The sequence below is a fragment of the Trifolium pratense genome, linkage group LG7 (genome assembly GCF_020283565.1).
Source record: "Trifolium pratense cultivar HEN17-A07 linkage group LG7, ARS_RC_1.1, whole genome shotgun sequence".
Classification (NCBI taxonomy): Eukaryota; Viridiplantae; Streptophyta; class Magnoliopsida; order Fabales; family Fabaceae; genus Trifolium; species Trifolium pratense.
Genome location: NC_060065.1, coordinates 13,882,504 through 14,010,437, shown reverse-complemented (window position 1 = coordinate 14,010,437; position 127,934 = coordinate 13,882,504). Strand labels below are relative to the sequence as shown.

General features: G+C 33.8%; 7 protein-coding genes and 1 long non-coding RNA gene across 22 annotated transcripts; 5 read left to right on the top strand and 3 right to left on the bottom strand.

Annotated features, from left to right (window-relative positions):
• Positions 1–27,080: 27,080 nt before the first annotated feature.
• Positions 27,081–29,805, top strand: LOC123895907 (LRR receptor-like serine/threonine-protein kinase EFR). Its single transcript, XM_045946374.1, has 3 exons — positions 27,081–27,101; positions 27,152–29,153; positions 29,313–29,805. Exons 1-3 carry the CDS (start codon positions 27,081–27,083, stop codon positions 29,663–29,665), a joined length of 2,376 nt encoding a protein of 791 aa, XP_045802330.1. The 3' UTR covers positions 29,666–29,805.
• A 12,219-nt stretch (positions 29,806–42,024) lies between these two features.
• Positions 42,025–53,723, top strand: LOC123895668 (probable ADP-ribosylation factor GTPase-activating protein AGD15). 14 transcript variants are annotated; one of them, XR_006804476.1, is made up of 10 exons: positions 42,025–42,391; positions 43,066–43,156; positions 43,695–43,791; positions 44,013–44,105; positions 45,905–45,994; positions 46,600–46,690; positions 50,803–50,884; positions 51,490–51,707; positions 53,186–53,276; positions 53,349–53,723. XR_006804476.1 is itself a non-coding variant. In XM_045946136.1 (5 exons), the coding sequence occupies exons 1-5, from the start codon at positions 42,366–42,368 to the stop codon at positions 44,035–44,037; spliced, it is 294 nt and encodes a 97-aa protein (XP_045802092.1). In that variant the 5' UTR covers positions 42,025–42,365; the 3' UTR covers positions 44,038–44,912. The 14 variants fall into 14 exon arrangements, 1 of the variants encoding a protein (XP_045802092.1); XR_006804483.1 differs by lacking the exon at positions 51,490–51,707; XR_006804485.1 differs by lacking the exon at positions 53,186–53,276 and having other exon boundaries at positions 50,795–50,884; positions 51,546–51,580.
• A 10,242-nt stretch (positions 53,724–63,965) lies between these two features.
• LOC123895654 (probable LRR receptor-like serine/threonine-protein kinase At3g47570) lies at positions 63,966–107,537 on the top strand. 2 transcript variants are annotated; one of them, XM_045946115.1, is made up of 4 exons: positions 63,966–64,627; positions 69,429–69,572; positions 86,353–88,375; positions 107,397–107,465. In XM_045946115.1, exons 1-3 carry the CDS (start codon positions 63,994–63,996, stop codon positions 88,236–88,238), a joined length of 2,664 nt encoding a protein of 887 aa, XP_045802071.1. In that variant the 5' UTR covers positions 63,966–63,993; the 3' UTR covers positions 88,239–88,375; positions 107,397–107,465. The 2 variants fall into 2 exon arrangements, 1 of the variants encoding a protein (XP_045802071.1); XR_006804463.1 differs by lacking the exons at positions 63,966–64,627; positions 69,429–69,572; positions 86,353–88,375 and adding exons at positions 99,267–99,394; positions 107,030–107,233 and having other exon boundaries at positions 107,397–107,537.
• Positions 88,273–88,878, top strand: LOC123895906 (receptor-like serine/threonine-protein kinase At1g78530). Its single transcript, XM_045946373.1, has 2 exons — positions 88,273–88,375; positions 88,526–88,878. Exons 1-2 carry the CDS (start codon positions 88,273–88,275, stop codon positions 88,876–88,878), a joined length of 456 nt encoding a protein of 151 aa, XP_045802329.1.
• Positions 99,394–101,512, top strand: LOC123895662 (putative leucine-rich repeat receptor-like serine/threonine-protein kinase At2g24130). The gene has a single exon (XM_045946128.1). It carries the CDS (start codon positions 100,385–100,387, stop codon positions 101,510–101,512), a length of 1,128 nt encoding a protein of 375 aa, XP_045802084.1. The 5' UTR covers positions 99,394–100,384.
• A 462-nt stretch (positions 107,538–107,999) lies between the features above and the next one.
• Positions 108,000–111,975, bottom strand: LOC123895663 (disease resistance protein RPV1-like). Its single transcript, XM_045946129.1, has 2 exons — positions 111,201–111,975; positions 108,000–108,465 (listed from the first exon to the last, which is right to left on the bottom strand). The coding sequence occupies exons 1-2, from the start codon at positions 111,698–111,700 to the stop codon at positions 108,180–108,182; spliced, it is 786 nt and encodes a 261-aa protein (XP_045802085.1). The 5' UTR covers positions 111,701–111,975; the 3' UTR covers positions 108,000–108,179.
• On the bottom strand, positions 110,084–111,193 carry LOC123895671. Its single transcript, XR_006804490.1, has 2 exons — positions 110,559–111,193; positions 110,084–110,456 (listed from the first exon to the last, which is right to left on the bottom strand). It is a non-coding gene; the product is annotated as an uncharacterized LOC123895671 (long non-coding RNA).
• Positions 111,976–112,292: 317 nt separating the features above from the next.
• On the bottom strand, positions 112,293–121,099 carry LOC123895655 (probable AMP deaminase). Its single transcript, XM_045946116.1, has 19 exons — positions 120,505–121,099; positions 120,223–120,404; positions 119,221–119,416; positions 118,789–118,949; positions 118,590–118,641; positions 118,349–118,476; positions 118,083–118,262; positions 117,860–117,927; positions 117,607–117,749; positions 117,418–117,479; positions 117,221–117,334; positions 115,533–115,673; positions 114,436–114,588; positions 114,114–114,167; positions 113,924–114,034; positions 113,576–113,749; positions 113,394–113,474; positions 112,984–113,082; positions 112,293–112,869 (listed from the first exon to the last, which is right to left on the bottom strand). The coding sequence occupies exons 1-19, from the start codon at positions 120,962–120,964 to the stop codon at positions 112,801–112,803; spliced, it is 2,628 nt and encodes an 875-aa protein (XP_045802072.1). The 5' UTR covers positions 120,965–121,099; the 3' UTR covers positions 112,293–112,800.
• Between the last annotated feature and the right edge of the window lie 6,835 nt (positions 121,100–127,934).

Sequence of the window (127,934 nt, the reverse complement as noted above, 5' to 3'; positions counted from 1 at the left end):
ATAGTATGTTATGAAAGTGTCATAAGATACTCTCATAGTGATAATAGTGTATATCACTCTTAGACCTGAAACCACTATGATCCCTAGATGTGGACTTAAATGTTTTATTGCCGCTCAAACGTTATCTGTAACAAGATAACTATAACGTCGGTTAATGGGCATTTGACGAACCATGCTGAGGGACATGAGTGTGCTAGATAGGATTTGTCCCTCCTGCATAACAGGAGATATATCTTTAGGCCTCTTGATGAACATGACTGAAAAATTGCATGGTCATGCCGAATTAAGTCAATATAAGATATTGGACTTATTCGTTACTCAGTATGCTTCGGGATCAAGAAATATAAATATTGAACTATACAAGGATGACACTATCTATGTCTTGTGTTCAATAAAGATATGAGGACAAAGGAGTAATTGTACAGATATACATTATCATGGAAAGGTTTCGTAAGATCACCTGACATTCTTGTCACTTGGGTAACAATGATGTATTGCTAGATACCGCTCCCTGTTTATAATATTAAAATAGGATTTAATATTATTGCCAACATGGCAAGATCCTATAGGGTCACACACAAATGAACAGTCATAAGGAGAAACATAAGTAAGACTTATGAATAGGGTGCAATTAGAAAAAATTGCTAATTAGTTGGCAAAAGGTTAATGAGCTTAAGAAAGTCCACTATCACTTGACTTGGAGATCACACAAAGAGGTTCTATAAATAGAACCCTTGTGCCATAGTCAGATACATACTTTGGTTTTTGAGAAAAACAAAAGAGCACTCTCTAACCTCTGATTACTTGGCTAGTATCGGGTACCGGAGGAGAACCGTTCGGTGTGGACGAGTAGAGGCTTTGCTAGGTTGCTCAGCTTGTGATCGAAACTTCTCTTCCACAATTTGTAAGGTAACAACACTATCACTGATTCATTGCTCTTTCGTAATGATCCAAGGAAAGGAAATCATTTTTTTATTTATAAATTTCGCTGCTTCTGATATATCGATTTCCCTTCAGAACATTCGCCCTTAGATTGATCTCTAATAGCATGCACCTTCCCCACTTGATTTTTACTTCCAACTCAATTATCTCTCCTCTACATCAGTCACAGTTAAGACTCTACTTTTTCCTCTTTTGGGATTTTTCTAAACTAAATTTTTTTAATAATTTTATTAAAAAACTGTGATTTCTTTTTTTATAATGAAAAAAAAAACTGTGAAATTGTGTAAAGTGTTTTTTTTTTCTGCTACATGTGTAAATGTGTTTTAGTTTATAATTTTATTTATTCTTTAAAATTATTTTTGGATAAAAAAAGTTTCGGATATACATTCAAAGTCTGAATATCAAAATTCATATTCTCATTTGTTTGTCAGTCCAATTATGTGATATTGAACGGTCAGATTGATAAAATTTGAAATCCCCAGTCAAAATCGGACGATTTAGTCAAACGTAATGACCCTTTCATAAACACCAAGTCTCTGATAAGACCGTAATTACAATATGTCTATACATTCGAAGTCTGATTATCAAAATTTTGATTCTCAATTGTTTGTTAGTCCATTTAGGTGATATTGAACGGTCAGATTGATAAAATTCAAAATCTACAGTTAAAATCAGTAGTTTTAATCTAACTCCATGACCCTTTCGTTAAAATTAGGTCTCCGATAAGAGTATTATTTCAAGATGTCTATACATTCAGAGTACGATTATCAAATTTCGGTTTCTCATTTGTTTGTCAGTTCATTTATGTGATATTGAATGGTCGATTTTGATAAAATTCGAAATCTTCAGTCAAAATTGGTAGTTTTAGTCAAACTCATTTATTTGTGTGTGTACATCTTATATTTTTTTTTCCCTATAAATATCTCAAATTTTGTTTTTAGTCCCTATAAAATTTTTCAGCAACTTTTGGACCATAAAGTATTTCCTATCATGATTTTTTGTCCTTACTTTTCATTCAACTCGTGCATATCATTAATTTTTTTTCGTGGTCATCGTTTAGTATATTATATAAATCTCTCTAACAAATCTTACAAAAATAAGAATCTCTCGTACAAAAGTTTATTTTTGTTTTATAAAGATAAATTAAATATGAATATACAGAATTTTTTGCATATAAAAATTTATAAATAATTCATCTTATGCTAAAAAAATTCTAAATTTTTATGGGAGATCTTCTTGTCTACTACTAATATATTAAAATCGATTACCATCAAAGTTATAAATTTATCCTTATTACTTTTAACCACGTTGCAAGTTTTATATCCTTCATTGTAATTTTACTAAAAAAATATATAAAAAAATGATATGCTTAAAAATAGGAACAAAATATATTATAGATAGGAGGAAAACAGAACAATCAATACATAAAAATAGAAAAAAATAAAAATTATAGAAGGTTTAGTCATTAAAAAAAATTATAGAAAAAATAAGAAGAAACCGCATAAAATAGAAATAATAAAAAAAAACTTTTTAAAAAAACATAAACAATATTTTTGATAAAAAAAAAAAAGAAATATAAACAATTTGTTTTATAAACGTAACATAAACAATATTACTACAAAGTTTATTAATAACCATTAATAATAATATAATAAAATTCATTAGTATCAGACTTACTAACTTACCCTAAATTTTAATTTTTAATATAATTTTTAATTTTTGATTAAAAATATACACGAGACTATTATTTGTCACTAAAGCATAAAAAATTGAATTAATAAATTTACAAGAAATAATTAACACAATAATTCCACTTATATTTTAACAATATTATATAACAAATTTCTAAATATTTAATTTTAAATAAATTTTCTACATTAATATAGTGACAAACTCAAATATCGAATAAAAGTCAATGGACCCGTGCGAATGCACGAGTCTTTAAACTAGTAACATTATAAACATGAAAACAAAAAATTATTCAAAAATGTGAAAGTACACCAAAGTCTACTACTAATATAGTAAAATCGATTACCACAAAAATTACTAATTAATCCTTATTACTTTTAACCACGCTGTAAGTTTTAATATATATATATATATATAGAAGTTTGCTAATTTAGACCCACCTAAAAACATGAAGGTCTAAATTAGCGAGAAGCGCCTTTTCTATTATGACTAAAAATACCCTTCTTCAAATATTTCAAATAAGTTCAAAGTAAAGGGCAATTTTGGAGTTTTATAAAAAAAAACAGCAAAACATGTTTTATCCTTCCTTAAAATTCTCAAACAACATTTTCCTAATAAAAAAACATAAAATTGTTTTATAAAAGTGGGTGTCAATTAGCAAATGGGTGCACAACATTTAATAAAATTTACCTAACTAACCCTCAATTTTCTAGTGTAAAATAACTAAATGTCAAAGGTTTTTTGTCCCAAGTGAAAAGGTGCACCTTGCTAACTTAGACCTTAATGTTTTTAGGTGGGTCTAAGTTAGCAAACCATATATATATATATATATATATATATATATATATATATATATATATAGTGTCAGGATCAAATGACATCAACTAGTTTAACACCAAATGTTACACCTCTCAATAACGTTTTAACCGATATAAATTTTATAAAATTCGCCGTTGGATTGAAAGTTTATATCGTATAGATCATTTGTGTAAAACTTCAGACAAATCTAAAATCATTTGATATGTTATTGAGATACATCAAAATTAACGGTTTGCGTATTTTTTATATGCCGTTAATCATTTATATATATATATATATATACACACTAGACTTTTATTCGATAATTGCCGTTAATCAATTGACTTTTATTCGATATTTGAGTGTGTCACTATATTAATATAGAAAATTTATTTAAAATTAAATATTTAAAAATTTGTTATATAATATTGTTAAAATATAAGTGGAATTATTGTGTTAATTATTTCTTATAAACTTATTTATTAAATTTTTTATGTTCCAGTGACAAATAATGGTTTTGTGTATACTTTTAAGCAAAAATTAGGAATATTTAGTGTAATTTAGTAAGTTTGATACTAATTAACTTTATTATAGAAAATATTTAAAAGTTGGGACTAAATGGTGATATAGAAAATATTTGAGGGACTTAAAAGTTGCTGAAAATTTTATACGGCTAAAAATAAAGATATTTATACAGCTAACTGTATTTTTATTTATACAAATAAAATAAAAATTCACTATATTTTTAAAGACGTTTTTTTTTTTGTGTATAGATGAAATGGCCAAGCTATCATAAATTTTCACACACAAGTGATGGATCCGTGGTTCGAATCCCGACCATGACTTTCCCACCAAAAACTTATTTAACACTTAAACATAAATAAATTACAAAAATACTAGTACTAAATTTATGTTTTATTTTTTATTTTTTACGGTAGTACTAAATTTATGTTAAAAAAATATATAGTGTCCATGAGTTCATCATCTCCACTCAAACCCAAAAATTAATTTTTAATTAATTGTGTAACTGATGACAATTTTAGCAAGTGAACTAAATTCGTCGTTAAGTAATAAAATTTATAAGATTCGTATCCACAGGGATTGTTCTTATTTTCAACTAGACAATTAAATTAAATTAGGATTAATAAATAAATTGCAAAGGGGGGTTTTCAGATTGATTTGTAGTAACAATGACAATAATTAAAATCGCAAGAAAATTGAAACGTGAACTTTTAATAGAGAAAGACGATTAGGAATTAATTTGAATCCTCTCTTCGTCCCTAACTGGTACTCTAGGTTCTAGTCCTCAACAATGAAATTCTTATAATTACGACAATATAACAAAATAGACCGAGTCCAATTCCTTGGCTCATCAATCCCGTTTATCTAATAAAGTACCCTAATTCCTTAGGCGAAACTAATATTATCAAAAGCTTTAACGAACGTTATATTAACAATCATGCCAATTAATTCTATATTCCTATAGCAATTACGATTGACAAACAATTAATCTAGTTCCAGTATAAACCCTAGGGTCAATAGTGATTTATAACTTAAAATCAATTCGAAAGTGATCAATTAACGAAAAGCAATAAACACAAGATTAACTGAATAATTATAAGTTTTCATTGAATAAACTAGAACACGTAGTTACATGGCTCAGATAGTTTCAAAGAGAATCATCTATAATTCCTAATCTGATAAGATTAGTTACTCATAATAATAATTGACATAACAAAAGAGTTAAGAAAATTATACATGAATAACCGATGAATTGCTTCGACGGCGAAACCCTGCGTTTTTCTTCTCTTTGCTGCTCGTCCTTTCTTTTCTCTCAGGAAGTGATCATCCCCTTTTTGATTTTTAGTCATATATATAGGCTTTAGCAATAAAGCAGATCAAGCCTCTCCTTTTGACACATCACGTCCTTATTCATGCATATCAAAACAATTTGTTTTTTAATGACGTGTCAGCACCTTATAGGCAGATTGCATGGCTGGTCATATGCATGTGCAGCAGCAAATCGCGCCCCCCATGTGATCCTTGTAGCAGCGCGAGAAAAACAGGGGGCGATAATCAACTCAAATTCTTGGAATTTTTCTAAGTTATTTTTCTCCTTTGGTGTTTATCTTCAACTCTTTGAGGTGTCAATTTCTTCAAATATTCTTCTTTTTGACCATGTAAAACTCCTTAAAACTAACTAAAAAGCATTAAAATTACAATTAAAAATAACAATTGACCGAATGTCATCACAACCCCAAACTTGAACTGTTACTTGTCCTCAAGTGACATGTCTGTCAAAACAAAACTATTAGTGAATTAACAAATTAATTTGAATGATAAAAATCTCATAAACCTTTTTCTCTTCATCCGGCAATAGAACCACCGGTCCTAACTTCAGTGATCATGCTCAATCAACACTCTAGCTTCTAAGACTTCAATCAGATTCAGTCCAATGATCGTTCCACACAATGTTAAAAGTTCAACCTTATCTCTCACTCACCAATTCACTCAATTTGACAGGGTATTCACTCCATCAACATGCAATTGCTATTTTACCATAAGCTTGAAAAAATTCTAAACGTCAATCAAAGTAAATACATCACACACATTTTTGAGGTCTTGAGGGTTATAACTTGGCTTGGGTAAATGGTGGGATAATTTTGGGAAAAGTAGGTTAAATTGGAGTTAGATATCCACTACTATTCCTTCATTGTTGAAAAATTACCATTATCGGGACTCAATTCATTGTTAATTAGGTACTTAGAGAACTTATCTTTCAATTTTTTTTCTCTTTTTTTTTTGAAGATGCCACTATTTTTCATGATTAATGACTCTTTCTTTTTTGAAGAAAACTCAATTATTTTTGTGAGTCTCTTGTTATTATTATCTTTTTTTTTAAGTTCTCTAGTACCCCTACCCCAAACTTAAGATGTTGCTAATTCCAGAAGCAACTCCAAACTTAAAATGATGCCATGACAAGAAAATTTAAAGCTTCTACCTAACTCCAAGGAGGGCAAACAGATAAAAAAAATTCAGGTCTAAAAGGCTTATAATTTGGTATGTCACCGAAAGAAAAGGGATTTATTTTTTTCAGACTCAAAATGGTTTAGCAACGGATAAATAATAAACAGGGTAGCTTGAAAAGGCTCAGAGTACCAAACAAATGTGCCTCTATGTGTGTAAATGCGAAACCAATCAACAGTAGAGAATAGTCGCAAGTTCTAGAAAATATACAAAGCATGGATACACTCATAAGATGTGAAAGAAAAAGGGTATACCGTGGAATTTATTTGGCTTAATATGCTCACCAGCTGAGGTATCTGAAAGTTGAACTAGTACACCGTGCAAAACTCCATCTTTCCTATTCGTCTATTTGTCTCTTGAACCATCGCGCTTTCATGAGCAGTTACACGTCAGTTATTCTTTTATGTGCAAGTCTAAGAGATTCTCATCATGCAAATTCAGGTGTTAACACACTGACAATTCTGAAACGACATAAAAACATTCAACTCAATAATAAACAAAGTAACATAAGGATGAAACATAGGGGATTGTCAGCAAACAACAACTATGACGACTCTTTTTTTGTTTCTTTTTTGTTTCTTTTTGTTTTTTTTTTTTTAAAAAAAAAATTCAAGACTAGAAAATAAATAAAAACGTTTCTGATGGGTTGCCTCCCATTAAGCGCTTCTTTACAGTCATTAGCTTGACTCATCACCCATCGTTAGGGTGGCATATATGACAAAAAGAACACATCATCCTTCTTCTTTCTCTTGTTTGGTAGGAATTGCATGAACTTGACATAAAGAGTCAAATTCTTCTGTGCTCCAACAACTAAGCTCTTGGAATATGCACTCTCCCACTTTAGAGAAGAATGATGCTCATTTTTCAAGTGACATTTCTTTTTAATCTCCATTGGTTGAGACTCCCATGTTGCATAGAGATCAACATTCTTCACTCTTGAATTCTCTTTCATGCCATTATTTTTGTTTTTCGAATTTTCTTCTTCTACCACAATGGCATGAGGTTTCATCACCATCTCAACCAACTTCTTCTCACACTCATTTGCCTCCTCCATGAGGTTACCACATTGCACTTCAAATCTATCACAGGGAACTTGATTGGACCTCCAGAATTCATCCAAAATACTTTCGAGTTGTGAATTGTAATTAATCATGACCACTTGTGGCTCTTCATCTTTACTACAAGGTTTCTTATTATATTCGCAATCATGATTTTGATCACAATAAACACACCTCTCCTTTAGCTTCTTTATATCTATCTCCCTGTATTTTTCCTCAAGTCTTGATCTCAATAATTGATAACGAAGAATGCCTATTTCTTCACTATCAATCAATACATTCTCATACCATATTCCTGTCATTACTACAAAACTCAAGAAAACTTTTCAGTAGCAAAGCACAATGAAATAAACATGAAGGGTAAAAGTTTTTTTTTTTTTTTATAAACAAAATAAAATAAAACTACATAAAATAATAAATAAAAATCCTATATACAATAAATTGTTTAGTCAAAATTAATCAACAATCCCCGGCAACGGCGCCAAAAACTTGATGACAATTTTAGCAAGTGAACTAAATTCGTCGTTAAGTAATAAAATTTATAAGATTCGTATCCACAGGGATTGTTCTTATTTTCAACTAGACAATTAAATTAAATTAGGATTAATAAATAAATTGCAAAGGGGGGTTTTCAGATTGATTTGTAGTAACAATGACAATAATTAAAATCGCAAGAAAATTGAAACGTGAACTTTTAATAGAGAAAGACGATTAGGAATTAATTTGAATCCTCTCTTCGTCCCTAACTGGTACTCTAGGTTCTAGTCCTCAACAATGAAATTCTTATAATTACGACAATATAACAAAATAGACCGAGTCCAATTCCTTGGCTCATCAATCCCGTTTATCTAATAAAGTACCCTAATTCCTTAGGCGAAACTAATATTATCAAAAGCTTTAACGAACGTTATATTAACAATCATGCCAATTAATTCTATATTCCTATAGCAATTACGATTGACAAACAATTAATCTAGTTCCAGTATAAACCCTAGGGTCAATAGTGATTTATAACTTAAAATCAATTCGAAAGTGATCAATTAACGAAAAGCAATAAACACAAGATTAACTGAATAATTATAAGTTTTCATTGAATAAACTAGAACACGTAGTTACATGGCTCAGATAGTTTCAAAGAGAATCATCTATAATTCCTAATCTGATAAGATTAGTTACTCATAATAATAATTGACATAACAAAAGAGTTAAGAAAATTATACATGAATAACCGATGAATTGCTTCGACGGCGAAACCCTGCGTTTTTCTTCTCTTTGCTGCTCGTCCTTTCTTTTCTCTCAGGAAGTGATCATCCCCTTTTTGATTTTTAGTCATATATATAGGCTTTAGCAATAAAGCAGATCAAGCCTCTCCTTTTGACACATCACGTCCTTATTCATGCATATCAAAACAATTTGTTTTTTAATGACGTGTCAGCACCTTATAGGCAGATTGCATGGCTGGTCATATGCATGTGCAGCAGCAAATCGCGCCCCCCATGTGATCCTTGTAGCAGCGCGAGAAAAACAGGGGGCGATAATCAACTCAAATTCTTGGAATTTTTCTAAGTTATTTTTCTCCTTTGGTGTTTATCTTCAACTCTTTGAGGTGTCAATTTCTTCAAATATTCTTCTTTTTGACCATGTAAAACTCCTTAAAACTAACTAAAAAGCATTAAAATTACAATTAAAAATAACAATTGACCGAATGTCATCACAACCCCAAACTTGAACTGTTACTTGTCCTCAAGTGACATGTCTGTCAAAACAAAACTATTAGTGAATTAACAAATTAATTTGAATGATAAAAATCTCATAAACCTTTTTCTCTTCATCCGGCAATAGAACCACCGGTCCTAACTTCAGTGATCATGCTCAATCAACACTCTAGCTTCTAAGACTTCAATCAGATTCAGTCCAATGATCGTTCCACACAATGTTAAAAGTTCAACCTTATCTCTCACTCACCAATTCACTCAATTTGACAGGGTATTCACTCCATCAACATGCAATTGCTATTTTACCATAAGCTTGAAAAAATTCTAAACGTCAATCAAAGTAAATACATCACACACATTTTTGAGGTCTTGAGGGTTATAACTTGGCTTGGGTAAATGGTGGGATAATTTTGGGAAAAGTAGGTTAAATTGGAGTTAGATATCCACTACTATTCCTTCATTGTTGAAAAATTACCATTATCGGGACTCAATTCATTGTTAATTAGGTACTTAGAGAACTTATCTTTCAATTTTTTTTCTCTTTTTTTTTTGAAGATGCCACTATTTTTCATGATTAATGACTCTTTCTTTTTTGAAGAAAACTCAATTATTTTTGTGAGTCTCTTGTTATTATTATCTTTTTTTTTAAGTTCTCTAGTACCCCTACCCCAAACTTAAGATGTTGCTAATTCCAGAAGCAACTCCAAACTTAAAATGATGCCATGACAAGAAAATTTAAAGCTTCTACCTAACTCCAAGGAGGGCAAACAGATAAAAAAAATTCAGGTCTAAAAGGCTTATAATTTGGTATGTCACCGAAAGAAAAGGGATTTATTTTTTTCAGACTCAAAATGGTTTAGCAACGGATAAATAATAAACAGGGTAGCTTGAAAAGGCTCAGAGAACCAAACAAATGTGCCTCTATGTGTGTAAATGCGAAACCAATCAACAGTAGAGAATAGTCGCAAGTTCTAGAAAATATACAAAGCATGGATACACTCATAAGATGTGAAAGAAAAAGGGTATACCGTGGAATTTATTTGGCTCAATATGCTCACCAGCTGAGGTATCTGAAAGTTGAACTAGTACACCGTGCAAAACTCTGTAACGACCCAATTTTCATATTATTATTTTTATGTGTTAAAATATTTTATTTAACGTGGCATTTTAATTAAGTTAATAACTAGGGTAATTTATCGAGTACTTTAGTTATTAAGCGAGTAGAGTGAGTTAACGCGTTATTGGGCCAAGCCAATTGGGCTTGAGGCCCAATGGGCCTTGAGTGTGTGTGAGGGGGCGCCCATTAAGGGCAAGGAAGAGAAAGAGAAATTCATTTCTCATGTTCTTTGTGTTCTTGAAGAGAGGAGGAGAGAGCTTGAGGAGCTAGGGCGAGAAGAAGAGCTAGGGATTCGAGAGCTTCGTCGTGTTTTCTTCGAATCCAGGTAAGAGAGTAGATTTCATATTCGTGGGTGACTCGAGGAAGGGGAGAATGTCGATTTCTCCTCACCCGAACTTCCTCCACCCCATTTTCGTTTTAGTTTGGATGGATTTTCTTAATGGAAATCGATTCTAAGGTTCATAACATGTTTAACATGCTCTTATCATGATGTATGAACGAATCTAATGGTTAAAAACGAGATTTATAAAGGATTAAACTCAAGAACTTTGTGTTCTTGAGAGTTTTGAGTAAAAGTGTTAAATCTCTACTTTTTCGTAGTAAAAATGGTAGATCGGTGAAATGAACCGTCCTTTTGTGTTTAGATATGTTTGTTTCACTTGAATACAAACTCATTTGGGGTTTATAACATGAAAAATGGGATTTTTGGGTGAATTTGGGTGGAAATCGCATGTTTTGAGCAGTTCTGGTAGGAGCTGTTCGCTACAGCTCGCTGCAGCTCGCTACGAGCAGGTGAGCCACTGGTGTGGTTCGCTGAAGCTCGCTGACCTTCGCTTAGCGAACTGCTCGCTACAGCTCGCTAAGGCTCGCTTAGCCACCGTGTCAGCACAGCACTTTGCTGTTTTGGAATTTGAATGACTTTGAGGGTTCTAACATGTTATATTATGTATTTTACCCAGTTTTTCGAGTAGATTCCGATTCCGGAGTTTGTTTTATGATAAAATGCATGCTTAATACACTTTACTTGTATTATTAGTATTGTGTTAAAAATGTGAGTAAATGCATTGTATGTGTTGATGATTGTTGATGATGTTTGTTTAAATATCAAAGAAGTATATTAAGGTGTTAATCAACTTAATAAAGAAGGATATTAGAGTATGTTATTCTAATAAAGAAGTATATCGAATTATGTTATTCGATAAAGACGGATATTAAGGTATTGATTATCTTAATAAAGACGAACGTTGGATAGTGTTCCACGTTATTGTTGATGGGCTATATGCCATAATTGTTGATGAATATATTCATGAGTTTTGAGTGCATGCATCATGAATATTTAGGGATATTGGCTTGTCCAATAAAGAAGGATATCGAACTATATTTGTTTGATAAAGAAGGATATCGGAGGTGAGATACTCTGATAAAGACGATGGTACCACATGCATTAGAGGTGTCTAGAGGACATAACATGAATGTGAAGCATTAGATTGCATTAGGGATTTTGTGTGCATTTTATGATAAATGATGTTTGACACATACTTGGTAAATGTTGATTGTTAATCCGTATGTGAGGAGCAGAGTCCGTCATGACTATAAAATGAACAACGCAGGGTCCGTCATGACCATAATCTGAACAATGTATTTGTTAATGTTTTGGTATTGTCCGAGATGACGTGAAACTATATGTTTGGTGTATTTTGTGAATGATTGATTAGGTGATAAATGAAGTATATGCATGATATATGAATATGTATGAATGATGGTGAGGTATATGTATAATGTATGATTATGCATGTTTTTATGAAGAAGTGTCTAAGTACCATTTACTTACACTTATATTTTGAGTATGTTGTCTAACTCTCTTTTATGTGTTATGTGCTGGATCGTTGGGGGTCCAGATTTACAGGTTTTGTGGTATTCGATGACGAGTCGTCGGTGAAGCTCTGCTCTGATTGTGACACGGGAAAGGGTTTTATATTGTATATAAAGTCTACTGTCTAGGTTGTTTTGTATAATCAATAAATACATTATTTGATTCAAAGATTTGTATAAACACTATTTTTACTAATTAATTACATTAGTATTATCTTGATAGAGGAGTGTAATACTCGAACCGATATTCAATAAATTAAAAATGTGATTTTCCGTTGCGTATTTTGAAAAAGATTTTACTAAAGGTAGAAATATATAAATAATGGGTTTGGGTGTTACAATTGGTATCAGAGCCCCGTTGTCTTCGGACTGTGTGGGTTATGTGTCGATCAGAGCAGGTCTGTGCAGTCAGACCAAGTGAGTATTGTGAGTCAGTCGTGTTTGTCTAACGATTTTGTGTTGTTTGTTTTGTGAAATCACTTATGTTGTTCATTTAGGAACTATGAGTGGTGTGAATTGGATTAATAGATCCATTGTTTTGTTGAGTAATGGTGTGAGTGCTATACTTCTATGTTTACAATAGTTGAATATGCTTAGAGTTTAACCTTGGTGTAGTTTAAACTTGGTTGATTTATGCTTAATTGCTAATTGTTGATGATCCGGCATGATGTAAAACTGCATGTGACGATCCGGCATGATATAAAACTGCATGTGGTAATGATTTGAAATAATTTTAAAAACTAATATTATTTCTTAAAGATTTTGGTAAAAATATAGAGTTATTTTCTTTTGGGTGAGTGAAAATTAAATTTTCAAAATGGTGAGAAGAGTAGGATATTAATGTGTCCTGGTATGTGTTTGTTATATGTTTGTTTATAACATGTGCTAGATGATTACTAGGCATTTGAATTGCTATGCGTTTATGAGTAAAAACATGAAGATCTCATAATTCTATGTTGTGATTGTTGATGCATGATTCTAATTGTGCTTTCAAGTTTATAATGATGTTATATGCTTGATGTTTTGGATTTTGTGGATTAGTGAGTCGAGAAAACGAGAGTTTAGTGAGCGTAAGTTCAAAACCGTAGCAGAGCACCCAGATTTTTGGATGTGCTCGCTAGGCGAAGAATGAACCTCGCTGAGTCTCGCTAAGTCTCGCTAAGTCCTGTGAATGTTTGTGACTTGTCTCGCCGGGAACTCGCTAGCTTTTGCTAAGCGAGGGAGCCAGACAAGAAATTTTATTTTGTTGATGTCTTGTCCTAAGTTAATTGGATGTGAGATTCTTGCCTTCTTGTGTTTACTAGGGCTAGGATAAATGTGAATATGAATTGTTGCTATGCAATGTTCATTTTTCTTGTGTTGTTTTGATTTCCTAACTTTGAGAAGTGAGGGAAGTATAGGTTACTTGAATGCTTGCATGAATTTGTGTTAGTGTTTAGGTATCGTGGGTTAGGTTTTGTCCCTTGTATGCGACATGCGTGTAAACGATGTCGATACTAGTTTCTTCTTAGGGAGAATATGTTTAGAGACGATAGAACCGTTAGGTGTGAGCACCAGAAGTTCTAGTGGAAGAGTGTAGGTGGGTTTGAGATAAGTGGGGGAGAAGGTTATATCCCTCCGAGATGTTTCGAACGTGAGAAGATTGGATGAGTAGAGATGTTCTTGAAGCGGAATATTCAGGAAGTGGTGACGTTGTTCGAAGTGGAATGGATGGGAACAACAAGTTGTGAGAAACTATTAGAAGAGGAGTTGTCGGACCAAGTGTTTCGCCGTGAGGCGTTAGTGAGATTGGTTAAGTGAGATGAAGAGTATTCAGAACGGTTGGAGATCGTGTGTTGCACTAAAAGTATGGAGGCGTGTTTTGTGGACCAAAGTTGAAGTACCTGTTTGATCGAAAGGAGTCGAATGTGAGGAAGAGGGAGTGATTAAGATTCTTGGGAGGTGATGATTTTGAAGTAAGTTGTCATCCAAGTGGATCGGATGTTGTAGCGGATTCTTGAGTAAGAAGTTTTACGTGAGTCGTGCATATGGTAGTTGGTTGAATTGGTTGAACAATTTGGAGTTCTAAGCCTAGTGTGTGAAGTGATTTTTAGAAGAGATTTGAGGAGCTTAGAGAAAGAGATGTGAAGATTAGTGAACCGTTGGTGTTCATTAATCGATGAAGGGAAGTAGGTTTTAAAGTAGATGAGAATGGAATTGCGAAATATCATAATAGGATTGGTATGCTTGTTGAATCATTGGAAGTAGGATAACGATTCGAAGGATTTTGTGAGAGGCTTGTCGAAGAAAAAGTGATTGGATTTGGATAATGACATGGCAATTTGTGTCGAAGTTGAATGAGATCCTAGAAGTGGAGATGAAGCTAAAAGAGAGGTATCATTTTTGAATGATGAAGAATAAGGAAGTTAGCCGTTGGAGAACGTGTTGAGAATGAGTAGTATGAGGTCATGTTGGAAGTGACTTGTGTTAGGTGAGAATTTGCGAAAAGGATTATCGCACATGTGAGTAGATGTTGTGTTTTATCACATATAGTGAGGAGTTGAAGACGATGCCTAAAGTAAGTGTCGGAGTGCATTTTGTAGTGCCCAAAAGATAAGAGTGAGTAAGTATTTGCTAAGGAATTTGGATTCATGGAATGGAAGAGTCGGTGGAGACTAGTGTTGTTAGATGCATCGTGGATGTTGATGAGGTATGGTCACAATCGGTGACAGTGAAGTAAAGGATTTTAAATTGTTTCATCATGGATGATGGGATGGTAGTGATTTGGCGAATAAGAAACCGATGGGTGAATAAACGGAGAAGATTATGCTTGTTGCAATGCAAGATGATGAGGAACATCGATAGATGGATTATGGGCGAATTGAAGATGTCGTTTGGAATCAACGAGATAGACGTTACGGTTGTTTGGAGAACCAATTTTAGGCGGTAGTCTAATTTTGAAGTAGCGGATTGCTACGGGATTAAGGAGAAGTGGTATTGGAAAGTGTTTGCGTTAAGGAATGCAAATATTGGTTGAGAGATTACTTGGGAACAGAGTAGTCGTATTGGATTCGACTCAATGTGAGAAAGGAATTTGACGGTTAGAGACGGTAATTTTTAGCATGTGTCAATGAAGTTTGAGAATGATGGTCATCAAGTGATTGTTGGAATTGAAATATCGAGTGATAAGTTGGAATAAGATTCGAATATGAATAAGTGATGTAACACGGTTAAGTGATTCATGAGGGAATCAGAGACTTATAGGACTTGTGGAGTTATGGAGTATTCCACGGAAGTATCTTTCGGAGAGTTTGATTGTTTGTACCTGTTTTGGAGTAGAGTTGTGAGTACCGTAGAATGTGAGTCTGTGGATGTTTCGTGCGAAGTTGACGTTTTAGCGGTTTGATAAGAATGGTTTATGCCGATATCATGATTGTTGACTATCTATCGACAAATTGAGGAACTGGCCGTCCTTGATCTCTTGTTGATAAATGGACAAAAATTGTGTTGGATGGGATAAATTAATTTTGTCAAACTTGGTAATGTGCAGTGTTTTGCACGTTTCGTTGGAGGGTCGGATACAGGAGTTATCCGGAGTTGTTTTAGTAGCGTAATTTTCGAGGGCGAAAATCTTTTAAGTGGGGGAGAGTTGTAACGACCCAATTTTCATATTATTATTTTTATGTGTTAAAATATTTTATTTAACGTGGCATTTTAATTAAGTTAATAACTAGGGTAATTTATCGAGTACTTTAGTTATTAAGCGAGTAGAGTGAGTTAACGCGTTATTGGGCCAAGCCAATTGGGCTTGAGGCCCAATGGGCCTTGAGTGTGTGTGAGGGGGCGCCCATTAAGGGCAAGGAAGAGAAAGAGAAATTCATTTCTCATGTTCTTTGTGTTCTTGAAGAGAGGAGGAGAGAGCTTGAGGAGCTAGGGCGAGAAGAAGAGCTAGGGATTCGAGAGCTTCGTCGTGTTTTCTTCGAATCCAGGTAAGAGAGTAGATTTCATATTCGTGGGTGACTCGAGGAAGGGGAGAATGTCGATTTCTCCTCACCCGAACTTCCTCCACCCCATTTTCGTTTTAGTTTGGATGGATTTTCTTAATGGAAATCGATTCTAAGGTTCATAACATGTTTAACATGCTCTTATCATGATGTATGAACGAATCTAATGGTTAAAAACGAGATTTATAAAGGATTAAACTCAAGAACTTTGTGTTCTTGAGAGTTTTGAGTAAAAGTGTTAAATCTCTACTTTTTCGTAGTAAAAATGGTAGATCGGTGAAATGAACCGTCCTGTTGTGTTTAGATATGTTTGTTTCACTTGAATACAAACTCATTTGGGGTTTATAACATGAAAAATGGGATTTTTGGGTGAATTTGGGTGGAAATCGCATGTTTTGAGCAGTTCTGGCAGGAGCTGTTCGCTACAGCTCGCTGCAGCTCGCTACGAGCAGGTGAGCCACTGGTGTGGTTCGCTGAAGCTCGCTGACCTTCGCTTAGCGAACTGCTCGCTACAGCTCGCTAAGGCTCGCTTAGCCACCGTGTCAGCACAGCACTTTGCTGTTTTGGAATTTGAATGACTTTGAGGGTTCTAACATGTTATATTATGTATTTTACCCAGTTTTTCGAGTAGATTCCGATTCCGGAGTTTGTTTTATGATAAAATGCATGCTTAATACACTTTACTTGTATTATTAGTATTGTGTTAAAAATGTGAGTAAATGCATTGTATGTGTTGATGATTGTTGATGATGTTTGTTTAAATATCAAAGAAGTATATTAAGGTGTTAATCAACTTAATAAAGAAGGATATTAGAGTATGTTATTCTAATAAAGAAGTATATCGAATTATGTTATTCGATAAAGACGGATATTAAGGTATTGATTATCTTAATAAAGACGAACGTTGGATAGTGTTCCACGTTATTGTTGATGGGCTATATGCCATAATTGTTGATGAATATATTCATGAGTTTTGAGTGCATGCATCATGAATATTTAGGGATATTGGCTTGTCCAATAAAGAAGGATATCGAACTATATTTGTTTGATAAAGAAGGATATCGGAGGTGAGATACTCTGATAAAGACGATGGTACCACATGCATTAGAGGTGTCTAGAGGACATAACATGAATGTGAAGCATTAGATTGCATTAGGGATTTTGTGTGCATTTTATGATAAATGATGTTTGACACATACTTGGTAAATGTTGATTGTTAATCCGTATGTGAGGAGCAGAGTCCGTCATGACTATAAAATGAACAACGCAGGGTCCGTCATGACCATAATCTGAACAATGTATTTGTTAATGTTTTGGTATTGTCCGAGATGACGTGAAACTATATGTTTGGTGTATTTTGTGAATGATTGATTAGGTGATAAATGAAGTATATGCATGATATATGAATATGTATGAATGATGGTGAGGTATATGTATAATGTATGATTATGCATGTTTTTATGAAGAAGTGTCTAAGTACCATTTACTTACACTTATATTTTGAGTATGTTGTCTAACTCTCTTTTATGTGTTATGTGCTGGATCGTTGGGGGTCCAGATTTACAGGTTTTGTGGTATTCGATGACGAGTCGTCGGTGAAGCTCTGCTCTGATTGTGACACGGGAAAGGGTTTTATATTGTATATAAAGTCTACTGTCTAGGTTGTTTTGTATAATCAATAAATACATTATTTGATTCAAAGATTTGTATAAACACTATTTTTACTAATTAATTACATTAGTATTATCTTGATAGAGGAGTGTAATACTCGAACCGATATTCAATAAATTAAAAATGTGATTTTCCGTTGCGTATTTTGAAAAAGATTTTACTAAAGGTAGAAATATATAAATAATGGGTTTGGGTGTTACAAACTCCATCTTTCCTATTCGTCTATTTGTCTCTTGAACCATCGCGCTTTCATGAGCAGTTACACGTCAGTTATTCTTTTATGTGCAAGTCTAAGAGATTCTCATCATGCAAATTCAGGTGTTAACACACTGACAATTCTGAAACGACATAAAAACATTCAACTCAATAATAAACAAAGTAACATAAGGATGAAACATAGGGGATTGTCAGCAAACAACAACTATGACGACTCTTTTTTTGTTTCTTTTTTGTTTCTTTTTGTTTTTTTTTTTTTAAAAAAAAAATTCAAGACTAGAAAATAAATAAAAACGTTTCTGATGGGTTGCCTCCCATTAAGCGCTTCTTTACAGTCATTAGCTTGACTCATCACCCATCGTTAGGGTGGCATATATGACAAAAAGAACACATCATCCTTCTTCTTTCTCTTGTTTGGTAGGAATTGCATGAACTTGACATAAAGAGTCAAATTCTTCTGTGCTCCAACAACTAAGCTCTTGGAATATGCACTCTCCCACTTTAGAGAAGAATGATGCTCATTTTTCAAGTGACATTTCTTTTTAATCTCCATTGGTTGAGACTCCCATGTTGCATAGAGATCAACATTCTTCACTCTTGAATTCTCTTTCATGCCATTATTTTTGTTTTTCGAATTTTCTTCTTCTACCACAATGGCATGAGGTTTCATCACCATCTCAACCAACTTCTTCTCACACTCATTTGCCTCCTCCATGAGGTTACCACATTGCACTTCAAATCTATCACAGGGAACTTGATTGGACCTCCAGAATTCATCCAAAATACTTTCGAGTTGTGAATTGTAATTAATCATGACCACTTGTGGCTCTTCATCTTTACTACAAGGTTTCTTATTATATTCGCAATCATGATTTTGATCACAATAAACACACCTCTCCTTTAGCTTCTTTATATCTATCTCCCTGTATTTTTCCTCAAGTCTTGATCTCAATAATTGATAACGAAGAATGCCTATTTCTTCACTATCAATCAATACATTCTCATACCATATTCCTGTCATTACTACAAAACTCAAGAAAACTTTTCAGTAGCAAAGCACAATGAAATAAACATGAAGGGTAAAAGTTTTTTTTTTTTTTTTTATAAACAAAATAAAATAAAACTACATAAAATAATAAATAAAAATCCTATATACAATAAATTGTTTAGTCAAAATTAATCAACAATCCCCGGCAACGGCGCCAAAAACTTGATGACAATTTTAGCAAGTGAACTAAATTCGTCGTTAAGTAATAAAATTTATAAGATTCGTATCCACAGGGATTGTTCTTATTTTCAACTAGACAATTAAATTAAATTAGGATTAATAAATAAATTGCAAAGGGGGGTTTTCAGATTGATTTGTAGTAACAATGACAATAATTAAAATCGCAAGAAAATTGAAACGTGAACTTTTAATAGAGAAAGACGATTAGGAATTAATTTGAATCCTCTCTTCGTCCCTAACTGGTACTCTAGGTTCTAGTCCTCAACAATGAAATTCTTATAATTACGACAATATAACAAAATAGACCGAGTCCAATTCCTTGGCTCATCAATCCCGTTTATCTAATAAAGTACCCTAATTCCTTAGGCGAAACTAATATTATCAAAAGCTTTAACGAACGTTATATTAACAATCATGCCAATTAATTCTATATTCCTATAGCAATTACGATTGACAAACAATTAATCTAGTTCCAGTATAAACCCTAGGGTCAATAGTGATTTATAACTTAAAATCAATTCGAAAGTGATCAATTAACGAAAAGCAATAAACACAAGATTAACTGAATAATTATAAGTTTTCATTGAATAAACTAGAACACGTAGTTACATGGCTCAGATAGTTTCAAAGAGAATCATCTATAATTCCTAATCTGATAAGATTAGTTACTCATAATAATAATTGACATAACAAAAGAGTTAAGAAAATTATACATGAATAACCGATGAATTGCTTCGACGGCGAAACCCTGCGTTTTTCTTCTCTTTGCTGCTCGTCCTTTCTTTTCTCTCAGGAAGTGATCATCCCCTTTTTGATTTTTAGTCATATATATAGGCTTTAGCAATAAAGCAGATCAAGCCTCTCCTTTTGACACATCACGTCCTTATTCATGCATATCAAAACAATTTGTTTTTTAATGACGTGTCAGCACCTTATAGGCAGATTGCATGGCTGGTCATATGCATGTGCAGCAGCAAATCGCGCCCCCCATGTGATCCTTGTAGCAGCGCGAGAAAAACAGGGGGCGATAATCAACTCAAATTCTTGGAATTTTTCTAAGTTATTTTTCTCCTTTGGTGTTTATCTTCAACTCTTTGAGGTGTCAATTTCTTCAAATATTCTTCTTTTTGACCATGTAAAACTCCTTAAAACTAACTAAAAAGCATTAAAATTACAATTAAAAATAACAATTGACCGAATGTCATCACAACCCCAAACTTGAACTGTTACTTGTCCTCAAGTGACATGTCTGTCAAAACAAAACTATTAGTGAATTAACAAATTAATTTGAATGATAAAAATCTCATAAACCTTTTTCTCTTCATCCGGCAATAGAACCACCGGTCCTAACTTCAGTGATCATGCTCAATCAACACTCTAGCTTCTAAGACTTCAATCAGATTCAGTCCAATGATCGTTCCACACAATGTTAAAAGTTCAACCTTATCTCTCACTCACCAATTCACTCAATTTGACAGGGTATTCACTCCATCAACATGCAATTGCTATTTTACCATAAGCTTGAAAAAATTCTAAACGTCAATCAAAGTAAATACATCACACACATTTTTGAGGTCTTGAGGGTTATAACTTGGCTTGGGTAAATGGTGGGATAATTTTGGGAAAAGTAGGTTAAATTGGAGTTAGATATCCACTACTATTCCTTCATTGTTGAAAAATTACCATTATCGGGACTCAATTCATTGTTAATTAGGTACTTAGAGAACTTATCTTTCAATTTTTTTTCTCTTTTTTTTTTGAAGATGCCACTATTTTTCATGATTAATGACTCTTTATTTTTTGAAGAAAACTCAATTATTTTTGTGAGTCTCTTGTTATTATTATCTTTTTTTTTTAAGTTCTCTAGTACCCCTACCCCAAACTTAAGATGTTGCTAATTCCAGAAGCAACTCCAAACTTAAAATGATGCCATGACAAGAAAATTTAAAGCTTCTACCTAACTCCAAGGAGGGCAAACAGATAAAAAAAATTCAGGTCTAAAAGGCTTATAATTTGGTATGTCACCGAAAGAAAAGGGATTTATTTTTTTCAGACTCAAAATGGTTTAGCAACGGATAAATAATAAACAGGGTAGCTTGAAAAGGCTCAGAGTACCAAACAAATGTGCCTCTATGTGTGTAAATGCGAAACCAATCAACAGTAGAGAATAGTCGCAAGTTCTAGAAAATATACAAAGCATGGATACACTCATAAGATGTGAAAGAAAAAGGGTATACCGTGGAATTTATTTGGCTCAATATGCTCACCAGCTGAGGTATCTGAAAGTTGAACTAGTACACCGTGCAAAACTCCATCTTTCCTATTCGTCTATTTGTCTCTTGAACCATCGCGCTTTCATGAGCAGTTACACGTCAGTTATTCTTTTATGTGCAAGTCTAAGAGATTCTCATCATGCAAATTCAGGTGTTAACACACTGACAATTCTGAAACGACATAAAAACATTCAACTCAATAATAAACAAAGTAACATAAGGATGAAACATAGGGGATTGTCAGCAAACAACAACTATGACGACTCTTTTTTTGTTTCTTTTTTGTTTCTTTTTGTTTTTTTTTTTTAAAAAAAAAAATTCAAGACTAGAAAATAAATAAAAACGTTTCTGATGGGTTGCCTCCCATTAAGCGCTTCTTTACAGTCATTAGCTTGACTCATCACCCATCGTTAGGGTGGCATATATGACAAAAAGAACACATCATCCTTCTTCTTTCTCTTGTTTGGTAGGAATTGCATGAACTTGACATAAAGAGTCAAATTCTTCTGTGCTCCAACAACTAAGCTCTTGGAATATGCACTCTCCCACTTTAGAGAAGAATGATGCTCATTTTTCAAGTGACATTTCTTTTTAATCTCCATTGGTTGAGACTCCCATGTTGCATAGAGATCAACATTCTTCACTCTTGAATTCTCTTTCATGCCATTATTTTTGTTTTTCGAATTTTCTTCTTCTACCACAATGGCATGAGGTTTCATCACCATCTCAACCAACTTCTTCTCACACTCATTTGCCTCCTCCATGAGGTTACCACATTGCACTTCAAATCTATCACAGGGAACTTGATTGGACCTCCAGAATTCATCCAAAATACTTTCGAGTTGTGAATTGTAATTAATCATGACCACTTGTGGCTCTTCATCTTTACTACAAGGTTTCTTATTATATTCGCAATCATGATTTTGATCACAATAAACACACCTCTCCTTTAGCTTCTTTATATCTATCTCCCTGTATTTTTCCTCAAGTCTTGATCTCAATAATTGATAACGAAGAATGCCTATTTCTTCACTATCAATCAATACATTCTCATACCATATTCCTGTCATTACTACAAAACTCAAGAAAACTTTTCAGTAGCAAAGCACAATGAAATAAACATGAAGGGTAAAAGTTTTTTTTTTTTTTTTTATAAACAAAATAAAATAAAACTACATAAAATAATAAATAAAAATCCTATATACAATAAATTGTTTAGTCAAAATTAATCAACAATCCCCGGCAACGGCGCCAAAAACTTGATGACAATTTTAGCAAGTGAACTAAATTCGTCGTTAAGTAATAAAATTTATAAGATTCGTATCCACAGGGATTGTTCTTATTTTCAACTAGACAATTAAATTAAATTAGGATTAATAAATAAATTGCAAAGGGGGGTTTTCAGATTGATTTGTAGTAACAATGACAATAATTAAAATCGCAAGAAAATTGAAACGTGAACTTTTAATAGAGAAAGACGATTAGGAATTAATTTGAATCCTCTCTTCGTCCCTAACTGGTACTCTAGGTTCTAGTCCTCAACAATGAAATTCTTATAATTACGACAATATAACAAAATAGACCGAGTCCAATTCCTTGGCTCATCAATCCCGTTTATCTAATAAAGTACCCTAATTCCTTAGGCGAAACTAATATTATCAAAAGCTTTAACGAACGTTATATTAACAATCATGCCAATTAATTCTATATTCCTATAGCAATTACGATTGACAAACAATTAATCTAGTTCCAGTATAAACCCTAGGGTCAATAGTGATTTATAACTTAAAATCAATTCGAAAGTGATCAATTAACGAAAAGCAATAAACACAAGATTAACTGAATAATTATAAGTTTTCATTGAATAAACTAGAACACGTAGTTACATGGCTCAGATAGTTTCAAAGAGAATCATCTATAATTCCTAATCTGATAAGATTAGTTACTCATAATAATAATTGACATAACAAAAGAGTTAAGAAAATTATACATGAATAACCGATGAATTGCTTCGACGGAGAAACCCTGCGTTTTTCTTCTCTTTGCTGCTCGTCCTTTCTTTTCTCTCAGGAAGTGATCATCCCCTTTTTGATTTTTAGTCATATATATAGGCTTTAGCAATAAAGCAGATCAAGCCTCTCCTTTTGACACATCACGTCCTTATTCATGCATATCAAAACAATTTGTTTTTTAATGACGTGTCAGCACCTTATAGGCAGATTGCATGGCTGGTCATATGCATGTGCAGCAGCAAATCGCGCCCCCCATGTGATCCTTGTAGCAGCGCGAGAAAAACAGGGGGCGATAATCAACTCAAATTCTTGGAATTTTTCTAAGTTATTTTTCTCCTTTGGTGTTTATCTTCAACTCTTTGAGGTGTCAATTTCTTCAAATATTCTTCTTTTTGACCATGTAAAACTCCTTAAAACTAACTAAAAAGCATTAAAATTACAATTAAAAATAACAATTGACCGAATGTCATCAGTAACCAAAAAGAAAAAACCAAAATTAATTTCATATTTAGTTGAAATCCATAAATTAAAAAAAAAACAAAAAACAAAAGAATACATTAGCATCAGCCTTTTATTTGACAAAGTTTTTCCCCAGTTGGAAAGTTTATCTTCCTCGGTTACGGCTTCATAGCCGTTGGTTTCAGTCTCGGCAGCGACTATAGATGCAATGGAGTTTGTTGCGTCTTTTGAGAGGGATTATGGAATAACGACAGAAGCCGATTTTTGTGAGTAGGGGTTTCACGACTCGAAATCTATTTTACTCTCTTTTGTCTTTAATCTTTTATTTTATTAGTTTTCTTTCATCTACATGTTTGCCTCACCTGAACAATTCCTGTTGTAAGAAATGTGGTGAAAACTCACGACCACAACCTTTTTTATGCGAGAAGGTGAATTTTAACTCCATTTATTGGTTTGATTTGATTATGCTAGGCATGACAATAAAACTCATACCTACGGGTATCCGCCCAAACCCTATTCAATTTGACGGAAAAAACTCGAGTTGACTGCACAAAGTTTTTGCACGTGTCTCATTAGTAATATGATTTATAAACATTATCTTCTACATATTGCTTAATAAAACTACATACATGTAGGTGTTCACACTCAAATTCTTCATGAGACACGAAGTCTTACTTTGTGGAACTAAATACCGGTGAATGTAATTTTTTTACAAATAATAAGTCTTTCATCTTGTCCTTTCATAAATGGTAATTAGAACCATTCAACAATATCATCCTTATATTTGTATTTGACTTCATCATTCAAGCAAGTAAAATAACCCTTAATCAAGAGCTCTGATGCCACTTTGACGGGGAATTAACACATAATAATAATAGCGTAATATGCAGCGGAAATAAAATTTCTCAAACTTCTAAGAACTTATGAGGATCAACAACAAATAAAAGCAACCAATAATAGAGCAAAATAAAAACACCGAAATTTTAATGTCAATACCAAAGAAATAGCTCAACTATAATTAAAGGAGAATGTTAACTTGTGCCCTTAAGACACATGTTAAGGAAGCAAAAATAGAAATTATTAAATGCTAATTTGTGCATTTTGACTTTTGAAGCATTAAATTTCTTGTATCATTAAATATTGAATTTTTATTTTGGTATATCTTAACATGTGCCCTAAGGGCACATGTTAACAAGACCCATAATTAAATAAGGGTATAAAAGAGTCTCTAAGCGAGACACATACTAGTGCTAACAACCAATAAAACAACAAAACACTAAAGCTTACAAAACAAGAACAAGAAGATGAAAATACCCAAACATAATAGGTTCAGTGCAAACCAAATATCTCACAAAAAAGACATTGTTTCGACGATCCGAACGATCAAAAGATAGAGCTGCGAACCTGCCCTCCAAATTTGAGCAAAATCTAACAGTTAACGAATCAGGAATCATGTTTTTCTGGAACTGGTTTGAGAAAAACGAGAATTGATTTTTGTCTTCTTATCTCTCTTTTAAAGTTGTTCTTTCTCGCAAAATTCACACTCATAATAATCTTAGTATGATCACTCTCTACTTATATTAGAGCATCCACAATGGAGCACTCCAACTTTGAGTACTTAAATGAGTCCCACATGAACACATTACTAATTTATTATTTTTTAATGATAGTAATAGGTACTCAACCCCTCTAATAGAGCACTTCTTAAAAAGTTCTAAAATGAGTCCCATCAATAACTCCACATCATTACCATAACTTATTATTTAATTATCTATTTTATAATATAAATTGATTGAATGATAAAAATTACAAAATTAGTATGTACTATTTCTTTTTATAATTAAAAAAAATATTAAAATTTGAAATTTAATTTAAAATAATATTATCAAATTTTAAGAATTACATATTTAAAAAATAATTACATATTTTTTCTAATGGTAAAAGAAAAACAAACAGAGCACCAACGTCTATATAGTTGATATTAAATTTTTTTATAAGTATGTCAATTCAAAAATTGTGCTTTTGTGATGTACAAAAAAAAAATTGTGTTTTTGTATAAATATCCATTAATTCAAATTGAATATATAAAATAAAGTGAGTCCCATAAAAAGAACATTTTAATGAAAAATAAGATTGAACACAATTTACGAGATAAAATTTTCATATTTATATCCTTAACGGTGCTCCAGGAGCACCGTTTAGCATTTTCCATAAAATAATAGGGAATAATAGTTTATCCTAAAATAATATTCCCTCCGATCTTATATATAAGACAAAATTTATTTTTTAGATTCATGGTAAAGTTGATACGATATATCTAAATTATGTTGTCCACATACAACAACTTTACAATAAATAAAAAAAGCATTTTATTTTTTTTTATATATATTGGATCGGAGTGATTACTTACTAATTAATTTGTGGCTATACGAACAGCAACATGAATGGTCAGTGTTTAAAAGTTATCCATTCGTCACATTGTATGGAATTATTATTGTTGGACTTGGACACATTAGCAATTATGTATGTATATGTATGCTATACTCTAATCCTATTTCATTGACTGACTTTTAAATTTGTTTTGCAGTTTAAACTTTAAGAGGATTCTTATGCTTCAACACACACAAAAAAATTCCATTCCAGATTTCTAAACCAGTACTCTATTTATATATCTTCAGTCTCTCATCAACAAAACAATTTTAAACATGTCTTCAATAGCATCTATTTATTTGATAACTATTTCTTAGGTACTTCTAGCAAGCATCATATGTGATATGAGATTGTGTAACATGTGCATCGTACATGTTAAAACAACTAAAAGTAGTAATTTTTTATTGAAAAACAACAATTATTCATTAAACAGTTATACATTTAATATAAAATACACAATTTTCAATAAAAACTAACTATTTTAACTTGTTAACATGTGCAAATTTGCAAATGATAGAAAAACCCTTGTTGTTTTTGTTTTCACCGCTGGGACCGTCTAATTTGGTTTGAAGGTCAGTTACAGTGTCACAATGTCAAAGAGACAATCTATAGTATGCACTTTCCATTTATGAAACTCAATATGATGAATAATGACAACTAGGAATATCATCATAATATATCACATTGCTTCTTATCTTATCCATTTTCAGGTCTGATACCGGCAGAGATTGGCTATCTTAATCAACTTGAGATTCTAATATTGTCATTTAATAGATTTAGTGGATCTATTCCTTCCAAACTCCTCAACATGTCATCATTGATAAGCTTGTATCTTGAAAACAATAATTTGTCAGGCATAATTCCAACAAATATGGGATATAGCCTTCCTAACTTGCAAGTGCTACACTTGAATGACAACAGTTTTGTTGGAAATATTCCAAATACAATATTCAATTCTTCTAAGCTCATTCAATTTCAATTAAATAACAATGCATTCAATGGAACGCTGCCAAATAATGCTTTTGGAAATTTAAGGTTCCTCGAAAGAATTCTCATAGTTAACAACAATTTGACAATAGATGATTCTCTTCAATTTTTTACTTCCTTGTCAAATTGTAGATATTTAAATTATCTAGAACTATCAAGGAATCCTATACTTTCCAGTCTTCCTAAGTCTATTGGAAACTTAACTTGCAACAAATTTGTGGCAGATTCATGTGGAATCGTTGGTAATATTCCTTTAGAAGTTGGAAACATGAGTGAATTGATACGCTTTTCTCTATATGTTAATAATATAAATGGACCAATACCTGCTACATTCAAAGGGTTACAAAAACTTCAGGTATTGGATCTTGGATACAATAATGGACTACAAGGATCATTTATTGAGGAGCTTTGTCAAATTGAGAGGTTGAGTGAGTTGTATCTAGACTATAACAAGCTCTCTGGTGTTTTACCGACGTGTTTGGGAAATATGACTTCTCTTCAAAAGTTATACATAGGATCTAATAGTTTGAACTCTAGCAGCATACCTTCCTCTCTTTGGAGTCTTAAAGATATATTAGAAGTAAATTTGTCCTCTAATGCTTTCATTGGTAATCTTCCACTTGAGATTGGAAACTTGAAAGCAATTGTAATATTAGATCTATCAAGAAATCATATTTCAGGCAACATTCCTGCAACCATCGGTTCTGTAATAACTTTGCAGAATCTCTCCTTAGCACATAACAAACTGATATCCTTGGACTTGTCCCAAAATATGCTAACAGGTGTTATTCCAAAATCCTTACAATCACTTTTGTATCTTCAAAACATTAACTTCTCATATAATAGATTACAAGGAGAGATTCCTGATGGTGGAATTTTCAAAAATTTCACGGCTCAGTCATTTATGCATAATGAAGCACTTTGTGGTAATCCTCGCCTCCAAGTACCTCAGTGTGCTAAACCAGTGAAGAAAAGGACGATTTCAAAGAAGTTATTACTCAAATGCCTAATTCCCATAGTTGTGTCAATCTTTTTGCTTGTTGTATGCGTAATACTTGTAAAACATAATAAAAAGAAAAAGGTTGAAAATACTCCTGAAAGGGGTTTATCAACTTTGGGAGCTCCAAGAAGAATATCCTATTATGAACTTGTACATGCTACTGATGGATTCAATGAGAGTAATTTACTTGGAAAAGGGGGATTTGGCTCTGTGTATCAGGGGAAGCTTCCTGATGGTGAGATGATTGCAGTTAAGGTGATTGATTTGCAATCAGATGTAAAATCAAAAAGCTTTGATACAGAATGCAATGCAATGAAAAATCTTCGACATCGGAATTTGGTTAAGATTATCAGTGGTTGTTCGAATCTTGATTTCAAAGCATTGGTGATGGAGTTCATGACAAATGGAAGTGTGGACAAATGGTTATATTCAAATAACCACTGTTTAAATTTCTTACAAAGGTTAAATATAATGATAGATGTTGCATCTGCATTGGAATATCTCCATCACGGTTCTTCATTTTCAGTGGTTCATTGTGATCTAAAGCCTACCAATGTGTTGTTGGATGAAAACATGGTTGCACGTGTTAGCGATTTTGGTATTGCCAAGCTGATGGATGAAGGACAATCTAAAACACATACTCAGACTTTGGCTACTATTGGATACCTTGCACCAGGTAACTCCTTGACATTTTCATCTCTATGTTTTGAGTCATAAACAATCTAATTTCTATCTAGTAACAAGTTGACAATTACTAAATTGGTTCTTTAAATTTAGTCATTTTTATTATATTTAAGAATATTTGATAACTAGTATTGTATATATTAAAATGCAGAGTATGGATCTAGAGGAATTGTTTCTGTCAAAGGAGATGTATACAGCTATGGAATTATGCTAATGGAAATCTTCACAGGAAAAAAACCAACAGATGATATGTTTGTTGCAGAGCTAAGTTTGAAAACATGGATCAGTGAATCATTGCCTAATTCAATTATGGAGGTCTTGGATTCTAATTTAGTCCAACAGAATGGGGAACAAATTGATGACATACTAACTTACATGTCATCTATTTTTAGTTTAGCCATGAATTGTTGCGAGGATTCACCTGAAGCAAGAATGAATATGGCAGATGTTACTTCGTCGCTAATCAAAATCAAGACTTCGGTTCTTGGTGCAAATAGGTTGTAGTTATTTTCTTTCCTACAAGTGGAGTTTATTTACTTTTGTAATGTTTGTGTAGGATATTTTTAGCATTGTTTTTGGATTGATGTCTTGTTGCTTCAATTTTCTTCGTTGTTGTATGAGATTGAAGTACATTATTTTCTTAATCTATTTCCTTTGGTTTTAAAAGAATCGACTTGTGAGTGGTGAAACCGGATCATCATACAAGTATATAAATCAGGTTTGTTTGAGGGTCAGGTCTGAAACCCATGTATGCGTATCCCATGAGATGTTGCAGTTAGGTTCCTATTGTCTTCTGCACCGGTTCATGATTCAATTGCCCAAGAAAGAAAAGAAAGGGCTATGCGAAAGGTTGCTTCAATATTCCCGTAGTTTTCGTTGAGAGCAATGACCGAACAGATGGAAGAGGCACGTGGCTGGCTGCTTGGACGCTGGGCAATAGAGGAGGTTTTATAATCATACGACCGGCCGAGGCCCGAGGGTGCCTTGCATGAGACAAAAAATATTGGTAATGTGATGTTGTCTTTGCAAAACTTGTTTTTAGAAAATAACCACTTAAATGGTACAATACTCTTTGTGCCAATGTCAACTGAACAACCTTGACCTTTCAAACAAGCATTTGTCCGGTGAAATTCCAAATTGTTGGAAGGATAATCAAGAATTGTTTGAGATAAAATTATCATCCAACAAACTAACTGGAGCATTTCCAAGCTCATTAGGGAATCTTTCATCATTGGTTTGGTTGCATTTGAACAATTATAAGCAAACACTTTCCCTTTCCTGCAAGTTCTTAGACTGCGAAAAAACATGTTGAATGGTAGTATTCCTTCACAACTATGCCAACAAAAATCACTAAAAATTTTGGACCTTTCCATAAACAAATTACAGAGGGTTCAATTATAGTCACATAATTCGTGGAACAAACAGTGAACCGCGAATTTGTTCACGTGAACCGGTTCGCGGTTCTTTTTCGAATTTGGTTCATGCAAATTCTTTGAGAATTAGCTAAAACCCGGGAACCGAGCGAACCATGACCAATACCCAAGAAATTAAATAAATATTTGAACTAATTTGAAAAATATACACTTGTTTTGGAAGTTGGAACGTGATTATTACATTAGTAAGTAACCATCACTGGACCCCTCAATACACTATGTTTTGTATGTGTTTGGAGACTCTTTTCTTCTCTTTTAATCAGGTTTTAGGTTGTCAAAATTTATAATTTTTCATTTGTGTTCTTATTGTTGTTTCAGTTGAAGCTTCCATGGGTGTTCACCATTCTTCCTCCCCTAGTTTCTTTGTCACCAAATTTGCAAATCTAAGAAGAAAGTGTTCCAGAGAAAATTGAATCTTGCATAAAAAAAAATACCGACTATGTATACCCCCAACGTTACCGAATTCTTTGAGAGTTGCGAACCGCGTACCTGAACTCGTACCACGTACCAAAGCGAATTGCGAACCGTGTGACTTTCAATACCTCAATTAATGCATAGGAAAGGAAACCTTGAAGGAATGAAATTGGAAAAATCAATATCATCTTCAATTCGCATGCAATCGTACAGTTTAATATATAGCAGATGCTCCTCAAATATGGTCAAATGAGTTTCTTACGAAGTTGATGCACCATCTCCTAGTTTTACTATTGATGATAGTGCTTCTGCTGCTCCAAGTCCTAGTGGTACATCATGGTCCGATCAAGTTGTCACATAAGTAGTGAAAGAAGTGGAACTTGAGTATACAAAAATATTGAATCTTGTAGTCAATATGGACTTGTCACAAAACAATTTGATTGGATTTATTCCTAATAAAATCACTTGGCTCACAAGACTGCACGGCTTGAATTCATCAAAAAATCGATTGAAATGAGAGATTCCTTAACTGATAGGAGACATGAAATCACTAGAATCCTTGGACATGTTTCAAAACCAACTTTCAGGCACAATTCCAAAAACCATGTCTGCTTTAACTTCATCGAGTCATTTAAACTTGTCTCACAAGTCACAACAACCTTTCAGGATCAATTACCAAACCATCAAGGAGAGCAGAACTAAATCAAATCAATCCCATGTACCAATCCAAAGCATCTGAAACTGAATCAATCGAACAACTCCAAGCTAAAGTTAAAGCAGTGAGGATCTTAACTCTTTGGAGTTAAATTTCACAAGTCCTTTTTTTGTTTGGTTACAATTTACTTGGTTGCTATACTTATATAATCATGCAGAAAAATCATAGTCAAAAATTTGATCTGTACTTTTAAGCTCAATAAGTTTGTTAAAGAATATTAGGAAGCCTAAGTGAATGACTACAACAAAACCTAGCTAGGAAAATATTTCCTTTTGTTGTGCACAACTAGTAACAAAAGATAATAATAACGAAAAGCAAAACGATGATGAACACAAAGAAGTTTGATAACGGAGTTCCCCGTAGGTACGTCTCTGACCGTAGAATTCGCTACGGCACGTTTCTATTAGATGAATGAATGAATTAGGGTTTCAATGTTACAAGCAGTATTTATAATAATAATAATATTACGGTCATAAATACCCCTGAACCATACCGCGGGGGCTATCGCCCCCACACCCCCTAACGCCCCCAATTCCTGATACAAATATACGCCACACTCAATAATCTCCACCTTGGCGAATATCAAACCCTTTTGAAGAACCACTGTATGACATCTGTATCCTTAGCGCTAGGGGGTCGTTTCCTTCTTAACACTGAGAAACATTTAACAAGTCCAAGCAATGCTTGAACTTGTCACTGGTGACTGGCTTGGTCAACATGTCAGCTGCATTCTCTGAAGTGTGAACCTTCTCAAGTAATATCTGTCCAGTTGTAAGTAGCTCTCTGATCTTGTGAAACCTCACATCAATATGCTTAGTTCTGGCATGATACACTTGATTCTTGGCCAAGTAAATGGCACTTTGACTATCACAATGCAGTTGAACTCCACCTTGCTCAACACCCAATTCCTTCACTAATCCTGTAAGCCATAAGGCCTCTTTGGCAGCTTCAGCTACTGCCATGTACTCTGCTTCAGTTGTTGACATAGCCACTATAGATTGAACTGACGATTTCCAACAAATAGGTCCTGCTGCAAGAGTAAACACATAGCCTGTAGTAGACCTCCTGTCATCCATATCACCGGCATAGTCTGAATCAACATATCCTACAACTGAAGGATCACCCTTTTCACTGCTAAACATGATACCATGACCCGTTGTACCTTTCAAGTACCTGAAAATCCATTTGACTGCTTCCCAATGATGTTTTCCTGGCTTGGACATAAACTTGCAAACCTGACTTACAGCTTGCGCCAAATCTGGCCTAGTACAGACCATAGCATACATTAAACAACCAACAACACTGGCATAAGGAACCTTTGACATATACTCAATTTCTGAATCTGACTTCGGACACTGATCCAATGTGAGTTTAAAGTGATTCGCCAATGGAGTGCTCACAGCCTTCGAATTACTCATGTCAAACCTGTTTAATACCTTTTCAACATAGCTTTTCTGAGAGAGCCACAATTTTCTAGCTCCCCTGTCTCTGTAAATTTCCATCCCAAGAATCCTCTTAGCAGCACCTAAGTCTTTCATGTCAAATTCTTTACCCAACAAAATTTTCAGTTCATTTACATCATGTAAATGGTTAGCAGCAATTAACATATCATCAACATAAAGTAACAGGAAAATAAAAGAACCATCATCAAGGCTCCTGACATAAACACAACAGTCATACTCACACCACTTGTAGCCAATTTGAAGCATGTAAGAATCAAACCGCTTGTACCACTGTCTGGGAGATTGCTTTAGACCATATAGAGACCTCTTCAATTTACAAACTAGGCGGCCTTTTCCAGTGTCACTAAAACCCTCTGGCTGCTCCATGTAAATTTGTTCATCTAGATTACCGTGAAGAAATGCTGTCTTCACATCCATCTGTTCTAGATGCATGTCTCGGCTGGCTACCAAGGCTAACACTGCCCTGATAGAAGTATGTCTAACGACCGGAGAGAAAATCTCATCATAATCAATCCCTTTCTGTTGTGAGTACCCCTTTGCTACAAGACGAGCCTTGATCTTTTCCCCTTCTTTTTCTGTTACTGCTGATTTTCTCTTATACACCCACTTGCAACCGATAGTCCTCTTGCCCAAAGGAAGCTGAACAAGCTCCCATGTCTGATTTTTCTGCAAGGACTCCATTTCTTCCATCATAGCACCCATCCACTTATCTTTCTCCTGGCTGACTATAGCCTCTCGAAATGTGGAAGGGTCTCCAGAACTAGTAAGAAGTGCATATGCTGCCAAGTCTTCAAACCCATATCTCTGTGGTGGCTTAATGGAGCGACGCTCTCTATCACTTGCAAGTTGATAATCATCTTCTCCAACCGAGTCTTCAGATGCTCCACCTGAATCTGCAGTGTCATGATTAATTGGTGTAGGTTCAGGTGGTTGTTGATGTACCGCTGATGTGTTCTTGTTCGGTGTCGGCTCAAGTTCTACTTGAATTACTTCTTTACCAGAACTTCCTCTTGTTGATTCTGTCACTTCTGTTTCGCGAGACTGCTTCAACATAAACTGCTCATCAAAAACAACATCTCTGCTGAGAACCATCTTCTTTGAAACCGGATCCCATAACTTAAACCCCTTCACACCTTTAGAGTAACCGACGAAGATACACTTCTTCGACTTTGGATCAAGTTTGGATCGATCTTCACCGGATATATGTACAAAAGCTGGACACCCAAAAATCCTTAAATTGTCAAGATCAATGGGTTTACCTGTCCATACCTCTTCTGCAACTTTCCCCTCCAAAGAAGCTCGTGGTGACCTATTAATAAGATAGCACGCCATGTTAATTGTCTCTGCCCAGAAACCCTTTGACAGACCTGCATTCAACCGGAGAAATCTTGCCCTTTCAGTTAGAGACCTGTTCATTCTTTCAGCAACACCATTTTGTTGCGGTGTCTTGCGAACTGAAAAATGCCTCTGAATACCATGTTGTTCACAAAATTTCTCGAACTGTGAATTAGTTTACTCTGTCCCATTGTCTGACCGCAAATACTTGATTTTTCTGCCTGTCTGATTCTCTACCTCAGCCTTCCATAGTTTGAACTTTGAAAAGACTTCAGATTTTTGTTTCGTGAAATAAACCCAAAGCTTGCGAGAAAAATCATCAGTAAAGGTCACAAAGTACCATGACCCACCCATGGATGCCTCTCTAGTTGGCCCCCACACATCAGAATGGACATAGTCAAGAATCCCCTCTGTTTTGTGCTTCCCGGGTTTGAACCGAACACGACACTGTTTTCCAAGAACACAATATTTGCATAAATCCATTTTGCAGCTGCGGACACCCTTCAACAGACTCCTCTTTGTGTTCATCATCGTTTTGCTTTTCGTCATTATTACCTTTTGTTACTAGTTGTGCACAACAATTGGTATCAGATGACGATTAACCCGGCGAAATTCGAAGTGGCAAGGTTCGACGGAACGGGCAATTTCGGATTATGGCAGAGACGGGTTAAGGATCTGTTGGCTCAACAGAGTTTACAGAAGGCGTTGCGCGAGACGAAACCGGCAGACATGGATGATACGGATTGGGTAGAGATGAAGGAGAAGGCTGTCGGTTTGATACGCTTGTACGTTTCAGACGAGGTGATGCATCTTATTCTTGATCTAACAACCCCGAAGGAAGTTTGGGATAAATTGGAGAGTCAGTACATGGAGAAGTCGCTCATGAACAAGTTGTATGCGAAACACAATTGTTGTGCACAACTAGTAACAAAAGGTAATAATAACGAAAAGCAAAACGATGATGAACACAAAGAAGTTTGATAACGGAGTTCCCCGTAGGTACGTCTCCGACCGTAGAATTCGCTACGACACGTTTCTATTAGATGAATGAATGAATTAGGGTTTCAATGTTACAAACAGTATTTATAATCTATAACAATATATAAAGGGGATAAGGGAGTTTGGGCTGGATTTTTTTTGGTCCATTTTGCCCTTAACTTCCTTTATGGTTTTTTAATTATTCCATAATTGCCCTTAACTTCCTCTCTTTTTTTTTTTATGGTTTTTTCATCTATATCTATTCTATATAATATATAAAAAGAATACATGAGTTTTGGGGTAGAATTTTCATAATACCAACATTACCCTTGCTTTTTTTAGTAGCAACAAAAATCTTTTATTAACAAACTCACCATAACATAAGGCGTATCTTTTTTTTTTGGGTACATAAGTTAGACACAGGCAGACGCGGAACGCGCCTGCCTGGCCCGCTAGTAATAATAATAATATTACGGTCATAAATACCCCTAAACCATGCCGCGGGGGCTATCGCCCCCACACCCCCTAACGCAATTCCTGATACAAATATACGCCACACTCAACACCTTTTTTACCAAGTTTCTCAAGCATTAAGTCTCTAATACAGTTTAGAGAAGGATGAAAGCTTCTTCTGTTAGTATGAAATCTTCATTACATATTGTTGGTAAGTATAAGTACTCACTCATGTGAATATGTAAAAAGATAGAAGAATTATATATGGAAATCTTCATTACATATATTGTAAGAGTTTTTCAGAACTTAGCTAAGAATATAATCTTCTATGGAAATGTATTCATTAATTATTCACATTGCTACCAATCCCGCGTTCCATCAATGTATAAAACACCTAGATATTCATTGCCAACATATGGAAACGTGAAAATTTTACCAACGACTTATCTCAAGGAAGCGTGTTGATTCTGCGATCATGAAAATTAAGAGGGTTCCTTGGAGTCGAAAGCATGAAAATATATATTAGCCAACAAACCCTTATCTTCAAATCCTTAATATTCCCTCAATACGAACGATCATGAATCAGTGATGGTGAAGTTATACATCTTGTAGCGCAGAACCTTTGCAGTCGAAAAGCCTTATTTATAGATTCATCGGCGCGCACCATATCTTATGGCGCTGTGTTTAATTTAAACGCACCATACCTCATGTATCGTGTATTTCTAATTTTGTAGATTAAATAATTAATAAGTCTCTACTTATTTATATAATTACAAATAAGTCTCTCTAATTAATTATTATCTCGATTCAAATTAAAGTTTGACTGTGGATATTTTAAAAATGGCGTCCTATATGCTAATGTAGTCTCACAATTAAGTCATACTTAATATTCCATTTAGCAGTGATTACTATTTGTGGAGAACCAAGAAACAAGCACCGTCTCTAGATCATCATCTGAAGCTGAGTATAAAGCACTAGCAGCTGCAACATGCGAGCTCGAATGGATCTTATACATGTTGCGTGATTTGCAAGTCACATGTTCCAGACCGCCAGTTTTATGTTGTGCCGATCACAGTACCCTCCACATATTTTTTAACCTCGTCTTTCATGAAAGGGCCAAGCATCTTAAGATAGATTGCCACTTGGTTCGAGAAAAACTTCAAGTTGGAGTCATGAAATTGTTACAAGTCTCATCATAAAACTGAATAGCTGAATTTTTCAATATGTCCAGGTTGCCGAAGCCATTCACGTACATTTCTCATGTCCAAGTTGAACTTGATAACAATTCAAGTTAATTAAAGTTAGTTAGAGGTGGTTATAGTTTGTTACATGTTAGTTTATGGTGCATCATCACCTCTTGTATATAAATAAAACATTGCTTTGTTCATTAAATAATCAAGTATATAAATTGGTAATCTTTCAAACATCACACACCACAAGAATATTATTTATAGCTAAGGGTCCCTAAAATTGAATGCCAAAGGTGAGACTACCTCTCAAAATTGTGTGGAAGAAGTCATCATGAGTGATCAACGGCCAACCTCTTCAACCAATTAAACTTGCAACTATATTATTTATTGCAAAGAATATTCAATGGAAGAAGAATGTCCCTATTTCCCGCTTGAATTTAGGCAGAGTGTGTTAATTTGCAACTTTTTTTTTGTTCTGACTTTTGCAACTATATATATAAAATTGTGTCTGAGAGTAACTAGAAACAGCAATGACAATTGCATTAGCTTTATTCCTTATATGCTACTACAGTATATATATCACTCATGCCTCTCCCAATGAGAATTACAGTATATATATTACTCATAATAATACCTAGTATTATTATGATACATCTTATCTTATCATAATATATAACTAGGGGTAAACCCATCGATTAAAATACATAATTAAAATATTTTTATAAATTAAAAATAATAATTGTGATAAGTATAATCACACATTCGATTAAAAAACATTGTTAAATACTTTTTACGATACGGTTATATTTAATATTATATATGTGTAAAAACAAAAAAAGTTGTTCAGAATTAAAATAATTTTTATTGAAATGATGTATCATATTTTATTTTAATTGTGTCATCGTATAAAATCTTAGTTTTCATTATATGAGTTGCAATTTTAGTCACAAATTACTTTGCTTTTTTATTTTTAATGTATCCCTTATTTATTTATTTTCAATAAGAGTTGGAGGTCATACATAATTATACTTTGTGAAAATATTGCTCATGAGTAATGTTGAACTAATAAGTATGGTGGTTTTGACATTTTTTATCACGTGATCTCGTGTTCTGAAAATTACCTATCAAATAACAACGTTACTGCTTACTCCCTTCTATACAATTTAAGATGCCAAATAACTTATCAACTTACCTCCCTCCCGTTCTCTTGAAGTTTCTTATCAATTATTCACTTGGTGAAATTTTATCCCGATTTTATTAGTCTCGATTTTTTTTTGTCTATTGTTTGGTTTTTTTTTTTCGATGAGGTTTTTCTCCGCTCATTTTGCTTTGAATTTTTTTATTTAATAATTTTTATTCGGATTTTCAATTTAATTTAGTAGTGCTTATTAGAATGCAGTACTCTTTTTTATAGATAATTTATTTTTTTCTTTCATTTCATGGGTTTGATTAAAACACACATTTAAAATATTTTTTATCAATAAAAATAATAATTATGATAAGTATAATCATATATAATTAAATGATTGTTAATATTTTAAATATAGTAACATGGTTATATTTAATATAAATCTATATTAAAAATAAGAAGGTTATTTAAAAAAAAAAAATTGTTTAATATTAACCTACATAGTATATTTGTGTATATTAAGGACAATTAATATAATTTTTAGTGAATATCTGTTAATATTCATAAGTTTGAAGAGGTGCATTATATTTTATTCTAATAGTGTAATAGTATGAGAACTTAATTTTCTTTTTATGCATCGTGGTATATAGTCGCAACTTGCTTTGCTTTTTTACTTTTTTTTTCTTACCTTTGCTTTTTTACTTTTGTATGTTAGAGGTAGTCATGTTTGCCTTGTGCTGATATATTGACTTTGTTGAGCTGAGTTTTATTTATTATTCAAATTAATTCAATTTTTTTTTTGATCATTTTTTTTTCATTTGTGCAATTTTTCAACTACTTTTTTCCTATACTATTAATAAAAAATATAAATAATTGATATTTTAATAAAATAACAATAGTTTGTAACTTACGACTTTTCATTGACCTTTCATCAATTTGAACTTTTTATTATTTTTATAAATAAATAAATAAATAAAAATATTTCATATAAAACTAAATTAAAAATTATACTTGTGTTCATAAGTAGCAAATATAACTTATAGGTTCACTCTCATAATTGTATAAGTAACCAAAAAAATCATCATAATAATTGTATGCATCCTTTTACATTCCTCCAAATATAACTTATAAATGAGAAAGTTTAGTGACTACTAGGTTCACTCTCACTCTTCATAACCACCACCCCGCATTTTTTTTCTACTCATTTCTAAATCTTAATATTTGACATTTTCACTCAATGTTTATTTGTACTAATCTTAATATTTCTACTATGGTGCTATGTATTGATATCCAACAATATTCATTTGTACTAATGTTTAGTTTTTGTTCTTCATTTGTAGGTTGAAAATATTGATATCCAACAATATATGTAGTGGAGGGAGTAGAGTAGCTAGTAGGAGCGTGAAAAAAGGTGAGATATGGGAACAAGATTTTCTGCTATGCTGTTATGGCTTTGAGCCGTCTAATTAAAATAAACGGTTGAGATTGTTTTATTGCGTGAAAGTGAAAATGAAAATGAAATTGAAATTAAAATAGGTCAATTTAAAATTAATTAATGGTTGAGGATTACTAAACTAATTATTATATGAATTATATAGAGTCAAACTTTGTGAAAATATTACGGAAGGAAATTTTCAAATTTGAGAATTATTGGAAATTTAGAAATATAAATATGGATAAAGGTTAAAATTGTTAAGATTTTTTTTGGTAAAGATTGTTAAGATATTTTTACTCTTGAGTAAACTAATTAACTCATTTGTAATGACTAATGAGTAGCTATCTCATTCGATGGATGTAAGATTTTTGGGATAATAAAATAAGATGACTATATTGTCAATAAAAATAAAAATAAGATGACTATAAAAAGATTATTGCTAAAAAAATCTTATATATATATATATATATATATATATATATATATATATATATATATATATATATATATATATATATATATATATATATATATATATATATATATATATATATATATATATATATATATATATATATATATATTATACTGAATTTTATATTTATTTTGTCAAATAACTCTATTTCACATTTTCCATAAAATTTTAATGGAAAGTTGAAAAGTGTACGTGCTAAATGAGGTTGGAATTTAAAAAAGAATAATACAATTCACTACATCGATGAAAGAACTTTATGCTAAAATAACACTTAAAAAGGAATAAAACAATCTACTACACGTCCCCGTGAGCTTAGCTCAATTGGTAGGAAAATCGCACTACATGTGCAGGAGTCCGGCTTCGAACCCGGGACACTTCACTTATTCACATTTAAGGTAGATTTTCTAGCCACTAGGCTACTTTACAAAAAAAAATCTACTACCTTGGTGGAGAGCATTTTCCACACCAACCTTCTCATTACTTTTTTTCTTGCTCCATAAAGGTACCGCTTTTACCCTCTCCTTTCCACTCATTTCCACAGTTACAGGGTTTTGTTTTTGTTCATTGAATTATCATTACTTCTCGTTTTACTCTTAAACAAACCACCCTCCTTAATTTTGAGTCGTGTTTCTTTTTTTTGTGCTAAAACCTTTTAGTGTTTGTTATGTGTACATGTCATTTTCAATGTGCTAGTAGTTTCCTTATGATTATGTTATCTTTATGAACTCATTCTTGTTGCTAGAGCGTGCCATTTTTTGTCTAAAGATTTGGCTTTTCTTTGATTAGTAAAGTGATATGGTGGTTATGTAAGTTTTAAATAGCGGTTGCGATTATAATTGCAATTAAGTATGTTTTAAATAGGGTTTTAAGAGACGAGGGTGCATAGCGGTCTTTGATATTGTAGAAAATTGTGGCTGAATGCAATATATGATATTACAAAGAATTGCATAGATTTGCGATCAAATGCAACCGATGTAGCCTAATCGCAGTTACATTGTGGTTTCATCTACCCAAAAAACCGATATGTCGCTGGCAAGATCGCAATTTAGGGTTTTAAATAAGATTTAAGTGATGATGATGTTTCGGCTCCAAAAAGTCCCTCATAATCAAAACTAAGATTTTTTCAAGTTATCCAAAATCTAAATTATTGAATTCTTTTGGAATTCATAATGAAAAATATAATTGAGTTTTCTAAGTTCTTCGGGTATTAAGGGCCCGTTTGGCCTGACTTTTTTTCCACTTCTTTTTTACTTAAAAGTAAGAAGCTAGGCCAAACAACAATTTCTAAAAGTTATAGTAAAAAAAAAAAAACAGTTTCTATATTTTAGAAAAAATAATAATATATTATCAAATATATATTTTAACCCTATTATAATAAAAAACAACAACTTTTAACTTTTTTTTATAAAAAAATTTAAGATTTACCAAACAATTTTAACTTTAGTTAAAAAAACTATTATTTCTAGCTTTATGATTAAAAGAACTTCTGCACCTAAAAAAAGCTAGGCCAAACGGACCCTAAGTTTATTGAATTAAGTTTTTGGTTTTTTTTGGTCCTTTCTTTTTTTTTTATTTTGTTTTTTTAATTAAAAAAAATGTTAATATTTACACAAATAACACATGTTAAGAAAGTAAAAATAGAAATAATATACTGAAATGTGTGCATTTAACTTTTTAAATATTAATTTTTTTTAACACAATTTTCCATATTTAGAAAAATAAATCAAAATTCTATAACTCACAATGCAGAAAAAGAAAAAAAAAACGAAAGTTTTGATTTTTTTTTTTGACAAAACGGTAGTTTTGATTTGAAATCTTAATTATTCAATGTTCAAATCACAAACTCATAATTCATAAATCATTCTCCACACTCAAAATCTCTTAATCCCCAAATTCTCTCTTTCTATCTCTCTCACACTCCTTTGAAACACAACATTCCTTTTTAACTCTAAATTCAGAGATAGTTTCTTGATTAGGGTTCTTTGTTGTCACTATCGCTACTTTAATCTTTCATTATCACTAACTCTTGAATTCAATTTCATCCTAATTCATAATCGATTCATTCTACCCAATTTGTTTTCTCTTTGCAACACTCTTTCCTTCTCCGTCATTCATCATAACGCAACACGTTCGTGTAACTCGCTCACTCCACTCGCTCCGTAACTTGTTCTCGATTTTTTCATCATGCCGAAGGCTAAACTTGATAACAGGTAAATCTTTTCTATCCATTCTTTTTTATTTTTCTTGCGATTTTCTGATTTTGATTTTTAGGGTTTAGATGAACAATTTTCATCTCCAATTTGTAATGAATCGTTCCATCTGGTTTTTATTTCGATTTGAATCTTGAATTAATTTGATATATGATTTCTTTTTTTACTTTTTGTCGTATGGTATATGATTTGAATCTTGAATTAATTTGATGTCCATATATGATATATCTGCTTATCATTGTGTTGTCTCACTTGTTTTTTTTTTTTTTTACTTAAAAATCACATTTTTATTGCCATATTTTCTTACTATTGATGATAAGATTCGATTCACGTTTCTGAAAAAAAAGTCTTCTGATTCACAATTTGAATCTTGATCTGATTGATAACCATTGCGCTGAGCACTTAAATCCAGCTATTTAAAAGTGTTTCACTCAATTCTAAGTTTTTTCTTTTCATTCAATTTGCTTATGTTCCTATCATATGATTTTGGGGATGCTTTAACATTGAATTTACTTAGGATTATGAGATATAATTATAGTTGAAAGTTTTTGTCGTGTGAAAGAAAGCAAAACAGCCACATTCATTGTTCATTGTAGCAGTGTAAAGTTTAGCATCTGATCTTGCAAATTCTATTGTTGAAATTAATGAGTTTTTTTGGAATTTTATTATTTCAGTGCACCACAATGGGCTAGTGTGAACTTAGGAATTTTCATTTGCATGCAATATTCAGGGATTCAACGGAGTCTTGGAGTGCATATATCAAAGGTAAATACATTTTTGTTCCTTCTCAGTTTAGAAATTTTATAATGGCCGAACCTTCTGATTTTGTTACAAGGTGAGGTCCACAACTTTGGATACATGGTTGCCAGAACAAGTTTCTTTCATGCAATGTAAGAAACTATATATGGAATCTATTTCTTAATTACTTTCTTTGTGAAATGTACTATTGAGCAAATTATGAGATACAATGAGCAACTCTTGCTTTCTCTCTTATAGGACATTAAGTAATATTGATTTGATTAGCTCTTTCTTTACTCATGGAAGATATCCCTGTTGCCAAATAGCGGCTATATCACTACAGTGTAGCAGAATGTTAACAAACTACTATTGCTCCATGATACATGATTCAGCACAAAGTGTTTTCAAGTAATGGCTATAGCTGCATTATAAGCCTATAACACTAGCATAGCGAAATTTTAACAAACCGCTATTTTTTGCAATTAACTGTGCTAGAAGATATGATAATTGTTACAAATGTTGTTTGGCTCTTGCAAGTGCAACTTATATGGTGTGGTTTATGCAGATACGGATAATGTGAAGACAAATAAGCCCTGGGAAGCTAAACTGCCACCAAATTTTGACAGAAATGGATGTGGAATCGAGAAGTTTATCTGTGCCGAGTAAACTGTCAATATATTCTTATACATCACTATATGGTTCTAAATTGTAGTCGCGGTTGTGACTTGTGGATTATGAGATATAGTATACTTGAAAGTTTTTGTCGTGTAAAAGAGCAAAACAGCCACCTTCATTGTTCATTGTAGCAGTGTAAAGTTTAGCATTTGATCTTGCAAATTCTATTGTTGAAATTAATGAGTTTTTTGGAATTATATTATTTCAGGCCACCACGAGGGGCTAGTGTGTGAACATAGGAATTTTCATTTGCATGCAATGTTCAGGGATTCACCGGAGTCTAGGAGTGCATATATCAAAGGTTTATATACATTTTTGTTCCTTCTCAGTTTAGAAATTTTATAATGGCTGAACCTTCTGATTTTGTTAGAAGGTGAGGTCCACAACTTTGGATACATGGTTGCCAGAACAAGTTTCTTTCATGCAATATAAGAAAATATGGAATCTATTTCTTAATTACTTTCTTTGTGAAATGTACAATTGAGCAAATTATTAGATACATGAGCAACTCTTGCTTTCTCTCTTATAGGACATTACGTAACATCTATTTGATTAGCTCTTTCTTTACTCATGGAAGATATCGGTGTTGCCAAATAACTGCTATAGCTGCACTATAAGCCTATAACACTAGCATAGCGAAATTTTAATGAACCGCTATTTTTTGCAATTGATAGAGCTAGAAGATATGATAATTGTTACAAATGTTGTTGGGCTAAATTGCAGTTCCGGTTGTGACTTGTGGTTACACCGTGACCTTTAATACTATGGAATAATATAGTCGCAATTGAAATACTGATGCGAAGACTTTATATTGTGTCTACAGACTACAATTTAGAACTATGCTAGTAACATCGATGTTCTTATATTGAGGTAATGTGCTGGATGTGTCCCTCGGTGTCCCTAAATTGAACTTATGTCCCTCGGTGTCCCTAAATTGATCTTATGTCCCTCGGTGTCCCTAAATTGAGCTTAAGTCCCTCGGGGTCCATAAATTGAGCTTACGTCCCTCGGTGTCCCTAAATTGAGCTTACGTCCCTCGGTGTCCCTAAATTGAGCTTACGTCCCTCGGTGTCCCTAAATTGAGCTTACGTCCCTCGGTGTCCCTAAATTGAGCTTATGTCCCTCGATGTCCCTAAATTGAGCTTATGTCCCTCGATGTCCCTAAATTGAACTTATGTCCCTCAGTGTCCCTAAATTGAGCTTATGTCCCTCGATGTCCAAATTGAGCATATGACCCTCGATGTTCCTAAATAGATCTTATGTCCCTCGATGTCCCTAAATTGAGCTTATGACCCTCAATGTTCGTAAAATGAACTTATGTCCCTCGATGTCCCAAAATTGAACTTTTGTCCCTCGATGTCCCTAAATTGAGCATATACGGTGTCCCTAAATTGAGCATATACGGTGTCCCTAAATTGAGCATATGCCCCTCGGTGTCCCAAAATTGAGCTTATGTCCCTCGGTGTCCCTAAATTGAGCTTATGTCCCTCGATGTCCCTAAATTGAGCTTATGTCCCTCGATGTCCCTAAATTGAACTTATCTCCCTCGGTGTCCCTAAATTTAGCAAATGTCCCTCGGTGTCCCTAAATTGAGCTTATGTCTCTCGGTGTCCCTAAATTGAACTTATGTCCCTCGGTGTCCCTAAATTGAGCATATGACCCTCGATGTCCCTAAATTGAGTTTATGTCCCTAGATTTCCCTAAATTGAGCTTATGACCCTCAATGTCCGTAAAATGAGCTTATGTCCCTCGGTGTCCCTAAATGGAGCTTATGTCCCTCGATGTCCCTAAATGGAGCTTATGCCCCCCCGATGTCCCTAAATTTATCTTATATCCCTCGGTGTCCCTAAATAGAGCTTATGTCCCTCGATGTCCCTAAATTGAGCTTATGTCCTTCGATGTCCCTAAATTGAGCCGTTGTCCCTCAATGTCCCTAAATTGATTCCAAACCCGCTGATAACAGGTAAATCGCTTCTATCCATTCTTTATTCTTTTTTTGCGTTTTTTTATTTTGATTTTTAGGTTTTAGATGAACAATTTTTATCAACAATTTGTAATGAATCGTTCGATCTGGTTTTTAATTCAATTTTTTTGTTGAAGTGTAACAGGAAGGAAACAGATGAACCTTGCCGCTACGGATCCTAACAAGCCGAAGAAGCTACCAAGGACATAATCCCATGTTAAATTCTGGTGCGTTATAATAAATCACTGCTTAAACTTAGTGTAGACAATTACTTTTTTTTTTTCTGTCAACTTTGTATAATCAAACTGTTATTTTCTTTTTTTCCTTTGTGTCGTATGATATATGATTTGAATCTTGAAATAATTTGATGTTCATATATGATATATCTGCTTATCATTTTGTTGTTTCACTTGGTTTTTTTACTTAAAAATGACATTTTTATTGCCAATATAACTTACTATTAATGATAAGATTCAATTCACGTTTCTGAAAAAAAAAAAAAAAGTCTTCTGATTCACAATTTGAATCTTGATCTGATTGATAACCATTGCGCTGAGCACTTAAATCCAGCTATTTAAAAGTGTTTCACTCAATTCTAAGTTTTTTCTTTTCATTCACTTTGCTTATATTTCTATCATCTGATTTTGGGGATGCTTTAACATTGAATTTACTTAGGATTATCAGATATAATTATATTTGAAAGTTTTTGTCGTGTGAAAGAAAGCAAAACAGCCACATTCATTGTTCATTGTAGCAGTGTAAAGTTTAGCAACTAATCTGGCAAATTCTATTGTTGAAATTAATGAGTTTTTTTGGAATTTTATTATTTCAGGGCATCACGATGGGCTAGTGTGAACTTAAGAATTTTTATTTGCATGCAATTTTCAGGGATTCACCGGAGTCTAGGAGTGCATATATCAAAGGTTTATATACATTTTTGTTCCTTCTCAGTTTAGAAATTTTATAATGGCTGAACCTTCTGATTTTGTTACAAGGTGAGGTCCACAACTTTGGATACATGGTTGCCAGAACAAGTTTCTTTCATGCAATGTAAGAAACTATGGAATCTATTTCTTAATTACTTTCTTTGTGAAATTTACTATTGAGCAAATTATGAGATACAATGAGCAACTCTTGCTTTCTCTCTTATATGACATTACGTAATATCAATTTGATTTGCTCTTTCTTTACTCATGGATGATATCCGTGTTGCCAAATAACTGCTATAGCTGCATTATAAGCCTATAACACTAGCAGAGCGAAATTTTAAATGAACCACTATTTTTTGCAATTGACAGTGCTAGAAGATATGATAATTGTTACAAATGTTGTTGGGCTAAATTGCAGTTCCGGTTGTGACTTGTGGTTACACTGTGACCCTTAATACTATGGCATAATATAGTTGCAATTGAAATGCTGTTGCGAAAACTTTATATTGTGTCTACAGACTACAATTTAGAGCTAGCCTAGCAACATCGATGTTCTTATATTGAGGTAATGTGCTGGATGTGTCCCTCTGTCTCCCAAAATTGAGCTTATGTCCCTCGGTGTCCCTAAATTGAGTTTATGTCCCTCGGTGTCCCTAAAATGAGCTTATTTATGTCCCTCGATGTCCTTAAATTGAACTTATGTCCCTCGGTGTCCCTAAATTGAGCATATGTCCCTCGGTGTCCCAAAATTAAGCTTATGCCCCTCGGTGTCCCTAAATTGAACTTATGTCCCTCGATGTCCCTAATTGAGCATATGACCCACGATGTCCCTAAATTGAGCATATGACCCACGGTGTCCCTAAATTGAGCTTATGTCCCTCGGTGTCCCTAAATTGAGCTTATGTCCCTCGGTGTCCCTAAATTGAGCTTATGTCCCTCGGTGTCCCTAAATTGAGCTTATGTCCCTCGGTGTCCCTAAATTGAGCTTGTGTCCCTCGATGTCTCTAAATTGAAGTTATGTCCCTCGATGTCCCTAGATTGAGCTAACGTCACTCGGTGTCCCTAAATTGAGCTTGTGTCCCTCGATGTCCCTAAATTGAGCTTATGTCCCTCGGTGTCCCTAAATTGAGCTTATGTCCCTCGGTGTCCCTAAATTGAGCTTTTGTCCCTCGATGTCCCTAAATTGAGCTTATGTCCCTCGTTGTCCCTAAATTGAGCTTATGTCCCTCGATGTCCCTAAATTGAGCTTATGTCCCTCGGTGTCCCTAAATTGAACTTATGTCCCTCGATGTCCCTAAATTGAGCTTTTGTCCCTCGTTGTCCCTAAATTGAGCTTATGTCCCTCGTTGTCCCTAAATTGAGCTTATGTCCCTCGGTGTCCCTAAATTGAGCTTATGTCCCTCGGTGTCCCTAAATTGAGCTTTTGTCCCTCGATGTCCCTAAATTGAGCTTATGTCCCTCGTTGTCCCTAAATTGAGCTTATGTCCCTCGATGTCCCTAAATTGAGCTTATGTCCCTCGGTGTCCCTAAATTGAACTTATGTCCCTCGATGTCCCTAAATTGAGCTTTTGTCCCTCGTTGTCCCTAAATTGAGCTTATGTCCCTCGTTGTCCCTAAATTGAGCTTATGTCCTTCGATGTCCCTAAATTGAGCTCATGTCCCTCGGTGTCCCTAAATTGATTCCAAACCCGCTGATAACAGGTAAATCGCTTCTATCAGTTCTTTCTTCATGTGAAAGAAAGCAAGACAGCCACATTCATTGTTCATTTTAGCAGTGTAAAGTTTAGTATCTGATCTTGCAAATTCTATTCTTGAAATTAATGAGTTTTTTTGGAATTATATTATTTCAGGGCACCACAATGGGCTAGTGTGAACCTAGGAATTTTCATTTGCATGCAATTTTCAGGGATTCACCGGAGTCTAGGTGTGCATATCTCAAAGGTTTATATACATTTTTGTTCATTCTCAATTTAGAAATTTTATAATGGCTGAACCTTTTGATTTTGTTACAAGGTGAGGTCCACAACTTTGGATACATGGTTGCCAGAACAAGTTTCTTTCATGCAATGGAAGAAACTATGGAATCTATTTTTTAATTACTTTCTTTGTGAAATGTACTATTGAGCAAATTATTAGATACACTGAGCAACTCTTTCTTTTTCTCCTAAAGGACATTACGTAATTTCGATTTGATCGATTAGGTCTTTCTTTACTCATGGAAGATATCGGTGTTGCCAAATAGCGGCTATAGCACTATAGCGTAGCAGAATGTTAACAACTATTGCTCCATGATAAGCGATTCAGTACAAACTGTTTTCAAGTAACTGCTATAGCTGCACTTAAAGCCTATAACACTAGCATAGTGAAATTTTAACGATCCGCTATTTTTTGAAATTGACAGTGCTAGAAGATATTATAATTGTTGCAAATGTTGTTTGGCTAAATTGTTACAAATGTTGTTTGGCTAAATATACAGACAACAATTTAGAACTATGCTAGCAACATCGATGTTCTTATATTGAGGTAATGTGCTGGATGTGTCCCTAGGTGTCCCTAAATTGAGCTTATGTCCCTCGGTGTCCCTAAATTGAACATATGTCCCTCTGTGTCCCTAAATTGAGCCTAGGTCCTTCGGTGTGCCTAAATTGAGCTTATGTCCCTCGGTGTGTCTAACTTGAGCTTATGTCCCTTGGTGTGCCTAACTTGAGCTTATGTCCCTCGGTGTCCCTAAATTGAGCTTATGTCCCTCGATTTCCAAATTGAGCATATGACCCTTGATGTCCCTAAATTGAGCTTATGTCCCTCGATGTCCCTAAATTGAGCTTATGACCCTCAATGTCCCTAAAATGAGCCTATGTCCCTCGATGTCCCAAAATAGAGCTTATGTCCCTCGATGTCCCAAAATAGAGTTTATGTCCCTCGATGTCCAAATTAAGCATATGACCCTCGATGTCCCTAAATTGAGCTTATGTTCCTCGGTGTCCCTAAATTTAGCTTATGTTCCTCGGTGTCCCTAAATTTAGCTTATGTTCCTCGGTGTCCCTAAATTGAGCTTATGTCCCTCGATGTCCCTAAATTGAGCTTATGTCCCTCGGTGTCCCTAAATTGAGCTTATGACCCTCGCTGTCCCAAAATTGAGCTTATGTCCCTCGATGTCCCAAAATTGAGCTTATGTCCCAAGGTTTCCAAATTCAGCATATGACCCTCGATGTCCCTGAATTGAGCTTATCTCTTTCGGTGTCCAAATTCAGCATATGACCCTCGATGTCCCTAAATTGAGCTTATGTCCCTCAATGTCCCTAAATTGAGCTTATGTCCCTCGGTGTCCCTAAATTGACCTTATGTCCCTCGGTGTCCCTAAATGTAGCTTATGTCCGTCGGTGTCCCTAAATTGAGCGTATGTCCCTCGGTGTCTCAAAATTGAGCTTATGTCCCTTGGTGTCCCTAAATTGAGCTTACGATGTCCCTAAATTGAGCTTATGTCCCTCGGTGTCCCTAAATTGAGCTTATGTCCCTCGGTGTCCCTAAATTGAGCTTATGTCCCTCGGTGTCCCTAAATTGAACTTTTGTCCCTCGGTGTCCCTAAATTGAACTTTTGTCCCTCGGTGTCCCTAAATTGAGCTTATGTCCCTCGATGTTCCTAAATTGAGCTTATGTCCCTCGGTGTCCCTAAATTGAGCTTATGTCCCTCGATATCCCTAAATTGAGCTTATGTCCCTCGATGTCCCTAAATTGAGCTTATGTCCCTCGGTGTCCCTAAATGGAGCTTATGTCCCTCGATGTCCCTAAATGGAGCTTATGCCCCCCCGATGTCCCTAAATTTATCTTATATCCCTCGGTGTCCCTAAATAGAGCTTATGTCCCTCGATGTCCCTAAATTGAGCTTATGTCCTTCGATGTCCCTAAATTGAGCCGTTGTCCCTCAATGTCCCTAAATTGATTCCAAACCCGCTGATAATAGGTAAATCGCTTCTATCCATTCTTTATTCTTTTTTTGCGTTTTTTTATTTTGATTTTTAGGTTTTAGATGAACAATTTTTATCAACAATTTGTAATGAATCGTTCGATCTGGTTTTTAAGTCAATTTTTTTGTTGAAGTGTAACAGGAAGGAAACAGATGAACCTTGCCGCTACGGATCCTAACAAGCCGAAGAAGCTACCAAGGACATAATCCCATGTTGAATTCTGGTGCGTTATAATAAATCACTGCTTAAACTTAGTGTAGACAATTACTTTTTTTTTTTCTGTCAACTTTGTATAATCAAACTGTTATTTTCTTTTTTTCCTTTGTGTCGTATGATATATGATTTGAATCTTGAAATAATTTGATGTTCATATATGATATATCTGCTTATCATTTTGTTGTTTCACTTGGTTTTTTTACTTAAAAATGACATTTTTATTGCCAATATAACTTACTATTAATGATAAGATTCAATTCACGTTTCTGAAAAAAAAAAAAAAAGTCTTCTGATTCACAATTTGAATCTTGATCTGATTGATAACCATTGCGCTGAGCACTTAAATCCAGCTATTTAAAAGTGTTTCACTCAATTCTAAGTTTTTTCTTTTCATTCACTTTGCTTATATTTCTATCATCTGATTTTGGGGATGCTTTAACATTGAATTTACTTAGGATTATCAGATATAATTATATTTGAAAGTTTTTGTCGTGTGAAAGAAAGCAAAACAGCCACATTCATTGTTCATTGTAGCAGTGTAAAGTTTAGCAACTAATCTGGCAAATTCTATTGTTGAAATTAATGAGTTTTTTTGGAATTTTATTATTTCAGGGCATCACGATGGGCTAGTGTGAACTTAAGAATTTTTATTTGCATGCAATTTTCAGGGATTCACCGGAGTCTAGGAGTGCATATATCAAAGGTTTATATACATTTTTGTTCCTTCTCAGTTTAGAAATTTTATAATGGCTGAACCTTCTGATTTTGTTACAAGGTGAGGTCCACAACTTTGGATACATGGTTGCCAGAACAAGTTTCTTTCATGCAATGTAAGAAACTATGGAATCTATTTCTTAATTACTTTCTTTGTGAAATTTACTATTGAGCAAATTATGAGATACAATGAGCAACTCTTGCTTTCTCTCTTATATGACATTACGTAATATCAATTTGATTTGCTCTTTCTTTACTCATGGATGATATCCGTGTTGCCAAATAACTGCTATAGCTGCATTATAAGCCTATAACACTAGCAGAGCGAAATTTTAAATGAACCACTATTTTTTGCAATTGACAGTGCTAGAAGATATGATAATTGTTACAAATGTTGTTGGGCTAAATTGCAGTTCCGGTTGTGACTTGTGGTTACACTGTGACCCTTAATACTATGGCATAATATAGTTGCAATTGAAATGCTGTTGCGAAAACTTTATATTGTGTCTACAGACTACAATTTAGAGCTAGCCTAGCAACATCGATGTTCTTATATTGAGGTAATGTGCTGGATGTGTCCCTCTGTCTCCCAAAATTGAGCTTATGTCCCTCGGTGTCCCTAAATTGAGTTTATGTCCCTCGGTGTCCCTAAAATGAGCTTATTTATGTCCCTCGATGTCCTTAAATTGAACTTATGTCCCTCGGTGTCCCTAAATTGAGCATATGTCCCTCGGTGTCCCAAAATTAAGCTTATGCCCCTCGGTGTCCCTAAATTGAACTTATGTCCCTCGATGTCCCTAATTGAGCATATGACCCACGATGTCCCTAAATTGAGCATATGACCCACGATGTCCCTAAATTGACTTTATGTCCCTCGGTGTCCCTAAATTGAGCTTATGTCCCTCGGTGTCCCTAAATTGAGCTTATGTCCCTCGGTGTCCCTAAATTGAGCTTATGTCCCTCGGTGTCCCTAAATTGAGCTTGTGTCCCTCGATGTCTCTAAATTGAAGTTATGTCCCTCGATGTCCCTAGATTGAGCTAACGTCACTCGGTGTCCCTAAATTGAGCTTGTGTCCCTCGATGTCCCTAAATTGAGCTTATGTCCCTCGGTGTCCCTAAATTGAGCTTATGTCCCTCGGTGTTCCTAAATTGAACTTTTGTCCCTCGATGTCCCTAAATTGAGCTTATGTCCCTCGTTGTCCCTAAATTGAGCTTATGTCCCTCGATGTCCCTCGATGTCCCTCAATTGAGCTTATGTCCCTCGGTGTCCCTAAATTGAACTTATGTCCCTCGATGTCCCTAAATTGAGCTTATGTCCCTCGTTGTCCCTAAATTGAGCTTATGTCCCTCGTTGTCCCTAAATTGAGCTTATGTCCTTCGATGTCCCTAAATTGAGCTCATGTCCCTCGGTGTCCCTAAATTGATTCCAAACCCGCTGATAACAGGTAAATCGCTTCTATCAGTTCTTTCTTCATGTGAAAGAAAGCAAGACAGCCACATTCATTGTTCACTTTAGCAGTGTAAAGTTTAGTATCTGATCTTGCAAATTCTATTCTTGAAATTAATGAGTTTTTTTGGAATTATATTATTTCAGGGCACCACAATGGGCTAGTGTGAACCTAGGAATTTTCATTTGCATGCAATTTTCAGGGATTCACCGGAGTCTTGGTGTGCATATCTCAAAGGTTTATATACATTTTTGTTCATTCTCAATTTAGAAATTTTATAATGGCTGAACCTTTTGATTTTGTTACAAGGTGAGGTCCACAACTTTGGATACATGGTTGCCAGAACAAGTTTCTTTCATGCAATGGAAGAAACTATGGAATCTATTTTTTAATTACTTTCTTTGTGAAATGTACTATTGAGCAAATTATTAGATACACTGAGCAACTCTTTCTTTTTCTCCTAAAGGACATTACGTAATTTCGATTTGATCGATTAGGTCTTTCTTTACTCATGGAAGATATCGGTGTTGCCAAATAGCGGCTATAGCACTATAGCGTAGCAGAATGTTAACAACTATTGCTCCATGATAAGCGATTCAGTACAAACTGTTTTCAAGTAACTGCTATAGCTGCACTTAAAGCCTATAACACTAGCATAGTGAAATTTTAACGATCCGCTATTTTTTGAAATTGACAGTGCTAGAAGATATTATAATTGTTGCAAATGTTGTTTGGCTAAATTGTTACAAATGTTGTTTGGCTAAATATACAGACAACAATTTAGAACTATGCTAGCAACATCGATGTTCTTATATTGAGGTAATGTGCTGGATGTGTCCCTAGGTGTCCCTAAATTGAGCTTATGTCCCTCGGTGTCCCTAAATTGAACATATGTCCCTCTGTGTCCCTAAATTGAGCCTAGGTCCTTCGGTGTGCCTAAATTGAGCTTATGTCCCTCGGTGTGTCTAACTTGAGCTTATGTCCCTTGGTGTGCCTAACTTGAGCTTATGTCCCTCGGTGTCCCTAAATTGAGCTTATGTCCCTCGATTTCCAAATTGAGCATATGACCCTTGATGTCCCTAAATTGAGCTTATGTCCCTCGATGTCCCTAAATTGAGCTTATGACCCTCAATGTCCCTAAAATGAGCCTATGTCCCTCGATGTCCCAAAATAGAGCTTATGTCCCTCGATGTCCCAAAATAGAGTTTATGTCCCTCGATGTCCAAATTAAGCATATGACCCTCGTTGTCCCTAAATTGAGCTTATGTTCCTCGGTGTCCCTAAATTTAGCTTATGTTCCTCGGTGTCCCTAAATTGAGCTTATGTCCCTCGATGTCCCTAAATTGAGCTTATGTCCCTCGGTGTCCCTAAATTGAGCTTATGACCCTCGCTGTCCCTAAATTGAGCTTATGTCCCTCGATGTCCCAAAATTGAGCTTATGTCCCAAGGTTTCCAAATTCAGCATATGACCCTCGATGTCCCTAAATTGAGCTTATCTCTTTCGGTGTCCAAATTCAGCATATGACCCTCGATGTCCCTAAATTGAGCTTATGTCCCTCAATGTCCCTAAATTGAGCTTATGTCCCTCGGTGTCCCTAAATTGACCTTATGTCCCTCGGTGTCCCTAAATGTAGCTTATGTCCGTCGGTGTCCCTAAATTGAGCGTATGTCCCTCGGTGTCTCAAAATTGAGCTTATGTCCCTTGGTGTCCTTAAATAGAGCTTACGATGTCCCTAAATTGAGCTTATGTCCCTCGGTGTCCCTAAATTGAGCTTATGTCCCTCGGTGTCCCTAAATTGAGCTTATGTCCCTCGGTGTCCCTAAATTGAACTTTTGTCCCTCGGTGTCCCTCAATTGAACTTTTGTCCCTCGGTGTCCCTAAATTGAGCTTATGTCCCTCGATGTTCCTAAATTGAGCTTATGTCCCTCGGTGTCCCTAAATTGAGATTATGTCCCTCGATGTCCCTAAATTAAGCTTATGTCCCTTGGTGTCCCTAAATTGAGGTTATGTCCTTCGATGTCTCTAAATTGAGCTTATGACCCTCGCTGTCCCTAAATTGAGCTTATGTCCCTCGATGTCCCAAAATTGAGCTTATGTCCCTCGGTTTCCAAATTCAGCATATGACCCTCGATGTCCCTAAATTGAGCTTATCTCTCTCGGTGTCCAAATTCAGCATATGACCCTTGATGTCCCTAAATTGAGCTTATGTCCCTCGATGTCCCTAAATTGAGCTTATGTCTCTCGGTGTCCCTAAATTGACCTTATGTCCCTCGGTGTCCCTAAATTGACCTTATGTCCCTCGGTGTCCCTAAATGTAGCTTATGTCCCTCGGTGTCCCTAAATTGAGCGTATGTCCCTCGGTGTCCCTAAATTGAGCGTATGTCCCTCGGTGTCCCAAAATTGAGCTTATGTCCCTCGGTGTCCCTATATTGAGCTTACGATGTCCCTAAATTGAGCTTATGTCCCTCGGTGTCTCTAAATTGAGCTTATGTCCCTCGGTGTCCCTAAATTGAGCTTTTGTCCCTCGGTGTCCCTAAATTGAGCTAATGTCCCTCGATGTTCCTAAATTGAGCATATGACTCTCGCTGTCCCGAAATTGAGCTTATGTCCCTCGGTGTCCCTAAATTGAGCTTATGTCCCTCGGTGTCCCTAAATGTAGCTTATGTCCCTCGGTGTCCCTAAATTGAGCGTATGTCCCTCGGTGTCCGTAAATTGAGCTTACGATGTCCCTAAATTGAGCTTACGATGTCCCTAAATTGAGCTTATGTCCCTCGGTGTCCCTAAATTGAGCTTATGTCTCTCGGTGTCCCTAATTTGAACTTATGTCCCTCGATGTCCAAATTCAACATATGACCCTCGATGTCCCTAAATTGAGCTTATGTCCCTCGGAGTCGTTAAATTGAGCTTATGTCCCTCAGTTTTCCTAAATTGAGCTTATGTCCCTCGGTGTCCCTAAATTGAGCTTATGTCCCTCGACTTCCCTAAATTGAGCTTATGTCCCTCGATGTCCCTAAATTGATTCTAAACCCGCTGATAACAGGTAAATCATCATTTTTATAACTGGAAATTGGGAAAATGGTTGATTATATATAACGGGAAATTGGGAAAATGGTTGAGTATATATCCCTTGATTTTTTCATACTTGAAACACAAGTTGAGGTGACCCTTGATAATGATTTTTTCATAACGGTAAATTGGGAAGATGGTTGTGTGCCATGGTGCCTTTGATGCAAAATTGACGTCCCTAAATTGAGTTTATGTCCGTCGATGTCCCTAAAACTGATGGTCTGAATGCAATTTCAATGTAAATGCTTCATAACTTCAAATGTAACTGGAGAAGACACTTGGCGCCTTAGATGGAAAATTAAATATATGTCCATCAATGGCCATAAACTGAATATATGTCGCTCGATGTTCCTAAATTGAATATATGCACCTCAATGTCCCTAAATTAATTTTTCATAATTCTGCTTTGTATTGTTGTCTATTATTAAGTTTATGGGAACAATATATGAGAACAAGTGCTAGACTCAAGCTTTACAGTTGAAAATTGTGTTCATTAGTTACTTTAATGTTGGAATTTAGCGCAGAGCTTGTGTTCTCTTTCATTCCGATGCAGGCAGAACCTGAACTGCTTCAGGTCTGATGCGGGCTGGTGATTTGCAGAATGCTACAATGGCTGAGCATGGTGCTGCACAGTCATATTTAGCTTCTGTTAATTTTAAAATTCGACTCTTGGGTGATTCAAATGTAATATTGATGCATTGTTTGTGTCACATTTAAATAAAGTTGGGTTTTGAATATGTATCCGTGACAAACGTGGTCAATTTGTGATTTCAAAGAGAGAATGGATTGCCCTTCTTTGTGGAGTGGATGTGGGCGTACCTCTTGGTGAGTATATGTTCCCTAATTAATGGTTTGTCCCTCGATGTCCCTAAATTGGGTTTATACCCTCGATGTTCCTATATTGAATTAATGTACTGGATGTCCCTAAATTGAACTTATGTCCCTCGATGTCCCTAAATTGAACTTATGTCCCTTGATGTCCCTAAATTGAGCTTATGTCCCTCGGTGTCCTTATAATTGATTGTCTAAATGCAATTTCAATGTGAATGCTTCATTACTTTACATGTAAGTTGAGAAGACCCTTGGAGCCTTAGATGCAAAATTGAATATATGTCCCTGATGTCTCTAAATTGAATAATGTACCTCAATGTCCCCAAATTAGATGTTCATAATTCTGCAAAGTTTTGTTGTTTATTATGAAGTTTATGGGAACAAGTGCTGACCTGAGCTTTATAGTTGAAAATTGTGTCCATTAGTTACTTTAATTTTGGAATATAGCACAGGGATTGTGTTCTGTTTCAAATCTGATGCAGGCAGAACCTGTGATTGCTTCAGGTCTGATATGATCTGAATGAAACACAAGTTGAGATGACCCTTGATAATGATTTTTTCATAACGGTTAATCGGGAAGATGGTTGTGTGCCTTGGTGCCTTCGATGCAAAATTGAGTACATGTCACTTGATGTCCCTAAATTGGGTTTGTCCCTCGATGTTCTTAAATGGAGTTTATGTCCCTCGATGTCCCTAAATTGAGTTTATGTCCCTCGATGTCCCTAAATTGATTTTATGTCCATTGATGTCCCGAAAACTGATGGTCTGAATGCAATTTCAATGTGAATGCTTCATAACTTAAAATGTAAGTGGAGAATTCTTAAGACAAGCATTGCGACGCTGTATTTGGATGACTCTAACGAGATGAATTTTTTATGAAAAATGTGGTTTACAATATGAATTCATTTTATGGTCTAAATGCAATTTGAATATGAACGTTGTATTCATAACTTGAAATGCAAGTCGAGATAACCCTTGATAATGATTTTTTCATAACGGTAAATTAGGAAGATGGTTGAGTATATGTCCCTCGATGTCCCTAAATTGAGTTTATGTCCCTCGATGTCCCTCAATTGAGTTTATATCCCTTGACGGCCTGAATGCAATTGCAGTGTAAATGCATCATAGCTTTAAATGTAACTGGAGAAGATCCTTGGTGCCTTAGATGCAAAGTTGAATATAGGTGCCTCGATGTCCCTATATTTAATATATGTTATTCGATGTCCCTAAATTAGGTGTTCATAATTCTACTCTGTTTTGTTGTCTATCATGAAGTTTATTAACAAGTGCTAGACTCAAGCTTTATATAGAGATGCATGTGTCCTTGAAATCAACCTTGTTGATGACAAGGATGTTGTTCCGAATTCTTGATGTAATGCTAAAGGTTTGACTGTGGATTCTTCTCGAGTAGAGGTTTCAGTAGAAAAGGCTGAAACACAGCTTCATCCTTTAGAAAAAAAATGCCATTAATGTGAGTTCGTTTCAACTTGAGCGTTCTATAGATAAAACTGAAACTAGACCACAGATATCACAAGACGATATTGAAACAAAGTTGGGTGATACGTTCTGTTCTGTTATTACAGGAATGAAACTAAGTTCTCTGGACGATAAATTTTTTTTATCCACTGAGTCTAGGAATCTTTTAGCTGGAAGTGATCTGGTAAATTTTGATACAACAGATTTGATAGCTTTTGTATCAGGAATTAGTAATGGTGTAACAGAGAAACTTTTGGCTACTCCGGAAAGTGATCTGAGACAGCGGTTTAAGGGAAACTTTGACTTTGTGATTGGTCAAGTGAGTTATTGATATTTTTTGCCTCCTGCTTTCTGTTTTTGACCTTCAGCATGTTTCTATTTGATGATGAAACATTCCAATTAACAGTCGATAGCTTAAACATCAAAACTTTCAAAATATGAAGACCCGATGATCCAGTTTTGACTTTTGAAATGATTCTTAGTTTAGCATTTTGACTTTAGTGAAATGGTCATTGTCTTTGTCAATTCCAATTTTTTATTTATCAAACTCCTCACCCCTTCATTCATATTTTGTTACCCAAGTTTATTAAATTGGCGATGATCATGAATTTACTCACATCTTAGTCACATCTTCATTCATAGTGATTACTTGTCCTTCGTATTACTAACCTAAAGTTATGTGGTGTTTTAGTTAACTATGCGAATTAAATATTTGCACTGTATGTAGTTTTTATAAACTTTTCTGGTTTTCATTGGTGTCAATTGAATAATTCAATATTTGTGCAATATTTGAATTGACAAAAGCTTTCTCCAATATTTGTGCTAGATAATGTCTGAACTTCAAAATCCAATCCATGTGGAATTTGGTAAAGTCTTGTGTGGAAAGCATGGCATATTTTGTGAGAGTGTTCTTTCAGAATTTAAGGAGTTGGTACTAATGTGTGGAGGGCCCAATGAGAAACTTAGAGCTAACAAGTTAATAGATTGTTTCAGGTGAGTTTAATGAGTTATTTTTTCTCTATTAACCACCTGGATTTATTCTGCAAATGAAAAATCAATTTTTTTTTTACAGTGTTAGTATGTTAAACTTAGCACAAAATGATATTTCCTCAAAGATTGTAACTTCCGTAAACATATAAAAACAATGTATAATAGGAGAAAATAACATCCAATATGTACACATTTTACAGTCCAAGTAGGAAATTTATCATGATCAGGAGAGCAGTGCTGTCAAATAGCGGCTATAGCGTGCGTAGTGGAATTTGAACAAATCACTATTATTATGAGATATGCTATTTAGTACACAGTAAAAGTATTGTTAAATAGCGGCTATACTATTGTAGCATAGTGGAATTTGAGCAAACCATTATTTTCCGTGATCCACCACCTTTGACATCATTGTAGAAGAGAGGTCATCATTCATGAATAAACACTACTTACATTTTCAATGAACAGATGTTTTCTAAACTCTATAGTACAATAGCATTTAGGGATTTTCTTAATTTAATCATGTCAAGGACAGAGACACCGGACATGACATGGACACCGACATGTTGACACCGATAATAATTTGAGAAAATGACATAATTCAATGTAATTAAAAGTGTCGGTGTCATGCCGGTGCCGGACACCGACACATGTCCGACACCGGGACACGCCTAATCCAAGGAGTGTCTGTGCTTCATAGGTCTTGTGTGTTCACACATGACAACAAGTTCCGTAATTATATTTTTTTCAAAGTTGTCAACATTTTGAACTGACAATCTGGAGGATCACCACAGGGTTGTTCCTGATACTCCTTCAGAACGCATGATGGGCCTCCCAACAACTAGGAAGCTGGCATTAAAAAACAAGATTGTCTTTGGCACTGGTGACCATTATCATGCCCCAACTTTGGCAGCAAATATGGCATTCGTCAGAGCAGTTTCACAGACGGGGATGTCCCTCTCCAGAATTGAACATAGACCAAGGGCATTAACGGGTGATTAGTTACACGCATTCATGACAACAGATGTTAAAGCATTCACTCACAACAAATGTTAACACTATTTTAATTTATTTTATCAAATAAGTGAAGTTTTCTTAGAGGTGCTACATCATCATAATGCTTGCTTATAAGCAACTCAACCTTTCTTTTTTTTTTTAATCTTTTTTTTTTATCTTTTTTTTTTCATTTGTGCAATTTTTCAACTACTTTTTTCCTATACTATTAATAAAAAAATATAAATAATTGATATTTTAATAAAATAAAAATAGTTTGTAACTTAAGAATTTTCATTGACATTTCATCAATTTGAACCTTTTATTATTTTAATAAATAAATAAATAAATAAATAAAAATATTTCATATAAAACTAAATTAAAAATTATGCTTGACTTTTGCACCAATACATACACCATTTTCCAATCAGCAACATATCATTCTTCATAACACTGGTAACGATTGAAAAACATGAAATTGCAATGAATATTAGTGTTAATGGTGAGGTTGTCCATAAAACTATATGTCTTCATTATGTGTTCATATATAAAAACAACAAATATGTAAATTTAAAAACACAATAGATAAAAAGTTGGTAAAAGGTGATCTACTTATTTGTTGACATTGTTTTGAGTGTAGCTGATAAGTTAGGAAATTATTCAAGGGATTGACAAAACTCACCTAAGTTCTCCTTCAAATCTTCCTCGCATTCCGAACATGAGCAATCAATCATGTTTTTCCTTCATGACATTAAAGAATAAATGAATATAAAAGTAACAAAAGAACAAAAGAATGTACAATAATTAAGTTTACTATAAAAGACAAATGAACACAGGTATATTGAAAAAATGTCTACATATCTTGCTGAGATTGCTATCAATAGTAGACATAGTGTACAACTTGAAGATGTATATGATCGCATGAGTACCATTGCAAGTGTCAAATGTATAGAACAAATATGACAAAAAATGTGATAAGTGGTGGTTATAAAGGTTAGAGTGAAAGTGAAAATTAAGCAATATTTCTTTTATTACTCTATGTTGGTTACATTTGCAAGAAGCTCTAAGGTTAAGGAAGCGTAATAGTGGAAAATACTTAATGGTATAGTTATGATAGTGGAAAGTTATAAATAATATAAAAACATGTTTTGTGCAATTCATTCTTATGAAAAATTTAATTAAATTAAATATTTATAAGTGGAGTTTTTTTTTTATCAAATAAGTGGAGTTTTCTTAAAGATGTCACATCGTCACAATGCTTGCTTATAAGCAACTCAACCTTCCTTTTACTAGTAAAAGATAGTAAGAAATACTCAAAGAAGCGTGTCTAAATTTATATATTTTACCCACTTAGATATCTCAAGGAAGCGTGTTGATTCTGAGATCATGAAAATTTTACCTATTGCTTCTTGTGATCAGCTGGCTCACCTATCCAATAAAGGAATTAGTTAACATTTTCCAACCCTCACAGCTTACAGGTAATACAGGGGTATCAACCATAACAGGGAAAAATGGTCATTTTTGCCTATGTATAAATACTTCCCGCATATGTTTCAAAATTACACCGCAGGTCTTTTATCTTATTTTTTTGTAATACTTTGGTCCTTTATCATTTCTTTGTAACATTTTGGTATTTATCTTTTTTTTTTAACACTTTGGTCCTTTTTTTTTTAACACTTTGATCTTTTATCTTATTTATTTGTAACATTTTAGTTTTTTTTTAACACTTTAATAACAATAATAAGATAAAGAACCAAAGTGTTACAAATTAAAAAGATAAAAGACTAAAGTGTTAAAAAATTCAACTTTACCACAACTCATCCCAACATTTTAGTCTAACTCCACCACTAATAAAATGTATTAGAGTCAATAGTAATAATACACATCACACTACTTTATCGTACTTTGTTGAATTAGGCCCCGGTAAAAAAAATTGTAAATTTTCTTAACTACTATGTAATTTTTACTACTTCCTAGCAGGAATTTTTTTTTCTACCCCTATATTTATCACTTTACTCCTACAAACAAACCAATGTTCCCATTTAACCCCTTCAAGAAATCTTAAAAAATGAGTTTTGAATATTTGCCACGGTTTGACCGTGGCTAAATGAACATTTTCCGGCAAATTTAACCAAATGTAAACCGAAACAGTTAAAAAAGTGTTCCGAAAAGAATTAGCCATGGTATAACCGTGGCAAATATTAGAATCTGGCCGATGCAAAAAATAGCTCATATATATCTTTTCAAGAATTGAGTTATGACAACATTTGAGAGCGAGTTGAATTGGAACCACTTGTACTTGGTATGAAACAAAGTGAATTGTTATTATTTTTGTTGGAATTTGGAGATAGAGCAATGTTATTGATTCCATAGTTATGTTATTTTTTTTTTTTGACAAAGATTCCATAGTTAAGTTAAGTTGAGTTGTTGAAAAGGGACATATGAACCTATAGTCCAACCATATCAGAAGAAGGTATGAGGCAATTGTTGATTTTTTAAGTGGATGATAATTGCAGTTATCTATAGGAATAGAATTTGGATTTTGTGTGTCATCAAAAATTTCATGTTCTGGTTTTATATGTCATGAATGAAAGACGGGATAAGAAGGACAAATTTTCTAGATTTTAATATTTGTCACGATTTAATCGTGGCTAACTCTTTTCGAAATACTTTTTCCAATTGTTCCGGTTTATACTTGTTACCAGAAAACTTAGGAAAAAGTGTTCCGAAAATTTTCAATTTAGCCACGGTTAAACAACCGTGGCAAATGTTCAAAACTCATTTTTTAAGTTTTTTAACAGGGGTAAAATGAGAATATTGGTTTGTTTGTAGGGGTAAAGGGATAATTGTAGGGATAGAAAAAAAAAAATTTCTAGCTAGCAAGATAAAGGAAATTGCATCGAAATTCTCTTAGTATTATTAGAGACTTAAAAATACTCCAAAGTACCTAGTGGAAAACTAACTAACCCGATGAGAATGGAAAAACAGAATATATTGGTACCGTTTCGCCTAATTTTTTTTTTCAAAAATAAGAAGTTAAGGCAAACAACAATTTTTAAAAACTATATTTAAAAAAAAAATAACTTCTATATTTTAGGAAAAATTAAAATATATTATCAAACATATCATTTAACACTATTATTTAAAAAGAAAGATATACCAACCATTTTTTATTTTAGTTACAAGGGTATTATTTTTAGCTTTATGATTAAAAGAACTTATACACCTAAAAAAAGCCGGGTCAAACTGTACCATACTAGTCTCCGTCCCAAAATATAAGAAAAAATTGATAAAAATTTAGACTAAATACATCAACTTTGGTGGATTAGTTTTCATTTATATTTTGGGACGGATGTACCATTTTTCTCAATGGGTTGCTACGCACTTATGTTCATAATTAATGGAAGACTTGAACTTTGGAAGTTATGAGTTATATTTAATATCGCTAATGGAAGACTTTCAGACTTTCAGTAATCCCAATATCACGCTTAAAAAAAATAGTAAAGAAATTAATAAAAGCATTTTTATACCACTATATATATATAACCTCTTCTCATTAGTCCCTTGCTTGCCTCTTCTCTCATCCACTTACTACCAAAAATGGTGAATCTATTATTATCTTGTTGTATCTTTCTTTTTTGGCTCTCACTGCATTGTATCGTGCCTTGCTTAGCTGCTGCAAATAAAAAAAACATTACCACAGATGAATCTTCTCTTCTAGCATTCAAATCCCTCATTACCTCCTCAGACCCCAATAATTATGTATTGGCTAATTGGTCAACCTCATCTTCTGTATGCAATTGGGTTGGTGTCACTTGTGATGAGAGACACAATAGAGTCAACACCTTGAATCTTACAAACATGGGTCTTAGAGGTACTGTATCTCCAAACTTGGGAAATTTATCCTTCCTTGTCAAACTTGACCTCTCCCATAATAGTTTTGGTGGTCAGTTACCTAAAGAGATATGTTCGTTGCACCGATTGAAGATTCTTCATATAAGCTATAACCAGTTTGTTGGAGAAATTCCGACAGCGTTAGGTAACTTATCAAAACTTGAAATTTTGTATATTGGCGCTAACAATCTAAGAGGTTTTATTCCCCAATCGATCGCCAACCTTCGTCAGTTGAAAATTTTGGATGCTATGGCCAACCGGCTGTCTGGACCCATTCCTCAATCAATTTTTAATCTCTCTTCACTTGAAGAAATGGGTCTATCTTCCAACAACTTATCAGGTACTACTCCTACTCCTAACTCTATACTTTATGTGCCATAAGATGACTTATCAATCTGAAATTAAACGAACACCGCACCAAAGTGAGAAAGCTATAAGCTACTTAAAAAAATATCTGAAATAAAAAAAACTATAAACTAGTGAAAGCTTGTTACCAAACACCTTTAATTTTATGAAACAAGCTTATAAACTAATATAATAAGCTATATGCTAATTTATTTGACAGACACATATTTGTTATATTTCTTTGTTTTCCACTATCTGTTATTTTAGAATTTCAATATACTATTTTTTTAGAATTAATAGGTAAAAAATAATGCTTAATAGACATTTGTGTTACTCCATCCGTCCCAAATCTTTAGTCTTTTTAGTTTTTTAATTTTGTCCCAAAACTTTAGTCCTTTTAATAAATCAATGCACATTTAGTGATACTTTACCATTTGTACCTTTACAAAAGTTAAAGCATTGATTAAATATATTTTCTCTTTATTAATAAAGTAAGGGTAAAAATAACTTTACTTTTCATTTCTTAATCTCCGTACAAAACTCCAAAAAGACTAAAGTTTTAGGACAGAGGGATGGGAGTAATGTTGAGGATCCATAGAAAGAGAAAACATAAAATGACTAGGTTTTCATTAGGAACGTTCAAAGAGTCTTAGAATACAAAACAATAGAAAGGTATAAATATTAAAGTATAAAAGACTAAACTACCTTTAATATAATATATTATTTATATATTATCTAACAATTTGATTATAAAAAAAAATGCTTAATAAACATTCTCGTCACAATGCATCACTACAAGAAAATACGGGATTAGCTACGACGGCGTTTGTTGCTAATTCGTAGCTAATCTCTAGTAAAACAGAGTTAGCTACAGATTTGTTGTGAATTAGCTGTCATATAGGGCGTAGCATGGATTGGGCGGCAAATCATCTATCAAAAAATTTCCTAGCTAATTTGCATCTAATGTAATGAATATCCTAGCTAGTTCCCAATTAATACCTAGTTAAATAATGTTCAAAAGTTTGTGTTTCCTAACTAAATCGCTAGATATTGTCACAACAATTTCACACTAGATCTCTAGCTAAATTTCCTAGCGATTTCGCAGCCATTTCCAAGCTTTTTGGAATTTTTACAATTATAAAAAGCTTTTGTAATAAGAAAGTATTAGGCTAGCAAATAAAAGTAAAAAAAGCCTTTCAAATAAAAAATTATTAGGCTACCTAATTATAGATTTTGCTATAATAATGATAATTGACCCGATAATAATAATAACAACAATATATAAATGCTAGACTATACTCAAACTTGATTTTTGATAACAATACAATATAACAAACTACGTGGAAGTGTAAGCTTTAAATCACTTCTCCGGAAAATCAACTTTGTTTATAACACATGACAGCATAATCAAAACTACTAGAAATGAAAGTTCTGTTTTTGTTACACATTAACTAAAGAAACGCAAGATATTTTAATTGAATGAAAAAGTCTTTCCACAAACAAAACAGGGTGAAATTGCTATCTACAGATCAGTTAAACATTTGGTCGTATAACATATGCTACAAGTTCCAACATCTAGAGGCCATATGCTACAATTCTATTTACTGTAAGAAACAAAGAACTGATTTCAATGAATTGAATCAATCCACTGATTGACCTATACATATAGTTTCTTTCATTTTTGTTGAAACTCAAATAGTATATTAATTCATAACACTAACTTGATGAGTGTGCCCGAGCCCGACCACCATTTCTTTAGCACCAATTGCTTGCAGTGTTTCCTCAATAATGAATGGGACACACCTGAATATTGTGTTATTGAGTTATAATATAATTTAATAAATATCTCACAAATAAGTTAAATAATGTTGTAATTAAGACAAAAACACATGTAAACTAATATATTTTGGGAACATTAATAAAAAGTAAATGGAGTCACAAAGCTAGTCTTCAGGGAACTAACCATATCTCTATCACGTTTCTATATTAACTCCACATCATACTAATTACAGAATATACTAATTTATTGCTATTCCACTCTCTTGACTCCTTTGACCCCCCAATATATTTTAGATTACAATTCTAGCTTACATTGCAGCATGTAATAATTTATTTGCTAAGGTTGTTTTCCATTCCCCTGGCAACTAGAGACCAAAAATCCAAACTGAGCCTGATCTAACAATGATGTGCCAAACTTTCAACTTTCACGTGAACTCAATTTAAAAGCAGGGTATATAATGAAACTACATGGTATTCAAATTACTTAAACTTTTTAGAAAATTTTATTTTTTTCAAATTACTTGATAATTTATGTTATATTTTGTTTATTATGCCCTTCTTATTTTAAATTTTTTTTTACTAAACTTTTTTGTATCTACAATATATAAAAAGAAGATATGTATGAAATTCCCAATTTGCCTCCTTTTCATTTTTTGACACATAATCAATTCAGGGTTATTTTGTGTCTTTATAAAAAAAGGTTAGTAGAAAAATGTTAAAAGATTTCTCAGTCAACATGATTTGAACCCTTACATTTACCACTAAGCCATGTAAATTAATTTGTTATATTTTTGGAATCAACATATAATCAATATGAGTTAAATGCTCAATTGTAACCACAAAACTCTACTTTATTTGTTACTTCTCCCACGCTTTTTTTCTTTTTTATTTGAAAATCCAATTTTTTTGTATGTAACCCAAATTGAAATTACCTCACTTTATAAAAAATCAATTTTTTTATTAAATAAAAATCAATTATTAACTGGGCAACGATATATCCTATACACCATCATTTTCAAGGGTATTTTGTATCATATTTGAAAGTTAATAACTAATTTCAATATTTTAATATTTTTCTTTAGGTGGTTACTTCCATTTTAATATTTTAATATTTTTTGTCATATATTTATACTCATATATTACGATAGCCTAATTTTTGTATGATTTATGCATACCTATGTGTTTTACTCAAATTAATAAGTTTGTCTGTTCTTTTTATAATAACATCTATGGGACCTATATTTATACTCATATATTAAGAATCTACAATATATAAAAAGAAGATACGTATGAAATTCCCAATTTGCCTCCTTTTCATTTTTTGACACATAATCAATTCAGAGTTATTTTGTGTCTTTATCAAAAAAAGTTAGTAGAAAAATGTTAAAAGATTTCTCAGTCAGCATGATTTGAACCCTTACATTTACCACTAAGCCATGTAAATTAATTTGTTATATTTTTGGAATCAACATATAATCAATATGAGTTAAATGTTCAATTGTAACCACAAAACTCTACTTTATTTGTTACTTCTCCCACGCTTTTTTTCTTTTTATTTGAAAATCCAATTTTTTTGTATGTAACCCAAATTGAAATTATCTCACTTTATGAAAAATCAATTTTTTTATTAAATAAAAATCAATTATTAACTGGCAACGATATATCCTATATACACCATCATTTTCAAGGGTATTTTGTATCATATTTGAAAGTTAATAACTAATTTCAATATTTTAATATTTTTCTTTAGGTGGTTACTTTCAATTTAATATTTTAATATTTTTTGTCATATATTTATACTCATATATTACGATAGCCTAATTTTTGTATGATTTATGCATGACCTATGTGTTTGTCTGTTCTTTTATAATAACATTTGTGGGACCTATATTTATACTCATATATTAAGAATTTTGAATGAAACAAAACAATGAAAACCTGAATTTGGACTTCAATTCATGAAGAGTTTCTTCGCGATGAAGTCGGAGGTTAACCTACGAGTGTTGAAATATAATAAGCACATATACTCAAATATTCAAACACTAACTAACACGAAATCCATCCAAAATCCAATAAAATCACAACCCCAACCAATTCAGGTCCAATTAACATCACAATACAATTCAATTGAAAACATAATCAATCAACCGACGACAAATCAAAATCAATTGCCATAACAAATCGGAATAATGGAAACAAATCGGATCGGATCTAAAACAAAAGAGGTAACAAAATTGATACGAGAGAGACCTGAAGAACAAGCAGCATAACTGGCCTCGAAGAGGTGGAATCCAGAGCTTCTTCTTCCAATACGAAAACCTAATTCTCTCTCGAGTCAGCGATGAAGAAATGATTCAGATGCGAGAGGAAGCTATTCTGAGATATGTGAGGAAGCGATTGTCACGACCCAAACTTCTATCGTGACCGGCGCACGAACTAAGACTAGTCCGGCAAGCCTAATGACAAATTTATCAAATAAGAATCAAGAAAGTTCCAAAGTGACATTTTTCTTCAAAGTAATATTGACTAAAATTTCGATAGGCTGTAATTGCAACGTTTCCAAAAAAAATCAAAATAAAACCTGATTTATAGCATACATCATCGGCCAGAGTTTCAAGAAACACATGTTTTTAAATTCATACATCCCAACTGAAATTTAAAACCTTGGCTGGAACCCATATATACTTCAAATAATTAAGTCACTAGGTTTGGTCTAGTGATGAGGGGTCTGAGTAATACGCTATAGGTACTGGATTCGATCCATAGCTCAATGTAAAACAAAAAAAAAACTTCCAATAAACTATCGGTGACTTTCATCGGTTGAAATTTTTGACTCTGCAATTTAACATGCTTTTGGGACGCATACCTCAAATAATTCCAAACATGTCTTCACTTTAAATAATAGCTTTATTTCGTAACAACTTTGCAGGTTCATCTAGTTCTAGATTTGAATAATATGTATCATATCAGTTATATTTATTTTCTACTGATTGGGATTTTAAAATTTCAATATACAGGATTTATCCCTCAATCCATCGGTATTTTTCCTCGGTTGAAACTTTTGTATCTGCATGCTAACCGGTTGTCTGGACTTATTCCTCAAACAATTTCAAACTTGTCTTCACTTGAAGAGATATACTTAAAGAATAATTACTTTTCAGGTATTTTAACTCTATTATGCTTCATTTTTGTGATATTTCTTTGTTTACTGTATTACTAATTGTGATTCTTGAATTTCAAGAATATAATTCTTTTCGTCCCACAATAAGTGTAGCCTATTTGATGGTTTTATATAGATTTAAAAAATATAAATAAAAGATAGAGAACTATGATTTTATAAATTATTTTAGAGTATCCTTAATATATTAAAACAAAAAACATGTTTACCACCTAAAGTAATACATGTGCCGCCCAACTCAACCAACTCTTCAGCTCCCCTACAATTTCACCTTCTATCTTTTTCTTTTTCTTTTTTATTTTATTTTCTTTTCCAATCTTTAAGTGATTAATGATTTAACTTAAAGTAAAATAAGTTTGGGTTAAATGTATTTTTATTCTCTATAAAATTACAAAATTTTAAGTTTAGTCCTAAAAAAAAAATTATTAACTCTTAGTCCCTATTTTTATTTTAGTCTTAATTGCATATTTAGTCCCTTATGTTTATTTTATGTTTCAATTTGGTTCCTTATGTTTACAAATTTTCAAGTTAGTTCCTTATGCTATTGATGTCAACATAAGTTCTTCCTTTTCATTAAATTTTGAGATAATTTTTTCTAACTTTTCGCTAAATTTTGAGTTAATTTTTTTTAAAACTTCCAAATAGTACCCTTCTAAGTTGTCTGCGTACGCAAATCTATTAGGAATGTAAACGATTTAAACAAAAATTTGACTAAAAGGACCAACTTGAAACTTTTTAAATATAAGAGACCAAATTGAAACATAAAATAAACACAAGCGACCAAATATGCATTTAAACCTTTATTTTATTTTGATTAATTTTTGGGACTAAAAGTATAATTTTTTGTAAAAAATTTTCAAAATTTGTATTGTTCTTATAAACTATAATACTATGAAGGATTAGAATTACTATTAAAATTTAATATGGACTAAATTACGTAATTTTGTATAGGGATTGAAAACATATTTAACCCAATAAATTTTTTGTCTTAAATATCTCAAAATTTGTTTTCAGTATCTATAAATTTTTTTAACAAGTTTAATTTGGTGTTTCAAATATTTTTCGTCAAGACTTTTGGTCTTAAAATATTTTTCGTCACGACTTTTGGTCCTTACTTTTTAGTCAACTTATGCATGACATTCGAAATTTAGAATTTTTTGCGGTCATATTTAGTACATTATAAAAATATAAAACTTAATTTTTTTTAACAAGTGATGAATTAAATATGAATTTTAAAATTTTTGTCACTTAACAAATCATATTTAATTCTTCTTTTTAACAAATAATCTAAATTTTTAAGGGAGAAAGTTTTACAATATCAAAGAAATTATATCAAAATAGCAAAGGAGTTTGTAGAAAAAGATAACATATGACGATCAAAAGAAAATTATACAGGAGAGAATGTTTCTTTTCAAGGGTCATACCACACATTGTTGATCTCCATAATTGCTTCTAATTTAATAATTTGATAGTTTGCTTGAAATAATGTTGATCTCCATTATTTTACAACTTAGTTAGATTTGTTATTAGGTTTTATACTTCCCTTCTCTATATGTATCTCTTTTGCAAAATTTTAAATTTTTTTAACAAGAGATAAATTAAATATGAAGTTTTTTTAATCTTTTTCCACATATAAATTCATAAATAATTCATTTAATGTTAAAAAAAATTAAATTTTTTTCAGAGATGTTCTTATAATAATATTATAAACATGGATACAAAAAATCATTCAAAAATATGAAAGTATACAAGAGTTTGATTAAAAGTAAGGACCAAAACGAATCATTGAATTAGGAGAACATGAATTTCGATTTCTGAGAGTAACATTTTTTAATAAAATGTTATTTATATTACGGTCGAACTCTAAATTACCAAATTTCTTCTCCTAAAAAACGGAGATTAAGAACAAAAAAATTGCCACCAATCTATTAACTTATTGAACATTATTTTTTTAATCCATAAACCATATGATTAGGATCTTCATAACTAGACTATTTTGAAATAAAAATATTATTTACAAATTCATAAATTTATAATTTCTATAAAAATAATAAACATATATTTGTAAAAAAAAATTTATAATATCTATGCATCGCACGGGTAGAAGTACTAGTATATTATAATTGTGTAAACTAAAATTACCGCGCTTCCTGTTAAAAGAAATGAAGTTATGGTTCGTAGTATATAGCATAAGCGTTTATGATGATAAGTGTTTATAAAAAATGTTTATTCCATTTGTATATTCTATATTTTCAAAATATAAAAAATGTTTTTTAATAAAGATTTACAATCTCTGGTGCTAGAAAGTCAAAAGTGTCGAATATAAACGGCATAAATGAAGGTGTGAAAACACAAGAAGGGGGGGTTGAATTGTGTTTTAGTCAAGTTTAAAACTTTTTAAAGTTCTTAACTTAACTACAACAGCAGCGGATAAATAACACAATAAAACAAGTTAAGAGAGAGAGAGAGATCACACAAGCAATTTATACTGGTTCCTCTCACAAAACGAGAGTAGTCCAGTCCCCTTGCACTTCCAAGGGATTTCACTATAATCACACAAGATTACAACTGCTCAAGCACACAAGCAAGAGACTTCTCAACAATGCTCAAGCACACAAGCTTAAGACTTCACACTTAAGCACACAAGCTTAAGTTACCTCAAGTACTAGATATAATAAAGTAATGGAAAGTATACAACAGCTCTTAGTCAGAACCTAGAAGAACAAATACTAAATATTTGAACTAAAAGTGCAACAACACAGTTCAGAGGTTCAGAGCTTTGTATGAGGAATTCAGAGTTTGTTTGTACGTGATAATAATCCTTGATCAATAATTGTGTATACAACTGATTCCTTTAGTATATATACGACTAGAAAAAAGTCGTTGCAAAGAAGACCGTTGAAGTAGATAATCTTTTGTCTTCAAGCAGCCTGTCTTGATGCAGTTTGGTTGTATCCAAAACTAAGTAAGAGTTTCAGGTACTTTGACTACTGCAGAGAAGACTTTCCTTATTCAGCTAACACAACTGATGACCCACGTTCTCAAAAGAGGACAGACAGAAGGAGATTAGCTGTTCTGATCAGGCTTGAAAGGTCCTTTTCTTCATTGGTAGAAGAGTTGACTTGCAAAAGAGAATCTTTACAAACTTCAAGAAGATCATCAGAGTTTGATGAAGCTAAGACCTTAAGAAGTTCTGAAGACTTTATCGTCTGAAGTCTACAACTTCTGAGCGCTTACAAACTTCTGAAATCCTTATCTTCTGATCATTAATCAGAGCTTAATTGAATCTAAGTCCTGCACACTTAAATTAAATTTTTAGTCCTTCCAATTGTTTATTAATACTTTGTTATCATCAAAACCTTAATAGATTTAGGGGCAAACATTTTTAAATCAATTTTGTTCCAACAATCTCCCCCTTTTTGATGATGACAAACATAAGTATTAATTGACAATTGTTGTTAAATCAACTTATCATGTTTCTCTTAGGTTTGTGAGGTTTGCAAGCTCCCCCTAAGATTGATACTCCTTAAAGCCAAAGCTTTAAGTTTTATCCATGATATTTTAATTTAGTATAAGATTAAGATAATTTGGAATGAAATAAATTTTCATATCTTTCTTCAGAGTGAGAGGTTTGCAAGCTCTCCCCCTAAGTCTCATAAGGCTAAGTTAAAATTGCACTCTTAACTTATCCTTACTTATAAAATTTATTTCAGTTTCAACTAACTTAGTCTCCACATTGAAATACGTAAAACAACTTAAAAGTAACAACTTTTAACTTAACGGATAAAAGCGAGAGCGTGGTTTCAGCTTTGAAACTTATCACTTATCAATTAATGCGTAACTACTCCCCCTTTTGTCATTATCAAAAAGTAAAAAAAAATTATATAACCAAGACCGTGAAAGAAGAAGAGTGGTTGTTACAAAGGTGAATTTATTTCAAAAACAAAAAACAACGCGCTCAAAGGTTTATAAAAGGTGAACGAGTTAACATGCATTCTTCACATAAAAACAAGAATAAACGAGTATATCAAGAAGGATCAAGAAGAATGAGAAGGTTTAGTTCACGTATCGCAGAGTTTCGGAGAAAGAAAGAAGAAGAGAAACGCGAAAAAGATGAGAAAAATAAAGAAGACGACAAGAAACCACAAGATGCTGAGATTATAATCATCTCATCAGATTCTGAAGCTGAAGAGAATGAAGATGATGCTGACTATGTTGAGTTCTTGGCTGGCTATGTTCCAGAAGAAGAACAAGAAGAAGAAGAAGAGCAAAACCCAGATCCCATAGAAATTTCATCAGAGGATGCTGAGGAGAAATCTGAGATTTCTTCTGAGTATTATCCATCTGACTAGGATTAGGTTGTCTTTTTCTTTTTACCAATGTACTCAACATTGTTAGATCATTAATAAAAATTTTCTTTTAAATTCATCTTGTGTTCTTATGTTCTTGTTTATCAAAGAAAAGATTAGCACACAAAAAAATATAACAAACCACATAACTAAGTTAAAAACCAAAATAAAAATTGTTCAGAAGATAAATATCATGAAAGACATAAAGTGCAAAGAATCCTAAGGTTTCTTGAGAAAGGCTAAGAACTGGTCAAATTTGTCATTCAGAGACCCCACGTTGGAAACTAGACCATCCACTTTAGATTCCAAATTGAGGTGAGCTGTCCTTTGCCTTTCCAAACTTTCTTGTTGTTCCCTCAGAGCTTCTTGAAAAATCTGCAGGTGATCTACAACCACAGGTGCTTGATCTTCAACCAAAGGTGTCTTGCCTTTATCAGAGGAGGGTTCACCTTCCTCTGGATAATCAATCATCAGGATATCAGCATCTGGAGCATCCTCTTGGTTCAGCTCAGGGATTTCTTCAGCAAGTCTTGCAGCAGCTTCAGCTAGACGTTCATTCTCAAACCGTTGATCCTCAAGACTCTTGAAAAGCTTAGAATCCACCCAGCATTCCTTAAAAACGGACATGTGCCTCGTAGTAGCAGCAATAGCAGCAAGCTTAGCACGCTCATGCTCTTCATGGTTAAACCCAGTCAGTCGTTTCACACTAGCTCTTGCTAAGCTGTCCTTCAGCAATTGTACCAAATCCAAATCCCGTTGCCCAATCGCAGTCTTGATCTCATCACCCATTGCATCCAGAGCTTTGCAGATTTTAGCCTTAATAAGTGACACCTCCAAATCCACATCAGAGGGACACACGAAAAACCTGTCCTGAATATGGGATAACCTAAGTAAATCATCATACAGCTGATTGGAGAGGTTACCAAAAGGGTCAGAGGATGAGGGTGAGATATTGGGAATGGTAGAGAGTTTTGATGGTTCATTAGCAGGGTTGTTAATGATAACAACTTCTGCTTCTGAAGGGTTAGGGGCACAAGTATGAATGCTTGGTTTAGGATTGGGTTCAGGAGTTGATTCAGAGGAAGAGATGTCAGATGTTGATTCAGGATAAATGTGTTCAGGTGATGGTTCAGGAGATTTGTGTTCAGTGGTTGGTTCAGGAGATTTGTGTGGAGAGGGTTGTTTGGTGGGAGAGGTTTGTTCAGCAGTTGGAACATCTGGTTGAGGTTCAGATGGTGGAATGTCAGGTGATTGCTTTTGTGGTTGAGGTTGAGGTAGATGTGATTTTGGTTTAGGAGGTGAGGAAGATTTGTGGGTTTCATGAGTAAGAGGTTGATTATTGAGAGGGTCAGGGTTGAGGTGTTTTTCGAGTTCAGAAAGTGGGTTATCAGAAGGTGAAATATTGGGAAGAATAGTTCTAAGTGGTTTAGTAAACCCTAATCCAATTTCAGCTTCGTTAAAGATGTACTTAGGAGACTTACCTTTGGGATCAGGAACTTGTTTCTGATGCATCCTAGTACTCAGAGTTTCTTCATCAGACTCAGTTTCTGAATCAGATTGAGATTCAGAAGAGTCACTATCTTCACTTTCTTCTTCATCATCAACAATAATAGGCTTCTTTGATGAAGTTGCAGCAGCTTTTCCAGACACGTCTTCATGTTTCCTTTTTGTTCTTTGCTCAGCAATAGCTTCTTCTACCTTAACCTTCTTCTGAGCCAGAAGATCTGGTTTTTCTTGTTCAGCTTTCCTCTTAGGTTTCCTCTTAGGATTATACATGTTTACAGGAGCTGGATGGACCATACTCCTATCAACAGTATACCCTTCTTTCCTAAGAACTTCCAGATAATCTTGGATGATGTGCTCAGCATCCATTTCAGAGATTACTGGGTAACCATCCACATACAAGCGATCTTCAAGACTGGCTGTAAATTCTTGTGTAGGTTGAACCAACTTTGATGAGATGATACGCATCTTGGTTAGAAAACTTGCATTCAGAATCTCAGGAGTGAACTTCTTTTCCACAAGTTCTGGATGGAATTTCTTCAGATTCTGAACAACATGACCTTGATAAAGAAGGTCTGAGAGTAATCTTGGATAAACTATGGCTGTTTCCTCTGAGATTTGCTTGAAAAGATTGCTTCACAGATCCTCTCAAAGAAATATTCTCCTAGATTCACTTTCATTCCTTTCAGAAGGAAGAAGATCAAGTGACGATGAGTCCAGGAGATTGTATCAGTACCACCAACTCTTGGACTGATAGCAGCTAGTATGATCTTGAACAGCACTCTGCAGACATCAGTCAAACCCTTGACTTTACCCTTCAGTTTCAGATCTGTACATATCAGAGCCAGAAGATCATCTCTGTACCTTGTGTCCTTCTCAAAAATATCTAACTCTATCCCAGAGTTATCCAAGGCAAGCAAAGCGTTGAAATGAATAGGAGAGAAAGCCAGATTCATACCACAGATATTTGACCTAATCTGTTTTCCAGTGAACTCCAGTAAACCCATTTCTTTCCTAGATTTACCTTTTAAACTAGGATTTCTTTCAATAGCAGCAAGTTCTTCCTGCTTAGCTTCAACCTTATCAAAAACCTTAGCTTTCATCCAGAATTTCTTCAAGAGATCTAGGTAAATAGGACCATTAAGCATGTTGAAGTACTTATCCCAACCTTGAGTGGAGAAGTATCGTTTCACATCGAACCCATTTGCCTTCAAACTATCAAAGTCTATCATCTTCTCAGAGAGAAAGATGAGCTCAGATTCTGGAAACTCCATTTCGTTCCCAACGATTTGAAGATTTCTAAACATGAACGGAGGAATTTTTGTTGTTGAAGAAGATGAAGAACCGGCCATGATGGAGTTTAGGTAAGGGTAGGAACTAATGAGAGAGAAAGAAAATTTTGTTGAAGGTTTAGAGAGAAAAGAAAGTGTAGGTTGTGAAAGTGAGAAGTGTGCAAGTGTATTGTGTAAGTTTTATTTAAATGCACACAGTTAACACGAAAATAGCAAATTTGGGAAGTTACGCTAATTGACAGAAAGTTGAATACCAAAAATCATCATTAACCACCCACTACCTGACACACGTAGACCACGTGCAGAAATTTACTCGGTAACTGTTATTTTAATGGACAACTGTTCAGTAGCGAATACTAAACGTTTCCCACTTAAATAGTTCAGAGCCTCTGAGATATTTAAAATTCTCTATCAGAGTTAAGTACTTCAGAGCTTGTGTTTCAGATGTTCTGAATCATAAGTTCTGATATACATAACCTCTTACACTTTAATTGCCAAAAAAAATTTTCATTCAGAGATTGAAAACATGTTCAGATGTTTCTTTATAAAATCAAATCTTTCAACAGGTAAGGCTTTAGTAAATATGTCAGCCCATTGATTTTCAGTATCAACAAACTTAATATCTATAATGCCTCTCTGAACATAATCTCTGATAAAATGGTGTTTGATTTCAATATGTTTGGCTCTAGAGTGTAAAATAGGATTTTTAGATAAATGAATGGCTGCAGTATTATCACAATATAAAGGAATATTGTGACTCCTTACCTGATAATCTTCTAACTGATATTTTAGCCAGAGTAGTTGTGTGCAACACTTAGCTGCTGAAATGTATTCTGCTTCTGCTGTAGACAAAGCTATAGTAGTTTGTCTCTTACTAGCCCAGGAGATAAGGTTTTCACCAACAAATTGACAATTGCCACTTGTGGATTTTCTTTCAATTTTATCTCCAGCATAGTCAGCATCACAGAATCCATTTAGCACATAATCATTGGATTTCTTATAGAGAAGTCCAAGATTAGTTGTTCCTTTCAGATACCTAAAGATTCTCTTTACAGCAGTAAGATGAGACTCTCTAGGATCTGACTGGAATCTTGCACATAAGCAGACACTGAATAAAATATCTGGTCTAGAGGCTGTCAGATAGAGTAAGGAACCAATCATACCTCTGTAGACCTTTTGATCTACTTTTCCTTCATCTTCTGACTTGCTCATGTTGGTAGTTGAATGCATAGGAGTGTTCATTATCTTGCAGTCATCTAGGTTGAATTTCTTCAGAAGTTCCTTGGTATATTTTGATTGATGAACATAAGTTCCTTCCTTCTTCTGATTGATTTGAATTCCCAGAAAGAATTTCAATTCTCCCATCATGCTCATTTCAAATTCATCCTGCATTATCTTAGAAAAATTCTTGCACAAGGAAGCATTAGTTGAACCAAAGATAATATCATCAACATAAATTTGAATGATTAAAATGTCTTCTTTGGTTGTTTTTCTAAAGAGTGTGCAGTCAACCTTCCCTTTCTCAAAACCCTTTTCAAGAAGGAAATTACTGAGTCTATCATACCAAGCTCTTGGAGCTTGTTTCAGACCATACAGTGATTTTTTCAATTTGAAAACATGTTCTGGGTTTGAGATATCTTCAAAACCAGGAGGTTGCTTAACATACACTTCTTCAGAAATAAAACCATTTAAGAAGGCACTCTTAACATCCATCTGATACAGAGTTATTCCATGATTAACAGCATAAGATAGAAGTAACCTGATTGCTTCAAGTCTAGCAACTGGTGCAAAGGTTTCAGTATAGTCAATCCCCTCTTGCTGACTATAACCTTGCGCAACCAATCTAGCCTTGTTTCTTACCACTTCACCTTGTTCATTCAGCTTGTTTCTGAATACCCATTTTGTTCCAATAATGTTCTTGTGTGAAGGTTTGGGCACTAAAGTCCATACATCATTCCTTTGAAATTGATTCAGCTCTTCTTGCATGGCTACAATCCAAGCATCATCTTTCAGAGCTTCATCAATCTTTGAAGGTTCCATCATTGAGATAAGACCAACTAGAGATTCCTCATTTCTCAGTTGAGATCTTGTCTTCCTTGGACTATCCTTGTTGCCTAAGATCAGTTCCTCTGGATGTGATGATTTGTATTTGAAGGTATTTCTTGGGGGCTCATCATCTTCAGACTCATCAACAGCAAGTTCAGGAGTTGCTTCAGTTCTTTGTTGTTCAGAGTCTGTGGGAACTGTTATGTTCAGAGGTTCTTCAGAGAATGGATGTTCTGAGTAGTTTGGAATATCTGAATACTGATCCTCTGATACCTGAAATCTAGACAAACCTTCCACAAGCTCTGACACTTGGTCAGGCTCTTTGTCATCAAATTTGACATGCATAGTTTCTTCCACAGTATGTGTTTCAGAAATATACAGTCTGTATGCTTTTGAGCGTTCAGAATATCCTATAAAGATACCCTTATAACCTCTAGCATCAAATTTCTTTAGATGGACTTTGTTGTTTAAGATGTAACAAGTACATCCAAACTGATGAAAATAAGAAATGTCAGGCTTTCTTCCTTTGAACAGTTCATAAGCAGTTTTGTTCAATTTAGATCTGATATAGATTCTATTTTGAACATAACATGCTGTGTTTACAGCTTCTGCCCATAAAAATTTTGCTACATTAGTTTCATGCATCATGGTTCTGGCCATTTCTTGTAGAGTTCTATTCTTCCTTTCTACAACCCCATTTTGTTGAGGAGTTCTAGGAGAAGAGAATTCATGCAAGATGCCATATTTTTCACAAAAGTTTTCAAAAGGTTCATTTTCAAATTCTCCACCATGATCACTTCTAACTTTTAAAATAGTGTAGCCTTTTTTATTTTGAATTTGTTTGCAGAAGATGCTAAACTCATCATAAGCTTCATCTTTTGTTCTTAGGAATTTTACCCAAGTCCATCTACTGTAATCATCAACAATTACTAATCCATACTTCTTTCCATTGATAGAGGCAGTGTGAACTAGCCCAAAAAGATCAATGTGAAGAAGTTCCAATGGTCTTGAGGTAGAAACAATGTTCTTAGGTTTAAAAGATGATTTTGTAATTTTTCCTTTTTGACAAGAACCACAAAGTGTGTTTGAGTGATATTTGATTTTTGGTAAACCTCTGACAAGGTCAAGCTTGCTAAGCTTAGAGATTAAGCTCCAGTTAGCATGGCCTAACCTCTTATGCCAGATCCATTTTTCTTCACTCAAGGTCAAAAGACACATCACTTTTTGTTCATTCAAGTCAGAAAGATTAATTTTATAAACATTGTTCTTTCTCAGACCTTTGAATATAATGGAGTTATCAGATTGTTTAGACACAGTACATGATTCCTTATTAAAGACAACTACATAACCATTGTCGCAAAATTGACTTATGCTCAATAAGTTATGTTTGAGTCCATCTACTAACCAAACATCATTAATAGATAGAGAAGAATTACCTACTGTACCTGTACCTATTATCTTTCCTTTTTGATTACCTCCAAAGCCAACAGATCCTCCTTCTTTCATAGTCAGCTTAGAAAATAGTTGTTTGTCACCAGTCATATGCCTTGAACATCCACTATCCAGATACCATGAGTGATTCATGATACTTCTTTGAGTGGCAGGCTGTATGAGAAACAACTTTAATCATTGCGGTAGAACTCTTCATCACAGTTAATGATAAAGTCATCCCAGTATTCTTCCTCTTCATTTTTCAAGTTCTGATTTTTAACTTGAGAACTTGTCAGCCATTTGTCTAGGACATAAGCCCTTCTTCCTTTGCATAGGACTTGTTTCCATACTCTAGGTAGGACATATCCTTTCCTAGTTGGTAAATCTGAATGATACATTATTTCAGCTTTTGGTACCCATCTTCTGGGTCCACGCTTGTTAGTCCACAAATGCTTACTATGTTGTCTAGTGTTAGAGAAAGATATTGGTTTGGAATAATAACCTTTTTGAAACCTTTTCTTTGTTTGAAATCTGTTATTATTCCAGGATTTGAATTGTTTATGATTCCAGGGTTTGTATTTATCACCAATCCCATGTTCTGATTGATTATATCTACTAACTCTAGAATCATAAATAATCTGAGTCCTGTACTTCATCTGAGATTTGGAGTTTGAATTTTTTCTTTTAAAAACTTCTGATTTTTTAGATTGACTAGCTTCAGGTACTGAAGTTCCTTTGGATCCAGAATTTGAAGTCTCAGATGTTGAAGCTTTCAGAACATCTGAACTAATGTTCTCAGGTTCTGAACAACTTCTATCTTCTGAACTTTTCTTTCCAGATCCTGAGGCACTTGGTTCCTCTGAGCTGTCAGCTTCTAAATCGCTCAGATCATCATTGTCATTTTGACCAATACCAGGATTCTTTCCCTCTTCACTTGATGGAACAACATAATAAACCCAAGATTTTCCAACCTTTTTGGCAAAGGTCTTTAGCTTTGAATATGTTCTACCATATTCATAGCCAAGTCTTTCTCCTCTATGTCTCAAAACATTATAAATTCTATTAGCAGCTTTGCTCTTCCCAAGGTTGAGATGCACAAACTGTTGAAGAGCTATTTCCTGCTCATCAATAGGTTTGTGACAAACAGCACAACCCTTTTCAAAGTCATTTACTCTATTCAGAGTTTCTTGATACAGACCTTGAAAATGTTCTGCTTGTTCAGTCAGAGTGTTAAGCTTTTCTTGTAAAACTTTTTGTTTACTTAACACTCTGAGATGTTTCTCAATGACCTTGTTAAGTGCAGTTATAAGTTGAGATTTAGAACAGTTAGAAAATACCTCATCTGTTACTTCTGAATCTGATTCTGATTCATCCTCTGAGTCTGCATCTGAGTCAGTTGAAGCCATCAGGGCTAGATTTGCCTCTTCTTCTTCCTCAACTTCTTCCTCAGTTGATAGCTCTTCAAAAGTAGCCATCAGACTCTTTTTCAATTTGCTCTTGAATTGTTGCTTCTTTGAGCTGTATCTTTTGCTTTTGTCTTTAGCAGACATTTCTGGACAGTCAGCAATAAAGTGTCCTGGCTTCTTACAGTTGAAGCAGTTCTTCTGATCATCCTTTTTGCTGACAAAATTTCTGGAGCTGTTACCTCTGAAATTTCTTTTGTTAAATAAAGCAAACTCATCTTCACCCATTTCCTCCTCTTGACCATCTGCAGAAGATTCCTCTTCAATGTCAAGAAGCTGAGTCTTAAGAGCTTTAGAAGGAGTCCTAGTTGACTGTAAAGCCACAGACTTGGACTTCTTCTTAGCTTCTGAATCAGCATTCAGAACCATCTCATGGCTTCTGAGATTGCTTATCAGAGCCTCAAGACTCAGAGTCTTGAGATTTTGAGCTTCCTCTATTGTAGTGACCTTAGGTCTCCAAGCAATAGGAAGACTTCTCAGAATCTTCTGAACATGGTCATAGGTGGAATAACTTCTCTTAAGAGCTTTAAGACCAGATACAAGGATTTGAAACCTTGTAAACATAGTCTCAATGTTTTCATCTTGTTGCATCGTGAATAGTTCATATTGCCTTATCAAGAGACTAGCCTTAGCCTCTTGAACCTTTTCATTACCATCATAGGTAGCACACATAGAATCAAAGATAGATTTAGCAGTAGACTTGTTCTCTATTTTGACATAATCTTCATGTCTAATAGCACCAACAACAATGTCCTTTACTCTATGATGCTTAGTGTAGGTTTTTAAGTTAGCTGGTGTGAGTAACTTTCTATGCTCAATGGACAATCTTCCATGTTCATTTAAGTTTTCAAAAGTTACTCCCAGCTCAACCAAATCCCACAACTCATGATCAATAGCAGTAATATTGCTATACAGTCTTTCCTTCCACCACTCAAATAATGATGCATCACCATTGAATATAGGGGCTTTCCTATTGCCACTGTGTTCATGTGATTCATTACTTAAGTAGTCAAAACCAAAAGCATTTCTAGGACCACCACCAGCACCACTGGCATCACTGGCTTCACCAGTTGTTCTAGTGCTACTATCGTCTCCTCCAGACATAGTGTTCTCACAAGATCTTTACTGTCTCACTGTTAAGTGAAAGTAACAGACCAGAGCTCTGATACCAATTGAAGGTGTGAAAACACAAGAAGGGGGGGTTGAATTGTGTTTTAGTCAAGTTTAAAACTTTTTAAAGTTCTTAACTTAACTACAACAGCAGCGGATAAATAACACAATAAAACAAGTTAAGAGAGAGAGAGAGAGAGAGATCACACAAGCAATTTATACTGGTTCCTCTCACAAAACGAGAGTAGTCCAGTCCCCTTGCACTTCCAAGGGATTTCACTATAATCACACAAGATTACAACTGCTCAAGCACACAAGCAAGAGACTTCTCAACAATGCTCAAGCACACAAGCTTAAGACTTCACACTTAAGCACACAAGCTTAAGTTACCTCAAGTACTAGATATAATAAAGTAATGGAAAGTATACAACAGCTCTTAGTCAGAACCTAGAAGAACAAATACTAAATATTTGAACTAAAAGTGCAACAACACAGTTCAGAGGTTCAGAGCTTTGTATGAGGAATTCAGAGTTTGTTTGTACGTGATAATAATCCTTGATCAATAATTGTGTATACAACTGATTCCTTTAGTATATATACGACTAGAAAAGAGTCGTTGCAAAGAAGACCGTTGAAGTAGATAATCTTTTATCTTCAAGCAGCCTGTCTTGATGCAGTTTGGTTGTATCCAAAACTAAGTAAGAGTTTCAGGTACTTTGACTACTGCAGAGAAGACTTTCCTTATTCAGCTAACACAACTGATGACCCACGTTCTCAAAAGAGGACAGACAGAAGGAGATTAGCTGTTCTGATCAGGCTTGAAAGGTCCTTTTCTTCATTGGTAGAAGAGTTGACTTGCAAAAGAGAATCTTTACAAACTTCAAGAAGATCATCAGAGTTTGATGAAGCTAAGACCTTAAGAAGTTCTGAAGACTTCATCGTCTGAAGTCTACAACTTCTGAGTCTCACGATCTTCTGAGCGCTTACAAACTTCTGAAATCCTTATCTTCTGATCATTAATCAGAGCTTAATTGAATCTAAGTCCTGCACACTTAAATTAAATTTTTAGTCCTTCCAATTGTTTATTAATACTTTGTTATCATCAAAACCTTAATAGATTTAGGGGCAAACATTTTTAAATCAATTTTGTTCCAACAATAAAAAGTGTTATTTGTCGGAGCATGCTTTTTCATGTTAGGCCATTGATGACGGATCGTCACAATCTCTAATCCATGCCTATTTTAGCAACATTAAATGCATTTTAGTAGGTTTTAAGCAATAAATGTAAGAGAAATCTATTCATAAGCATGATTACTTGTTTTGCAAGAAAACAGGAAAAATTGCAGGAAATTGCTGATTTTCACTACGCTGGGGGCGTAACCCATCACGCGCCGCGTGATGGAGATCACAGGGAGCCAAGTTTTCACCATGATCACGCGCGGCGTGATGCCTGACCACGCGCGGCGTGAAGCTTTGATCAGAATTGGATTGCTCTCTGACTTGATCACGCGCGGCGTAGCACTGACCACGCGCGGTGTGAAGAAAGGAAAGACAACTGCGCCGGGGGCGTGGAGCTATCACGCGCGGCGTGAAGATTGCAGAGTTGAAGATCAGAGACCTCAGATTTGATCACGCGCCGCGTGATACCGTTACACGCGCGGCGTAGTTGAAGGATTTGCAACCACGCGTGGCGTGATAGATCTGGCGCGCGGCGTGGTTGCGATCATTATATAAGGATTCTGCATTTTCTGTTAAAGGGGTTGGAAAATTCTGCAACATTCATCTATTTTCTGATTTTGGAAGCATCAAGATCCAGATCAAGGACTCCACAGGATAGCTCCGAGCACCTCAATAGCATGGATTCTCAAGCCATGAAGTTGAAGCTAGGACGCGAACGAAGCAACATGAGGAGCTAAGCTTCTTTTGGAGGTAGGATCTAGGATAGTCTAGGATGTAGATGAATCATTTGTAATCTGCTATACTGTAAGAATTTACTCTGTTCATGGTGTTGACTTAATGCAAATCGATTCTTAATGCTTTGTAATCCTTCATTAGTGTTATAATGATTTCGAGTTAAGTCACGTGCGAGAGTATTGATTTAATGTCTGAACTGAATTGCATTGAGCACTCGAGTGTTTCCGGTCGAGAGATTGAGACATAGAATGTAGCGAACGATCGACGCGCTTTCTTATCATTCGTTGTAGGTAGCTTACACCCGAGAGATCGGGGGAGTATCGACAACGAATAGAGTGGATTTTGACAAGAGATTGCGATTCACTAATTTGTTGATCTAGTTGTGAACACCTGAGTAGATTCCTATGATATGGTAGATTGCATGTGATTTAGCTATAGACTAGGTGATTCCGATGATTCTACCTCGCTTTTCCACTTATCACAAAGCACATTTTCTAACAATTCATCACTCAACGTACCCCCAATTTATGTGTATTTCTTGCATAATGTTTATGAACACTATTAGACTAGTTTGATCACACAATCCCTGTGGATCGATATTTTATTACTACGTGGCAATTCGTACACTTGCGAAAATTATCCATCAGCCATTTAGATTAAAATTATTGAATAGTACTTCCTCCGTCCCAAAATATAAGAGTCAGTTTGACTAATTCACGTATGTCAACTCACAATTTTGATCACTAATATCTTTAATTCTCTATTAGTAAAAATTATAAAAACTTGATATTTTAAAAATACTCATCAAAACAAATCAAACAAGATCTTATATGATAATATTTATATCTATATATTATTGAAAAAATATGATCAAAGCAAAATAAATGAATAGTATCATTTAGTCAAATGAGCTCTTATATTTTGGGATGGAGGAAGTATATATTTACTCGCCGGCATAAAACACAATTACCACTCTCTTTTTTTTTTGGTACATAAAACACAATTACCACTTTATTAATGACAAATGTGGCTCATAATACTAATGTGTCTCATAATATTAGGTAGTAGAGTTTAATTGATATGCACCAACGGTGTAAAATAGTTTTGCACAATCGTCCAATAAATAAACATTATTTTGTCATGTCATATCAAAAAAGTGGGGTGATGTGACGGAAAACATAGTTGATATTGATTGACAGTGTAAAATTATGTATGTTTAAATTAATATTTTAAAATTTGATTCAGCCATTCAAATTGGAATTTTTTCACCTAACACACAAAAAACAAAAAAAAAAGGGATTTTCTCGAGGTTGATTAGAATTGAATCCTCTCCTTCACCAAAGTCTCCTTCTCTCTCCTTCTCCAAATTTTCATCCTTGGAAAAAATCACTAATATTTTAAAAAAATCACTGATATTAAAGCAATTGCTAGTTTCTGCCATTCTTCCTCCAATCCATTGCATCTTCCTTCTTTGAACATGGTTATTTTTTCTAAGACTCAAAATTGATGTCGCTTTTCTTATACGAGTAATGTCTCTTTGCTTATTACCAACAAGATAATATTTTTTTATTTTTTTTGAAAACTTGGTATCCGACTCTAAGACACACTAAACCAAGAAGATAATTATAATCATACTGCATTTTATTCATTTTCAGGTCCAATACCCGAGGACATTCACTATCTTGATCAACTTGAGATTCTCAATTTGAAAAAAAACGACCTTAGTGGATCTATTCCATCCAAACTCCTCAACATGTCATCACTGACATTCTTGCAGCTTGAAGAAAATCACCTCTCAGGCATAATTCCATCAAATATGGGATATAGCCTTCCTAACTTGCAAGTGCTACACTTGAATGACAACAGTTTTGTTGGAAATATTCCAAAAACAATATTCAATTCTTCTAAGCTCATTGAATTTCAATTAAATAACAATGCATTCAATGGAACTCTGCCCAATAATGCTTTTGGAAATTTAAGGTTCCTCGAAGCAATTCTCATACTTAACAACAATTTGACAATAGATGATTCTCTTCAATTTTTTACTTCCTTGTCAAATTGTAGATATTTAAAATATCTAGAACTATCATTGAATCCTATACTTTCCAGTCTTCCTAAATCTATTGGAAACTTAACTTGCAACCAATTTGGGGCAGATTCATGTGGAATTGTTGGTAATATTCCCTTAGAAGTTGGTAACATGAGCAACTTGCTATATTTATCACTAAACGGGAATAATAATATAAATGGACCAATACCTGCTACATTCAAAGGGTTACAAAAACTTCAGGTATTAAATCTTGCAAACAATGGACTAGAAGGATCATTTATTGAGGAGATTTGTAAAATTGAAAGTTTGGGTGAGTTGTATCTACAAAATAATAAGCTTTCTGGAATTTTACCAATGTGTTTGGGGAATATGACCTCTCTTATAAAGATACACATAGGGTCTAACAGTTTGAACTCTCGATTACCTTCCTCTCTTTGGAGTCTTAAAGATATATTAGAAGTAAATTTGTCATCTAATGCATTCATTGGTAATCTTCCACCTGAGATTGGGAATTTGAGAGCAATTATACTATTAGATCTATCCAGAAATCATATTTCAGGCAACATTCCTGCAACCATCGGTTCTGTAATAACTTTGCAGAATCTCTCCTTAGCGCATAACAAACTGATGGGATCAATTGCCACATCATTTGGTGAAATGGTAAGCTTGATATCCTTGGACTTGTCCCAAAATATGCTAACAGGTGTTATTCCAAAATCCTTACAATCACTTTTGTATCTTCAAAACATCAACTTGTCATATAATAGATTACAAGGAGAGATTCCTGATGGTGGACCATTCAAAAAGTTCACAGCTCAGTCATTTAAGCATAATGAAGCACTGTGTGGAAATCCTCGCCTCCAAGTACCTCGGTGTGGTAAACAAGTTAAGAAAAGGTCAATTTCAAAGAAGTTATTACTCAAATTCCTAATTCCTATACTTGTGTCGACCTTTTTGCTTGTTGCATGCATTATACTTGTAAAACATAATAAAAGGAAAAAAGTTGAAAATACTCCTGAAAGGGGTTTATCAACTTTAGGAGCTCCAAGAAGAATATCCTATTATGAACTTGTGCAAGCAACTAATGGATTCAATGAGAGTAACTTACTTGGAAATGGGGGATTTGGCTCTGTGTATCAGGGAAAGCTTCCTGATGGTGAGATGATCGCAGTTAAAGTAATTGATTTGCAGTCAGAGGCAAAATCAAGGAGCTTTGATGCAGAATGCAATGCAATGAAAGAACTACGACATCGAAATCTGGTTAAGATTATCAGTAGTTGTTCAAATCTTGATTTCAAAGCACTGGTGATGGAGTTCATGTTGAATGGAAGTGTGGACAAATGGTTATATTCATATAACTATTGTTTAAATTTCTTACAAAGGTTAAACATAATGATAGATGTTGCATCTGCATTAGAATATCTCCATCATGTTTGTCAAAAAAAAAAAATATCTCCATCATGGTTCTTCAGTTCCAGTGGTTCATTGTGATCTAAAGCCCTCTAATGTGTTGCTGGATGAAAATATGGTTGCACATGTTAGTGATTTTGGTATTGCAAAACTCATGGATGAAGGACAATCTAAAACACATACTCAGACTTTGGCTACTATTGGATACCTTGCACCAGGTTATTTCTTCTCTATGTTTTGAGTCATAAACAATCTATTTTCTATCTAGTAACAAGTTGACAATTATTAAATTGGTTGTTTAAATTTAGACATTTTTATTATATTTAAGAATATTTGATAACTAGTAGTGTATATATATTAAAATGCAGAGTATGGATCTAGAGGAATTGTTTCTGTCAAAGGAGATGTATACAGCTATGGAATTATGCTAATGGAAATCTTCACAGGAAAAAAACCAACAGATGATATGTTTGTTGCAGAGCTAAGTTTGAAAACATGGATCTGTGAATCATTGCCTAATTCAATTATGGATGTCTTGGATTCTAATTTAGTCCAACAAAATGGGGAACAAATCATTGACATATTGACTTACATGTCATCTATTTTTGGTTTAGCCCTGAACTGCTGTGAAGATTCACCCGAAGCAAGAATTATTATGGCAGATGTTACTGCGTTGCTAATCAAAATCAAGACTTCGGTTCTTGGTGCAAATAGGGCCTAGCTATTTTCATCTGTTCAAGTCGGGTTTTAACTCGTTGGAATGTTTTTAATATTGCTTTTGGATTGATGTCTTGCTAGTTTTTCCTTTCAATTTTCTTAATTGTTGTATGAAATTGAAGTACATTATTTTTTCTCAATAAATTTCCTTTTGCTTTTAGAAGAATCAACTAGTGAATGAGGTTCACCATTTATGCAGTATCCCATGTCAATATATTTCCTAAAAACATTGAAGTTTGGATTTTGAAATTTTATGGTAAATTTGTGCTTCTTCTTTTGACTCTTTTTTAGTGAATTGTGTTGAAGAAACACAATCATTGTTTCTTCTGAATTTTATACTCCCTCTGAAGGTAGAGGACAAGGCTAACGTAATGGCAGTAAAGTTTGTATGTATTGCGGGAAATTTGTTCACACTGTTGAAACTTGTTACAAGAAGCATTGAAGATTGTAAAAGTGATTGGTTCTCTATGTTTTGCCTCTAGAAATCATGGTCTTACTTCAGCTTAACGTGACTTTCTTTCACACATATGACTTGAATAATTGTTGAAGTTTGAATGGTTTTTCCGCAGAGGCAAATAATGTCTTTTATCTCAGTTTCTATTAATGTTAGCTTAGCTAGACTTGTATGTTGAGTGTTAGTGAACATGATGATTTGGCTAATTCCATGGTACATTATGTCAAAGATAGTTAGAGTTTGTTGGTGTTAGTTAATTAGTTAGAAATTAGTTATAGTTGGTTACTCAATTAGTTAGTTAATTGAGTCCTATAAATAGAACACTAATGTACATATTTTTACTATCATTTTTAATCAATCAAATATGATCTATGAACTTTTACCTCATGAGCATGACTATGCTCTCTTCCTATCTATGGCACCATGATCCTATGATTCTTGACACGTTACATAAGCTTTGATTGTAAACTTGATCTAGTGAGAGAAATACTGAAGGAATGCAATACTGCAATAATGTAATAACCAAGTAGAAAAAACTTTACCTAGCAATAAAAAAAGATTATTACAGTTTTGCTAGAATAATGCATATATTATTTAATTAAGTAGATTTGCCTAGTAAGAAGGAATTTGGTCTAGTTAAACTCCTTATGACTATGAGGATCAAATAAATCATCATACTTAATTTAAAGCGTGAGAGAATAAATAGATCACCAGAACATTAATTAGGAACTCCTTATGACTATGCATCAACCATGGTCGACGTTTTATTATTTTAATATCAAATCCATTAGTTACTTGAAAAAACTACAACATCGACCCGTGCGGTGCACGGGTCTGATTAGCTATATAAGATATATAATGATTAAATAAGATATGATAATTCCAATAATATAAGGTACATGAAAAAAGTTGAGTAACATTAAACGATAGTTCAACAATAATTTTGGATAAATATTCATACAAAGAAAATTATGTTATATTACGGAAGACTTTCTTATAGACCACATTCGAAGTCTTAGTCGTATCTTCACCATCTTCATCGATGATCAATATTTTTAATCCTTTTCTAGAAGTAACTCTTGAAATTGCAACATACAACTGACCATGTGAAAACACTGGCGACGGAAGATATATCCCAACATGCTTTAAAGATTGTCTTTGACTCTTGTTAATAGTCATCGCAAAAGAAATCATTATAGGAAATTGTCTCCGTTGAAATTTAAAAGGAATTCTCACGTGAGATGGTGTAAGAGAAAATCCAGGTATGAAAACCTGATCACCAATATTACTTCCTGAAATTATTTTTCCTTCAAGAGCACGTTTTCCCAATCTCGTAATAATAAGTCTTGTTCCGTTGCATAATCCTAATTTTTTATTCAAATTCCTCAATAGCATAACTGGAACTCCAACTTTAAGTCTCAACTTGTGATTTGGAAGTTCCGACGTAGAAATCGTGTTCAAAAATTCGGGAGTATGAACATCATTCACTGTTTGACCGTCTACATTTTGTGTGAGTGGGGTATCATAACTCAAATATGTTTTTTCTTCACCAGGAATTAAATCCAACATATAATCATTTATTGTGTCGACTATTGAATTTTTAGGAGCTAGTATAGCTCTATTTTGGAAATACGTTATATCGTTCATGTTTTGTAAAAGTTGGGCATAGGTGCTTTCAACGATAGAAGCAAGAGGATCACCTGAATTTGGAATCAATAAATCTGATGGAATGTCAAGTTCTAAATCATCGTCGTTGTCATCTCCAATTTCTCCATTGCCAACACTCAAAACCCATTCAGAAAACAATATTCTTTGTTCAACGTCTGCACTCGAAGCACCACCGAGAAGCCTCATGTTTTTACTCAATGTTAAAACTTCACAAAAAATCCAAAGAACCGAAGAATTAATAGTAGCATGAACAACTTCTGGCCTTGTACCTTTGGATATTACTGGTAGAATTTGTCTAAAATCTCCGCCAAAAACAACAACTTTTCCACCGAAGGGAATGTGTTTATTTTTTCATCAACAGACTTGAGAATATCTTCTAAAGTTCGATCAACAGCTTCGAAACAATGTTTGTGCATCATTGGTGCTTCATCCCATATAATGAGCTTTGCTTTTTGTATTAGTAGCACCAAAGGGCTTTTAGGAACTATGGTACATGTTGAAAACTCCTCTACATTTAGAGGAATACAAAACCTTGAATGTGTTGTTCTACCGCCAGGTATAAGCAATGCAGCGATCCCACTTGAGGCAACTGTTAAAACTATCTCACCTTTTTGAGTGTAATGCGGCTGACATGACCCTCCAGATAAATGTCTTCCCTGTACTGCCATAACCATAAAGAAAAAACACTTCAGGTTTGTTTTCGTTAACTCTTGTCATGATTGTGTCATATACTTTATGTTGCTCTGAAGTCATAGTTGACATCAATCTAACATGTTCCTCAGCTAATGATTGTCTATTATAATTCAATTCGTTGTGTATTAAACTATTTTGTATATCAGGAACTAATGATGTGTCTGCTCTAGACATTGAAGGATAATCTTTTAAACTCTTCCAACAACTACGTAACATAATCTTAATATCTGCTAGTGCATATTGTATCAATTGATCATCCGTTAATAATAAATCTGCAATGTTAAAATCAAAATAATGAATGTGATTAGTGACATGACTATGGTTGTGTTTGGTTGTATTGCAAAAAAAATTGATTTAGTAGAATTAGGTTTGATAAATTTGATTTTGGTTAAAAGTGAGTTAAACAGAATTGATTTATGTTTGGATACATTAACGTAAAAATAAAGGGTATTTATAAAAAAATATCAATTCTTTTTCTTTTTTTTTTTTTGACAAAATTCTTTCTCCAATTTTAAAAAACTACAATTTAATAAACTGCATAATAAATAATTTAAAAAGTGATATAAGCAAGGTTACATGAGACATTGAAATGTGAAAGATGCTTTTTTTTTAATAGATTTCAATATTGTTGAAGGTGTTATAGTATGAGAATATATATATAACTTTCCAAATCACACGTGATAATAACTTTCCAAATCTCACATGATAATTATTCTCTAAATTTATGATCCGGTAGAAAAAAAAAATCATTGATCAGGAAAGACATAAAAATATTTCGTGATGAATAATATAGTCAACAATAATTTTGATATGATATACTTTTAAAATTGATGGTGTTTATCAATTATTGCACATAATTTTAATCACAATTGGTATACTTTCCATAATTTTGATATGATATACTTTTAAAATTGATGGTGATTAAAATTATGTGCAATAATTGATAAGCACCATCAATTTTAAAAGTATATCATATCAAAATTATTGTTGACTATATTATTTATCACGAAATATTTTTATGTCTTTCCTGATCAATGATTTTTTTTTCTACCGGATCATAAATTTAGAGAATAATTATCATGTGAGATTTGGAAAGTTATTATCACGTGTAATTTGGAAAGTTATTATCAAACTCAATTCTGTTAAATCAATTTTTTTTGCAATACAACCAAACACAACCATAGTCATGTCACTAATCACATTCATTATTTTGATTTTAACATTGCAAACTTAATATTAACCGATGATCAATTGATACAATATGCACTAGCAGACCAATTGTGATTTAAATTATGTCCACAAAGTGTTAAGCTCCATCAACTTTCATATGAAAGATTTCATACGACAATTAAGCAACATCAATTTTCGTTGCACAATTTAAACAATTAAAAACTGATAATCTCTTATCTCTTATATTATAAGCTTGCTAACATAAGCTAACCCTAAACCAAAAATTTTCCCCTCTCATTTTCTATTTCTTTTTATTGCAACTTTATATTCAAAAAATACAGATTTGTCTATGATGGGAATCGAACCTGCATCCCTTACTTACAATAAAATCTTTCAACCGCTAAAACATGTGATTCAATTATGAAAGAATTTAGGAATCCTAATATGTTAACCCTGTTTTCAATAAATTTGAATGGCGGAATTAATCACAATTTTTATTTATTTATGGATGTCTACTTAAGTTTATGTTCTTGATTGTGTCTTTAATTTTTTTTAACCTTTAATTATCATCAATATTTTAACCTTTAGTTATCAGCAATTTTTTTTTAATAAGTAATCAAAACGATGTGGTTCCAAAATTATTTAAAAAATATATAAAATATAAAATAAGCACATAAACAAATATAAAATAATTAGTCCATGAAATTCCCTATACTACTCTTATTGAAAATGTTCTTAGAATTTTTGTATTTTATTTTTTATTGTTACATATTACAGCTAATTAGACCCATGCACCGCATGGGTCAAAGTTCTAGTTATTTTTTAATAAAAATTGCAAGATAAAATGGAGGGAAATTAAATTAGGGTTTAGAATTTGCTTGTATATACAAGCTTATAATATAAAAGATTGTGTCTCCGTCATGCCCAGTTTTTGCTGCACTCAGATTTCTTGATGGGTGAATGAGTATAGTTAAAACATATCTTTTGGAGATAATTAAAACATGACTTTGAATCAATGTCTGACTATATATAAAGCTCAACCCATGGTTCAGGTTTATCCCTCAAAATCTCATTTGCCATGAAACTTCCAGTTAGAAAGGTATACGGGACGGACTCTTTGGATCTGTCCTTTTTCTTTGACTGACTTCTAAATTTGTTTTGTTCAGTTTGACCGATCGACTTCATTAACAATGACGGTCTAGCATTTTTTAACACAAAAAAAAATCATTCAAGATTTTTAAACCACTTTATAAAGAAGGGATTTAATATAATATTGAGTAATCATGTATTTGTGTGTAGAACAATACAAAGGCTTATGCTAATATACTTACAAGCAAATATGAAACGTAACTATACAAATGAAAAATAGTTAAAGACAATTAATTACAATGATTTTTATTGAATGAAAATATATCCTATTAATAACAAATTATTACATCTTTATTTGCTTGTTGACTCATGTACAGCTGTTTGTGATAACACTCCCCCTCAAGATGGGAGGTGTAAGTTGGATAAACTCATCTTGCTCTTTAAATGAATGAATTGATCTTTGCCTAATGACTTGGTAAGTAAATCAACAATTTGGTTTGCAGAACGAACTTTCACGGTAGTAATGAGACCCGAAGAAATTTTTTCACGAACAACATGGCAATCGATTTCTATGTGTTTTGTTCGTTCATGATATACCGGATTTGAGGCAATATGAGAGCAGACTGGTTGTCACAAAACAACGGTATTGATGTAGAAGGGGATATACCAATATCTTTCAAAAGATAGGAGAGCCAAGTAATTTCACAAGTTGCATTGGTCATTGCTCTATATTCTGCTTCAGCAGAGGAACGAGAAACCACGCTTTGTTTCTTTGTCTTCCAAGATATAATGCTAGAACCCAAAAAAAATGCAATATCCGGTAGTAGAGCGAGTGGTAGGGCAACTAGCCGAATCAGAATCACAATAAGCTTGAAGAGAGAGGTTTGATTCAGAAGAAAAGAATAGACCTTGCCCAGGAGTGGACTTGAGATAGCGAATAAGGCGAGTAGCAGCATTCATGTGTGGTTGACGAGGAGCATGCGTGAATTGACTCAAAACATTGACGGGGTAGGTGATATCAGGTCGCGTTACTGTGAGATAAATAAGACGACCCACAAGGCGACGATAAGGTGCAGGATCATTTAAAATTGTACCTTCAGATGGAGATAATTTTAGATTTTGTTCCATGGGAAAGTCTGCAGGTTTGGTAGCGGTAAGACCACAATCAGATATGATATCAAGAGCATATTGTCGTTGTGATAAAAAAAGGCCCTTTTTTGATCTGGCAACTTCAATACCCAAAAAATATTTCAAACGACCCAAGTCTTTAATTTTGAAGTGGCTGTGTAAAAGATTCTTTACCGAGCTCATAAGATGGAGGTCTGAACCTGTTAGAACAATATCATCGACATAAAGGAGCAAAAATGCAGAACCAGAATCGTGATGTAGACAAAAAAGTGAGGGGTCAGCTGTACTATGTGTGAAACCAAATTCAATAAGAACTTCGGAAAATTTGGAATACCAGTTTCGTGATGCCTGCTTAAGACCATATAAAGACTTATGCAACTTACATACGAGAGGCTCCCCCTGACGTCTAAAACCTGGTGGTAGTTGCATGTACACATCTTCATGTAAATCACCATGCAAGAATGCATTGTTAACATCAAGTTGATGAAGAGGCCAATTTTTTCCAGCAGCAACAGAGAGAAGAACTCGAACTGTTACAAGTTTGGCAACAGGAGCAAAAGTATCAAAATAGTCAATCCCTTCAACTTGAGTATATCCTTTAGCAACTAATCGTGCTTTATATCGTTCAATGCTTCCATCGGATTTGCGTTTAATTTTGAAAACCCAACGACAACCAATCGGTTTCTTCCCAGGTGGTGGAGAAAATAAAGACCATGTTCTGTTTTCACACAAGGCATCAATCTCAGATTGCATTGCGTTGCGCCACTCCGGAAAATTCTTAGCCTCAGTGTATGATTTAGGTTCAGACTCATTAGTAATTGAAGAAAGAAAAGAACGATAAGAAGGAGAAAAGTTATGAGAAGATAAAAAATTACAAAGAGGATAAGGATTACCAGAATTCGAATTTGAAGAAGATGCCTGTGATGAGGGGAGGGAGCAAACATAGTCATTGAGATAGCTGGCTGGTCTCCATGGTCGGGTGGAGCGGTTGGTAGTAGTTGAGGGAGGTTCATTTAGAGTAAGTGGATTAGTTTGTGGTACGATTTGTGTAGTGGGAGCGGGGGGCTCATCATTTGGTGAGGGGGACTGTGGCGGTTCATCCGGGGGAAAAGGATATAAAAAGGAAGATGATTGTTCAGTGGGTGGCAGTGGCAAGACTAAGGCAGGTTGTTTAGCATTAAGCATCTTATAAGGGAAAATATGTTCATGGAAAATAACATCTCTCGTTACATATGTTTTTTTTGAAACTAAATCAAGTATTTTGTAACCTTTTTGACCATGGGGATAACCTAAGAAAATTCCTGGAGAAGCACGATTATCAAATTTGTTGGAGATTTGTGTGTTGCGACCATATACTAAACAACCAAAAATCCGAATATGAGAAAAATTCGGTTTTTTTTTTTAAATAATATTTCATGAGGTGTTTGACCTTTGAAAACTTTTGTAGGTAAACGATTAATTAAGTAAGTAGCCGTTAATACAAAATCACCCCAAAAGTTTAAAGGTAAATTGGATTGAAAATGCAAGGCACGTGCAACATTTAGTAAATGCCTATGTTTACGCTCGACAACACCATTTTGTTGTGGAGTATAAGCACAACTTGATTGTTGTAATACTCCCAAATCTTTGAAAAAATTATTAGTGTGAGAGTTGAAAAATTCACGCGCATTGTCAGATTGAACTTTTTGAATATGTGTTTGAAATTGTTTCTCAACCATTTTGAAAAAACGAGGAATAAGTGTGTTGACTTCACTTTTGTGATTCATGAGAAAAACCTAAGTGCTTCTAGAAAAATCATCAACAACCGTGAGAAAAAATTTTGCGCCAGAAGAATGAGCATTATTATAGGGTCCCCAAACATCAAAATGTACTAATTCAAAACATTTAACCGTAGTAATACTACTTTTTGAAAATTGTAAACGAGTCTGTTTTGCTAAAGGACAAACAGTACATGAACATTTATTTGAAAACTTAATGCTAGAATTAATATTACTTAAATGGGAGGATAGGGTGGGGGATGGATGTCCTAAGCGCCAATGCCACAAATCAAAATGAGAGCCAAATGAAACAGCGGATGAAAATGTTGTAGGAGAATGATCCATGAGATAAAGGCCTCCATGTTGCTCACCCATCACAGAAATCTTCTTCGTCATCTGGTCTTGTAATAAACATGAAGTGGGAGTAAAAATGACACGAGAGTTAGTATCACGAGACAATTTACTAATGGATAAAAGATTAAATTTAAATGATGGAACATGGAGAACATGGGGAATTAAAAGGCCAGATTTCAAATAAATAGAACCAATATGATGTACGGGAACAAGCTTGTCATCAGGTAATTTAACAAAGGACGAGACTTTGATATATGAATGGAAAAAAAAAATATCAGATACCATATGATGAGTTGTGCCAGAATCTAAAATCCAAAGAGAATAAGATGGTTTAAAAGACGCAAAACAATGAAAAGAGGTACCTGCAAAATTTGCTAGAGGCTGATCATTACCAGTGATCTTAAGAAGAGAAAGTAATTGGTTGATCTGAGTCTGAGATAAATGAACCGGAGGCTGAGATTCCGAAGGTGAAGCAACAGCAGCAACTGTGGGATGATTGCGTGAAACAGCAGATCTTGAGCCTCGACCACCACGGGAGGAAGTCCCACGACGATTTTTGTTTGGTCCAAGATTATGTTTCCACCAAGATGGGTACCCAATTTTTTCATAGCAGCGACTGTCGGAATGTCCTTCTATATCACAATGGGAACAATAATAAATGGGTTTGTTGTTTCCATCACGAGAAGTGGTGCTATGTTGGGCAGCCATATCAGATTGTTCCAATGTAATGGAACGAGAATCAGACAATGAACGTTGACGCTCTTCTTGTAAAAAAAGGGAGTGCGCTTTGGTCACGGAAGGAAGAGGGTCCATTAGGAGAATTTGACTCCTAACAGATGCAAATGAATCATTCAAGCCCTGTAAAAAATCCATAAGATGTTCAGTAGCATAAATATCATTAAAATTGGGAATGACACCACAAACACAAGTAGGAATTGTGCGATGTGAATCAAGTTCATCGCGGTAGGCCTTGAGTTGTGTGTAATAAGCAGCAATTGAACTGGTTCCTTGCGAGAGATTTGAAATGGCACGTCGTATTTCAAATATACGAGGGGCGTTTTTTTGATTAAAACGAGTAAGGAGATCAAGCCATATATCACGTGCACTTTTGATCCAAAGAATAGAGTTTGCAATGGTTGGAATGGTAGAATGAACAAGCCAAGATTGAACCATACTATTGCAACGAACCCAATTAGAAAAATTGGGATTGGTAGGTTCTGGTTTGAGTATGGTGCCATCAATAAATCCAAGTTTATTTTTTGCTTCTAGGGCCATAGTGATTGCACGGCTCCAAGTGGGGTAATTATCACCATCAAGAAGTTGTGTAACTAGTAATTGTCCTGGTTGATCAGATGAGTGAAGAAAATATGGGGAGGCTTGATTTGGAACGTTGTTGGCAGCCATGTGTGATTAAACAATGGAGGATCGGTGGTAGGCTCTGATACCATATAAAGAAGGGATTTAATATAATATTGAGTAATCATATATTTGTGTGTAGAACAATACAAAGGCTTATGCTAATATACTTACAAGCAAATATGAAACGTAACTATACAAATGAAAAATAGTTAAAGACAATTAATTACAATGATTTCTATTGAATGAAAATATATCCTATTAATAACAAATTATTCCATCTTTATTTGCTTGTTGACTCATGTACAGCTGTTTGTGATAACACACTTTATATATATCTTCATTCTTCAGTCCCTTTGCCTCTCATCTCTCATCCACACACATTACAACAAAATGGTTAGTTTAATTTATTATCTGCTCTCTTTCTTTTTTTCCTTTCAATGCATTGTTTCGTGCCTTGCTTAGCTAAAAATAAACAAAACATTACCACAGATGAATTTGCTCTTCTGGCATTCAAATCTCTCATTACTTCAGACAGACCCCTAGCTATCATATGTTGGCTAATAATTGGTCAACTTCATCTTCAGTATGCACTTGTGATGACAGACACAATAGAGTCCACAGTCTGAATCTGCTAAACATGAATCTTGTTATTCTTGAACTCCGCAACAATAGCTTCGGTGGTGAGTCACCTAAAGAGATATGTCGGTTGCACAGATTAAAGTTTCTTGACACAGCTTATAACAAGTTTGTTGAAGAAATTCCTGCAATTTTGGGCAACTTATCACAACTACAATATTTGGAGCTTGGATATAACAATTTCAACGTAGGATTTATCCCTCAATCTATCGGTAAGCTTCGCCGGTTTAAAACTTTACTCGCAAAAAACCTAGCGTCGGATAAGCCGACTCTACGAATTTCAGAAAATACCTGGCTGACTCTTTTACTACTTAGAGTCGGATTGGCCGGCGCTAGAGTTTTTTAAAATAAATGTGAAATCAAGACTGTCTAGCGTGCGACAGACCGACTCTACTACGACGTTAATAGCGTCGGTGTCGGTGACCGACGCTAATTTTGGAGGCTAAATCTGTATTTTCTAGTAGTGACTGACTCTATTCCTTTTTCTTTGACCGACTTGTAATTTTTTTTTTTTTTGTTCAGTTTAAACTTTAAAAGGATTCTTAATTTCTTATCCTTCTTCCAGATAACAATGACGGACGGTTTAGCATAGTTGAACCACTAGTACTTCCTCAAACATAGTTATTATATTTGTTGGAACAAATACTGGAGCACTAGGCATAAGCCAGTGGTTTGTGCTAGCAGACACACACTTTGTGAAAGAAAGTGATTTGAGAGAGATAAAAGAGAAGAGAGAAAGAGTAAATCTTTATTGATTTAGAAGAATGTTATACAAGAGGTAGTTTATAAGCAATGTCTAACACTACTTATAGGAAACTGAAAAACAAGGAAGTTAACTTGTTAGGTAACCAACTAACTACTAACTAACACAAGTTAAAATTGGAAATCCACTAGGCTATTTTGACACAAAAAAAATTTTGGAAATTACGATTAAGGATAAAAAGTGTAATTTTAACTATTTTGTTTCCATTCATGAAATTGGAAACATTAGCAACTTGCTATACTTTTCTGTATATGGGAATAATATAAATGGACCAATACCTGCTACATTCAAAGGGTTGAAAAATCTTCAGGGATTGGACCTTAGCAACAATGGACTACAAGGATCATTTATTGAGGAGCTTTGTAAAGTTGAGAGGTTGAGTGAGTTGTATCTAGACAATAATAAGCTCTCTGGTGTTTTACCGACGTGTTTGGGAAATATGACTTCTCTTCAAAAGTTATACATAGGATCTAATAGTTTGAACTCTAGCAGCATACCTTCCTCTCTTTGGAGTCTTAAAGATATATTAGAAGTAAATTTGTCCTCTAATGCTTTCATTGGTAATCTTCCACTTGAGATTGGAAACTTGAAAGCAATTGTAATATTAGATCTATCAAGAAATCATATTTCAGGCAACATTCCTGCAACCATCGGTTCTGTAATAACTTTGCAGAATCTCTCCTTAGCACATAACAAACTGATGGGATCAATTCCCGCATCATTGGATCAAATGGTAAGCTTGATATCCTTGGACTTGTCCCAAAATATGCTAACAGGTGTTATTCCAAAATCCTTAGAATCACTTTTGTATCTTCAAAACATCAACTTGTCATATAATAGATTACAAGGAGAGATTCCTGATGGTGGACCATTCAAAAAGTTCACAGCTCAGTCATTTAAGCATAATGAAGCACTGTGTGGAAATCCTCGCCTCCAAGTACCTCGGTGTGGTAAACAAGTTAAGAAAAGGTCAATTTCAAAGAAGTTATTACTCAAATGCCTAATTCCTATACTTGTGTCGACCTTTTTGCTTGTTGCATGCATTATACTTGTAAAACATAATAAAAGGAAAAAGGTTGAAAATACTCCTGAAAGGGGTTTATCAACTTTAGGAGCTCCAAGAAGAATATCCTATTATGAACTTGTGCAAGCAACTAATGGATTCAATGAGAGTAACTTACTTGGAAATGGGGGATTTGGCTCTGTGTATCAGGGGAAGCTTCCTGATGGTGAGATGATCGCAGTTAAAGTAATTGATTTGCAGTCAGAGGCAAAATCAAGGAGCTTTGATGCAGAATGCAATGCAATGAAAGAACTACGACATCGAAATCTGGTTAAGATTATCAGTAGTTGTTCAAATCTTGATTTCAAATCATTGGTGATGGAGTTCATGTCGAATGGAAGTGTGGACAAATGGTTATATTTGTTAGAAATACGGTATGATAATCCTGGATATCTTCGAAGAATCGTGTTCGTTCACTTTCTGAACAAAGTATTTCGACCCTATTCTTGTCTGGGTTCACGAAATCTTTGCGGGGATAATTCTCGAAGAGCAATCTGTTTCTGACAATAGAGAACAGATCAGAATGTAGAGAGGAAGTCTTTTTCGTTCTTTAAAACCGAGGCCAAATGACTCCTTATATAGGAGACCAATAACAGAAAACGAACAGGCACACCTTTTCCAAAAAAAAACGGTCATGTCTGTTGGGAAAGGGTACGACTATTCAAACGGTCATGTCTGTTGGGAAAGGGTACGACTAGTCAAACGAACAGGCACACCTTTTCGAAAACCCCGTTTCAATTATTCGTATTCAATTACACGTTTGGCTTGACGAGCGTGCACTCCGCACTACCCTGACTCGTTTCAAACTTAACGCATAATTGCATTGGCCTATAGTAAATCACATTACTACCAAAATACATTGTTGATACTAAAATCACCAACAAACTCCCCCCATTTTAGTATAATCCTTGATTTACTTGCAGATATAACGATCAAACAGATGCATAAACGAAAATGTCTTGCGATTGAATTTTCATCTTAGTACAAATACACATTCCAAATACTCGAAAATCGGGGTGTCACAATGATTGAACCCGTCAACCCATTTGAATATCTGAAGATATAGTACACATATGTTTCTTACAATACTCTACTATTCATACTTGACACTTTACAAGCCATGTGTCCTTATCCATTAATAAGCATATAGGAAGCCAAGTCCAAGCTTCTTGAAGCGGCAAAACTTCATGCTCACATAGGTGATCCTTTTTAATCTTGCACCTGCATTTGCAATTTTTCAAAAGAACCATTAAGAAGATATACTTTAACCTAACCATCACTTGCAGGTCTGAGCACATACCTTGGGAAGATAAACACAATTGCTCCAATCTTTAATTATGATCTTTCCACATTGAATTCTGCTTCTAACGTTGTATTAGAAGGGAATTGGGTATACCATAGCTAATAGATTTAAATAGACTTTAATCCCATCCCAATTACCGACTTCTTCACTAAGTCTCTAGCTAACCCCTTCGTCAAGTGGTCAGCTAAGTTTTGTTGCGACCGAACAAACTCAATAGATATCACCTCATTCATGATTAATTCCCTAATCATACTATGTCTAATACCCAAATGTCTAGACTTTCCATTGTATTTTTGACTATATGCTTTAGCCAGTGTGGCACTACTATCACAACGGATAGAAATTGGTGATATCGGTTTAGGCCATATTGGAATCTCATATACCAAGTTCCTTAGCCATTCTGCCTCTTTACCAGCAGCAGCTAATGCTACAAACTCATATTCCATTGTGGAACTAGTTATACATGTTTGCTTCTTGGAAGCCCATGAGATGGCACCTCCCCCAAGCAAGAACACCCATCCACTTGTAGAGGATGAATCTTCAACATTATTTATCCAACTAGCATCCGAATAACCCTCTAATACCGAAGGAAATCCCATATATGACAATCCATAATTCATAGTACCCTTCAAGTACTTAAATACCTTAGTTATCGCATGCCAATGATGTCTACTAGGATTACTTGTAAATCTGCTCAACTTTCCAACCGCATAAGCAATATCTGGTCTAGTGCTAATCATAGCATACATCAAGGAGCCTATAGCTCTTGAGTATTCGAGTTGATCCACAGGTTTACCTGTATTTGGCATAAGCTTTTCTCCCGGATCCATGGGAGTACTTACTGGAGAACAATTTTCATAATTGAACTTCTTGAGTATTTTCTCAATGTAATGAGATTGTGTAATTACAATCCCCTTATTCTCCCGTTTAATCTTAATACCAAGAATAACGTCCGCTTCTCCCATATCTTTCATGGAGAACTTTGATGACAAGAAATTCTTTGTTTTATCAACTTGATTTTGGTCGGTGCCAAAAATCAACATGTCATCAACATATAGACAAATGAAAACTCCTTTACCGGATGTATCAAATTTGCTATATACACATTTGTCAGCTTGGTTTAGAATGAAACCATTAGACAAAACAACCTCATCAAACTTTTGATGCCACTTCTTCGGAGCTTGTTTCAGCCCATACAACGACTTAACTAGCTTACACACTTTATGCTCATTACCAGGCATTACAAATCCTTCAGGTTGCTTCATATACACTTCTTCTTCCAAATCACCATTCAGAAATGCTGTTTTGACATCCATTTGATGAATTACTAGATTATGAATAGCCGCCAAGGCAATCAACAATCTAATAGTAGTGATACGAGCAACTGGAGCATAGGTATCGAAGTAATCAATCCCTTCTTTTTGTCTAAAGCCTTGGATAACCAATCTAGCCTTAAACTTGTCAATTGTACCATCGACTTTCATCTTCCTTTTGAAGATCCATTTGCAACCCAATGGTTTGCAACCAGGTGGTAAATCAGATAATACCCAAGTATTATTTTCCATGATAGAACCAATCTCTTCATCAATTGCTTCTTTCCAAAACACAGAATCTCGAGATTTCACAGCTTCATCATACGTTCTTGGATCCTCTTCTATACTATAACAATAATAGTATTGTGTATCAATCTGGTCCTTTGATCCCTCAACTAAATATAGTTGAATAGTTGAAAATCAGAACCATAAGATTTAACTTTTCTAGCTCTTTTGCTTTTACGAGGTTCGAATGTCTCACTTGCTACTTCATTTGAATGATCATCCTTTAGAGATTCATCCAACTTTGGTATAAGGTCCTTTGGTCTAGGTGTAGAAGAGAAACAATTCTCATCAAATATCGCATCTCTCGATTCTATAATTGTGTTAATAGAGATCGAGTCATTAGGTTCTATAACATAAAACCTATAAGCCTTGGAATGCTCAGCATATCCAACAAAGATGCAAGCTACACCCTTTTCACCCAAAGTTTTCCTTTTAGGATCCGGGAGTCTAACCACGGCCCTGCAACCCCAAACACGTAGAAAGTTTAAGTTGGGTCGTTTCTTATACCAAAGTTCATATGGGGTAGTCTTATTTCTTTTATTATGAACCCTATTTAACAAATAGCAAGCCGTTAACATGGCTTCTCCCCAAAACCCTTCACTTAAACCAGAGTAAGATAACATGGCATTCACCATTTCTTTAAGAGCTCTATTTTTCCTTTCAGCCACACCATTTTGTTGAGGTGTATAAGGTGTCGTAGTCTCATGAATGATTCCGACGGATTGGAAAAATACAGGATCATAATATTCACCACCTCTATCCGTACGTAATGTTTTAATCATCACATTCTGTTGCAGTTCAACTTCAGTTTTATAAATTCTGAATTTATCTAAAGCTTCGTCCTTAGCATGCAATAAATAAACATAGCAGAATCTAGATGCATCATCTATGAAAGTGATAAGATACTTTTTATGCCCTAGTGATGGAGTAGCATGCAAATCACATAAATCACTATGTATCAATTCAAGTATAACAGATTTTCTTGTTATATTTTTAAAAGGTTGCCTAGTGATCTTTGTTAACATGCAAGTTTTACACTTTTCATTATTTTCATTAAAAACAGGAATTAAATCGTCTTTAGACATTTCATGCATTCTTTTATAATTTACATGTCCTAAACGAGCATGCCATAACGAAAAATTAATAACATTCGAAGAAGACATAAATATCGAACCAGAATCTTTAGGAACTCCATTCAAATTCATCATAAACATTCCATTATTATAATATCCAAATCCTACAAACACACCAGACTTCGATAAAATATATTTATCGGATTCACACACTTGCTTGTATCCAAGCTTATTCAATACAGGACCAGAAATTAAATTCTTACGTAACTTAGGAACATACAATACATTAAACAAAGTAATAGTCTTTCCAGAACTGAATTCTAGCACCACGTTTCCTTTGCCTTCAACGGGAGCGAAGTGATCATCTCCCATGTATAGAACAGAACCATCTTCCACTGGAATAAAAGTCTTGAACCAGAAACGATCCTTGCAAACATGTGTTGTGGCGCCAGAATCAATCCACCACGCGATAGCATCATCCTGCACATAAAATGCCTCAGAAGTTAGTGAAACCGAATGTTTAATCAAACTATTCAAATCACAAATTGATTTCTGACCTTGGTTTTCGGATTTGTCCTTAGACCCCTTTCCTGAACCACTTGCGTTCGCGTTGTCGTGCTTTTTGCCGAAGCGGCAATCCTTCTTGAAGTGACCTGTTTTGCCGCACTTCCAGCATTCTAGTTTCGGTTTCTTGTTAACACCGAAATTGTCCTTTTTGTTATTGAATGCACGCTTCTTTCCTTTGTTTTTGTTGTTATCGTTCTTACCACCCTCTTCGATCATATTAACCGAGGGTCCAGCAATTTCTTTGCCTTTTCCTTTGTTATCCTCATGCGCTCGTAGAGATTCCTCTATGCGCAAATGACTTCCAAGTTGGATTAAAGACAGTTCGTCTTTTCCATGTTTCAGATTGTGTTTGAAATCCTTCCATGAAGGAGGCAACTTATCTATGATGCTTGAGACAAATATTGTTTCATCCATCTTCAATCCATGTTGTGTGAACTGTCCAAGGATTCGGAGGAGTTCATTGAATTGTTCCATGACAGACCTCGATTCAACCATTTTGTAATTGTTGAAATCGGTCACCAGGAACTTTTTACTGGATGAGTCCTCTGCCATGTACTTGGCTTCGAGACAATCCCACAATTCCTTTGCAGATTCCACGTTTTGGTAAATATCAAATAAGGGATCAGACATACCGTTAAGAATGTGCCCTCTGCATATGTAATCGTCGTTCTCCCACTTTGATCGGCGTCTCAGATTTTCAACCGTGTCATCCTCCCCAATTTCAGGAATCGGTGTAGACAGGACGTGCACCACCTTCAACGTTGTCAACATGAAATGCATCTTCTTCTGCCAACGCCTGAAGTCTTGTCCTTGAAACTTGTCCAATTTTCCGAAACTTTTAGTCATCTCCTTGACGGTGTTTCCTCCTCCAGCCATGATTATCAGAAAAAAATACTTTGTTCGTTTGTTAGAAATGTGGTATGATAATCCTGGATATCTTCGAAGAATCATGTTCGTTCACTTTCCGAACAAAGTATTTTGACCCTATTCTTGTCTGGGTTCACGAAATCTTTGCGGGGATAATTCTCGAAGAGCAATCTGTTTCTGACAATAGAGAACAAATCAGAATGTAGAGAGGAAGTCTTTTTCGTTCTTTAAAACCGAGGCCAAATGACTCCTTATATAGGAGACCAATAACAGAAAACGAACAGGCACACCTTTTCAAAAAAAAAACGGTCATGTCTGTTGGGAAAGGGTACGACTATTCAAACGGTCATGTCTGTTAGGAAAGGGTACGACTATTCAAACGAACAGGCACACCTTTTCGAAAACCCCGTTTCAATTATTCGTATTCAATTACACGTTTGGCTTGACGAGCGTGCACTCCGCACTACCCTGACTCGTTTCAAACTTAACGCATAATTGCATTGGCCTATAGTAAATCACATTACTACCAAAATACATTGTTGATACTAAAATCACCAACAATATTCACATAGCTATTGTTTAAATTTCTTACAAAGATTAAATATAATGATAGATGTTGCATCTGCATTGGAATATCTCCATCATGGTTCTGCATTGGAATATCTCCAGTGGTTCATTGTGATCTAAAGCCTACCAATGTGTTGTTGGATGAAAACATGGTTGCACATGTTAGTGATTTTGGTATTTCCAAGCTGATGGATGAAGGACAATCTAAAACACATAGAGACATTGGCTACTATCGGTTACCTTGCACCAGGTTATTTCTTCTCTTTAAATTCTTAACATTTTCTTCTCTATGTTTTGAGTCATAAACAATCTATTTTCTATCTAGTAACAAGTTAACAATTATTAAATTGGTTCTATAAATTTAGTCATTTTTATTATATTTAATAACTAGTAGTGCATATACTAAAATGCAGAGTATGGATCTAGTGGAATTGTTTCTGTCAAAGGAGATGTGTACAGCTATGGCATTATGCTAATGGAAATATTCACAAGAAGAAAGCCAACAGATGATATGTTTGTTGAAGAACTAAGTTGGAAAACATGGATCAGTCAATCATTTCCTAATTCAATTATGGAGGTCCTGGATTCTCAATAAATTTCCTTTTGCTTTTAAAAGAATCAATTAGTGAATGAGGATCACCATTATGCACTATCCCATCTCAATTTATTTCGTCTCAAATTTTCATTTAATTTTGGGTTCTCTGTTTTCCATTTGTTTTGGAGGTAATGGTGGATTCTTTGGAGTAGAATAGTGAGGGTGTTGACCCCGTGAGCTTAGCTCAGTTGGTAGGAACATCGCATATATTATGCAGTCGGGGTTCGAACTCCAGACACTACATTATTTACTTTTAAGGTGGAATTTCTTGTCACCAGGATACTAGACAAAAAAACAATATATATCTCTTTTCTTGAAACATGGACAGGAGCATTGGAAGTAAATATGAATTTCTTTAGGACTACTAATATAATTAATATCAGCTCATGTAATTATTAAATAGAATTTCAATGCACCACTATTTCATTCAATATTCTATCTTCTTATTCAGAAACCAAAAATATTTCAATTTTTATTCTTGTTGCAGCCAATATAGTTGGTTAACAATGCATAAATAATCTGATTACTGCGAACTTGTTTCGATATTTTCACCCCAATTAGTCATAACATGATTAACATCTCCATTTGAGCCAATATGCAACTAAAATAATTTTTCATAAGCTTCTGAATCTTCCATGTAGGAAAGCATCTCAGGTGTTAAACGAAGCATACGGACGCTTCTCTTCATTTTAAGCTCTGTTACGCGTTCAATTGTTGCTTCATGACTTAGTTTATTAGCATAAGTATCTATGCTTTTATAATATTGTAGTTGAAGTTGTGCAAGTTGCTCTAATTTATTAATTTGATCATCTAAGTCACCAACATAAACACGATTCAGCTTTTGCAGCACATCCATCGCGATTTCCTCCACAAGTTCAGATTCTGTTCTGTTTATACAAACATCGAAAAGAGGTCATACTAAAAAAAAAAAAGACAAGACTAAAAGAGGAAGCATTATATCAAAACTCAGATATTTTAAACTTTCGAATTATTTGTAAAATATACAAAATCCACAAAATTTTGGGAGCTAGCATACAGTACTTATATGCAATTGTCAAAGTTTACATAAATTCATAACAATGTCATTTTCACAAGAGGTCATATAAAAAAAGTACATACGATAATAAATTTAAGATTTAAGTATGTTTTACCCCTCCAAATATAAGAATGTTAATGTTAATTGAATGACCGGTATATCTGGATGGAGGAGTGCTAGGGACACACTTTCTAAAAGCACCATTATCGGTGCTTTTTACATGAAAAGCAACGGTCTTTGTTAGGAGCACATGGATAATTCAAAGAAATTCATCGTTGCTACAGTGCAATGCATTGTTTTGTTTGCCAACGGTTGTAATCTGACACATGGTATAAATGAGTATGCAACGGCTATATTCCATATATTTTAAAAAATTTGAATCATTTTTGATATAAATAGATATCTCACTTCATTATTTTTTTCATTCACATCTAGTCTTAACTATTTATTCTATCTCTTTTAAATTATTTTTTTCACATTTAATTTGACAAAATAGTGTCAATTCTTCTCATATTCCAAATCTACAAAATAGTGTCAATTCTTCTCATATTCCAAATAGTGGTCAAATTATATACAAAATAGTGTCAATTCTTCTCATATTCCAAATCTACAAAATAGTGGCAATTCTTCTCATATCTCAAATCAACAAAACTCATACTTTGGAAATGCACCTTTTAACCCAAATCCAACTTTTAACCCGAATTTTCAAAATTCTCCTTTTATTCCAAATCTACAAATTAACCGACACTTTGGAAATTATCCATATCAATTAACTAACCCCACTATGCTTCATGGGATTCAAATGAGTAGTAGTGGCATGCAATCAAATGATCAAGTGCCTGAAACACCACAATTTTGCACTCAAGGTGGGTTGGAAACTATTAACCTTGGTGAAAAAGTTGGATCAACGGTTGTTAAGACGCCAAAAACAAGATTCCAACCAAAGGAAGATGAAGTTCTCATTCAATCATGACTCAACAGTTCAAAGAATGCAATTATTGGGATTGATCAAAAAGGAGAAAGTTTTTGGAAGAGGATTGGTGAAGCAAATTCATCGACAACTTCAACAAGACTTGATAGAACATATATGAGAACGTTTTGGGCACGACAACAACAATTGAAAAACATTTTAAATCTATCTTTTTTCATGTATTTTATTTTTATGTTTATGAATTTCTTTTAATGTATTTTTTTATAATTAAGTTATTTGTATCATGTATTGTGTTATTTAATATATTTTTATATGTTTTTAATTTTACTTTGTTTCAAATTCATTCTTTTAATTCAAATACATTTTTATATATTATTGTAAAATATAAATGAGTAAAACATGTGGGACCCAATGTGACCCATTTAAAAGTTTTTGATGAGTTGTATGGATATTTGAGAAATGTGGTTGAATTGCTTAAATAATTGAAAAATGTAAAATAATATAAAGAATGAAATATGACCCACTTAAAGAACTCATATTGAGTTTTGGGATAATGGTGCTCTAAGACACTCTATTAGACACACTCGAATCGATTAATGCCACTTCACCTATTCTTTTAATTTTTACCTTCTAACTGGTTCTCCAAGTTGGAGAGAGATTTTTGTTTCTTTTTTATTATTATTTGAGTTCAACTTTTCATCTTCGACATACGGTCTCTCCGTTCCAAAAGACCAAATCCTGCATCAAGTCATCATCTTCCACATACAGTCTCTCCGTTTGTGAATCGATTAATCACTGCAAGGCTACAATTGGAGCTTATTATTTTCTCACCAAGGAATTTCAATTTGAGGACAGGTTGTTCACGTTGCAGATTTGGGGTTGTTCAGATTGAAAACTTCTCCTTTGTTGTACTAAGAAACAAACAAAATAAATTCGTTGATTGCTGGAATAGCAAAGTTATTTTTGAGAAGAAAATAAAGGTATGGTGCGCTTCAAAAAGGAAACATACATACCTCTACAAAAGAAGGATTTAATGTTAAAATTATTTTCCAATATTGTATTATTAACGATGGAATTGAGCAACAAAGGGACAAGCTTATACAATTTTATGTCGAAAACAAAAGATGATGATGACCTGATACAATTTTGGAGCAGTGGATGAACGTGGAAGATGAGAAATTCAACCCAAATAATAATATAAAATAAATAAAAATTAAAAAATCTCTCTCCAACTTGAAGAACCAGTTAAAAGGTAAACATTTAAAAAAGAAGTCATGTGGCATTGATTAATTGGAGTGTGTCCAATAGAGTGTGTTAGAAGGTGTGTCCTTAGCATTCCTCATCTGGATGAAGTAATTTACTCTTTGATTTTTTTTCTTATAATAGGGAGCGCAGATGGAGTAATTAAAAACGAAAAAAATATTGATTTCATGATTTTAGTAGAACAAAATTAAGGATTTTGCTTGAGTGGATTGAGTTTCTTCTAATATTTTGTTTTAAATTTATATTTTATTTTTCCAAAAAAACTGTATCTAAGAAATTCTTCTCTAATTATGCTACCAAACATAATATTAAAATATATTAGAAACAAACATATAATACATAAATTTCTAAAAGCTAATGAATTAACATGCATATATATAATAAATAATTACCTGTTGATGGTGCAATCCCACCCAGAATGGTTGGCTGCTTCTCCTAAAGCATCCCTCCATTTTTGCACAATATTCATTGTACTTGCAAAACGCTGCTCATGCTTAACAAATGCATCAGCATAACTTCCTAATTGATGTCGAACATGGAAAGGATCAATTTCATAGAAAACTGGCAATATTATTTGCCCTCTGTTTTTTCTACACTCGAGTATCTTCACAACTTCCTCTAAACACCATTTTGAAGTTGCATAGTTTTTCGAAAAAACAATCACTGATAGTTTCGCTTCCTCGATTGCCTTCAAAAGCGCTTGCGATATTTCATCTCCCCTTTCAAGATTATCGTCGATATAGGTCTTGATATCTAACCTTTTTAATGCACTATTAAGATGGCTTGTGAAAGTCTTGCGAGTATCCTCGCCTCTGAAGCTAAGGAATACCTCATGTGTTTGTTTAGGTTTGGTAGAGGAGGAGGAGGAGGAGGATGATGATGATTTTGCCATATGGTATTGCTACAGGCAATAGATTATGAGACTTGTTTATGGAAATTCCACCTCCCTTCTTATTATATATACTCGCGAACAGATGCAGCTTCCTCGAGTCTCAACCATTAAAGTAAAGAAAAGATAGGATTGAGAAAGATATTAATTTCAACTAGAAGTTAGAAAAAGGAGGATCTAAAAATATTCAACTGAAAGATATTAACATCAACTTGTAAAAAAATAATATTTGAAAGGTATATTATTATTGCAAAGTGACACTTATTTCAACGAAATTCTCCTTGAAGAACTGAATTAAGTGTATGCAGCTTTTATTGAAGAGTGATTACAGCTAGATCATACGAATATGATATAAATTAAGATTAAAAAGTCTAATCTGCATAGTTGACTTTGATTTTGCATAAGCGCATATGTGTTCTTGCAAATTGGCAATATAAAAATTTATTCTAGTAATTTCAATGTTACTTCCTTCTAACCTTCCAAGAACTGAATTGAGAGTAATTCCAGCTTAGTTCATACTTATAATATGACAAAATGTCTACTCCGCATTGAACGTAGGAACTAGTTGACTTAGATTTTCAATTACACATTCAAGTTGCTGTTAAAATACTCGTGTATATGTGCTCTCGATCTGGCAAGCTGACAATGTGAATGAAAGTCAATAGTAGTTCTATAATTGATATAATAATCTCTCATGTCACAATTATCAGAGGCTTAGAAGCTAAGTCACACTTATGTTTTTGTTACAAAGGATTAGAAACCCTGACTCTGCCTATTCATACTGATGAAGAACAAAATTGTAACATTATTATTAATTACTAACTACCTGATGACTTCTAATAAATAACTTACAAAAGTGTTCCTGACGCCAATGCTTACCAAACTATTCCTTTAAGCTACTGATGCGGCCCAATATGAAACAAAACTTGCAAGAGGGCATGTCATTGGCTTGTTAATTATGTTAAAAACATAAGTGTGACTTAGCTTAAAGTAATAATAGCTTGTCCCTGCCATAACTGTTGCTCATCAAAAGAAAGTTGACCAAAGCACTGACGCAAAGCATCTAATATCACAGTGTGACCGTGAGTTTCATTTGGCTAGCTTCATGGATCTACATCTTCAGGAAAGGTAGCTTGACCAGCGTAAATATATTGCATTTCATCCTTCCATGTCTGCATAAGCACCAAGAATCTTGATCACGAAAGAATACTAGAATGGCAATCATAAAAGAATAACTAAATAAAAAAAGCACGGATAAAACAAAATGTTTGTTTCAAACTTTCAACCTCATATCGGAAAGAGATCCTCAAACTGGGAACATTTGTCTTGTGAATGTCATTTCCTTCAGAACCTCTCAAGAAATATTTATCCCCTAGCCAGTGTAACTGTGAAAAGATAAAATTATGATATGATAACGTAAACAGAAAATGAAGACACTCATGAATATGGAAGGAATTAAGTAAACAAGAGTTTGGAGTAGTCGGTAAAAATACGAGAATGATCCTGATATACAATGAGAAGACCTAAAATCCTGGTGTGCATACCTTTCTATATAGCCCGAGTATATGGATCAGATATTTTGTTGTTAAAAATGTAACATAAATAAAAGATAGAACCCTCAAATCAAATATCAAATTATTTAACCCCATAAAATAATAATCTTAAAGGATGAAATTCCAACAATCTTCTCAATTACCTTGGCTTGATGTGAAAATCCAGATTGGTAAACAGAATTCCTAGCTATCTCACACAGGTCACAAGCGGAGAGTTTCCATACCTGCAATGTACGTTTTAGTATGATGTATAATCTGTAGGAAAGGCAACATAATATTTGACCACCCTTTAAACAAACAGGCTAAGAATTTGGCAGAAAACAACCTTTGCTGCAACACTATATTCTTCTAACAATGGCTCTTTAGTCAAATGAATTTGCAAAGGATCATCTGTAGAGAGAGAGACATTCAGCCCTCGCTGGAAAAACATGGGCAAGGGATTGCGGTGATAGTCCAAGAAAAGGGAATTATTGCTAAGTGGCGACATAGCTAATCCAACCTAAAGAGAAGATAATGGTATTAATATATTATCATGAATAAAAAAAAAAAGGATTAACCCAATCTAAAGTAATGGGAAATAAAATGATTTATACATTAATTTCCGACTACAAAGATTTAAAGTTTTAAATAACAGCTATGTTGTCCAAATGAATATTTCTGCCTGAGGGCTAACCTGTGCAAGGTAATATAAGTATTGCAAAACAGGAGTCTTCCGTAGATTAATGCCATGAGAAATGTTATGGCATAGGAGGAAGGCAGCGGCCAAATGATCACTATCGCCTGCCTGCATGAGTAAATCAATATTATACCGTCTTAATAAACATAGATAAATTAAGCCATACAGTTAGGATGCAGAAAATTACCTCTCCACAATGAGGTCGCAACTTAATTGTTGTCATTCCTTTAGACTCACGCAGCTGAAACCAACCGACAGTAAGATATTAATTTTGTGAGATGGTAACCAAAAATTCCTTTCTAGAATCTAGTTGACCCCTATGTTCCATTTTACTTATTTTCACTACTATGCTTGAGGAACTCAACGCCCCCAACACACACACAAATGGACAAAAGCGAGGAATAATTGCGCTTGAAATTGAAAGAGAAAAAAGGGAAGCGAAGGCAAGGGTCAATTGTTAAAGGCCTAGCTAGAATTCTATATAGAGACGAATGGTGAATAACATAAACCTTGTTGAGTGTGTATAAGTTTGCATAGCAGTAATAGAGATAATAAGAATATGCTGGATTGAATTCATTTGTCCACTCAGCTGGAGTAGGCATGTGCTTAGTTGGACGCCTTTCTGGTTTGCTTTCATCATCTACTAGATCAAATCCAACCACCTGTATAGAAGAACCTTAAATATATTACACCTAGTACATCAAGAAATGAAATAAACTCCATGCCAGATAACGTAATTGCTAACTTTTGTTCATGATTTGATATCCCATAAAAAAAACATGGAGAAATAGTTATTGACCATTCATCCATCAGTCATGATGTTTAATAACCAAGTAACAATGAAGTTCACATATTCATAGCTAAGTTTTCTATCCCGGACAGTCGCGCATAGTAGCTGATCTAAAAAATCCTATAGTGGGATAGAGCATAGCAAGATGACCACTATTCCAAAATTTAATGTATGCAGAAAAATTAAGTCATAGGTCCTAAGGAAAACATTGAAATACCAAAAAAAAAGTCAAGAACATAAACAAGTTTAACAAATATAAAGCTTGGAGTAAAACATTGAAATTAAAAAAAAAAAATGCTAATAAAACAAGTATATTTTTTCTAAAGCATTTAGTATAGGCCACGGACAGCTGCAGTTTTGGCCAATATTGCCAGTACTACAACCACTACACCAAATCGCTTTGCTGCATAAGTTGAATGTCATAGGAATTTTAAGTGTGAATGTCATAGGAACGAAGAAGGATTGGGTCGCATAAAGTCCAAATGACATTATTGGGCCTAAGGTGTGTGGAGAGTCTACTATAAGAATAATTTGTTCCTAAAAATCATCTTATAAAAGAATAGTTGGATAGATATTTGATATATTTCAGAGCAAAATTGGATGTTTATTTTTCAGTCACCACATAGGCGTCCATATTTTCTTAGATTAATATTTTTTTCTTAAAAATTCTTGTATCAATTTCTAGCTCCCCACTAAACAATATTTTGGATCAGCCACTTAGTGTTAACATGCTAGATATGGAAAGTTATGTAACCAAACATACAAGCATACAAAGTAGAGGTACACGCAAGAACATAAAAATACAGATTGACGAACCTGCATCAAAAACAAATGTAATTGAGGATGAGAATTTGGATCTACTGTGGCTTCAAAAAGAGGGATAAACACATTATCCAGAATATTCTGAAAGGAGGTAACAATTCCCATGCTCCTGTAGATATTATATAGCCGTGGTAACTGTGCCAAGAATTTTAAAAAAATAAAAATATCAGAGTCGATGAACAAAATGATAATTCTAAAAGACTCGAAAGAAGGCAGCACAACAAAAAATTCTCAGCATTATATCAAAACCATGGAGCATTATTAAAATTTCTATTAATGATTATTCTCATATACTATCTTAAAATCATGACTTCATTTTCATGTAGAATAAGTTGTTGTATTTTATGTCCCATTATCTATCTAAGAATCTGTGTCATTCATTGTAAGGATAGAAGATAAAGGAAAATTAGTTGGGGTCTATGAAGACGGACACTCCTCGGTTTAGGCGTGTCCTAAGATAAATAAAAGAAAATAGGGGATGTAAGGTTAGGAGGGTCACTCTATACATTTGATAAGTGTGTGTATGTTAGAGGAGTAACTCTTAATAAAGGGTAAACCCTTGAAGGAGAGACCTCTTCTATTCTCACACATTCATTCAATCATATTGTTCTACCTTTTCATTTGTCTCTATCAACTTTTTTCTTTAGATCCATAATCCACCGTCCACATCCCAATTTCCATTCATGTGGTTTCAAAGTCAAATATTTTTAAGTGACTACCTCTTGTTATTAGCATTTTTCTTTTGGGATCTACTTTTTCTGGGAACAGGGATACTGTGTTAGTGTTTACGAAAAACCAGCATCTAATACCACACAGTTAGTCAGTAACCTAAATGATTATTCTACTCAGCATCTAATACCACTGCTCACTGCTCAAGCTATGAAGCAAGAGATGTGGACAATCAGGTTTTTTTTTCGAAAACGACAATCAGGTAATGATGCTGCTGACAGGAAGTCACATTTTTCTAGTGCCAACAATCACTGTACTTAAAAAATAATAGTAACATAAAAAGCACTTTAGGTTGAATACACATCTGAAAAGGATAGGAAACTTTATATGTAAAAAAATAATAGATATAAGGCAAACGGTGGACAACAAAGATAGCATTATTTACAATAATTGTATGGTGAGGCCAATGCAATTAAAAAACATTTATTCTGGTAATTGTAATAGCACTCATGAGTTAATCCTATAATTTGGAGGAAAAGAATAATAGGAAAGGATTCACTTTTCATAAGATGGACTCTACAGTGCACGTTCGAGACCTTATATTAAATTAGAAGTTTTATTGATCAATTTTCTGAGGGCATTTATGTGACGACTTTGTCCTGTAGCATTATCCATTACAATTTCAGGCTGAAAACTAAGCTGGTCCTAAAGCTAAAAAAAACTACAGAAGCCAGTGTAATCCTTTGAAACTTCAATAGGAAAATGATGGTTAGTGTCATTACTGAGACAGTGTTTACAATCAACTCATGTAGCCAGTGTAAACAAATCTCAGTGAAAATAGCAAACAACTTAAGAGAGTCGGAATCGGATCAAACATAAATAAGACAAAGTGGACAGACTTTATTATTGAGGCCACAATGGGATTACTACCGAGCCCCACAATGTCTGATCATCAAAACAACCATGAGAGAGAGAGAAATGCTGCCTGAATAGCAACATGAACAACACAATACCTGGATTAGCCATACAGCATTCTTACTATAAAGAGCATTGTTAACAAACCAACTTGCCAGCTGATCCCATTCGCTCTGTTTTCTTCCATAAACAGAGATCCTGTACTCGGCCATCTGAAAATTTTATATTTTAACAGAAATACAGTGAGATACAAATATCACGGGGAAAAAGTAACTTAGATCACTGTAAACTTTACCTGATATTTACTTGCTTCAAGATCTAACAAAACTTGCTTTGTTACTTCAGCCAGAAACCTTCCTGAAATATGGGTAGTTTTAAGCTATTATGAATTCAAGAAACATCAACAAACCCATTTAATAATCATTTGGAGTTGCTAAACTTTATACAATTAAATAATAGGTATCATTCTCATTGCTAAACTAACCCTGGATAAGATTATCCTGCTTTAAAAATATCTCTCTGAGTCTACTCTGTCCACAAGGATTATACTTTAGGTTGAATTTGTCAAATCTATGAAATGTGCTCTTATCTGCATGGACGTCCAACAAATCCACATTCAGATCATATCTGCGTCATAATTTTCACTAATTAGAAATAAGCAGAAATGCAAGCCCGTAAGCATAAGATGATCTCATTCTTGAAGAAGCTAAATGAAAACATCAGAGGACAATGCATACCCAGTCAAATCCAAACTCTCAAACACCTCCTTAAGCGTCATATACTTTCCATCTCTAAATATAACAACCTGAACAACATAACAACCTGAACACATAAGTTAATACAAATAGAAAAACATACAAAAGCTACTAATCTAAAACTACAAGAGGAAAAATGAAAAGAGGGGAGGTAAGCCAGCATTATATTTCAAAATATAGTTATAATCTGAGAGCAGATTTTTACCTCATCAGGTTCTTTTCTTAACTTTGACTTGATGAAGCGGAGGAGATGCTTCTGATTCATGCATGCAGAATGATGAATGTGAGTATCAACTTTTCGGATATTGTAGAAGTCTCGGTGTGGTGCACTTTTCTGGGCAACAAACTCCCGATCTGCATTCAGTAACAGATGAAGGCGGAATTTCTGTATAATGATCAGATGGATGTTACAAACAAACACCACAGTAATGCATAAAGAAAGAATCTACAAAGAAACTTGTGAAAACATACTTCCTCAAGAAAACGCAGTCTGTGGTAGCATGCAGAACGAACATTCCCAATGGACATAACTTTGAGAATGTAATCCATATGAGTAAAAAAACTTGTTGCGCTTGCAACAGGGAATAGCTCTTCAGTATCTGCGCACAGATTCATATAAAGCTCAGTTCTTTGATCCTCGACAAACAAATATTGAAAATTAGATAGCAGAGAAATAATCATCAAAATGCCCTATTGTTAACACTCTGCATACCAGTTTTATTTGCAAAAACACGTACGACTCCATCTTCCATTCGAAAGTGGTGCTGTTTGCAATTTCAAAAAGCCAGTAAGTCGTAACATTATCAGACAAACACTTCAAAACATAAATGTCTGTTAAGAACTCCAGCAGATTCCACGTGTATGAGGAAAATCTGAGTGACAGATCAATAATGGACAAGAAACAAACTTACTCCTGTTGCTTCAACTGGTTCAAAGTGAAATGGATCAGAGTTAGTTTCGACAGGTTCAGCCTTCCATGGAACGACATTTTCCTTGTAAACATATTTCTTACGCAAATCTAAGCATTCACGAATCATCTTGCAAACTTCCTCCTCTTCAATATTCATTGGCTCTGAACAAGACAATGATGCATTTAACACTGGTTTTTTCAACATTTTCAAATATTATAAAAGCAAAACAACGATAGAAAACGTAATCATAGTTTTGTTATCATTTAGAAAAGTTTTCACAAAAACGGGGAGCAAACAAAGTTAAAATACGATAGGAAAAGAGGATAGGAAAATGAGGTTACATGCAGGATTAAATCCGAAACCGAAACTATTTAACACGAAGGAATTTAGAAACAATAAGAATAGTAAGATAACGATAGGACTTAAAAGTACCGAGCATTGTGCTTCTTGCCGACAAGACATTGTTGACAAACACAAGATCATTCCCAGCTGCATTTACTGAAGTTGAATCTGTCATTGCACCGTTAATATTTGTACCAGCTCCTGCTTCTTTCGAAACCTCTCCAAACATCTGATTATTCGCGGCATTTACATCATCAACTCTGAATGGAACAGTTGAATTTAGTCCCTGCAATTCAACAACATCATGAACCACATGAAAGGCCAATATAGAAATAAATGTAGCATGAATTATGATACACCACCAAAAAGTAAGGATAAGGTAAAAAAGATTGATGATCATGCACCGTACCATACGAATACTATCTTAAACTACCAAATCAAAAAAGCATCCTTGCAAGAATACAGCCTTCGAATTGTGAACCATCCAAGTATCATGTTGATCTATAAAATGCAATGACTCTGAACCTCGGGTTCTATAGAGCCTAATTGGTTTGAAAAATCTCTTTTAATTTTATTTCCTATGCTCACTTTTTGTTAACATACAAAAAAAATTTACACCTTATTGACATTTTTTTAATTTCTAATATTATGTTATTGCTTTCACCAATTGCTACATAAAACTTCAAAACCAGAAAATGAATGAAACAAAGTAGTATTTTACATAAAAATGAAAAATAACAAATAACATTTTAGCAAACCAATTAGGGCCAACTAAACATGCTAAACACAAGAAAGTGTGTTCCTCCACTTGCCCACTATTAACCGAAGAAAATGAAAAGAGTTTAATGAACATACATTGTTGGTCTAAATCAGTTTTACACCGACATCTGATGATGGACCATTTCCCATGTCATACCAATGGAAAAACAATAGATTTTCATTGGACCTTAGGGTAAAACTTATTTGATTTACACCGAAAAAGTGTATCATTTAAATCCAAAAGAAAATTATCAACAAAATCCATATTTTAGTTAACAAAGACTTAAATAAACAGCTTAAGTATCCCAACAAACAATAAATCATAATCCTCACATAAGAATTTGAAGAATCTCTAGTCACAGGGTAAAAAGGAATCCGATTATCCTCACTAAGCTGTGTTCCATCATCATCAGAATCATCAGCATTTTCAAATGTATTTCGTCCCGGTGATCTCGGAGTGTTAATTCTACCAACAGAAGCTATCCTCTTATAAGAACTCGAAATCTGAGAACTCTCTGCAACAAAAACCAACCACAAATCACAAATTAAAGCCAACATTTCAAGACTAAAAAAATCATACAAAACAGAAAATGTTTAGGTTTTTCAAATTCGCACCAAGCTTTGAACTCGTTCGAAGAGATGGAAGCCCTAACGGAACAGAATTAAGATTATCATGCGAAGACGAACGGTTCTTACGACCATCAGGAAACCATTCAGTTGCAGAAACAACGTCCGGCATGGAAGAAGAAACTCTATAGTTTCGAAGCAAGTTCGTATTCTCATCTAAAGACCTCGACAACGTTCCTTGATAATTTCTCGAATCGTTATCCGTTTCCGTTTCTCCGCCGTCGAACCCGCTCAGATCATCGCCGGAGTTCTCTTCCTCATCGGAGTTTGCTTCATCGGTTGTTACAGCAGGCGGTGCGCGACGGATTTCGACGATACGGTGGAGGACATGGTCGACGGTGCGGCGGTGGATGTAGAAAGCGGAAATGGCCATGAAAGAGGCTCCGAGTAACGCGGCCATAGCGAGGTGGAGAGATTGTGGGAGTGATGTGGAAGATGAAGGATCCATTGTTAGAATTTTCTGAAGATGAAGTTGAGTTCGCTATGTGTTTGTGAGTGTCTCAGTGACTCACACTTCCACTGATGAAAGGGTTTTTGTTTTCGCGCAAGTTCGACCTAATGAAAATTCGTTAAATGGACCCGTGAGGTAGTTTACGTGGCAAAGCTTTATGCGTCTGTTTGTTACGAGAGCAATGCTGTAGAGTGAGATATCAAAGAAAGAAATGGAGGAGAAACTACAATAGAAAAATTACTCCATCCATCCATTTATTTTTAAATGTCGTTTTTTTACCACCGCACACATGTCAATGTATAACTTTAATCACTAATATTTTTAATTATCTATCATAAAAAATTATGAAATATATTTTAAAAATATTCGTCGAGACAAATTGAATAATATTCTATTTGCTAACATTTGATTTTATACATTAATAAAAATTTATGATAAAAGTAGATTATGTGAATAGTGGATAGTGATTCAAAATGACAATTAAAAAGGAACGGAATGAGTAGTATCTGAATATTCTCTCTAATACTAGCAGGACACCCGTGCGTCCGCACGGGAGTCGCGGCGTTGCCGCTCCTCACTTGGTAAGATGAAAGGATATAATATTTGGTAAAAAAAATAGAAAAAGAACAATGGTAAAACCATCACAAAAAAACTTTAGGTCTCCGTATTAATTTAGGAATATAAATATAGATAATGTAGAAATTATGAAGAAAAAAAATAGGCTACCTTATTAATATATAATATATATTAGTAAAAACATAGGTGTTGAAAAATCAAAAAAAAACTTATGTACATGTATTAATATATGAGTATAAATATAGTCCCGTAAAAATTATTAAAAAATAGGCAATCATATTAAAATGTTAGTGAAAATATAGGATAGGTATCGCAACAGTCATCAAAATAATTAGGTCATCGTATTAAATATGAGTATAACCAGAAAAATTGTAAAAAAAAATAGACAACTTAATTTTTATTTTATTTTTGTTTCAAACAACTTAATTAATATATAATTAAATGTATAAGTCCGGTAGAAACCACACAAACAAAAAAGTTTCCTTATTAATATATGAGTTTAAATATAAAAGAATGAGCAAACTTATTAATATGAGTAAAACACATAGGTCCCCATGTACCAAAAAAAAAACACATAGGTCCCCAGAAATCACACAAAAGATTAGGATCTCGTATTAATATATAATTATAAATATAGGTCTAAAAAAAATAGTAAAAAATTGAAAACTTCACTTGATAACATAAAATAGTAATTTATTGGGAAGTAGATTAAAAGATTAAAAAAATAGAAAGATATAATATTTGGTAAAAAAATAGAAAAAGAACAATGGTAAAACTATCACAAAAAAACCTTATGTCTCCGTATTAATATTTGAATATAAATGATAATGTAGAAATTATGGAAAAATAGGTTACCTTATTAATATATTAGTAAAAACATAGGCCTTGTAAAAACCACCAAAAAATTAGGTCCCTGTATTAAATATATGAGTATAAATATATCCTTTTAAAATTATTAAAAAATAGGTAACCTTGTTAATATGTTAGTGAAAATATAGGTCTCACAAAAATCATCAAAATAATTAGGTCACCGTATTAAATATGAGTATAACCCGTAAAATTGTAAAACAAAATAGGCAACTTAATTAATATATAAATAAAAGTATAAGCTCCGTAGAAATCACAAAAAAAAGTTTCCATATTAATATATGAGTATTTTATAGGTTTCGTATATGTTATAAAAGAACGGACAAACGTATTAATCGTATTAATATGAGTAAAAAACATAGGTCCCGCATAAACCACACAGAAGATTAGGTTATCGTATATTAATATATGAGTATAAATATAAGTTCACAAAAAATAGTTAAAAACTGTAAATTTTATTAATAAGAGTAAAAACATAGGCTCTGCGTACGTGTATGATATAAACTGTTGTTGTTTTGTTTGGCACACCTTGTGCCAATCAGGACTCATTATTAATAATAAAATTCATTTTAGTTTGTTCAAAAAAAAAAACACAGGCACCGCAGAAATCACACAAAAGATTATATCCTTCTGTTAATGCATGAGTATAAATATATGTCAAGAATGAGCAACCTTATTAATATATTAATAAAAAAAAAATATGGCTCGTAAAAATGAACAAAATAATTAGGTCTTGTATTAATATTTGATCTAGTATAACCCGTAAAATTATAAAAAAATAAACAACTTTATTAATATATGATTAAAATTATAAGTCTCGTACAAATAAAAAAAAAGGTTATCTTATTAATTGATGAGTATAAATATATATAGTCCTACATAAATTATTAAAGAACATGAAATCTTATTCATAAGAGGAAAAACATATGCCACTTTTTGCTTTTTCATAGCCGCCCCACAACAACAACATAGTAAACCCTACTTTTTGCTTTTTATTCTTGTTCATCTTTCAAAGAGAGGTTATTTTGGATCAATTTTGATCTAAAATCACCCCTTTTTTATTGTTTTATATTTTTTTTTATTTAAATAAATGATTTTTCACACATTCTTATGTTTCATTTGAGTTTTCTTTTGTTGTTGTTGTCTGATGTTGTTTTAATCCCGTCTTAGTGCAGAGTTTTTTTTGTCTTGAGTTCGCGTGTTGGTACGGTGTCCGGTTTAATTCCGTTGTGTACAATGTTTGTTTTGTTCAGATTTGCAGATTTGCTCCGATTCAGATTCAGTGCAGATTCACACGTACTTTACTTACTTGAATAAATGAATATTGTTTGTTGTTAAGTCTAAAAAAAAAAAGAAAAACATAGGTCCCGTAGAATTCACACGAAAGATTATGTCTCCATATTAATATATGACTATAACTCGTAAAATTATATAAAAAAAAAAATAAACAACTTTACTAATATATGAGTAAAAATATAAGACCCGTAGATATATCCATAAAAATTAGGTTCCCGTATTAATTTGAATATAACCCGTAAAATTATTAAAAAAAAAATAGGCAACATAATATTTTAGTCCTTTTTTTCTCCAATAATTTTCTTCCGCATAGAAAAATCTCATAAGAACGAAAGTCATATCATTCTTATTATATCTTTCTTGTGTGATTTGTTTATGGTTTTGTTTCTCTGACTCTTTGTAAACTTTTGTAGTCTACCTCGGTACGTCTTGTGTTGGGGAGATTTTCTATGTTAATATATCTCATTTTGGTTTGTTAAAAAAAATATTAGTCCTTATATCAAAAACAAAAAATCTTTTAAAAAAAAAAACTTCTAAAAAATGTCATTTATTTTTCAACTTTGTATTTAATTTTTACTGTTTTTTTAAACTAAATGTATCATTCACGCGCAACTGTAGAGAATAATACTCTTGAGGTAACTGACAATTTTTATTGTTTTTGTCTCACCATTTTTTTACAGGAGTTTTTCAGCTTTTCTCCCACCATATTCTTGTATTAAATTAATTAAATTTATTGAGTTGAACTACAAATTGAAAATTAACTTAATTAAATATTGGATTGAAGTCCATAAACCAAGTTGAGTGAATTTAAAATAACGAAACATAAACAATAAATGATAAAATTACACTAAAGAAAGGGTTGGACTCAAATAAAATATCATAAATAAATGGAAACAACACCATGTACCTCTATATTGTAAAAAAAAAACCATACATTTGTTGTCTTATTTGGTATAATGCACTTATGACGTTGAAATAAAGAATTTCATTGAATCTCTCCTTTTATTTATACATGAATTTTACTCTCTTATTATAAAAAAGAAAAAAATAAATAAACACTTCCCCTTTCTTCTTTTAACTTAACTCGTGTTGATTATATGTTGGTTCTAAAAATATAACAAATTAATTCATATGGCTTAGTGGTAAATCAAATAAGAAGTGTAACTAAAAGGTTAAGGGTTCAATTCCTACTAAGAAATTTTTTAGCATTTTTCTACTAATTTTTTTTAATAAAGACACAAAATAACCCTGAATTGATTATGTGTCAAAAAATGAAAAAGGGGCAAATTAGGAATTTCATATGTACGTTCTTTTCTTATATAGTAGATTCATTTTCATCACTTTATGTTAGACCTATTTTCAAATGGATGATCCACACGTTAATTTTAATCAAAGAGCGCGAGTTTTAGCGTTGAGTTTTTCTTTTCAGATGAGTCTTTCTTTTCAGGTTTCCTGAGCTTCTCACGCACCCCCTACTTTCCATTTACACCCCTTTTACTGGTTAGGTTGCGAGAGTATAAAATTGCAAAAACTATGAAAAAATGGTTTGTTGGCTACACCACGAACGAAATTCGCATTACAAATAGCAAACTCGTCGGTCGAAGAAAAAAAAGTCTCTCATGCAATCAAACTGTGTTGACGTGTGGCCAAATGTGATCAGTCACGTGTGTGGTTGTCATATAGCTTCAGCCAATCAAAATGCTTGATGAATTCTATAAATCCACACCATTTGTGCAAAAAAAATTCATACTAATTTTCTCATTCTCCCCATTCTCTCATTCTTGCATTTTTTTTTTTTACATTTTTTCTTGTGCTATTTTGTTCATTGGTCGCATAGTTCGTCGTCGGTTACTCGTATCGCTCCTACTAGTATGCTTTTGTCACCATGGTTGGAAACGATGTGGTAATTAACGGGGAAATATTTGGGCCCTATTGAAAAAGATATGACTAACTGAGAGGCATCTTCCTAGATTTCTTTTTACCACAAGAGGGACTTTTTATGTACTTTTTTTGTCTAATGTAAGTTTGCTTTTGGTTGTAATCAAAATCGATAAAATCAGGGTCGTCCTCAAGATTTTGAGTGTACTGTTGAAATTATAAATTTGATGCTTTTTTTTTTTGTAGAGATAGTGGTAGATAAAAAAAAGGTATGATAGAGATAGTGTAGGATTCAATTGACTTTTTTTTGGGCCAGAAAGTTTTTTTTTTTTTTTGAAGACAGGCTAGAAAGTTAATAGTCCAAATGTCCAATTAGTTTTTACTAATTTTAGGTTTTCTATTTTTATAGTGAATCACATTTATTTGGAATTTTTTTACACAATTTATGTATGGAATATTTTTTTTGGTACAAAGAGAATGATTTTATTTTAATATATTAATTTTTATAATTATTATATATACATATGTCATATGTAGTTCAATCTAATCTTACTTATTTTTTTATTAGAGTTTAAGCTTATACAAAAAAAAAATATTTGCAACCAATCTAAAAACTAGTAAAAAAAAAACTAGTGCTCCTAAAAAGTTGGTGTCTATACCACCGCTCTTCCTGAACACCCTCCGAAATCCCCTGAACAAGACTATTGTCTTGCAAGTTGTCCCAATGATCTTACAAAATATACAATTGTATATACAATTGTTCCGGTGTGTAAGACATAGGTCCTCTGAAGAACATAATTTCATTTTGTTTCTCTTTATTTCTTTCTCTATCAATTTTTTTTTCGACTAATTCTCTATCAATTTTTTATCTCTATAATTTTACAAGTTTCGTTTTTCAAATTTGATTGAGATTAATTATTTGAACCAACTTATCTCTTGATTAGGATAGTTTGAATAGAGATCGATAGAGTATATGATGCTTACTTAAATTCTAATTTAGACTAATTGTGTTTTAAGACGCTTGTTCTTTCATACTTAATCGAACTATGTGATGCTTAATCAATGGGAATGACACCGAATAGGGATGCCATGGTGATGGTGAAGGGAGTATATGGCGACGATGATGAGCGTATTGCCTACTGAATTGGTGACAGAGAGAGAACTTATGAGAGAGAAAGGAGGTTCATACTAAAACCGCCATGGGATGAAGGAAGGTGAGGTGCTGTCAAAGTGATAGATTAATGTTCAGTTGAGGATGAGGCAAGAAGCTTAGTTCATGGCGGCGAGGAGAGGCCTATGCTTTTCATTTCTTTCTTAGACCATCTCCAATGGTACAACCTATTAGGTACTTATATAGGTACTTATTAGGTACTACCATTGAAGCAAAACTCATTGAGTATCTAGTAGGTACTGCTTCTCAAATAGGTACCCTCTTTCTCCTCATTATAATATATATTTTTGTGAGACCTACTTATAAAGATGTAGTATTATTGATGAGATATAAAGTTATTAATGAGACCGATTTAGAACTTTTTAAGAGGTGATGGGTTGGAGGGATTGAGTACTTGTTAGGTACTATTATTAAAAAATAATAAATAAGTGATGTGTACACGTGGGACCAGTTAAGTACTCAAATTTGGGGAGCTCTGTTGTGGACGCTCTTAATTTCCCAATGAAAACCAATAAAATCATAATACAAAGATATTTAAAACACTCGGATAACCTTATCTATATATATAAAATTCATAAATAGTTCTCCTAACCCTAATCCACTTAGACCAATCAAATTGTTTCATTTAGCCACATCATCCATTTAAATCCAATTAAATCACTCTATAATGTCACATCATTTCTACTTAATTATATTATTATTATTATTATTATTATTATTATTATTATTATTATTATTATTGTCATCTCTATACTTTTCATATTCTACATTTATATACTAATGGCTTTTTAATATACACTCACTCAAATATTTACTTAGCCTTTACCTTTTTTGCGAATATAATAACTTTTGCTTACTATATTATAATAAGGAGAATACAAAAATACACACTAATTAATTTTGTAACTCGGTAATATATTTTTCATCTCTTAAGTCACCATTAAATTTTCATCCCTTGGACTCTTCTACCAATATTTTAATATATGGGTTACAATTGTTTTAATTTGTATCCTATTCATATTTTCCTAACTAACCATTACGAATGTTAGAACCAAATATTTTCATCCCCTGATGTTCAATCATGTGCTTAACAAGATTACCATTTATTTTTTCGGTTGAATGTGAGTAGGGATGGCAACGGGTGCCCATGAGTGCGGGTTTGACACTTACCAAACCCAC

Coding starts and splice junctions, on each gene's coding strand:
- LOC123895907 (XM_045946374.1), top strand. CDS start 27,081: ATGTCAAAGAGACAATCTATA. Junction 27,102..27,151: donor TGTCAAAGAGACAATCTATA/GTATGCACTTTC, acceptor AATGACAACTAG/GAATATCATCATAATATATC. Junction 29,154..29,312: donor TATTGGATACCTTGCACCAG/GTAACTCCTTGA, acceptor ATTAAAATGCAG/AGTATGGATCTAGAGGAATT.
- LOC123895668 (XM_045946136.1), top strand. CDS start 42,366: ATGCCGAAGGCTAAACTTGATAACAG. Junction 43,282..43,694: donor ACAAGTTTCTTTCATGCAAT/GTAAGAAACTAT, acceptor TGGTTTATGCAG/ATACGGATAATGTGAAGACA. Junction 43,792..44,012: donor GAGAAGTTTATCTGTGCCGA/GTAAACTGTCAA, acceptor ATATTATTTCAG/GCCACCACGAGGGGCTAGTG.
- LOC123895654 (XM_045946115.1), top strand. CDS start 63,994: ATGGTGAATCTATTATTATCTTGTTGTATCTTTCTTTTTTGGCTCTCA. Junction 64,628..69,428: donor ATCTTCCAACAACTTATCAG/GTACTACTCCTA, acceptor TTCAATATACAG/GATTTATCCCTCAATCCATC. Junction 69,573..86,352: donor AAAGAATAATTACTTTTCAG/GTATTTTAACTC, acceptor ATTCATTTTCAG/GTCCAATACCCGAGGACATT.
- LOC123895906 (XM_045946373.1), top strand. CDS start 88,273: ATGGTTGCACATGTTAGTGATTTTGGTATTGCAAAACTCATGGATGAA. Junction 88,376..88,525: donor TATTGGATACCTTGCACCAG/GTTATTTCTTCT, acceptor ATTAAAATGCAG/AGTATGGATCTAGAGGAATT.
- LOC123895662 (XM_045946128.1), top strand. CDS start 100,385: ATGACTTCTCTTCAAAAGTTATACATAGGATCTAATAGTTTGAACTCT.
- LOC123895663 (XM_045946129.1), bottom strand. CDS start 111,700: ATGGCAAAATCATCATCATCCTCCTCCTCCTCCTCCTCTACCAAACCT. Junction 108,466..111,200: donor TGGGATTGCACCATCAACAG/GTAATTATTTAT, acceptor TTGTATAAACAG/AACAGAATCTGAACTTGTGG.
- LOC123895655 (XM_045946116.1), bottom strand. CDS start 120,964: ATGGATCCTTCATCTTCCACATCACTCCCACAATCTCTCCACCTCGCT. Junction 114,035..114,113: donor TGCGACCTCATTGTGGAGAG/GTAATTTTCTGC, acceptor TTACTCATGCAG/GCAGGCGATAGTGATCATTT. Junction 113,750..113,923: donor ACTTATATTACCTTGCACAG/GTTAGCCCTCAG, acceptor TCTTCTCTTTAG/GTTGGATTAGCTATGTCGCC.